This window comes from Miscanthus floridulus, chromosome 16 (genome assembly GCF_019320115.1).
Source record: "Miscanthus floridulus cultivar M001 chromosome 16, ASM1932011v1, whole genome shotgun sequence".
Classification (NCBI taxonomy): domain Eukaryota; kingdom Viridiplantae; phylum Streptophyta; class Magnoliopsida; order Poales; family Poaceae; genus Miscanthus; species Miscanthus floridulus.
Genome location: NC_089595.1, coordinates 117,752,719 through 117,872,346, shown reverse-complemented (window position 1 = coordinate 117,872,346; position 119,628 = coordinate 117,752,719). Strand labels below are relative to the sequence as shown.

The window sequence follows — 119,628 nt, the reverse complement described above, 5'->3', positions numbered from 1 at the left end:
TACATGAAGGCTCATGCATTGAAAAAAGAAGAAAGGTAGCCATGTTTCAAAATAATAAGTTATAGAGAGAGATCATGTCTACAAAAGGAGTATAGTTTTAGTTTACCTTTTTCTACACACATCCACATCTTGATCTAAGAGTATGACACTTTTCTCCTCAGATCCTCGATTTGACTTTACAACACATGCAATACAAGTATGTTATATTGTTCATCCCTACCTAAAGCTCCACATAAAACCTTTTTAGAAGTAGGAGAAAACGAAATAAAGCAAAACTTTGCTATGCCTTGGTAAGGAGTTATACACCATTGAGTGATTTGAGAGTGCCAATTAAGGAGTATAAAGTGAACTATGCTTTTTTCTTAAGAAAAAAACTTTCAAAACTCTGAGTTACTGAGATGTGAAATTGGGAAGATAACTTTATTTTGAGAACTGTTCCACTTTTCAACAACCCAAGAAAACATGTTAGCTAAAGCCACATATCCCACTTGTGTAAGGAATGTGTTGGAATAACTTTTATGTAAACCATATATCTTAGGATGTTATGCTCATGATTACTTTTATCTCTAAACTTTGCTCGAGGACGAGCAAATGAGTAAGTGTGGGAGAGCTTGTTGGCGGTGCTTAACTCACATTTCTACCGTCAACGTTTAAATAAAATAAACAAATGTGCACACCAAAACTTAGAATTAGGGATTTTTACTCACACTTTCCATAAGTTTTGGTACAAGCATGTTTTGCAGGTCACAAACATAAAATGTATAGAGAAATTCACTGAAAGGCGCTTTCTGATGCTAAATTGCGCAAAGGAATGACAAAGGCGCCTACCAACTCAACTCAACGGTGCAAAGCACCATCGGGACGTGATCCAAGTCTAACCCAAAGCCTACCGCATAAAGGCGGTGGCCAGAGGCGATGGTCAAGGGGCGGTAGTTAGAGGGAGGTGGACAAAAAAATGGATGGTCGGAAAATGGGCGATAGATATTATTAGGGATACATTAGATATAGATAGATATATAGATAAAAATCATTGTGCCCGATCGAGTACTTCTCAGAATATATCGTGTATGAGTCCGATCTTTTATTTTATCGAAGATTTTTTCCTTCCTATTCTTTTTCCTTCTGGTTTTGGAATTTTTTTAAATAACATTTTTAATAAATAATTGTAAAACTAGATGTTGCTTTTATAAAATTATAAAACTAGCATGTTGTCGGCGGTAAGACGGCTGATAGGTCACATGTCGGTAGTTGAAATGCCAATAGGCTTACCTAGCACATGAAACAATCGGCTACTGTTGGGCCATCTGGAACCCTATCGATTGTCCACACGCTGATTAGCTCTATCGGCTTTTGGAGAGCCGACGGATCTTGTGTAGCACCCTAGCACGGGCGTACGTGAAGCTATACCACCGTTGATTGCATCGCAAGAGACAATGGCTGGCAACGACTTGTCGTGTCCACGCCTATAGTTATTGAGAGATTCGACGGGTACAACTATACTATGCCCATGCATGCTTGAATAAATAGATTCCTAATGAAAAAAAATATTTACAAATAAATCAATCTTTAGAAGACTCAATGGTTCACCGGTTTATTTATTTTTCTCAAAGTCCCCACATATTTACTGCACCACCTCTCTTCTCTCCGTCCACCAATCCAGGCTCGAGTTTCTGCAATTGGATGAGTGTAGTAAATGCTATAATTACCGTGGAACTTGAATAAGTGTGCAAACTACTCCAATTAATAAAAGGGTAGTATGGTATTTTGTCTGTCATACTAATCTGTCCTAAACTTTCTAGAAATCTATTTATTCAGAGACAGATAGAGTATTTTGAAAATGGATGTCGCGTTATTTATTGTCTAAATTGTATCAGTATATTTTGAGTTAGTCATAAAACGATTTTTATTTGCATCCTTTTGATTCACTGTCATAACTATAGTGCATCGCACTTTCTTAGCACCCGGTATCACATGACACTCATTTTGTTATCAAATTTTATCATAAACATCCCTATTTAATATTATATTTATGATTTATAATATTTATTTATGAAAATATTAATTGTTTCTAAAATAAATGCACTTTTAGGTATGAGATAACCTAACTCTATAGTTGTCCTTTTCTACTTTCTCTCATCTTTATAGGAGTATATTGTTAAGTTAATAGGCATTTTCAAGTTAAATTTTATCCACAGGGATAGTAGTAAATTTGTTGACATTTCACGTTAAATTTAATCCAGAGAGATACTCCCTAGTATTAAATTGTTAGAAAGTAGAGAATGAGAGAGATGGATTGATGCAAATGATTGTCTATTGTATTCCCAATGAACAGTGTGTATATATATAGGGCCATGTGAGCGGTTACAAGTGTGAAAGAGAGAGAGGGGTGAAAAGACACCCCTTGAATTAATCCCTAATTGATCACTAAATAATAATTGTCAACACTCTCCATTGATCAATTAACTCCTTGTATTCTTCGCTGTTCATTTATTATGCATCGTTATGAATCTTTAGAAAACCTTGTGGGAAAAACCAAAGTAATACTAGTATACCAGACAAAATTCCTTAAAACCCAGTGAAAAAAATAAGGAGAAATACCATGATATACAATGACCTGTGTTATTAGACTCTTTGAGATAAACTCAAAGCCTTAGTCTAAAAACACCTTGACCATAGGGTCAATATGCTTCAAATATCATCTTCCAAAAACCCTAGTGGGGGAAAATAGATGATATAGCATATATCTTTGTGTTGAACATTGCCTCATCAAAAACTTTATATGAGAAACCATAAATGAAAAACTCATATAAAGAAAAGAGTACAATGCATCTTATGTCCCAATATCATCCACCAAAAACCCCTATGGAGAAAATGGATGATATGACATAACCTTGTGTTGATATTGCCTCATTAAAAACTTTATATGAGAAACTCATAGGAAAAACTCATACAAAGAAAAGAGTGCAATATGATGTTTGGAACAAGTTATTAATCAGAGAAACTCTCCCCCTAATACTAACAAACCTCAAAGTAAATCATACCAATGCACTCAATAAATAAGAATTGTGGAGTATGGTAGACTTTGTAAATATCTCTACGAGATTATCACAATACTTAGTTTGCAAATGTTCATATGTCCATATTACCTATGGAATAGAACCATCTTAGTACAAAATATTGCATTAAGTATAACTTGTCTCCATCTACACAACACAAGTTGCATTACCTTTATAGATAATGACCATTGATTCATAGAATCAACACCACATAACTTCAGTATATGATATATCATTCTGTCAAGCTATACACATTCATGTGAAGCTTTATAAAATATAGTATCAGAATGACTGGTGGAAGTGACCATTAGTGTCTATATAAAGACTTCCATAAAATGGTCTTTCCACATGTACATTAAGCCTTTTTAACGATTTGAAATTTGGGGATCTAATAGATAACAAGAATCATTATATCCAACCAAATCGTGGGTTCTTCCGAATGAACACCAAGATCACTTGTGCTATTAAGATATCAAAAGATATTCTTAACTACTACCCACCAATATTTGGTAGGAGTAGCACTGCTATTAGATAGCAAATCATTGCAAAATAATATCCGTCCGGGAACTTTTGCAAGATTTATTAGCTCATAAATAGCACATAGATAATGGACCACATGTCCCAATGTCTCATCTTAGTCACTATGGCATAAAATAATCTTCCTCTACCATGAGGTAGAACAACCATAAGATACCTTCATATTGAATCACTCAATATAATCTGGATATAGATAGATTATGTACAAAATCCTGAGAGAAGATGCTTGGATCATAAACACCATAAAATTTTGGTTTAGTCCGTATCTTCTATCTCAAACTCTGTCTTTAGATTACAACGTGCTATTAACTTGCGTTCATCACTAATGACATCAAGATTATTGACTATCATATAACACTATGAAATCCAATCAAGGACTTCAAAATGAACACCACATGTAATCAATCTTGTATCCCTTCAGTTTAGTGAATACACACAAAATTGATTGTACCAAATTCGACTTAACTACTTTAAGCCATATATTGACTTAAGCAATACACAATATGTGTTGCGATTTTATGTATGAGGATTGGGTATGTGAACTCCTTCCTCAAAGCTTCACAAATACATCAAATCAAGTGATTATATAAATGTATGCAATCACTACATCTATAAACTATCAACTGCAATGATAGATGTTTTTGTACTGCCAATCAAAAAATAGTATCAGGAATTTATAACTTACTATGGAGAATAATTTGCATTGAAAATTAATGCCTGGGCTTTGCGTAAACCCCTTGTGCTACTAGTCTTGCTTTGATCTCACCACCACATTGTTCTCAATCTATTCTAGGACGAAAACACTTTTGTACCCACAACAAAGGTACCATGAGGTATTGGCATCACAACCTAAAACACCACTTTTTTTGTGAGCAAGACTATCTCTACATATATTACATCACTCAACAAGTTCCAGTAAGAGTGAGCAAAGCACTCTACCATGGTCTTATTGACTGGATGAGTTGGAATGTTGTATACAGTTTATTCAAAGAAGTACATGTCGACACATGTAGCCTTTCTATGATATAATTCTCCAATCTATTAAAATTCAGAGTACCCTGAATGACTCATCGTGACTTCCTGAAATGAGAGTCAAGGCTTTCCAATATCCCAGTATCAGTATTGAGGTGCACCTCTGAGCTAGGTTTGTGGATGACATCCATCCACTGGGTAATAACTAATATTTACCCACAAGGTGTCGCTAACTATAGGTTGACATGCATTTACTATCTTAGAAGGAAAACCTTCTATTGCTAGCATGAATAATCCTAATTTAAGGCCATACTTCTCCCCCTCTTATTTACAATTAGGAGTTGAGTGGTTTTACCTGGTACCACCACTCTTTCTAGCACATGCTTGCAATGGACTAATAAATTTAAAGGATACCTTAGTAATCAGTAAATGCATTTGGCAGTTTATTTGCAATATTATACAAATCAACAATTCTTTGAACTCAACATTTAGCACGTGATCCTAAGCTTGAAATGCCTTATGCGTTCCAAATAATTTCCTAGCATTATGTATGGTACATCGAATCTCCCCCTAATGCCTAGAAATACTCAATATCAAAATAAAGCCAGCATACGGGTCGTAAATAGATCCTCCATAAGAGATCTAAATACTTAACAATTGATGAAGATTAAAATCTCACATTGATCCCTGTTTCCTGTGTGTACCCATCAATGTACGCTGTGGTAGTGAGATTGGTACGTATACAACATAACCCAATCTTATACAAATAGGAAATCTTCATGGATCCCCACATATGTAACACCTCGGGTGTTAGCCTTGCATAACTTGACTTGCATAACATGAGCATGATCATAAAGCATTCATATACAAGCTTTGACATTTGAAACATTCGATTGAAACATATGCAACATTCTTATTATTTTATGTTTCCATGTGTATGTGCATATGATCATGAGTGTAAACATGTAGATGATTGTGTGACCTTGCAAATAGCTTAAACATGTTTAGAATATCATCATGAACAACTTTGGTATTTAGGGCTAGGGCTAATTTGGTCATTAAGTCATAGTTTGAGTATGTATCATCATTTGAATGTGACATGTTTGACCAAAGTTGAACTAGGTGTTAGAGACCTTGCATGGAGGAGATCACTAAAGCAAAGTTGTAGTATTTGGTATAAGGAATAACTTTTATTTTTGGGTCATTGACTGATTTAGCTTCTAACATGCTTGAATAGGTCCCACAAAAATCAGAAAAATCAGCATTTCATGACTTAACAAAAATTTCTAAGTTGTTGATTGACTGACCGACTGACAGCCGATGTTTGGGGTGATTTTACTCTGTTTCTGTTGCGAATTAGAACTAGTTCTTTGAACAAAAATTATAGCTGGTACTTCGGTCTTCAACTTTAGTTTAGGAAGTTTTGGCTAGAAGTCCACGGATTAGGAGTTTGATCGACTCAAAAACACGTTGTCAGGCTGCTCCTCACTCGACTGATGAACTGAATCAAAACCTTCGGTGGCCGACCGGCGCCAGAACGTGAACGCCGCATGGACGCGAGGCTGGCCACGCATCACCGGCGCTCTGCCCAGCGCGGCCAAGGCAGGCAGACGCGCGCCTTCAACATGCTAGCACCCGCCCGCAACGCCCAGCGCCCTCATTTCGCATTTCCTGGCCTCCTTCTTCACCCACAGCGCAGCCGCCGAGCTCCCGCAGCGCCGAGCAGCTCCGCCATCATCTCGCGTGTGCTACGTCGCACTGCCACTGCCTCCATCTCGCCCATAGCTGCGCCACACCTCCCTCCACCCCTCGTCTTGATTGCAGCGGCTATCACGCTTCGGTGAGGGCGTATTCGCCGTTTCCCTTCTCGCTGAAGTTCTCGATTGCCATGGCCGCCTCCACGGCGAGCTGGCCATAGCTCGGCTCATTGGCGCTTTTCCTTTGATTTTGAGCATTAGCGTTTTGTCAGGACATGTATTAGCCGGTGCTAAGATGTTACCTTCGTTAGTGATCCCGCCGACGTGGAACGCGACAACCCGCGCCGTCGCGTTCTACCCTCCGCACCACCGCGCCATGGCCAAGCGCCGTCGAAGCTTTGCATGAGGCATTTATTGCTGAAATAGAGTCACTAGGACACCGTGGTACTGTTGCGTGCCTCTCCTAGCTTTCCCATGGCCGGAGACGGCCGACACCGTGTTGAGCAGCGTCGCCGTGCCACCATGGCCGGCGACGATCATGCTCCGCCACACTAGCATTGTCACCACCTAGACCATTCAACATGTCTTGGGTAGTAGATCACGATGGTGCCTGTGATTTCGCCAGAGAACTCACCGGCGACGAGCTCCAGCCGCATCCGTAGAGTGGCGCCGCCGGCCCTATTTCATCTCGATGACATGTGGGTCCAACTGACGCGTAGGTCCCACCGGTCAGCGACAGTTAAAGTGTGTGATAGTTCATTTGATCCAATTTTTGAATTCTTTTGTGAATTTTGTATCTTCAGTTTGGTAGCTTCAAAAAATTGTGAAATAAATTTGGTAGTGCTCCTTAGGAAGTGTAGTATTTAGGAAAAATATGTTTTTAACATTTACAGTAGAAATTTTTGGAGATTTAAATAGAGATTTGAAATGTATTTTTGAATGCATGCAAATTTGTTTATTTTATATCTAGAGTTCCTGTGCTTCAAAAATTATGAAATTTTTATGATAAGCTAGTCTTAGCATATATGAGCTCTGGTAAAAATTTGAGGACTAGTGCATGTATAGATTTATAGTTATAGATTTTTCTTTTATAAATAGTTAATCCTTGCATGAATTTTTATAAATTATTTATGAGTCCAAAATTCATGAAATTTGTTGGAGGTAATCCTAGTACCATATGGATGCTAAAAAAATAGGAAATCTATTGCTTGACACTTTTCAATAGGGTTTTCCATTTAGGCTATTTCAAGCCTTGTTGCCTTATCATTTTTGTATAGAATGTTCTATTTGGTAAAATGACATGAAATTTTTATAGTAGTCCTTTGATAGTATTAGTAAGGTATTATAAATTTTTGAGAATTTATAAAGTACATCTGATGTATGTTTATTATTTAACCTAGATATCTAAATAAAATAATAAAGGCATTTAAATAAATAGTTTGAACTTCACCATTTTATTATCTAGATTGTATTTGGTATGCTTACACTATTGGTAGATTCTATGTTATCAAATTTGGAATGATTACATGAAGTAGAAGTAGCGTTACCTTATATTGCATGTTGAATAGTTTCCAGATAGATTCTGTAGTTTGAGGAGTTGCATGTTGAAACTGATGTGTACTATAAAAATGGTTAATAACAAAGTTGTAGAGAATTTGATAAGCTTTCTAGAAAGTCTAGGATCACTGAATTTGGATTAGTAGAACTCTAGTTATGAGTGAAACAAGTAGCTACTGTTTTGTGGCATAATCGATACATTGTGGAAATAGTTAATTAAATAATCGAGAAGAGATATGCACCTACTCAATAAACATGATGCACTTGTTAGCATTTATGCATTCGTAATACTTATGCCATACTCATGCATCTAGGATCGGAGGAAGAGATCACGTTGCTAGAATTCGAAGAAGCAGAGGAAGGGAATCAGCAGGAGGATCCGCAAGCCGCAGCTCCCGAAGGCGTGGAGCAGAACCCTAAAGAGCTTTCGGAGTGCCCTAACCACCGCCCTACTTCCTTTCTGTGAGGCAAGCCCCGGAGCATTATAAGTCGCCCTACTTCCTTTCTGCGAGGCAAGCCCCGGAGCATTATAAGCCTCCCAGTAATTTACAAATGTTTACTTACGTACTTATGATTGATGCATTAGGTTATAAGAGTTGAATGGAACCACTTGATGCATGTACATTCCTTGTCTAGATATTACACCTTTAACCGGTATAGGTCCAGGATTGAATATATACTTAGCCATGCTTAGACCAGTAGAAGTCGGGTGATGTCCTATCACCTGCGAGATGTAGGTGGATACCGGAGCACGGTTAGCTATATTTGCCATCGTGGAACAGAACCATGAGGTAAAAGTAAATCAAGACCAGACGAGAGGTCGATAGAAAAGCAACAAGGCATAGAGGTCTTGGGTGTGGATCTATCCCCGTCTGTGTCGATCAAGGACCATACTGTTGTTGGTTCTTCTGACAAGATTGAACGCATGCCTCTCACTTAGCTGGCCGGATAACTCGTTCTGACTGCGAAGCTGAGTAATTCAACTCAGGTCGGGACCCATTCTGTTGGGCGCTCCTTCCGAGGAACGATTAGACTGAGCCCAAGGGCAGGCTTGGCCTGAGCATCCTAGCATCTGGTGTTCTAGATTGTGCAGCATGGTATGGACCTGCAAAATGTGTACCTGAGTTGTACCAAAGGTGACCTAAGGCTATCGTGGCTGGTAGACCTGGATTTGTGTTAGGAATAAATTTCCAGCTAGTTAAAATCGATTCGAATCGCCGTCTCTCTCGGATAGTGAGAAACTTGACTAGCTCCAACATCGTAGTAACTGTGTTATGAAACATGATGGTTCGGATGAATATGGAATTACAATACCTGCTATGGTACTATTGTATGCTTCTAAATGATATATCACATGTTTGGCACATGATAGTTGCTAATCTAGAAATGGATAGTTATAATTAACTTGATAAAGGAATCATAATTGTACAATGAGTTAATTGCCTTTTACGCAAAATGTTGTCAAGTTACGTCCACTTATATAGCCTTGCATAATCCTTGGAGTCATTTTATTTCTGGTTCATGATGGATAAGTCTAGCTGAGTACCTTCCTAGCCATCAGCTTGCTTCACGTACCCATCAACGTCACACGTTCCTTGGAGAGTTTGGAATGCCTACACTCTTGTGGAGAGTGCTCAGCTATGTAGGCTATCCTGACAAAATGGAACCCCGCTACTTCTAGGCGAATGAGCAATTGGGAGAAGGTCTCTTAGTTACTGTGGAGGCCGTTGTTCGTCCCCAAAGTGACGATTCTGAGTGGACAGGCTGGTATTATGAGTCAACTGGTAGGACTGCGGAAGAAGCAGTTGGCAGAGCAGCCTTTGGGATCCTGAGAGACATCATGGATCGTTTTCCTCAGGAGCTGGCAGCCGCTTTGGTTGGAGTTTTTCCGAGGGGCAACCCCTCCACTGACTCATGGCAGTAGGCAAGAGGAAGACCCTTGGAGATTGGTGTAGCAGAAGGGCAGAACAACGATAACCCTTCCATGAGCGCCATGTTCGCAGTAATGAGAGTGTTAGACGGAGTAGAAGGTAGCCTCAGACGTGTGTCTGGTGCTCTTGGTCATGCCCGTGAGGATCGACGTCAGCTTCAGAGGGAGCACGACATTGAGATTGAGAGGCTCACTGAAGAGATGACTCGGTTAACTCACCAGTGGAATGCAGCCTGGTCTAGGGAAGATGTCCTAAGAGCTCGACAGTTTGAGCTGGGGCAGCAGTTGGCCCATGCGGAAGAATACAACGATAATCTACATGAAGAGGTTCATCTGCTGAACAATCAGCTCCACCCTTATGTCCCACCTAGAGCCACAGAAATGGATCTAGAAGGGTACGAGGAAGAAGAAGAAGTGGAGCCTGAAGAAGAAGTGGAACCTGAGGAAGGAGATGATCCTACATCTGACCTCGATAGTGATCATGATGAGGACTAGATCGCGTAGTACTTAGTGGAAGGTCTAATGTATCACCTTTATTCATGTAATGGACCTATAGTTCGAATTTGGCATTAGTAACCCGACTATCATGTAATGTTGATTAATCGCACGTTTGGATGAACATCAATGTAATTCCAGTCCTTTGTCGGTAATCATGAATTAAAATTGCATGCGTTATGAGCGCGATAAGTGGTCAAATTAGTGATGTCATGTTGCGAGAATGAATTGTTATGCCTCTGTTTTTATTGTGCTTTTGAGAATTTTCTCCAGTAATTTCAGTTTGGCATGAGTACCAAATTCATCTGCAATCTCTTGACATCAACCAATAATCGCTTATTATTGCAACTTTGCAGATGACGCGCACCCGTGCTGGAGCTGGTGGCAGCTAGGATGGCAACCATGATGACTTGCCACCCCCACTGCTGCCGTCTGCTCAGGAGTTCTTTACCCAGTTCCTAGGGAGCCAGAGGACAATGGAGGAAGCTTTGCGCCTCAACGCGCAAAACACTGCTCGTGGCCACCCACATCAACTAGGGGCTGAGCCAAATTAGCACAGTACATTCAAGGAGTTTCTGGACACGAAGCCTCCGATCTTCAAGGTGGCTGAGGAACCACTGCAGGCCGATGAGTGGCTGAATACCATTGAGTAGAAATTCCATCTATTGAGGGTCACGGAGCATCTGAAAGCAGAGTATGCTTCTCATCAATTGCAAGGACCAGCAGGGATCTAGTGGACACATTTCCTGTCATCCTTGTCTACTAATGCGTGAGTTACCTAGGAATAGTTCAAGCTGGCTTTTAGGGGACACCATATTCCCCCGGGCCTGATGCGCATGAAAGCAGCCAAATTTATGAGGCTCACTCAAGGAACAAAGTCACTCACGGAATATATGCACGCATTCAACAACTTGTCAAGATATGCTCCAAGTTTCGTGGATACTGAGGAGAAAAAGATAGAGAGTTTCAAGCGAGGTTTGGGTACCAAACTGATGAAGACGATGGCAAATTCTCGATGTGCCACGTACAATGAGTTCATTAGTGATGTCTTGACCCAAGAAAACCACAACAACATGCATGCAGTTGCCAAGGGTCGTAAGAGGGCATATGAGGCCGGTGCATCCAGATCTTTCCAGTCAAAAGCGCCTATCACAGCTAGGCCACCATTCCGTCCACCTACACCCAAGTTTAGGCCTCCACCACCTAAAGCTCAGACTAATAGGCCATAGAAACCATTCCGTAAAGCGTTCACTATTGCCCTACCAAAAGGAAATGGCAATCAGGACAGCTCTACCGGATTCAGAAGTAATCAACCATGTTTCAACTGCAACCAACTGGGTCATTGGTCGAATGCCCCCACCCCAAGAGGAATGGCAACCCAAATCAGAACAATCAGAGGCAGGTGAATGCCAGGGCACGTAATGTAGACGAGGGTCCCGATCTTCCGTCAGGTGATGGTAACTATCGTTGTGGCGGAGAATGACACACCGATCCGGCTTCAGATTGAAAGATCGAACCCTGCAATCTTAGCACCACAACTCCTCTGGTTATCAACCAAGTCACAGACCAGGTTGACCTTGCCAAGAAGGCTAATCCCTGCATGCGCAACGAAGAACACAAGCAAGAACAAGATAAAACGCAACCAAATTGCAGATGAAAGATTAATCTCATGAGTTGGGGTCTCACAAACCGAAGAACGGTGAAACTGTTTCTTGACAGAATAATCTAAGCAAAACCCAAAACCTAAAGTAGGTGGTGGCTACTAATTATATAGCCTAAGAGACGTCCAAGGATCTCTCTTCACGTCCTAAAGGTGTCCCAACACGTTACAAGGCCCAACGGCCCAAAAGAAGGTGTCACAGCACCCTGATAGATTCTGGACACTGACTTGTTTCGACAATTCCTATTGATTTCGAAGAGATTTTGATCTGAAACCACTTGGATTGGCTTCCTTATCAAATTATCTTTCCATCCATATATGGATCATCGAAAACAGAGTTCGGATGCGTCCTGGGCGTCCATTTTATTGCAGACTAGCCCTGACAGCCGAGGCAGACTTGAACTCGGATTGGACTATGCCTCTGGCTTGGCTTGGACGTCCTTGCTGGCCTCCTAAGGTGGTGGCCAAGGAGGAGGACGTCCAAGGGCTTTCTTGGTGGATTCTCTAAGTCCTTGGGGTGTGCTTCCACTTGGGCCAGGGTCCCAAGGATGAATAACAAGCCCATAAAGACAGTGTAGCTCCTAGTAGAAATAGTGATAGAATATATTGGTGATTTGGAGGCCTTGCCGACGTTATATTGAGATGGGACTAGATCTATTTAAAAGCTTATCAAACAAGCTTTCCATCAAGTGCTCATTGACCTCGATCGCACTCCGGATGGATGAGTTATGGCCTTCCCAATGAGGCACTGTCGGGCTACTGACGAACCGAAAGTTCAACTTTGATGAACTTCCATTATGAAACACATTTGAACCTACAATCAAATAGTGACATGTAAATGTGGAACAAAGTGAATTATAACCAAAGCCACTATGCAAATGTAGGAACGAGCGCACCTTATAATCATTGTTTGTATCCGAAGGTGCCATGTCCTCATCATCCTCCCCTTCTTGACAACAAACCATCCTCGGTTTGAGCTTAGCTGGTGGACAAGTTGTTGGTAGTAGCCAACATTGCTCCCCTTCTTGAAATTTAACCTGTTGCCTCATTACAAAACTTGGGGATTTCGACATGACAATATTATCGCTATTGGTGCCCTCTAGTTGATCATATTTTTGCACAATGAAAGGAGATTTTAGAGTTGAACAAATATAGACACAATGCACCATATACTCTTCTTTACAATTATATTTGCTAATAAAGTGACATGTACATCTAGATAACCATGGCAATCCTACACAATTAAATTTCTCCTCCAAACTACTCAGAGCACATAGTGTCTCAAACTCAATATACCCTAAAGTATTTAGAGAAGACAACAATTTTAGTTCATCTTGTTCTGTGGCAATTGGAAGCAATCGTTTATTTTTAGCACAAGTATTTGATTCCAAAACATGTAAAACTGAAGCATCTTCAACTAATTCATCTTTGTCACAAGGAACATCAAGCAAATTATCATGGAACAAAGATAAATCAAGAGAGGGTTCCACTAATAATTGCTCTATGATAGCATGATTTGTGGAAAAATTTAGTACATTAAGACAATTTTCACCTTCCATGAGTGTAGCACCTTGGGCATTACCTATGTTCTCAGCAGGAGTAATAGGTGCATTGTGAAGTGATGGTTCTAAATTTGCATATGAGATTGTGAGCTCCTCATTTTCTTCCATGTCATCCTCTCACTTATGGATATTATCCTGCAGAAGGTTAGTCATAGCAAGAGGAATAACAACAGATTCTTCCTCCAAATGGTGCAGCTCATCATAAAAAATCAAAACAGGAGGTGGATTAAAAAAGGTTTCTCACATAAGAAGTTTCATATCATTCCAAGTTTAAGGTTTATCAGAAGGATCTAAAGACTCCCACCAAGATAAAGCAGAATGTAGTAAAACACTAGCTATATTTTTTACCTTCCTCCTTGGACACATAAAGCGAGTAGCAAATATGTTATTGATGGCAATTTCCCACTCCATATACTCATCAGCACCTATACCATCATAAGTCGGTGGATACGAACAACCTGTCATTGTTAGAAGATAGCAAAAGACAATACAAAAATATTATCCCTATCAAATGACTACGTGGTTGTAGTGGTGTCACTTTTGACAGCAAGTGGAAGCGTCTTACCAAGCTCTTATAAAGTTCTTACCAATGCAAGCAGTGGGCGGTACAACCGACGGCTGGTTCGTGATATCTGTGAGGTAGTGGTACCGAGATTGCAAGAACCTTTTTTCTGTACTGATCTGAAGTATATATGTGGAGCTTGGGTGGCACGAAAAAAAAACAAATATATATATATGGCACACAAGTCAGTGACAGACAGCAATATTGAATAAATATCCAGAGCACTTGTCCTAGTTGCTGGCCTATACATGTTCCTATCACCAGTTGTGATAAACAAGAGAGGAAACAAGGATGAAAGGAAGCAAGTATTAAAGGTAGCAATGGATATGAACAAGGCAAAAGGTACCACAAACAATAGAGCTATTGAGTGTTCCTTATGTGCTCCTTTTCGATATCTTCTATTCTCTTTTACTATTTTTTTCTTTTATTTTTTTGTCCAATCTTTTTTTTCTTGCTTTTGCTCTTTTAATATTTTTTTCTCAGCAAGGAGCACACAAGAATAAACCACAAAAAATTTGAGCTCAATTGAATAAAAGATGTGGCCTATAGAAAATTAGGACTGTGCTCTAAAAAGCATATCAAAATTTGTGAGCCCAGAAATTCAATTTTCCTAATTGAATTTCGCAAATCTAATTTTTGCAAACCCAGCAATGCTGGGATAAAATAGATCTAAAATTTTCTGGCATTCTTCGTAGATATAAATTTTTCCCCGTTTCGAGTTCGGATGCAAAAGTTATGACTGTTTTAAGGAAGCTGCTCGAATAAGGGTTTTAGTGGACACAAGATGTAAACCGATGGTGATATGGAATAGCAGCGGGTGGAGGGATCAACACAAACTAGAAAAAAACACAATCTAAACTAGCAACAAGACTTTGACCTAGGACACAAACTCAACAAAGATGACTCTGAAACTGAATCATGCGAAGGCTATGGCGCGGATGGTTATAGGATAGGAAACAAATATGATATTGGACAATGGGATAAATGCGAAAACACTCAAACTAAGGGTAAGATGCGAACTTGACGGTATACCTAAAGCTCTAATTACCACTTAATGGGAACGGGGGTCCTGATCTTCCGTCAGGTGATGGTAACTATCGTTGTGGCGGAGAATAACACACTGATCCGGCTTTAGATCGAAAGATCGAACCCTGCAATCTTAACACCACAGCTCCTCTGGTTATCAACCAAGTCTCGAACTAGGTTGACCTTGCCAAGAAGGCTAATCCCTGCGTGCGCAATGAAGAACACAGGCAAGAACAAGATAAAACGCAACCAAATTGCAGATGAAAGATTAATCTCACGAGTTGGGGTCTCACAAACCAAAGAATAGTGAAACTGTTTCTTGACAGAATAATCTAAGCAAAACCCAAAACCTAAAGTAGGTGGTGGCTACTGATTATATAGCCTAAGAGACGTCCAAGGATCTCTCTTCACGTCCTAAAGGTGTCCCAACACGTTACAAGGCCTAACGGCCCAAAAGAAGGTGTCGCAGCACCCTGATAGATTCTGGACGCTGACTTGTTTCGACGATTCCTATTGATTCCGAAGAGATTTTGATGTGAAACCACTTGGATTGGCTTCCTTATCAAATTATCTTTCTATCCATATGTGGATCATCGAAAATAGAGTTTGGATGCGTCCTGGGCGTCCGTTTTATTGCAGACTGGTCCTAACAGTCGAGGCAGACTCGAACTCGGATTAGACTGGGCCTCTGGCTTAGCTTGGACGTCCTTGCTGGCCTCCTAAGGTGGTGGCCAAGGAGGAGGACATCCAAGGGCTTTCTTGGTGGATTCTCTAAGTCCTTGGGGTGTGCTCCCACTTGGGCTAGGGTCCCAAGGATGAATAACAAGCCCATAAAAACAGTGTAGCTCCCAGCAGAAACAGCGACAGAATATATTGGTGATTTGGAGGCCTTGCCAACGTGATATTGAGATAGGACTAGATCTATTTGAAAACTTATCAAACAAGCTTTCCATCAAGTGCTTATTAACCTCGATCGCACTCCGGATGGATGAGTTATGGCCTTCTCAATGAGGCACTATCGGGCTGCTGACGAACCGAAAGTTCAACTTTGATGAACTTCCATTATGAAACACATTTGAACCTACAATCAAATAGTGACATGTACATGTGGAACAAAGTGAATTATAACCAAAGCCACTATGCAAATGTAGAAACGAGCGCACCTTATAATCATTGTTCATATCCGAAGGTGCCATGTCCTCATCAGCACGTCAGGGACAAGTGCATTATACCACTGTAGAAGAAGTGTCCGCCGGAGAAGTTGTCACGGCTGGTATGTTTCTCATCAACAAGCATCCCGCTGTTGTTTTATTTGATTCAGGAGCTTCTCATTCATTTATGAGTCAAGCATTTGCATCTAGATATGATCAAGAAATAATTGAAGTAAGCAAAGGGGGTTTTAACATAAGTTCAGCAGGGGGAACTGTTACTACAAAAAAGATAGTAAAAAATGTACTCATCTCCATACAAGGGAGGGAGTACATAACAAATTTGATAATATTGCCTGGGTTATCGATAAGTGTAATCTTAGGCATGAATTGGATGAAGGATCATGGTGTTCTTATTGACACTAGCACCCGTACTATTATGTTGAGAGAACCCACAGGAGGGAATGCTTTTCTAGTCCCACTCTCCTGTGATTTCGAACCCCAACATTTAGCCTGTGCTATCCAAACCACCACAATATGTGATATCCCCATGGTTTGTGAGTTTTCGGATGTATTCCCAGAAGAATTATCAGGTCTACCCCTAGATAGGGACGTGGAATTTAAGATTGAATTAGTGCCAGGTACCGCACCCATATCCAGAAGGCCCTATAGAATGCCACCCAATGAGTTAGCAGAACTTAAGGTTCAATTGCAAGATCTATTGGACAAGGGTCTTATCCAACCTAGTTCATCTCCATGGGGATGTCCAGCCTTGTTTGTGAAAAAGAAGGATAAGTTACTGAGAATGTGTGTAGATTACAGACCACTCAATGCTGTGACCATCAAGAACAAATATCCATTGCCCCGCATCGACATCTTGTTCGATCAGCTAGCGAAGGCAAAGGTATTCTCCAAAATTGACTTGAGATCAGGCTACCATCAGATAAAGATCAGACCAAAGGATATACCTAAAACTGTTTTCTCTACTAGGTACGGCTTATACGAGTATTTGGTTATGTCTTTCGGACTAACAAATGCTCCAGCCTACTTCATGTACCTGATGAACTTGGTATTCATGCCCGAACTTGACAAGTTCGTGGTCGTGTTTATCGATGACATATTGATTTATTCAGAAAATGAGTTAGATCATGAAGAACATTTGAGGATTGTCCTATCCAGACTGAGGGAGCATAAGCTATATGCCAAGTTTAGCAAATGTGAATTTTGGTTGAGCAAAGTACCTTTCTTAGGTCACATTTTATCAAAAGAGGGAATCTCCGTAGACCCATCAAAAGTACAAGAGGTCATGGATTGGAAAGCCCCCACTTCGGTTCATGAAGTTCAGAGTTTTCTAGGATTAGCAGGATACTATCATCGGTTTATTCCAGATTTCTCAAAGATAGCTAAGCCTATGACCAGACTACTTCAGAAAGATGAGAAGTACAAATGGACACCAGAATGTGAAGCAGCTTTTCACACCCTCAGAACTTTGTTGACTACAGCACCTATGCTAGCACAACCAGACATTGAAAAGCCTTTTGATGTATTTTGTGATGCATCAGGAATAGGTTTGGGATGTGTGCTTATGCAAGAAGGAAGAGTAATTGCATATGCTTCTCGGCAATTGAGAAAACATGAAGTCAACTACCCTACACATGATTTGGAACTTGTAGCTATTGTCCATGCATTAAAGATATGGAGACATTACTTGTTGGGCAATGTATGTCATATCTATACTGACCACAAAAGCCTCAAGTATATCTTTACCCAGCCAGAGCTGAACATTAGACAATGAAGATGGTTAGAATTAATTAAGGACTACAATTTAGAAGTGCATTACCATCCGGGTAAAGCTAATGTAGTAGCCGATGCACTCAGTCAAAAGTCCCATTGCAACACTGTGGAAGCATTGTTGGAAGATGGATTCAACTTGTTACATCCTGCTGTACTACATAATATCACAATCAGTTGTTCACTTGAGGGCAAAATCATAGAGCTACAGCAGATAGATGTAGGAATGAGTCACATCAAGAGAAAAATGCAAGAGCAAGAAACCAAACATTTTAGATTGGACGAAAGAGGTGTATTATGGTTTGAGGACCGGCTAGTGGTACCAAAAGACCGTGAGCTAAGGAATCAAATTTTAGATGAAGCTCACTCATCCAAATTGTCTATCCATCCGGGTAGTAGTAAGATGTATCAAGATTTGAAAACCCGTTTTTGGTGGACTAAGATGAAGAAAGAGATTGCAGCCTATGTTGCTAGATGTGATAACTGCAGTAGAGTGAAAGTCGTCCATATGAAAACCGCCGGATTACTTCAGCCGTTGCCTATTTTAGGGTGGAAATGGGAGGAAATCAGCATGGATTTTATCACAGGCCTTCCAATGACGCCACAAGGTCACGATTCAATATGGGTAATTGTTGATCATCTCACTAAGTCGGCACATTTTGTACCAGTTCACACAACATATCACGTGGGGAAATACTCTGAGTTATATATTTCCTAGATTGTGAGATTGCATGGAGTACCCAGGACTATAATCTCAGATCGAGGACCACAATTCATAGCTCGTTTCTAGGAGCACTTACACCAGGCTTTGGGAACCAAGCTAATTAGAAGTTCAGCTTATCATCCACAAACTTTAGGACAGACAGAGCGAGTGAACCAAATCCTAGAAGATTTACTTAGAGCTTATGTTATATCTTCAAAAGGTTCATGGGAGAAATGGTTACCTTTAGCTGAATTCTCCTATAACAACAGTTATCAAGCGAGTATCAAGATGGCTCCATTTGAAGCCTTGTATGGCAGAAAGTGCAGAACTCCATTGAATTGGATTGAGCCTAGTGAAAGGAGATACTTTGGTATTGATTTTGTCAATGAAGCCGAAGAGCAAGTATGTATCATCCAACAACATATGAAGGCAGCTCAATCAAGGCAAAAGAGTTATGCCAACAAAAGAAGAAGACCACTAACTTTTGAAGTGGGTGACTATGTATACTTGAGAGTATCACCCATAAAAGGTGTGAAAAGATTTGGGATGAAAAAGAAGCTTTCACCAAGATATGTAGGGCCATACAAAATTTTGGAACGAAAAGGGAAAGTGGCGTATAAGTTACAACTTCCACTAGAGATGAGTGCAAGCTTTGATGTGTTCCATGTTTCTCAACTAAAGAAATGTCTTCGAGTACCAGAAGAAGCTATTACACCCACCAACGTGTAGCTTCAATCGGATTTGACCTATGAAGAAAAGCCAATTCGAGTATTAGAAGAGATGGAGAGAGTAACAAGGAGTAAGATTATTAAGTTCTATAAGGTGGTGTGAAACAATCATAGTGAACAAGATGCTACGTAGGAAAGAGAAGATTATCTACGAGAAGTTTATCCCACCTTTTTCCAAGAATGGTAGGTCTTGCAAATCTCGGGACGAGATTTTTATAAGGGGAAGGGGTTGTAACACCTCGGGTGTTAGCCTTGCATAACTTGACTTACATAACATGATCATGATCATAAAGCATTCATATACAAGCTTTGACATTTGAAACATTCGATTGAAACACATGCAACATTCTTATTATTTCATGTTTCCATGTGTATGTGCATATGATCATGAGTGTAAACATGTAGATGATTGTGTGACCTTGCAAATAGCTTAAACATGTTTAGAATATCATCATGAACAACTTTGGTATTTAGGGCTAGGGCTAATTTGGTCATTAAGTCATAGTTTGAGTATGTATCATCATTTGAATGTGACATGTTTGACCAAAGTTGAACTAGGTGTTAGAGACCTTGCATGGAGGAGATCACTAAAGCAAAGTTGTAGTATTTGGTATAAGGAACAACTTTTATTTTTGGGTCATTGACTGATTTAGCTTCTAACATGCTTGAATAGGTCCCACAAAAATCAGAAAAATTAGCATTTCATGACTTAACAAAAATTTCTAAGTTGTTGATTGACTGACCGACTGACAGCCGATGTTTGGGGTGATTTTACTCTGTTTATGTTGTGAATTAGAACTAGTTCTTTGAACAAAAATTGTAGCTGGTGCTTCGGTCTTCAACTTTGGTTTAGGAAGTTTTGGCTAGAAGTCCACAGATTAGGAGTTTGATCGACTCGAAAACACGCTGTCAGGCTGCTCCTCACTCGACTGACGAACTGAATCGAAACCTTCGGTGGCCGACCGGCGCCAGAACGCGAATGCCGCGTGGACGCGAGGCTGGCCGCGCGTTGCCGGTGCTCTGCCCAGCGTGGCCAAGGCAAGCAGACACGTGCCTTCAACACGCCAGCACCCACCCGCAACGCCTAGCGCCCTCATTTCGCATTTCCCAGCCTCCTTCTTCGCCCATAGCGCAGCCGCCGAGCTCCCATAGTGTCGAGCAGCTCCGTCGTTGTCTCGCGTGCGCTACATTGCACCACCACTGCCTCCATCTCACCCGTAGCTACGCCACACCTCCCTCCACCCCTCGTCTTGATTGCAGCGGCTGTCACGCTTCGGTGAGGGCGTATTCGTCGTTTCCCTTCTCGCCAAAGTTCTCGGTCGCCATGGCCGCCTCCACGGCGAGCTAGCCATAGCTCGGCTAATCGGCGCTTTTCCTTCGATTTTGAGCGTTAGCGTTTGGTCAGGACGTGTATTAGCCGGTGCTAAGACGTTACCTTCGTTAGTGATCCCGCTGACATGGAATGCGACAACCCGCGCCGCCGCGTTCTACCCTCCACACCACCGTGCCGTGGCCAAGCGTCGTCGGAGCTTTGCGTGAGGCATTTGTTGCTGAAATAGAGTCACTAGGACACCATGGTACTATTGCGCGCCTCTCCTAGCTTTCCCATGGCCGGAGACGGCTGGCACTGTGTTGAGCAGTGCCGCCGTGCCGCCATGGCCGGCGACGATCATGCTCCGTCGCACTAGCACTGTCACCACCTAGACCATTCAACGCGTCTTGGGTAGTAGATCACGATGGTGCCCGTGATTTCGCCGGAGAACTCACCGGCAATGAGCTCTAGCCGCATCCGTAGAGTGGCGCCGCCGGCCTTGTTTTGTCTCGATGACATGTGGGTCCAACTGACGCGTAGGTCCCACCGGTCAGCGACAGTTAAAGTGTGTGATAGTTCATTTGATCCAGTTTTTGAATTCTTTTGTGAATTTTGTATCTTTAGTTTGGTAGCTTCAAAAAATTGTGAAATAAATTTGGTAGTGCTCCTTAGGAAGTGTAGTATTTAGGAAAAATATGTTTTTAACATTTACAGTAGAAATTTTTGGAGATTTAAATAGAGATTTGAAATGTGTTTTTGAATGCATGCAAATTTATTTATTTTATATCTAGAGTTCCTGTGCTCCAAAAATTATGAAATTTTTGTGGTAAGCTAGTCTTAGCATATATGAGCTTTGGTAAAAATTTGAGGACTAGTGCATGTGTAGATTTATAGTTATAGATTTTTCTTTTATGAATAGTTAATCCTTGCATGAATTTTTATAAATTATTTATGAGTCCAAAATTCATGAAATTTGTTGGAGGTAATCCTAGTACCATATGGATGCTAAGAAAAATAGGAAATCTATTGCTTGACACTTTTCAATAGGGTTTTCCATTTAGGCTATTTCAAGCCTTGTTGCCTTATCATTTTTGTATAGAATGTTCTACTTGGTAAAATGACATGAAATTTTTATAGTAGTCCTTTGATAGCATTAGTAAGGCACTGTAAATTTTTGAGAATTTATGAAGTACATCTGATGTATGTTTATTATTTAACCTAGATATCTAAATAAAATAATAAAGGCATTTAAATAAATAGTTTGAACTTCACCATTTTATTATCTAAATTGTATTTGGTATGCTTACACTATTGGTAGATTCTATGTTGTCAAATTTGGAATGATTACATGAAGTAGAAGTAGCGTTACCTTATATTGCATGTTGAATAGTTTCCGGACAGATTCTGTAGTTTGAGGAGTTGCATGTTGAAACTGATGTGTACTATAAAAATGGTTAATAACAAAGTTTTAGAGAATTTGATAAGCTTTCCAGAAAGTCTAGGATTACTGAATTTGGATTAGTAGAACTCCAGTTATGAGTGAAACAAGTAGCTACTATTTTGTGGCATAATCGATGCATTGTGGAAATAGTTAATTAAATAATCGAGAAGAGATATGCACCTACTCAATAAACATGATGCACTTGTTAGCATTTATGCATTCGTAATACTTATGCCATACTCATGCATCTAGGATCGGAGGAAGAGATCATGTTGCTAGAATTCGAAGAAGCTGAGGAAGGGAATCAGTAAGAGGATCCGCAAGCCGCAGCTCCCGAAGGCGTGGAGCAGAACCCTGAAGAGCTTCCGGAGTGCCCTGACCACCGCCCTACTTTCTTTCTATGAGGCAAGCCCCAGAGCATTATAAGTCTCCCAGTAATTTACAAATGTTTACTTACATACTTATGATTGATGCATTAGGTTATAAGAGTTGAATGGAACCACTTGATACATGTACATTCCTTGTCCAGATATTACACCTTTAACCGATATAGGTTCAGAATCGAATATATGCTTAGCTATGCTTAGACCGGTAGAAGTCGGGTGATGTCCTATCACCTGCAAGATGTAGGTGGATACCGGAGCACGGTTGGCTATATTTGCCATCGTGGAACAGAACCATGAGGTAAAAGTAAATCAAGACCGGACGGGAGGTCGATAGAAAAGCACAAGGCATGGAGGTCTTGGGTGTGGATCTATCCCTGTCTGTGTCGATCAAGGACTATACCATTATTGGAACTTCTGACAAGATTGAATGCATGCCTCTCACTTAGTTGGCCAGATAACTCATTCCGACCGCGAAGCCGAGTAATTCAACTCAGGCCAGGACCCGTTCTGTTGTGCTCTCCTTCCAGGGAATGATCAGACTGAGCCCAAGGGCAGGCTTGGCCTGAGCATCCTAGCTTCTAGTGTTCCAGCGGTACGGACCCGCAAAATATGTACCTAAGTTGTACCAAAGGTGACCTAAGGCTATCGTGGCTGATAGACCTAGATTTGTGTTAGGAATAAATTCCTAGCTGGTTGAAATCGATTCGAATCGCCGTCTCTTCCGGATAGTGAGAAACTTGACTAGCTCCAACATTGTAGTAACTGTGTTATGAAACATGATGGTTTGGATGAATATAGAATTACAATACCTACTATGGTACTATTGTATGCTTCTAAATGATATACCACATGTTTGGCACAAGATAGTTGCTAATCTAGAAATGGATAGTTATAATTAATTTGATAAAGGAATCATAATTGTACAATGAGTTAATTGCCTTTTACGCAAAATGTTGTCAAGTTACGTCCACTTATACAGCCTTGCATAATCCTTGGAGTCATTTTATTTCTGGTTCATGACGGGTAAGTCTAGCTGAGTACCTTCTCGTACTCAGGGTTTATTTTCCCATTGTTGCAGATGGCACTATGTATCATGGTTATTGCAAGAGTTGCTTCTATCTCGCTGTAGATGAGGAGTAAGCCTTGGGTAGGCTTCTTTATTAATTCCTATCTTTGCTTTTGTGGACCGTGATCTTACTTGGCACTGTATCAAACTATGTTGGAAACTTTATCTTCGAACTTATTTGCTTCCGCTTTATTTATCAAACTCGGTTTGTAATAACTTTTATTCGTACTCTGATGATGAAATGTATCTATGAACTTTATGTAAGATGTGGCATGTATGTTGAATCCTGTACAATCTTGGTTATTGTAAATCGTTTATTGAGACCCATCGTGGTACTCGACGGACTACCGGGTTTATATGGGTTCAAGTATGACAGTGCGACCGCTTGTGGGCTGCCATGGTACTTGTACTCTTATAAATTGATCGGTTCTGCGACAACATACTAAATGCATATAGGGGATATGCAGTAAATCTTAAGTCAGGAGTGTATAAATCTACCTGACCCCAACACGAAGTTGGCAAATAATAATTCACTAACAATGGTCCTGCTATGATCTTGATGTCTTTCTTATAGATTCCACCTATCCTTTTGGATGTGTAACTAAACTTTTGTTATACCAAACAATCGTCATTGTAGGCACAAAAATTAGTAGTGTTCAAGATAATGAGCTCACACTTGAGCCATTATTTACCCAATGCATGGCTGAGTGTGGATACTTCACACACTCTAGATCATCTTATAGATATATCTTTACAACCACGAAATGCCTAAACTATCCATACAATCTTTGTATCGGACCCACACATATTCTCTTAAATATGATCAAGGAATCGAAGACATTCAAACTGATTTTAAGATAAGAGGGTCTTAAAATCTATTTTTCTGTGGCACTTATCATATCCACACTTTGGGGAAATCATGACCAATAGAATTGCCCATAATTTTTCACTCATACCTTTGGATGGCCAAGTTGATCATTCCAAATCTAGAATGCATCAATAGTGTGAAAAATTATCTTATACGCAATATGTTGTACGAGGATGGTTGTATGCATAATCCAACAGTAATGAGACTTATCTCATTACTTATATGCTATATCCAATGTTGTCCTTTTGTGTTCATATACGAAAACACATTTGGATATCTATATAATTTAGTAAGATACGAGTTGAATTGGGACATAATTAAATATTCTTAATTGCTAACTCAATATCTAAGGAAGAATGATAGTGACAAAATAGGCCAAACGATCATTGCATCGCATCAGCGATGGCCAAAATATTCCCTCTTCTTGTCATAAGAACCAGAAACATTTTGCTTTCCTAATTATAGAGTTTGTGGTACAAATGTCCACTAGGCACATATCATTCCATATTGGAATGATTCCCATACAATCTATAGATGACAAGAGTTTAATAAGATTCTCATCTAATATATAGAAATCCATAAATATTGCCGAGTATCGAATACATCGATATGATACCCACAATAGTTATGCGTTGACAACACAAATATTACAACATCTTCAATGGACATTATCATATATTATCAACGGACCATGAGATTATCCCAAATCTCAAAACAAATCATTTGAAACATATTCGATGATTATTTTGTCCATCTATGTGATGTTCTCTTTACGAGAAAAGGAGAAGTGTTGTTATGTGATCCCATAAGATCCAACATAAACAACCAACCTCCTAGGTAGCTTCAGATTAAAATTGAAGAACCCTTCATATCTTATTTCTTTAGTTCCTATTTCATCCCTTATAGAATGTTGATATAGATCAACTATAAATTTAAGAGTACGACATTGTTTAGCTCTATGCTAAACACGACCACATATATGACATTACTCTTTGTCATTCTTGGATTCATATTGCCATCACTCATATTGCACATTAGGCCTTTTGCTTTTACTAGTGGAAGCAAATTGCATGAATAATATGATCATAGTCTTCAATAGTTTGAAAACTAGAGACATGATCCACTCATGATTAGTCTCAAGCTATATGAGTTTATTTATTATTCATAAAACTCCTAAACAGTGAGCCACGAAGAATCTGCATTTCTTTCGACAAGATAATCTTATCGATGATCATTATGGACGTAGTACCTTAACCACAGTAAGGCACAATTTCTTTTGATCCATAACAAACTACCCCTAATTGAGGTTCATTAAATTGTTCTATTAGTCCATGAGATAAAACCAATGTTAATGTCTATTATCGATGTGGGATAGTGATGACATCTAGAGCGAGTTCATCAAACTCCTCTGAAGTCAATATCCACAACATGTGACTGAACCATTGATTTAATTAATTTACACCTGAGGTAAATTAAAAATCACTATGGTGATGTAATCTCCAATGTAAAAATTTAGGGGGGTCCATATCTTGTCACTTTGTTTTGGATTGTTGGAGATAGTCAACAAAACTAGTAAACTTTACAACAATTAGAGGTAATCACAAGATGTGTAGACCTCATGAACAATCATTATTAATGTTGACACACACATTGTAGATAATCTCTATGTCCTGAAACTATAGAGTAGATCTCTCAGTAGTAGACAAATAAATTGCTGCTATAGGCATGGTTTCTAGGGTTGATATATTCGTAGGAATATACCGCAGCCAATGTCTATGACTCTACCACCTGTGTATAGCATTTAATAATGAATAATGGTAGGCACCATAAAGGATGTATCATTCTCATATTTCCAAAACACTTAATTGGGACAATACAATATAGGCAATCATCAAGTTTAAACAAACATGATGTAGACCTCTCAGTAATGGGTGAATACTCACTGCCATTAGACACGGTCTCTGGGCCTGAATAATTCAAGATGAATTAAGTGCAACCAATGCCTAGGACTCTATTACTTGTGTTATCATCCCATACGTGTATGTAAGATATGAATATAATAATTTTGCATAATCCATCATTAATTAAGAAACACTTAATTAAGATGATCTACCGTTGTTAAAATACAATTTATAGAAAAAATTACCAAATTAACAAGGTCAACAAAGTACAGGAATAAACACTCTACTCTACTGATACTATCAAAATAGAAAAACTTACTAAGCACATAGTGCTATAGTGGGTTAGTGGCATAACTATGCAAAACCCCGTAGGATCAAAGCAAAAATTCACTTCATATGTTAGCCTCATTAGCAAAAATGATTTGGCTGCCATTTTACTTTTTCACATTAGGCTCATATGAGCCTGAATTCAACCTTCCTTAATTAACTATCAATTTATTAAGAGGATCTGATTTTGTTACAACCAAAATTAATTGTCAAACAATAAAACTGACAAACTATGTATGTTTAGACATAAATAATTTTCTGGTCTAGAAAACAAAACAATGTATAGGAGTAAAAACTCTACCATACAATACTGTTAAGTCTATAACTAAAACAGAAAATTATAGACATAGAAAAAGATGTCTAAAAATTATCATAGTAAATTCATCTGCAATATAATATCATGATTCACTTTATGAGAATTGATATGCCTCAAAATTATCTATTTACCCTAGGTAAATAATTGCATCATAATTTAGTTAGATACGAGGTCTAAAATGAGCATTTATAGGATATATAAATGTAATATATTGCAGTGATGTATTGAGACTAAACATAAAATTAGGGACAATCAATAATCTATTTAGATTATTATGCAATTCATATGAACGATAAGGGAGTTATATGCAAAATGGCACAACCTTGTCCCTTTCCTGGCGGATGGTTTCCATCATCAGGTGCTCTAGTGGACATGGAGCTCCTATAGATCTCGTATTCAATACAATACACCAAAGACACATGATGTAGGGTATTACGCCGATTAGATGGCCCGAACCTGTCTAAATTGATGTCTCTGCGCCTTGTGTCACCATCCGGTTCCTGATTATGCGCATCTCTGCCGATCAATCTACCTTCAGTGGAAAACCCCTCGGAGGACTATCGAGCATCTTTTGTCGATAGTTGGTGCGCACTAGGTAGGGCTTGTGCGTGCTGATCCATGGCGAACCAGATGGGATCTCAGGATCGACGCCGCTCGTGGCAACCATACTTCCTGTGGCGGCGTGCTTCAGTCAGCCTAACAGATCGGAATCGCCGACAACGTGTGGGTGCTCGACGGCTGATGTGCCACATCTTCGAGCCTATGCCCCCGTCCACAAGTTGCGCCAAGGTCGATCTGCTAGCAACTCGACTTCCCATAGCGCGCGTCCTGTGGCAACATGTTACACCTCGTACCACCGCATGACGACACTGCCGAGCTATAGACGCGCAGGACCCCGACTCGATCATACATAAGGGATGACTGCTACTCATCGCCGTACCAGTCGATGCCCACTTACCAAGATTCAATTCACATGCAAGCAAATAAGGAGCCACCATAGCGTCTTATAGAGCCATGCAAGCAAGTAAATTTTGCTTAGTCTACGTCACCATGATGTGGAGATGATGCGAGCAAGCAAGCCAAATATGATAAAAAAGATCTACATCCTCACCTACTTTCAACTTGAGATCTGACTCGAATACGAAGCGAGCCGAAAGTAAGATGGCTGCCGTCGAAGCTATGACCAAGCCATTCATGATGTATTTGTCTACTCTGCCATGCAGCATCGCTTCTCCGACCAGATTGAATGTGGCTACGACAACGATCTCTCCGTATCTAATCTTCCTAACGCCGACCAGATAACGTCATATGTTGCCGACCAGACATTTTGTCTAAAGCTAAGTCATGCTTTAATATTTTTCTAAATATTCTCCAATCTTCGTATATCGCCATAATGTTTCTCCAAGTTGTTTTCTCCATGTTTGCTCTCTAAACAATTTTCTAAACCCCCGAACTGTCATGTTGACGCTCGGATGTCCCCAGAGACAGCCCTGTCTCTGGCTTCTCCCTACATGTGCACGAGCGTCTGCCCTCTACGTTATGGGTGGTCAGCAGTGGCTCCTTAGCGATGCTTTGTTCTTCCTACACACACACAGGCTTCGCGCTCCGTGTTATGGTTAACGGGCTAGCTAGAGCTGGAGACTCAGCTACACACTAACTAGTCGGGCGGTTTATATTAAATATAAATACATCTTCACACCAACTGATCGCTGAGCTACATATGCTATTTCAACGCCATTGCTGATTTTTCTCTGGAGTTCATATATTTTTACATCATGTACTACCCGTTCTACATATTTGTATTGTAGGATCATCGTCCAGGTGATCAGACCACCTAGTGCTTGGACTTCTCCATCGATCAACTGGTCGGACCGCTAGGTTCATGGACTTCGTCGCCGACCAGTTAATCGGACTGTTCGCCGATCGTTTCTACTCAACGCTCACTTCGCCGCCGACCAATTGACCAGACTGTTCGTCGCTCGTGCTTCATCGCCAGCTATGCCGGGGGCTCCTCGGTGCTCGGACATCGCCAGATACACTGGGGACTCCTCGGTGCTCGAACATCACTAGCTACGTCGGTTACCGGATTCTTCATGCTTGGGGACTAAGTGGGCACACTTCACCCCACTTCACCTTGCGGACATGACTAGCTACATCGAAGACTCCTCGGTGCTCGGACATCACCAGCTACGTCGGAGACTCCTCGGTGCTCGGACATCGCCCACTACGCCGGAGACTCCTCGGTGCTCAAACTTCGCCAGCTATGCCGAGGACTCCTCGGTGCTCGGACATCGCTAGCTACGCTGAGGACTCCTCAGTGCTCAGACATTACCAGCTACGCGCAGGGACTCCTCGGTGCTTGGACATCGCCAAGCTATGCTAGAGACTCCTCGGTGCACGGACATCGCCAGCTGGGGTCTTGATATGCGCATGTCAGACGATGTCAGCAAGCTTTCATACTTTTTTTTCTTTGACCCTGCTACAAGATTCATTCTTCATCTTCTAGTAGGCTCGGGGACTAAGTGGGCACACTTCACCTTGCGGTGAATGTGTGCTTTTCAATTCAGGGCTCCACCCATGGACTGGTTGCCTGCTCAGCCAGTCTTCTGCCTTTCTTCTACTTTCTGACCCTGGCACCATGTGACTACATCACCTACTATCAGGTTTAGGGACTAGCTATGGGGGTATGGCCCCCCGGTATCCACAAGACAAGACATGGGCTGCACCCTCAGAGGTGGCCCAACCCACAAGATCAAGGCGTGCACGGCACTGGTCGACGTGCACCGCAAGATATTATATAGTACCAAATATGATACTTTCCTTGTAACCCTACCCCTCCAGAGTATATAAGGAGAGGCAGGGGCCTCCTAGTGGACATGGAGCTCCATAGATCTCGTATTCAATACAATACACCAAAGACATAGGACGTAGGGTATTACATCGATCAGATGGCCCAAACCTGTCTAAATCGCTGTCTTTGTGCCTTGTGTCGCCATCCGATTCCTGATTACGTGCACCTCTGTCGATCAATCTACCTTCATGGAAAACCCCTCAGAGGACTACCGAGCATCTTTTGTCGATAGTGGGGCTATCGGTCGTGGGCGTAGAAGCCGGGCGTGGCACGAGGCCACTGCCGTGGGCCAACTGCCGTGGGACCATACAAGCGCCCTACCGCTAGGGCCACACAGGCACAGCGGGAAGTCGGCCATGATCACCACCGACCACCGGTTCGACGCCGTAGGGCACAAGGCTAGGAAATGCATCAGGGATGGATAGGTCAGTGACTAGGAACTCACCATGTAGAACATCACCATGTACTCCTGTTCTTGCAATGGATGCAGCGACGCTGGCAAGTTGGTCTCCATTGAGTGCTTCGACAATGACACCAACAACTTCTCCGACGAACTGCCCTTCTACTTTCTCCATCACTGCAACTTCTCCTGGCGGCTTATTGTCGGCCTTTCTTGCCATGGAGAACAACATGCCTGATAACATGTGTTAGGAAGTAGAGAATGAAAGAGATGGATTGATGCAAATGATTGTCTATTGTATTATCAATGAATAGTGTGTATATATACAAGGCCTATGTGGGCTTGTCGGGTATTAGTATCAGGGGTACCCAGAAGAAGGAAGCTAATGGCCTGCGAACGCTAACACCCTCGGATAGTCAAGAGCGCATCTTGGTCTCATTCGGCCCTGAGGGCATGGGCTCCATCTCGCCCGACCTTAGGGATATGGGTCCCAACCTCTTAGGCAAGAGCCCCGTCATGCCTAACCCCTCGGGCGAGAGCCCTGTCACGTTCGACCCAGAGGGCGTGGACTCTACCTCGCCCAATCCCAAGAGCGCAGGCTCTGCCTCGCCTGACCCCGAGGGTGTGAGCTCCCCCTCACCTGATGGAGGTCTGTACCGCCCCCAATCACTACGGGTCTAAAAGTACAAGTCCGGGGTCAAACTTCTGATGCCAAAAGGGGGAGCAGGCGTGTCTTGACATGACCCATGGCCAGGATAGGCCATGTCTAAGGATGCACATCACCAACAGCATCGGGCATGCCAGTGCTGTGCTACCTACTGCTCGTATGGCCTCCAACGGAGGCGTCCATGAGCCATACCATCCGCTAGGACGGTATGGAGCGCCACGACCGGCTGACGACGCCCGCATACGGCGCCAGTGATGAATAGGGCCACGACGAGGAGCCGTCCCTGTCATCATCTATAGGGCCAGCGGGACCTACGTAAAGGAGATGGAAGACGTTGCAACCCCGACAGCCTTCCTCTCCTTGTCTCTCTCTCTCCGATGTAACCTGCATCTCCCCATTCATCTATAAAAGGGGGAAGCAGGGCACCCCACGAAGGGGCATTCAGACACATCTAACATGTCTGAGCGGCTGAAGGCTTAGGTACCCAACATTAGACATAGAGCTCAACCAGACTCACCCTTTTCACCAGAGACTTGGGACCTTCTCCCTCTCTCGCCTGTTTGTAACCCCTACTACAAACTAAGTGCTGGTAACACAAGCAGCAATAGACTGGACGTAGGGACATTCCGCCTGAACCAGTATAAATCCTTGTGTCCCTTAAGCACAACCATCTGGGTAAGACGCGCAAACTAGAAATTTACTAGCTGGTGTTTCGAAACACCGACAGTTGGCATGCCAGGCAGGGGCCTTTTGCACATCTTGTCGTCCACAATAGGCCACGGATGGCTAGCCACGACGTTAGCTAGGTCCCAGGCATGCACGTGCGCTTTGGGAGCCTAGACTTCATCATCACCATGGGGGGAGAGCTGGCATGGGCTCCTACCCCCCTTCCAACTTCTTGGCTCCACCGACCTTGAGGCAACCGTTGAAGCCCTCGAGAAGCTATAGCTACGCACACCAAAGGTCCCTATCCCTAGGAGCGACAAGCTCCTTAGCTTTGATTACGGGAGGCTGGAGCATCAACTCGATGCCTTGCTAGGACCTCGACCATCCCGAGAGGATGTGCGCTGCCTCACCTTCTCCTTCACCAACGTCATGATGCAGCTTGCCGGAGGGGATCCGCTCTCCCTAGAATATCTCACCCAAGATGTCCCAATAGTGTTCCCGTTCGCTCTACGCAATGCCGTGAGGACCGTTGGTCACCTCACGGTACAACGCACGTACCTGCCTCCCATAGATGAAAAATTCATGGGTGATTCAGAGTCGATCTCCGACTCTGACTCTAGTAGGAGGAGCCATCACCCCTCATGACAATGTTTTATGGTAGGTACCCCCGAAGGACGCGTCTAAAGCATCCATGAGGGAGGGGCTACCCCACCGAACAATTTCAATGACAAAGTCAAAGAAGATGCGGGGGCCCTTCCTCGTATGTAGGTGGAACAGCTAAGGGCACAGGCATCAGGAGCTCAAAGATACGTGCCTCTAGCTAGAATAGGAGCACGCGAAGCTCGAACACGAGATTGATCACCGCGGGGATGGTGGCAGCGCCCAGCGCCATCAGCCCATGATGTAAACTGGAGGATCGTCGAGGACGACTGGAGGCCTCCCGCACTTCGCTTGGGCAAGTCAGAACATAGCTACCATGGTGGCCCTACTCCGAAAGGCTCTTGGAGCCCATGACACCCAAAGACCGCCAGGGCCCACCGTGAGATCCACACGCTGCTCGAGCAAGTAGCGGTGCAACAGGCGGAAAGCTCGCTGTCTCGGCGATGCAAGCTCGATGCTAGTCAGCACATGTCTCTAGGACAACATGACCAGGACATGTCTGTCTACCAAGTGCCATGGATGACGGGGGACTTGCCATGGTCCCGGTGCATAAACGTCTTGGCTCCAACCGTGACGCATGCAACACCGTAGACACACATAGGCACAGACAAGGTGATAAGAGAGAGGAGGCTAGCCATGGCTACCATCCTCGTCGCATCAAAAGCTACGACAGCGGTGAAGATAGAAGCTCGAACCCTGACCTACTGGGGCCCTAGGCTTTTGGCTGGCACATCCTCAACGTGGTTTTCCCACCACAGTATCGACCGCCGACCAATGTCCCAAAGTACTTCAGGGAGACGAACCCTAGCTTGTGGCTCGAGGACTACCAGCTTGATTATCAAGCTGATGGCGTGGATAGTGATTACTTCATTATCCACAACCTCCCCTTGTTCCTAGCCAATTTAGTGCGAACATGGCTAGAGTACCTTCCGCCCAACTAGATTCAAAGTTGGGCGAACTTAAAGGAGATCTTTGTGGGAAACTTCTAGAGCACCTACACATACCATGGGAACCCCTAGGATTTGAAAAATTGCCGACAAAAGTGCGAAGGGACTCTCCAGTGAGTACATCCGACACTTCTCCAGGTAATGCAATGAGTTGCCTGATGTCGCTGACTGCCGACATCATTGGATCCTTCCTGTCAGGGATCACCTATGAGTCCCTAGTCCACAAGCTAGGACGATAAGGGCCCTCAGACCACCAAGGAGCTCCTCGACATTGTGACCAGCCATGCCTCAGGTGAGGAGGCGGTCAAAGCGATTTTTGATCGCCCCAAAGGCAAAGTGAGGTAGGACGAGGATGCCGGTGAGGTCCCCTCTAACCATCCGAAACAAGAAGAAGAACAAGCAGCAGCATGGGGGCTTGCTCGAGGCCATTATCGGAGTAAAAGGTGGTCGGGCGCCCACCAAGAATGCTCCTGACCACTTTGAGAAGCTACTCGAGGGGCCATGCTCGAACCACGCCTTCCCCATCAAGCATATGTATAAGGACTGCGCCCTCATGAAGCGGTTCCTATATGGTGGCTCCGACAAGGGGAACCTGAGAAAGAAGCCTGAGCCGACAGTAGACGATGCCAAGGGAAAGGATGGCAACTTTTCGACCCTAGATGGCTGCCTCATGATCTTCGGTGGGATGGTGGCCAATGACTCCAAGCGGCTAGAACATCGCACGTCGCGAGGTCTACGCGGCCGAACCAGCAACGCCGTCTTTCCTCCGGTGGTCGAAGTCTGCCATCACCTTGAACCGATTTGACCACCTAGATAGTATCCCATAGCCAGGAAGGTATCCGCTCATGGTCGACCTAATCATTGGCATGAAGCACCTCACTAAGGTGCTGATGAATGGAAGCTGCAGCCTCAACATCATGTACGCCGATTGACCAGGGCACCTTTCCGTGGCATCATGCTGGGGAAGCAAGCCCTGCCGCTCGAGCAGATTGACCTACCCATCACCTTCAGGGATCTGGCCAACTACAGGACGGAGACCCTCACCTTCGAGGTGATTGGATTCCATGGGACATACCATGCCATCCTGGGACGACCATGCTATGCGAAGTTCATGGCCGTCCCCGACTACACCTACCTAAAGCTCAAAATGCTATGCCCACATGGGGTCATCACCGTTGGCACCACCTTCTAGCGTGCTTACGAGTGCGAGGTTGAGTGCGGCGAGCATTCCTCGACAATCATCGCCTCCGAGGAGCACGCGGTCATCAAGGAAGGGACTACCAAGGAGGCACCCAACTCCAAGCGGTCGGCCGAATCCTTTGATCCCACGAAGGGCGTCAAGGAGGTCCTCATAGACCCTAGTAGCTCCAAGGGCAAAGTGGTGTGCATCGGCACCATGCTTTCCTTCAAATAGGAAAGCATGCTAATCGACTTCCTCCATGCTAATAGAGATATCTTCACGTGGAAACCCTCGAACATGCTAGGCATCCCGAGGGAAGTCACTAAGCACACCTTGAAGATCAGGCCGGGCTCCAAGCTGGTGAAGCAGTGCCTACGCCGCTTTGACGAGGAGAAGCACAGGGCCATCAGCGAAGAGATCACAAAGCTTTTGGTGGCCAGATTCATTAAAGAAGTATATCATCCCGAGTGGTTAGCCAATCCCATCCTTATACAAAAAAAGAATGGGAAATAGAGAATGTGTGTTGACTACATGGGTCTCAATAAGGCATGTCCAAAGGATCCATTTCCTTTGCCATGTATAGATCAAGTAGTCGACTCAACCTCAGGGTGTGAAACCCTCTGCTTCCTTGATGCATACTCTAGGTACCATCAGATCGCCATGAAAGAGTCTGACCTAGCTCGCAACTTCTTTCATCAGCCCTGTTCGGGTCGTTCTACTATGTCACGATGCCTTTTGGTCTGAAAAACGTGGGAGCTACATACCAGCGATGTATGCTCAAGTGTTTTAGAGACCTCATCGGGTGAACCATTGAGGCCTACATAGATGACATTATAGTCAAGTCCAAATGGACTGACTAGCTCATAGATGACCTAGAGCAGACCTTCACAAAACTACGAGCAAATGACCTCAAACTCAACCCTAAAAAATGCATTTTTGGGGTCTTGAGGGGCATGCTGCTTGGGTTCAACGTTGCTGAGCGTGGCATCGAAGCCAACCCAGAGAAGATCTCAGCCATCACGAGGATGGGTCCAATCCAAAATCTAAAGGGAGTGCAGTGAGTCATGGGGTGCCTTGCCACACTTAGCCGTTTCATCTCACACCTCGATGAACAAGGCCTCCTGTTGTACCAACTTCTAAAGAAGACCGATCGGTTTACGTGGACTCCTAAGGCTCAGGAGGCACTTGACAGTCAAGGAAATCCTAATGAAAGCCCCAATCCTAGTCCGCCGACCGATGGAGAGCTGCTCCTACTCTACATCACGGCCACCACACAAGTGGTCAGCGTCGCCCTAGTGGTAGAGCTGGAGGAAGAGGGACACGCCCTCAAAGTGCAGCGCCCCATATACTTTGTTAGCGAGGTCTTGTCTAACTCCAAGACTCGCTACCTACAAATCTAGAAGCTCCTATACGCCATCCAGAAGCTGCGTCACTACTTCGAGTCACACCTAGTGACGGTTGTGACGTCCTTCCCTCTTGGTGAGGTCATCCAAAACCAGGATGCCACGGGAAGAATCACCAAGTGGGCACTCGAGCTAATGGGTCCGGGCATTTCGTATGCCCCTCAGACGACCATCAAGTCCCAAGCACTGGCCAATTTCATTGCTGAATGAACCAAGATCTAGATGCCACCAGTAGCCATCGACCAAGAGTATTGTACGATGTACTTCGATGGATCGTTAATGAAGAGAGGCACCAACGTGGGGCTGGTCTTCATTTCGCCCCACGAGATACGCATGAAGTATGCGGTCCACCTCCATTTCCCCGCCTCTAACAATGTGGCTAAATACAAGGCACTCATCAATGACCTACGCATTGCCATTGAGTTGGGCATCCGACGGCTTGATGTCCAAGGCGACTCATAGCTGGTCATCGGTTAAATCATGAAGGAGTCAAGCTACCATGATACCAAGATGGCTGCTTACTATTGAGAAGTCCACCAGTAGGAGGACAAGTTTGATGGCCTCGAACTCAAGCACATCCTGAGGTAGCTCAATGAGGCGGCCAACACACTGGTGAAGATAGCGTCTAGCCGAGAGCCTAGTGTCGATGGGTGCCTTCGCTAGTGATCAACACAAGCCTTCGGTCCACTATGAGGAATAGGGACAAACCGAGGACAAGTTGCTTGCCCTAGGCTCAGGGGCTGACCGACCGCCTGACCCCTCCAACCCCGAAGTCATGAAGCTTGACAAAGGTCTAGTGGTAGAGCCTGACCCTCTAGCTAACTGGAGGGCCCCATACTTTGATTGGCTTCTCCAGGAAGTGCTCCTAACAGACAAGATAGAGGCCTAGCGGATCACATGCTAAGCCAAGTCTTTCATCATTATTGAGGAGGAGCTCTACAAGCGAAGCCACACTAGGATCCTATGGTGTTGTATTCCCGTCGAACAAGGGAGGCAACTGCTGAAGGACATTCATGGTGGGGATCTACGGACATCTTGTCGCACCTAGAACCCTAATCGAAAACGCGTTCCAACAAGGCTTCTACTGGCCAACCGCGATGGCCAACACTGAGCAGATTGTGCGCACCTACGATGGGTGTCAATACTATGCTCGGTAGACCCACCTGTTGGCCCAAGCACTCCAAACGATCCCCATCACATGGCCGTTCATGGTCTGGGGGCTCGATATGGTCGGACATCTCAAAAGAGCGCTCGGGGGCTACATGCACTTGCTTGTCACCATAGACAAGTTTACAAAGTGGATAGAGGCTTGGCCGATCTTCATGATCAAGTCCGAGTAGGTTGTATTATTTTTTCTTGACATCGTCCATCGCTTTGGAGTCCCGAACTCTATTATCATGGACAACAACACATAGTTCACTAGGAAGAAGTTCCTCCAATTCTACGATGAATACCATATTTGTGTTGATTGGGCTACCATGGCGCACCCCTGCATGAACGGGCCAGTCAAGCGCGCAAACGGCATAGTCCTACAAGGTCTTAGGCCTAGGATTTTCAACCAGTTGAACAAGTTTGGTGGGTGATGCATCGCGAAGCCTCCCGCGGTGCTCTAGAGCTTGAGGACGACCCCTAGCTAGGCCACTAGCTACATACCCTTCTTCATGGTATACTATTCCGAGGCTATCCTCTCGACCGACCTTGACTATGGGGCACCGAGAGTCAGGGCGTACAACGAGCAGGGAGCCAAGGCATCCCTTGAGGATGCCATGTATCAGCTCGACGAGGCGCACAATGTTGCCCTCCTCCACTTGACCAAGTACTAGTAGGTGCTGTGCTAGTACCACAGCCATCGGGTCTAGGGTCAGGCCTTCAATGTCGAGGACCTGGTACTCCGCCTCGTCCAGAGCAACAAAAACCGTCACAAGCTCTCCCCACCGTAGGAGGGACCATATGCCATCATGGAGGTGCTCTGACCAAGCACCTATAGGCTCAAGACCATCGATGACAAGGTCTTCGCCAATGTATGGAACATCGAGCAGCTATGTCGCTTTTACCCCTAGCCTATGCATATACTTAAGAATGATATTTCTAAAATACGAAAACATTTTCTCTTATCGGTTTTGCTATCGTTCCCTCTATCTTTAGTGACACCCGACCTCAGCAACGACTAGGGGGTCGGGCATCACTCGGGTGGCTGATAAGAGTATATCTACTTAGAGACATTCTCTACACCCGACCCTCCCTTACGTTAAGATCTCAAAGTAAGGGCTACGGAAACAAACCCTAAGTAAAACTGGTAGGACTGCAAGAAACCTACACCCCAGCGGCTATGGCGTTTTTGCTCACTAGCGTGATTAGAGTTGTTTTGCCTACATCCCAAGCTTTATAGCCTTAACCATGAAAAGGGTCGGAACACATTAACCTTTTTATAAAAAAAGACTAAAGAACCAAAAGATTGTTCAACCATAGTAGAAATTAAAATCTATGGGGGATATACCCCTTAGTATCCATAGGACAAGACATGGACCGCACCACCAAGGGAGGTCTAGCCCATAAGATCAAGGCCTATGGTGCTTGGCTTTGGTCGGCGTGTACCGCAAGGCAATTAGAAGAATCTTGAAGATAGAGAAGGATCTGTTCAGATATGATAGATGTCGTATTCCTTATAAATACTTACCATATAGCCGAATAGATCTAGATCTAACCGACTTGTAACTCTACCCCCTAGACTATATAAGGCAAGCAGGGACCCCCCTTTTAATCATCTCATATTCAATACAATCCAATGAAGACACATGATGTAGGGTATTATGTCGATCAGACGACCTAAACCTATCTAAATCGCTGTCTCTGTGCCTTGTGTCACCATCTAGTTCCTGATCCCGTGCACCTCTGTCGATCAATCTACCTTTGTGGGATGCCCCTTGGAGGATAGTTGCTGGGCCAGGTAGGGGCATGGGTGCTAATCCTGTGGTGAACCAGATGGACTTCAAGATCAATAGCATGTTCTCGACAAGGGCTCCGTGCATCCAATTGCTCGTATGACTTGTCGTTGGGGAGGTGCAACTATGAGTAAGCAAGAGCAAGCACTAGTCCTAATCCGCTCAATGATAGGCGTGAATGACAAGGCCGCGCAGGGGTTAGCGCTGCTATCTTCTGTGCTGTACAACTACCTCTGTTCTTCATTCCTAGTCGTAGATCAGACAAGCATGAGCTAGATGCCACATCTGTGCTTAATCCGACATCACCTTCGACCGAATCGATGGCCACATCAAGAACAAGTCAAGTGTGTGGGGCCGATGCCCTCGATGGCAATCAAGCGGGCAAGAGCAGGACAACCATGCCCAAAACAAAGTTGTCTGTGGATTTCGCCTTCCGTGCCTTGGAGTTCGAGGTCCGCTCATGCCTTAGCCTTCGATCGGTCTCTAGGAGCTGTTGCCACCGTATCGAGATCTATCATGACTCTATGAGATTCGATCGGACTTGCATCTGTACGTGCATGTTGGTCGCATGCAAATAAAGGAAGTCACTGAACCAACACCAATCAACATGTCTGTCCAAAAATAATCAAGATTTTAGAGCTCACGTGAGCATGCACCGGCCGTTCTAGCCATTTCGACCGTTAGAGCTCACGTGACCAAGCAGAACACATCAAGCCATTGAGACAAGCCACCCAAACCATCAAGCGAACCCTGTCGCATCGCAATGATGATCACCGCAAAGAATGGTGCTATAACGACCATGACCACTGCCATGATGACAGGCCAGAAAGCTTGAGGACTGGGCAACTTCGTCGACGCCTAACAGATAACGTCGTATGTCATCGACCAGATGTTTTGACCAAAGCTAAGTACATCTCCTATATCTACATTTAATACAGCTTTCTCCAATTATTTTCTTCAAGTTTTTGCCATGCTTCTCTAATTATTATTTCTCCAGTTATTCTCCATGATTAAATGCCTCCACGTTTAATATCTCCGTGTTTAAGATGCTCCATAATGCAATATCTTGAACATATTCTTCATAAACTCGCCGACCAGCCATGTTCTCACTTACGTTACTAGAAACAACCTGTTCTTGATCTTACTCCTACACGTGCATGAGCGCTAGCCCTCTACGTTATGGGTATTCGGCAGTGGCTCCTCAGCAACGCCTGTGCTCTTATGCGTACATGGGTGCCAGCCACTCTATGCTATAGAGTTTGGGCTAGTTGGGGCTGGTGATGCGACATAGAACCAACTGGTAGGAAGTTACTCATATTTAAAATATGAACACTTCAAACAAACATAATGTTTATCTGCTCCGCTCTGTTGCCTTCATCGCTAAGTTCATATATTTATTTTTACATCATATACTACACATTCTACATATTTATTTCGTAGGGGCATGGCTCGGTCAATCAGCTTATGCTCAGGGACTGGACAAGATGATCATCACCAGAGTGGTCAGATCACCTATCAGATGGACTTTACCGCCAACCAACTGGTTGGACTGCTCGGCACTCACTCCTGCTCAGCGTTTACTTCACTGCCAACCAGTTGGTTGGACTGCTCGTCGCATGGGCTTCATCGTCACCATCACTTCATTGCCGACCAGTTGGTTGGGCTGCTCGGTGCACGATTCTTTACCAACCAACTAGTCGGATTGTCTGTCGCTTCATCGTCAGCCACACTGGGGCTCGCCAGCTAAGGTGGGGACTCCTCGGCGTTCCATCACTTCATCATTGACCAGTTGGTTGGGTGACTCAGTGCACGTTTCTTTGCCAACCAACTTATCGAATTGGTCATCGCTCGTGCTTTATCGTCAGCTATGCTGGGGGCTTACCAGCTAAGCTAGGGACTCCTCGGTGTTCCATCACTTCACCACCGACTAGTTGGTTGGGCTACTCAGTGCACATTTCTTTGCCAACCAACTAGTTGGATTGTCCATCGCTTCATCGTTAGCTACACTAGGGACTCGCCAGCTAAGCTGGGGATTCCACGACGTTTGGACTGTTCGTCGCTCATGCTTCATCGTCAGCTATGCTAGGGGCTTACCAGCTAAGCTGGGGACTCCTTAGCATTCTGTCACTTCCCCACTAACCAGTTGGTTGGGCTACTCGGTGCACGTTTCTTCGCCAACCAACTAGTTAGATTATCCATTGCCTCATTGTCAGCTATGCTGGGGCTCGCCAGCTAAGTTGGGGACTCCTCGGTGTTCCGTCACTTCACCACTGACCAGTTGGTTGGGCTACTCGATGCACATTTCTTCACCAACCAACTGGTCGGATTGTCCGTCGCTTCATCGTTAGCTACACTGGGGGATCGCCAGCTAAGCTGGGGACTCCTTGGCGTTCCGTCACTTCGCCGCCGACTAGTTGGTTGGGCTACTCGATGCACGTTTCTTCACCAACCAACTGGTCGGATTGTCCATCGCCTCATTGTCAGCTACACTGGGGCTCGCCAGCTAAGCTAGGGACTCCTTGGTGTTCCGTCACTTCACCGCCAACCAGTTGGTTGGGCTACTCGATGTATGTTTCTTTGCCAACCAACTGGTCGGATTGTCCGTCGCTTCATCGTCAGCTATGCCAGGGCTCGCTAGCTAAGCTGGGGACTCCTTAGTGTTCTGTCACTTCGCCACCGACCAGTTGGTTGGGCTGCTCGGTGCACGGTTCTTCACCAACCAACTGGTTAGATTGTTCGTCGCTTCATCATCAGCTACGCTGGGGGCTCGCTAGCTAAGCTGGGGACTCCTCAGCATTTAGATTGTTCATCGTTTCATCACCAACCACGTTGGGGACTCCTCGGCATTCAAATTCTTCATGCAAGCATCACCAGCTAAGCTGGCGACTCCCTTGGTGGTCGGATCTTGCTATGTCTCATCGGTGTGCTATCAATTTGCTCCATGCTATTCAGATCAGGGTGTTGATCTTGGGTAGCACGTCTGGGGTCTTGATACGCACATGTCAGATGACATTGGCAAAGCTTCCAGGCTTATTTTCTTTGTCCCTGCTAAAAGATTCATTCTTCATCTTCTAGAAGGCTTGAGGACTAAGTGGCTACACTTAACCTAGCGATGAATGTTGTGCTCTTTTTTTATTTACCCTCCTTATTGACTAAGTAATGGATGATTCCTCGCAAACGGAGTCTAAGTGGCTACACTTCACCTGGAGAATTTTTCAAATTTTATCTTGAGCCCCTTACATCCTTCTGGCATTGACTTTTACCGTCTAGGTCACCAGTTAAACTAGTCGACATTGACTTTCACCGCCCGAGTCACCGGTTATACTGGTCGGCTTCGACTTTCACCGCCCAAGACACCAGTTAAACTGGTTGGCTTCAACTTCCACTGCTCGAATCACTAGTTAAACTAGTCAGCTTCACATCAAACTACTTGGACTTGTTCAAGACAGCATTGCTCAAAGGATACAAGGCGCTCGGGGACTAGCTGTGGGGGATATACCCCCCGAGTATCCATAGGACAAGACATGGGCCACACCACTAGGGGAGGTCTAGCCCATAAGATCAAGGCCTATGGTGCTTGGCTCTGGTCGGCGTGCATCGCAAGGCAATCAAAAGAATCTTGAAGATAGAGAAGGATCAGTTCGGATATGATAGATGTCGTATTCTTGTAAATACTTACCATATAGCCGAATAGATCTAGATCTAACCGACTTGTTACTCTACCCCTCGAACTATATAAGGTGGGTAGGGACCCTCTCGAAATCATCTCATATTCAATACAATCCAATGAAGACACAGGACGTAGGGTATTACGTCGATCAGACGGCCTGAACCTGTCTAAATCACTGTATCTGCACCTTGTGTCACCATCAAGTTCTTGATCACACGCACCTCTGCCGATCAATCTACCTTCGTGGGATGCCCCTTGGAGGACTACCGAGCATCTTTTGTCGATAGCATCAGAGTAACAAGGCACGAAGCCATGGCTCATCGTCTATAGATTGATGTTCTCATAGTGAGAACAAGCGATCGTGAATGACAAATGAACGCCAAAGCAGAGTGCGTCCCTCACCATCTCATGTGCCCAATCCATGATTTGAATAGCGTGGACTGTGATCGAGCTCATCTCCTATGTCAGGGCTAGCTCAAGGTCATCGCAGACCAGCTAGACAGCGATGCACAGGGCATCGTACTCATCGCTCTCCTTTAGGGGGTGGCCTTCACTTTGTTGAGCTCCTTCTCTAGGCTATGGCTCTTCGTCACCTCTACCCTGAGCCTATGATCAAGACCTACCCAAAACATGCATCAGTCATGTCGAAAAGCCTACCGTGGATCCTAGAGAGACTGATAGCAAAGGAGGACTAGGGGCTTACTATCCTTGTCTGCCTAGAGCTTGTGTGCCTCGTCACACCGCTAGGCCACCTCCATCTCCAAGTTCTAGGCCTGCTCCTAGCGCTAGCTGACCTCCATGGTGAGTTTGGCAGTCACTGCCTTTGTCGCGACCTTCAGATCCTTCTCCCCCCAGAGCTCACCCTCCAGGAGGTCGATCCGCTGCTGGGCATCGTCATGCTCCTTTCATAGCCGCTCGATCTTCGCAGCGTCTATGCGCATACTCTTGACCAGGTCTAGGAGCTTCTCCCTAGCTTCGAGGGTGTCGTCATGAGCCTTCACATACTTGACCCAGAGCTCGGTCAACTCCTAGCGAATGGGGGCAAGTTCGGCCACTTCTTGATGAGCAAGAGCGAGCTGGGCAGCCAATTCCTCACGTAGCCGCTCCCCCACGGCTTGCAGCTGCTCCTCCGCCATGAGGCAATCCCAAACGCCCTTCTCACGGGAAAGGAATGCAAACTTCTCCTGGCAATGGTCCATGAGAACCTATGAAAAGGGTATGAGTTAAAAGGCAAGAAAAGGGAAGACGAAGGTCGGAAATGCTGATGCACAATACCTGGCCAACCGGAGCGATGACATCTTGCAGCGAACTCAGTGGGTGGTCAGAGTGCGGACCATGATCCCCACCTCTACATGGACGCTCCCCTACTCTCTCTTCTCCATGGTATCGTCGAGGGTGAAGAGTGTCGCCCAGGGGTCCCGATGGTCGGCCCACCTGATCTAGGGTCCTCCCCAAGTGTGAGGGTCACCACTGACCTAGACCAAGGGCCAAGATGCCTCTGCGCCAACCCCAGGCAGCGCCAACCATTCTCATGACCACAAGTCCTCTGGAGTGAGCCCCCTAGCAGTATAGGGGGCATGTGACATGGACGAGGAAGCCTGCCCTGCTGTTGTGCCTACCATGGGTGCACCTGGTGTGGCCTCCTCCGTCTGTCTCACCATGGGTGCCACCGTTTGCCCGGACGACGGCCCCAATTGCCCTGTTACCGACATGCCCACCAGCGTGGATGATGGCTCTAGCTATGCCGTCTTCGCCTATGGCGTCATGGCTATGCCCAGCCATGTCGTGCCTACCATGAGCACCCTAGATGCGCTTTCCACTACCTACCCTCCCATAGACGCGGCCGACGGCGGCGCCTCCCCGGTCGACCACATGGTCGGCCTAGCCACGCTCTCGCCAGCCTCTGGCACGGTGCCAAATGGGTCCTGGCGCACCTGCTAAAGGGTGAGAGTCTTCTTCGGTGCCAGCTTCAAGAGGGTCCCACGCCCCCAATGCCATGGAAGGCACAACGGTTAGTTCATGGCGAAAAAATTATCAAGAAACAAAAGAACAAAAAAACTCTCAGCTTACCTTGACGCCATCGAGCGCTGATGTTTTAGGGCTAGCCCGCTCGACCCTGGCTATGACTCCTCATTGTGCTACCATTTTGACCCCTCCCTTTGCTCGGGAGGCTCAAATGAGGTGGAGCTGCTGGCTCTCCTCGGCTCTAGGGGTGCCGTAGAAGGCCAGGGTGGAGAGGGGCAACTCGCTCCCACCGTCTCTAGGGGTGAGTCCTCCCCCTCTTGCTCTAGGAGATGCCACGAGAAGGGCCCCACCTACAGCTAAGGCATGTCCTTGTCCCCTAAGGCCAGATTGTCCCACGGGATGGGTGACCTAGAGCTACCGCCCCCTCCTCTTCTTCCTCCTCATCTTCCTCCTCCGACGAGCCTTGATGCCGCTTCCCCCCACTGTAGCTTCACCCGCTCCCTCGACTGCCATTTCTTCTCCTTGTCGTCCTTCTCCTTCTTTCTTCACTCATCTGTGGCACAGGTCACCGCCCTCATGGTTGCATGCTCCGGTAGCGATGCGATAGAGGCCCAAAAGCCCAAATCCACCGGCAGCTCGATGAAGCCCGGCTCTGGCCGCATCACAGGATGTCCCGGGATCGGGAACATAGTGTCGGACTCGTTTTTCGCCTCTTGGACGTGCTACGCAATCTTGCTATTGCGAAGTGGCCCCTGAGCGAGCACCGTCCCACCGAGTTCCATGATGGGCACCATCCTAAACAACGGGAGGGCATGCGCTATCAGCGACGCCACCCTCCTCATGTGATATGCTCCAATGATGCTGGCCTCGCGAAGGTCATGGCTCCTCAACGACATGATGGCCTTGAGGATGTCACGCATCCTTTTCTTCTCCTTGATGGGTGGCCCCCACGACCACGTCGGCGGCGCCTCTTTGATCAAGCACTAGGTGAAGTCCGGGAAGGGGCGGCGGGGCTGTTCTTCAAGTAGAACCACTGCGCGTGCCACCCCTTATTGGATCTAGACAACTAGCAAGGCATGTACTTGGCTGCCCGCTACCCCAAGAGGTGGATGCCTGCGCATCCCATCAGCACCAAGATCTCCTCGCCTCTGTCCTTCTTCCTGTGTAGGGAGACGGTGAAGAAGTACCTCCACAACTCAAAGTGCGGCTCGATCCCTAAGTAATGGAGACGGGGATCCCGATCTTCCATCAGGTGATGGTAACTATCGTTGTGGCAGAGAATGACACACCGATCCGGCTTCAGATCGAAAGATCGAACCCTGCAATCTTAGCACCATAGCTCCTCTGGTTATCAACCAAGTCACGGACCAGGTTGACCTCGCCAAGAAGGCTAATCCCTGCCTGCGCAACGAAGAACACAAGCAAGAACAAGAAAGAACGCAACCAAATTGCAGATGAAAGATTAATCTCACGAGTTGGGGTCTCACAAACCGAAGAACGGCGAAACTGTTTCTTGACAGAATAATCTAAGTAAAACCCAAACCCTAAAGTAGGTGGTGGCTACTGATTATATAGCCTAAGGGACGTCCAAGGATCCCTCTTCACGTCCTAAAGGTGTCCCAACACGTTACAAGGCCCAACGACCCAAAAGAAGGTGTCGCAGCACCCTGACAGATTCTGGACGCTGACTTGTTTCGATGATTCCCGTTGATTCCGAAGAGCTTTTGATGTGAAACCACTTGGATTGGCTTCCTTATCAAATTATCTTTCCATCCATATGTGGATCATCGAAAACGGAGTTCGGATACGTCCTGGGCGTCCGTTTTATTGCAGACTGGTCCTGATGGCCGAGGCAGACTCGAACTCGGATTGGACTGGGCCTCTGGCTTGGCTTGGACGTCCTTGCTGGCCTCCTAAGGTGGTGGCCAAGGAGGAGGACGTCCAAGGCCATCTCTTAGGTGTTCTCCATCTTCTTGGGGCGTGCTCCAACTTGGGCCTGGGTCCCATGGATGTCTAACAAGCCCATGACGACAGTGTAGCTCCCGCCAGAAATAGCGACAGAATATATTGGTAATTTGGAGGCCTTTCCGACGTGATATTGAGATGGGACCAGATCTATTTGAAAGCTTATCAAACAAGCTTTCCATCAAGTGCTCATTGACCTCGATCGCACTCTGGATGGATGAGTTATGGCCTTCCCAATGAGGCACTGTTGGGCTACCGACGAACCAAAAGTTCAACTTTGATGAACTTCCATTATGAAACATATTTGAACCTACAATCAAATAGTGACATGTACATGTGGAACCAAGTGAATTATAACCAAAGCCACTATGCAAATGTAGGAACGAGCGCACCTTATAATCATTGTTCGTATCCGAAGGTGCCATGTCCTCATCATCCTCCCCTTCTTGACAACAAACCGTCCTCGGTTTGGGATTAGATGAAGAAAACATTGTTGGTGGTAGCCAACATTGCTCCCCTTCTTGAAATTTAACATATTTCTTTATAACAAAACTAGGGAAACTCGACATGACAAGATTATAGCAATTGCAATCCTTTGGTTGATCATACTTTTGCACAATATAAGGAGATTTCAGATTTGAACAAATATAGACACGATGCACCATATACTCTCCTTTACAATTATATTTTCCAATAAAATGATATGTATGTCTAGAGAACCATGGCAAATCAGCATAGGCATAAAGTTTCTCCTCTAAAGAACTAAGATTACACGGAACATCAAATTCAATGTAACCCAAAGTATTTAAAGAAGACAATAATTTCAGCTCATCAACTTCACTAGCATTATGAATAACAAGTCTATTTTCAGCACAAGTGCTCATTTTCAGCACATATATAGCGTGATCATTCTTCAATGATTGCATGGGTATAACATAAATATCATCATGCAAGTCATCTTCATCACAAGAAACATCAAGCAAATCATCTTGTGACAAAGGTAAATCAAGCGAATGCTCTACTAAAATTTGCTCTATCATAGCATGATTGGTGAAAAAATTCAGCATATCAAGAGAACCTTTTGTGAGTTTAGCATCATGGGCATTACCTTTGCTCTCATGTTCAGCAGGGGTAATCGTTGATGGTTCTGAATTTTCACATGAGGCTGTGAGCTTCTCATTTTCTATCACGTCATCCTTGCTCTTTTCTACATTGTCCTGCAAAAGGTTAGGCATAGTAGAAGGAATAACAATAGACTCTTCCTCTAAATGGTGCACCTCATCATATGAAGTTAAAACAGGAGGTGGATTAACAAAGATTTCTCGCATAAGAAGTTTCATATCATTCCAAGTTTAAGGCTTATCAGAAGGATCTAAAGACTCCCACCAAGATAAAGCAGAATGTAGCAAAACGCTAGCTGCATTTTTTACCTTCCTCCTTGGACACATAAAGCGAGTAGCAAATATGTTATCGATGGCAATTTCCCACTCCATGTACTCATCAGCACCTATACCATCATAAGTCGGTGGATACGAACAACCTGTCATTGTTAGAAGACAGCAAAAGACAATACAAAAATATTATCCCTATCAAATGACTACGTGGTTGCAGTGGTGTCACTTTTGATAGCAAGTGGAAGCGTCTTACCAAGCTCTTACAAAGTTCTTACCAATGCAAGCAGTGGACGGTACAACCGGCGGCTAGTTTGTGATACCTGTGAGGCAGTGGTACCAAGATTGCAAGGACCTTTTTCTGTACTAATCTGAAGTATATATGTGGAGCTTGGGAGGCACGAAAAAAAACAAATATATATGTGGCACACAAGTCAGTGACAGATAGCAATATTGAATAAATGTCCAGAGCACTTGTCCTAGTTGCTGGCCTATACGCGTTCCTATCACCAGTTGTGATAAACAAGAGAGAAAACAAGGATGAAAGGAAACAAGTATTAAAGGTAGCAACGAATATGAACAAGGCAAAAGGTACCACAAACAATAGAGCTATTGAGTGTTCCTTATGTGATCCTTTTCGATATCTTCTATTCTCTTTTACTATTTTTTCTTTTATTTTTTTGTCCAATCTTTTTTTTTCTTGCTTTTGCTCTTTTGATATTTTTTCTCAGCAAGGAGCACATAAGAATAAACCACAAAAAAATTTGAGCTCAATTGAATAAAAGATGTGGCCTATAGAAAATTAGGACTGTGCTCTAAAAAGCATACCAAAACTTGTGGGCCCAGAAACTTAATTTTCCTAATCGAATTTCGCAAATCTAATTTTTGCGAACCCAGCTATGCTGGGATGAAATAGATCTAAAATTTTCTGGCGTTCTCCGTAGATATAAAATTTTCCCCGTTTCGAGTTCGGATGCAAAAGTTATGACTGTTTTAAGGAAGCTGCTCGAATCAGGGATTTAGTGGACACAAGATGCAAACCGATGGTGATACGGAATAGCGGCGGGTGAAGGGATCAACACAAACTAGAAAAGAACACAATCTAAACCAGCAACAAGACTTTGACCTAGGACACAAACTCAACAAAGCGAACTCTGAAACTGAAATATGCAAAGGCTATGGCGCGGAAGGTTCTAGGACAGGAAAAACGAGTATGGCACTGGACTATGGGACGAATGCGAAACACTCAAACTAGGGAATAACAAGTGAACCTGACGGTATACCTTAGCTCTGATTACCACTTAATGGAGACGGGGATCCCGATCTTCCATCAGGTGATGGTAACTATCGTTGTGGCGGAGAATGACACACCGATCCGGCTTCAGATCGAAAGATCGAACCCTGCAATCTTAGCACCATAGCTCCTCTGGTTATCAACCAAGTCACGGACCAGGTTGACCTCGCCAAGAAGGCTAATCCCTGCCTGCGCAACGAAGAACACAAGCAAGAACAAGAAAGAACGCAACCAAATTGCAGATGAAAGATTAATCTCACGAGTTGGGGTCTCACAAACCGAAGAACGGCGAAACTGTTTCTTGACAGAATAATCTAAGTAAAACCCAAACCCTAAAGTAGGTGGTGGCTACTGATTATATAGCCTAAGGGACGTCCAAGGATCCCTCTTCACGTCCTAAAGGTGTCCCAACACGTTACAAGGCCCAACGACCCAAAAGAAGGTGTCGCAGCACCCTGACAGATTCTGGATGCTGACTTGTTTCGATGATTCCCGTTGATTCCGAAGAGCTTTTGATGTGAAACCACTTGGATTGGCTTCCTTATCAAATTATCTTTCCATCCATATGTGGATCATTGAAAATGGAGTTCGGATGCGTCCTGGGCGTCCGTTTTATTGCAGACTAGTCCTGATGGCCGAGGCAGACTCGAACTCGGATTGGACTGGGCCTCTGGCTTGGCTTGGACGTCCTTGCTGGCCTCCTAAGGTGGTGGCCAAGGAGGAGGACGTCCAAGGCCATCTCTTAGGTGTTCTCCATCTTCTTGGGGCGTGCTCCAACTTGGGCCTGGGTCCCATGGATGTCTAACAAGCCCATGACGACAGTGTAGCTCCCGCCAGAAATAGCGACAGAATATATTGGTAATTTGGAGGCCTTTCCGACGTGATATTGAGATGGGACCAGATCTATTTGAAAGCTTATCAAACAAGCTTTCCATCAAGTGCTCATTGACCTCGATCGCACTCTGGATGGATGAGTTATGGCCTTCCAATGAGGCACTGTTGGGCTGCCGACGAACCAAAAGTTCAACTTTGATGAACTTTCATTATGAAACACATTTGAACCTACAATCAAATAGTGACATGTACATGTGGAACTAAGTGAATTATAACCAAAGCCACTATGCAAATGTAGGAACGAGCGCACCTTATAATCATTGTTCGTATCCGAAGGTGCCATGTCCTCATCACTAAGTACCCCACGCACATCACGATGAAGGTCGCGATGTGCTGGATCCCATTGGGATTGAGGTGCTGCAGCTCAACCTAGTAGTGGTACAGCAGCCCCTAGAAGAACGGATGAGGGGGGATCATGAGCCCGCGCTCATGGAAGGGCATGAAGGAGACGATGTAACTGTCGGGCGGCATCGGCACCTCCTTGTGGCTAGGAACCAGCCACTCCATCACGTCAGTCCTCCCACGAAGAGGACCACGCTTGATGAGGCCCTCCATGCATGTGTGGGTGACGTCGAAGCGATACCATGACTCCATGGAAAGCGAAGATGGAAGAGTGAGGACTTTTTGGTGATGGCGGAGAAGCGAAAGCTACGGATTTGGGGTGCTGGCGGCCAACTAGCAGAGGCAGCAAATCCGAATGATAGCGGCGGAAAGGTGGAGAAGGCAAGATGGTAGCTTGGCGCGTCGAAACATGAAGGGGAGCCTGTTATTTATAAGGCGGGGTGAGACGAGAGGCGAACCGTCCGCTTAGATCAACGCGCCTGCCACGCCCTGTCACTAAGCCTCTCTAAGAATCATGCACATGCCACCCCCGGCCGCTCCTCGAAGGGCGCCCCGAATAGCGGTTCACCCCCTCAATGGGCTAAAAACTGCCATAGGTAAGTAGGGATACGGAGCTTAAAACGCTCCCACGGCTCATTAAGGCCCAGGAGTTCGAAGGTTGGACCACCGATGGGTTCACAACCGCTCCAGGGCACCTTTAGAGTGACGGGTGGAATGGGATGAGCCCGCTAGCAGCCAGTACCTAGGCACACGAGCGTCGTGGGCATCCTAGCCCATGTTCGAATCTTGACAAAGCACGGTCCATGATTTTTCCTCGAAGAAAGGTAATGAGCCCTTGAGACTGGTCGTCAGGAACCTGGAGTTGGTCACCAGCTGACCCATGCTGGACCCCCACGAATAGGAAGCTGGGGCCCTACTCGACTTGTCCATTAACAACTTACCGAGGACCATAGTTCATCCATCGAGGAAAACATGACACGGCTCAGCCCCTTCGTTTTATCGAAAAAATGCTTGAGGGTGGACGACCTTAAGATGAGCTGACCCCTCGACTGGACCCTTGCCATGCGTAGGGGCTCAAGAGTTGGACTCGCAAGGAGACCGAATACGCGGTCGCATAATAATGGCGGATCGATCGGATCCTAGGGAGGAATCGGAATCAAGAGATACCTTCTCTGATCCCCAAATTGGGCAGCTACATGCTCCCGAGGAGTCCGAACACGACGGAAAGGAATCTCGACCATACCAAGACATCCCATAGCCCACAAAGGGAGATCAAGATCCCCAGAATCCTTCCGTCCAAAAAAGCCTTTGAAGGAGTATCCTACTCCTCCGTAGGCTCGGGGCTACTGTCGGATATTAGTATCAGGGATCACCGGAAGAAGGAAGCTAATGGCCACGAATGCTAACACCCTCGGATGGTCAAGAGCGTATCTTGGTCTCGCCCAGCCCCGAGGGCATGGGCTCCGTCTCGCCCGACCATAGAGATACGGGATCCGGGTCACTAGACCCCAAGGGCGAGAGCCTCATCACGCCCGACCCCGAGGGCGCGGACTCTGCCTCACCCGATCCCAAGAGCACGGGCTCCGCCTCGCTCGACCCCGAGGACGCATGCTTCGCCTCGCCCGACAGAGGTCCATACCGCCCCAACCACAATGGGTCTAAAAGTACGAGTCTAGGGTCAAACTTCAGACGCTAGAATGGGAGCAAGCGCGTCTTGACGTGACCCGCAGCCACGACGGGCCACGTCTGAGGACGCACGTTGGCAACACATCGGGCGTGCCGGCGCTGTGCTATATACTCCCCGTATGGCCTCCAGTGGAGGCGTCAGCGAGCCATACCGTCCGCTGGGACGGGATAGAGCGCCACGACCGATTGACGATGCCCGCGTACGGCGCCAGTGATGAATAGGGCCACGACGAGGAGCCATCCCCATCATCATCTACAGGGTCGGCGGGACCCGCGTAAAGGAGTTGGAAGACGTTGCAATCCCGGTAGCCTTCCTCTCCTCGTCTCTCTCTCTCTCTCCGATGTAACCTGCATCTCCCCCTTCATCTGTAAAAGGGGAAGCAGGGCACCCCACGGAGGGGGCATTCACACACATCTAACACGTCTGAGCGGCTAAAGGCTTAGGCACCCGACATTAGACATAGAGCTCAACCAGACTCACCCATTTCACCAGAGACTTGGGACCTTCTTTCTCTCTCGCCTGTTTGTAACCCCTACTACAAACCAAGTGCCGGTAACACGAGCAGCAGCAGACTGGACATAGGGACGTTCCGCCCGAACTAGTATAAATCCTTGTGTCCTCAGAGCACAGTCATCCGGATCAGATGCGCAAACTAGAAATTTACTAGCCGGTGATTCAAAACTACGCATATTTAGGGATGGAGGGAGTACTACACGACTAGCATGCAAATGCTTATCGCCCTGTTCGCTAGGCTTATAAGCCGTATTTTTTCAGCCAACGAACAATATTTTTTTCTCACAACAAATCAGCCAACAGTACTTTCAGCCATGACTTATCAGCCAAGCTAGCAAGGCATTTATGTGTGCTGCCCGAGGCAATGCCATGACAAGTTACAAAGCCTCGCATTGGCTAGAGGATAAAGAGCTGGCATATATACGTATACTTCTTGTGTTATCTCCACCCTCTGGGGCACGTGAAATGATTAAATTAATAAAGTCTATAAAAATAATATTTATCGCCTCTTTGCTGGATTCCAACGGAGATATCTCTACCTAATGCTAATGCGAAAGCACAAGCAAATGAGGGGCGGTAAATATCTGACGGGGCTAATCGGCCCTTCCGACCTCTATCGGCCCACAAAGGGCCAACGTGGATCCAGAAGGGAGCACTAATCGGCAACCAAAACGCCGATTCAAGGATATCGGCTTTTGAATAGACGATGAGTATGTAGTCGGCACTACTCTTACAATTTTCGTATAATAGTATTCAGATCTATAATTATTTATTTAAATAATATTCTTTTTAAAAAAAATCTCTGGTTTTTTCTAGAGTCCGATCGTACCAGTCTTCCCGTCGTAGCATTGTTTATTTGGGTCTGCCGGTGTGGTGTGGAAACGTTTTAGGTGACAAATCTATCGTGTACGAGTCTAGTCGTATTTTTATACCAGGAAAATATTTTAGATTTTTTTTCCCGGTAGTGTTTTTTCTCTGGTCCGGCCTTCGTAGTCCCAGAATCTATGTGTACGTCCCTAAAAAAAATCTATGTGTACGAGTCCGATAGTATTTTTTTACAGGAGATTTGTTTAGATTTCTTCCAACCGTTTTTTTCCTTCCCGTGGTATTATTTTATTTATTTTGGGTCTGCCGATGGTGTATTTTAGAATTTTTTTTTGCCGGTAGAGTTTTTTTCCTGGTCCGGTCTTCCCGTGGTAGTTTTTTTTTTTTGCCGGTAGGTTTCCGGTCTACCGGTGGACGATTCCTGTGCAAACGTTTTAGGCGTAGAGGATAGAACAGATATATAAGGGCAACTCCAACCAAGCCCTCATTTGGACTCCTATATTTTTTTTTGGTTTGGAACTTAAAAACACAACTCCAACTGAAGCCTCATCTGGCCCGATGGATGAGAGACTCTCATTTCTCTCTGCTAAACCCCTAGATGTAGAAACTCCTCATCCTCTCCCTACTCCTCCTTTCTCTCATCTTACAAAGCTAACAAGTGAGGCCAATAAGTGGGACACATGACAATATAGTGTAAAGTAGAAAAGTTTTAGGAGATCGATTGGAATGTGCTGAGATGTAGAAGCTTGAAATAGATGAGGGACTCTCATTTCAGGAGATAGGGTTGGAGTTGCCCTAATAGCTTTAGACATCGTCATCTACTAAAGATGTAAAATTGTTAAGGCTAGTTTGGCACAACTCCTCCACAAATGCTCTTCTGAGCCAGAGCTCCTTAAAACGAATCTAGCTGCACTACTATTTACCAAAAAATGGATTCTACTCCTAAAGTGTTTGATGTGTCTCCTCTGCATAAGTCGCTCATGAAATCGGAGCCATCCCAAATAAGCCCTTATTGTCATACTTGAAACATAGTACTCGCTAATTGCCCTTGCGATGCAACGGCCTTCGAGCCCGATGATTCACTTTTCACAACAAACACATCAACTAACACGTGGTAGAACTTCAAACCAACTCTCAACTGCTTTGACTCCAACTCTAGTCAGGGATGGCAATCCATCTCGCCTGACAATTTACGAGTGTGAGTACAAAATCTCGCTATATGTGTGCATATACGTGCATAAAATTATATCTACGAGTACTGAGTGTGGGTATATCTCACTTCAATTGTTTACGCTTGAAACAGGGAATCCGTATATTTTAATAACAATCTAAATTATGAGGCTATTCTTCACGGGAGGGGTATTCCATTCATGTGAATGTGACAATTCCAGGTATTGAAGCGTCGCACCTTTGCCGTGCCCGTCTGCATGTTAATATAGGCCAGGAAAACACCCCTGACGTGGTTTACAAGATGTTGCCGAGATTGCTTGCCGGTAATAGAAAAGTCTAGATCCTATATACAAGGAAATTATCCTCCTAAAAGTATAACAATATATTCTACGGCCTTATATATCCTAAACCAGTGCAAGTCAATCTCGTCATAGTGATTACAATATATTTAAGTATCTTAACAGCCCCTCTCAATCATAACTTACATAAGTTAAGATGGTGCCGAAAATTTCGAAGTTTCTGAGTAGTGAGAGACTTGGTGAATCCATCTGCAACTTGATCATTTGTAGATATAAGTCGAATATCCAATAGTCCTTGAGCTACCCGTTCTCTGACAAAATGATAGTCCACCTCAATATGCTTTGTTCTAGCATGGAACACTGGATTTGCCGAAAGATATGTCGCTCCAATATTATCACACCAAAGGCATGCTACCGGTGGACTTTTTATGCCTAACTCTCGCAAGAGAGTTTGAATCCAGATAACTTCAGCTGTTGCATTTGCCATAGCCTTATATTCTGCCTCTGTACTAGATCATGATACTGTCGCTTGCTTTATTGAACTCCAGGATATTAGATTAGATCCTAAGAAAACTGCAAAGCCACTAGTAGAATGACGATCATCCACACATCCTGCCCAGTCCACATCAGAAAAAGCACTAACAAGTATAGAGTTTGATCTTTTTATCTTTAGACCAGTACTTACCGTAAACTTGAGATATCTCAAAATTCTTTTAACTGCTGACCAGTGCGAGGTAGTGGGAGAATGTAGAAATTGACAAACTTTATTGACCGAAAAAGATATATCAGGCCTAGTCAAAGTAAGATACTGTAGTGCTCCAACAATACTGTGAAAACGTGTGACATCCGCTGGTCCGAGTAGTTCTCCATCTTGGGCCGAGAGTTTTTCAGAAGTAGATAACGGAGTGCTAACTGATTTGCAGTGTTGCATGTTCACACGTTTGATTATATCCGATGCATATTTTTCTTGTGACAATAAAATACCATCAGATACCTTGTTTACTTCAATGCCCAGAAAATAATGTAGATCCCCTAGATCCTTCAATGCGAAATCCTTCTTCAAATCTTGGATAAGTGCATCCACAGCATCTGATGATGAACTTGTGACTATAATATCGTCAACACATATTAGCAAAAATATTGTAATATCACCTTTCTTATAGAAGAATAAAGAAGTATCAGCCTTTGATGCTTGGAAACCAATATCTTGTAATTTCTGACTCAGCCGAGAGTACCAAGCTCTGGGTGCCTGTTTTAGACCATATAAAGCCTTATCTAATTTGCATACATACTGTGACATAGACTGCTTCTCATACCCTGGAGGTTGTCTCATATAAACTTCCTCCTCTAGAATGCCATGAAGAAACGCATTCTGAACATCTAATTGGCGAAGTGACCACCCGTTAGAAACTGCAATAGACAACACCATCCTGATAGTGGTAGCCTTCACTACTGGACTAAATGTGTCTTCATAGTCAATACCATATCGCTGCTTAAAACCTTTTGCAACTAGACGAGCTTTGTACCTATCTATTGTACCATCAGCCTTTCTTTTGATTTTATAAACCCATTTGCAATCAATTATATTTCTACCCTTCTCTGGAGGAACTAGATGCCAAAGTTTTATTCTCCATGAGTGTATGATATTCAGTATCCATAGCCGCTTTCCACCTTTCATCGTTTAAAGCTTCTTCTAGATTTTGGGGTTCACCCGTACTAGTAAAACAGCCATACCTGATTGTGCCATCAGTTCTGATTTTTGGTTGTCTAATCCCATGCTGAAGTCGTGTGACAGGCCTATGTTGCACAGAAGCCTCCGGAGTTGGCTCCACAGATGATCCGGTTGTTGGGAATTGAGTGGATGCAGGATGCTGAGTTTGTTCTTCCACCGTTGAGCTGTATGTCCCTGCTGTCCTCTCGTTCGTGGCATGCACGGAGACTTCGGATGGGGCAGTTGTCTCCTCCCCATGGCTCACCACAGCAGCAGGACACGTTTCTTGCTCGCGCACGAAGCAAGGAGAAGACGTCGTCGCAGCAGGCGCTCCTAGTGCGGACAAGGACGAATCCACCTCGGGTGGTATAGCTCCTGGAAAATTCTATACCTGTACCATCTCAGCATCATTTGTCAGTAGGAAACTGTCATTGTTATCCAAATTTCGTGGCAAATTAACCGGAACATTAGTTAAGTGGTCTTCTAATTGTTCATCCCCCAAATTATCGCGCAAGGAAGAGGGTAACAATAGAATCTCAGAACGAAGCCGTGCTCCAGCATTAGGATGTAGGTCCTTAAAGGGAAATATTTCTTCATCAAAGACAACATCTCAAGAAATATAGACTCAGGCCAGTGGAGATGTCGAGGCATTTGTAACCTTTATGTAGGTTACTATATCCAAGAAAGACACAACGCTTTGAGCGAAACCCAAGTTGTCTAGAATTATAGGGTCGAAGGTTAGGCCAGTAAGCACAGCCAAAAACACGAAGAGATGAATAATCAGGCCATTGATTATACAAGCGCTCAAAAGGTGTTGCAAAATGTATAACCTTGCTAGGGGTTCTATTAATAAGAAAGACAGCAGTGATAAAGGCCTCGTCCCAAAATTTTAGAGGCATGCAAGCATTAGCAAGGATAGCTAGACCCACTTCGACTATATGGCGATGTTTACGCTCTGCTGATCCATTTTGTTGATGAGCATGAGGACATGAAACATGATGAGAAATACCAATTTTGGTAAAGAAAGAATTTAGTTTCTCATATTCTCCACCCCAGTCTGTTTGAACAACTATAATTTTTCTATTAAATTGTCTCTCAACAAGTTGCCGAAAATCATGGAATTTTTTAAAGACTTCGGATTTATACTTGAGTAAATAAATCCAGGTGAATTTACTATAATCATCAATGAAACTGACATAGTATTTGTTTCTACCCACATAATCAGGGTCAGGACCCCAAACATCGGAAAACACAAGCTGCAAAGGGGCAGAAGAAATACTAGTGGATTTTGGATACGGAAGCTGATGGCTCTTGGCCATTTGACAAGAATCACAAATAGATTGTTTATTTGACTCACTAGAACATGGCAATCTATTTGTACTAATAACATGCTGAGTAATAGAATAAGACGGATGGCCTAAACGACTGTGCCACCTTGATGGTGACACTTTATTGATTCCAAGAACATGTCTCTTGGCATCAATGGATGTAGAAGGAAGGGGACATCTCCTGGATTCTCTTGGCGAAGAACTGGCAACCCTCACAGTGGCGGACTAGCTTTTCTACGTCGGCTACTGCTGACGGCCAATAAAACCCTTCTTGGAAAGCCTTACCGACCAGTGTTCTTGAGGCCGCGTGGTTGTCGCAGGAGCCAGAGTGGATTTGGTCCAGGAGATGTTCGCCTTCTTCTTGGGTTATACACTTCATCAAGATTTAATCTTTTGTGTTCTTGCGCCATAACTTGCCATCGACGAGCAGATACTGCTTACTGCGACGTATCAGGCGCTCGTTTTCTGTCCAATCAGTATAACCGCTGCCATCTGTTAAGTACTTGATGAAAGGTATTCTCCAGTCGGGCTCATGAGTGGTCGGAGGTGGCTCGATGGTGCTCAACACCGGAACCATAGCCACCAATTGCTGGTCTGGAGGCTTGCCTGCCGTGGAATCTTCCTCTTCGATAGAAGGCGTGAGCAGGTCTTGGACGAATACGCCATGTGGGATTTTGGCTCAGGATGATCCTAACTTTGACAGTGCATCCGCTACTTGATTCTTGTCCTGGACCACGTATATGTACTCGATGCCATAGAACCTGCCTTCCAGCTTTCTTATCGATTTGCAGTATGTGTTCATCTTTTCGCTGGTCGTGTTCCAGTCCTTGTTGAGCTGGTTGATGACCAGAGCCGAGTCTCCATAGACATAGAGACGTTTAACACCAAGCTCGACCACAATGCGTAAACCATGCAGGCATGCTTCATACTCGGCGGCGTTATTAGATGCTGGAAAATAAATCCTGAGGACATACCGGAGCTGCTCCTTGGATGGTGACACGAAGAGGACTCCTGCTCCTGCACCGCCAATGTTGAGAGAGCTGTCGAAGTACATCGTCCAATACTCGTCGAATTCTGGGGATGCAGGCGTGCTTAAGTCTATCCACTCAACGATGAAATCGACGAGTGCCTAAGACTTGATCGTAGTACGGCTTGCAAATTCCAAGGAGAAGGGGCATAGCTCCATTGCCCATTTGACGATACGCCCGTTCGCATCCTTATTGCGAATGATGTCCCCCAAAGGGTACTCGGTCATGACCACCACCCGATATCCATCGAAGTAATGTCTCAACTTTCAGGATGTTATCAGTATGGTGTAGAGCAGTTTCTGAATCTATGGGTACCTGGTCTTGGATTCGTTGAGTACCTCACTGATGAAATAAATCGGCCGCTGTACCTTATAGGCGTGGCCCGGCTCATCGCGCTTGACCACCATGGCAGTGGAGACCACCCGATTGGTTGCCGCGATGTAAAGTAGGAGAGTTTCATCTTCTCTAGGAGCAGTGAAGACCGGAGGTGACGTAAGGTATTGTTTTAGCTGCGTGAAGGCAGCGTCTGCTTCATCCGACCACTCAAACTTCTTGGATGCTTTGAGCAGTTTGAAAAACGGTAGTCCTTTTTCTCCCAATCTTGGTATGAAACGGCTGAGAGCAGCCATGCATCCGGTAAGCTTTTGGACATCCTTCACCTTTTTGGGGGGCTTCATGTCTAAGACAGCTTTGACTTTCTCCGGATTGGGGCGTATGCCGTCGTAACTGACGATGTTGCCTAGCAATATACCAAAAGGAATACCAAAGATGCACTTCTTTGGGTTTAACTTCCATTGGAATGTATTGAGGGCTGCAAAGGTGCGTTTTAGGTTGTCAACAAGGGTATGTGCTTCCTTGGTTTTGACAACTACATCATCCACATAGGCCTCTACAAGGTCGTCTTTTATCTCGTCTGTGAGGCAGGCCTGAATGGCGCGTTGGTATGTAGCCCCGACGTTCTTGAGCCCGAACGACATAGTCGTGTAGCAGTAGGCGCCAAAGGGTGTGATGAAAGACGTCTTGATCTGATCGTCCTTTTTTAGAGCGATCTAGTGATAACCAGAGTAGCAATTGAGAAAAGAAAGGAGCTCGCAATCGGCGGTTGAATCTACGACCTCGTCTATGCGAGGTAAGCCGAAGGGGTCCTTAGGGCAGTGTTTGTTGAGATCAGTGTAATCAACACACATTCTCCATTCATTATTTTTTTTGCGTACAAGAACCGGGTTGGCTAACCACTCCGGATGATACACTTCTTTGATAAATCCAGCTGCCAAAAGCCGTGTAACTTCTACCCTAATCGCCTCCTTTTTGTCATGAGCAAACCATCGTAGCTTCTGCTTGATAGGTTTGGCCTTGCTGTTGACATTCAAGGAGTGCTCGATCAAGTTCTGAGGTATACTGGGCATGTTGGCAGGTTTCCATGCGAACACATCCATGTTGCTCCTCAAGAACCTGACGAGTGCGTCTTCCTATTTGGGATCCAGGTTGGCCCCGATAAGGGCTGTTTTGCTGGGATCGCCATTGACCAGCTAGATCACCTTGTGCTCCTTTGACTTGATGTTCTTGCGTGGAGCCTCGAGCTCTAGGATCTCCAGGTGGTTAGCTGAGGTCTTCTTAGCGTCAAGCATGGTCTCGGCCATGCAAATAGAGAGGTCGTGAGCCTCTGCTATTTTGAAACTATCGTCCTCGCAGGTATAAGCTGCGTACACGTTGCCTCGGAGGGTTAGGACTCCTTTTTTGGTAGGCATCTTGAGCACCAAATACCTATAATGAGGTACGGCCATGAACTTGGTGAGCGACGGTCGACCAAGAATAGCATGGTAGGTGCCGTCGAAGTCAGCGACCACAAAGTTGACGTAGTCGGTGCGGAAGTAGTCTAGGGTCCCAAACTGCATAGGTAGCGTGATCTGCCCGAGAGGTGTAGAGCTCTGTCCGGGGAGAACACCCCAGAACTGTGCCTCGTATGGCTTGAGATCTGCCGGAGCTATCTTCAGGGCGGGCAGACTATTCTTGAATAGTATATCGATGGAGCTACCACCGTCGATCAGTACCCTATCGAACTAGACCTTGTTGATACAAGAATCGAGGACCAGGGGAAAACATCCGGGCTTAGGTATTGCAGCCCATTGGTCCTTTCTACTGAAAGAGATTTCGTGGTGAGACCATGGAGGGAGTCGCGGATCGGCGAGGAGGTTGTTGGCGTTGGCCACATTCAAGCAAGCACGGGTGAGCAGCTTGCGTTCCCGCTTGGTCTCGATGGACACTTTGCCTCCGATGATGGTGTGCACGCGATCGGTTGGCTTGACGTACTTGTGATGAGGGTCTGCATTGTAGTCGTCGTTATCCTCGTTGCGCTGTTCCCCTACGTCGTTAGGCTTGTCGGATGTATCCGGAGCCTGTTGACGCGTATAGATAGACTTGAGAATGCGACAATTCTCCATGGTGTGGTTTGACTTAGGATGGAGCTGGCAGGGCCCTTTTAATGCTTTGGCGTAGTCGTCCTCGTAATTACGACGTTCGCCACCCTTTTTAACGGTATTGACCTCACCGTCGTCTTCCCGAGCACGCTTGCTCCTATAATCATCACGGCGGTTACGCCACTGATTACGTTGGTCACGGTGGTCACGGGAGTCGTTGCGCTGGTTGCGGCGGTTAAAATTGTCGTTCCGACCACGGTTGTCGCGGTAGTCGTCGCGGTGTGGGGGGTGGTCGGAGCGTGGAACCCATGCTACTTCTTCAATAATTATCTTCTTAGCGTTGTCGACGTCCGCATATTTCTTAGCGGTGGCTAGGAGCGCTGTGACCGATTCAGGCCTCTTCCGGAGGAGCTTGTCTCTTAGGGCATCGTGGAAGCGGAGGCCAATGATGAAAGCCTCGATGGCCTCGTTGTTAGAGATTGATGGGACCTTGATGCGCATCTCCGAGAAACACCAGACGTACTCACGCAGTGGCTCATCTTTCCGATCTTAGATCCGTTGCAGATCGTACTTGTTGCCCGGTTGTTCACAAGTAGCGATGAAATTGTCGATGAAGGCTTGCCTGAGCTCCTGCCAAGAATCAAAGCAGTTCACCGGTAAGCTGACCAGCCATTGGTGACCTGCATGGCCAACAATGACTGGGAAGTAGTTAGACATGACGTGCTCGTTAGCCATGGCTGATCTGCACGTGGTTTCATAGAGCATGACCCATAATTCAGGGTTTTCCTTGCCGTCGTACTTCTGAAGCTTCTCGAGCTTGAAATTCTTGGGCCATATGACTTGGCGAAGGTGTGGAGTAAACTGCTTCAAACTCGGTGGGCCATGGGCAGTGTCATACTCCATACGACAATAGCTTTCATAGGATGCTCAATTGTTGGCTCTCTAGTTGATGCGAGCGCGCAGATCGCGTCCACCGAGGTAATGGCGGAGATTGTTATTGCCATCACGGCAATCTCGATTGCCATCTGGATTAGCCCTGCGTCTGTGGTTATCGCGGCGATTGTTGTGGTTGTCTTAGTGATTATCATCTCAGACGTCACGACGGTTGTCCTCCCGATGGCGGTTGTCATCCTGACCACCATCGTGGCCACCGTTTCCGCCCTGACGGTTGTCTGATGGGTCATTGTTGTGCGAGCCACGTGGGTTGAGTGGCTATGAGCGACTTGGGAGCTGGCGGCTGTGGCTTGACTCAACTGAGATAGATGGAGCCCGGACTTGATTTACAATCTCTGCGGTCTGGGCCATGGCTGCCGTTAGATAGGCTTGTATTTCATCATGAACCGCTTGGGTTTCTGGGGTGTTGGGTAGCCGTTGCATTGTTGCCATGGCGATGGCTACATTGGCACTTGGACTCCTGAAGACCTATTTGTCCCCCACCCTGTCGAAAGCATCATTGAGGTCACGTGGCTGGACCCTTATGCGTCGCGCCTCCTGGTCTACTTTGGCTTTGATTTGTCGGTGATTAAACCAGTCAATATTGCGTGCTTCGCGCGTAGTCCTTTCTTGCTCTGTTTCGCCAACCGCTGGTGGTTCATCATTGTTGACAACATGGATCAAATCCCCTTGTCTTGGCGGGAAAGACGGGAATTGAGAAAACCCTAGGGCGTGGTCTGGCAGATCCAGATCATACTTGGTGCTGTCGTCTTCGTGATGCTGAAGCTCGGTGTGGACAGATGCATTAGATGCGATGCCAGACGAGGAGCTAGAGTTGCCCTCTTGGACTGTGTGGATGGATCCTTCTTGATAATCTTCAGTCCAGATCATGTTGACAAAGTTGCGTGGCTTCAACCAAGGTCGGTGCATAAAACATAGATCCAAGCAGCGTTGTAGGTTATACGCGTAGCTGGAGGTAGCGTTTCGCAGGCCATAGGGCCAGACCTGGTGGTTCTTCATCGAGGCTTCGTACTCGGAGAGCCGGAGACCCATCGCGGAGGCTGGCCGGCGATGAGCGGAGCGCCCTTCAGGAGTAGATATGACCATGAGATCTGTACCAAGTCGTGCAGGACGACTGGTCTGAGCTAGTCGGGTAGATCTATTGTGGGGAGCGGTTACCTGCTTGTTATGTTGACTTTGAATCATACTTACTAGAGCTAGGGTTTCAGCGAGTTTGGTGCCGACCTGATCGATGGAATCGAGCAGGTCGGTGTTGTCGATCTGCTTCCCTTTGTAGCAGGGAAGTGGATGACGAGTTGTCGGCGTGGCTAAAGATGATGCAGGCGTGGTCGGAGCCAGATGTACCGTGGTCGAAGCCAGATCCATTGTGGTTGGAGCCGTACCCGTCGTGGTCGGAGCCGTAGCCGATGCAGGTGAAGCAGTGGTCGGCACGGACTGAATCCACGCCTCCTCCATGGTCATGGCGATGAAGTCATCGGAGCCGGTGGTCCAGGTGATCTGACCGACGGTGAACGTGAGGCCGTTCGGCGTAGCCATGGAGCCGGAGACGATGACCATCTTGTTTTCTTGGAGAGTAGTACGCACACCCCCTACCTGGCGCGCCACTGTCGATGAAATATGGTTGGCAGTCTACCTAGGGGTATGCCCAAGGTAGTAGATTGTCGACAGACAGATGCGCAAGCCACAAACAAGACGGTGACGCAAGACAAACATGAGGTTTTATCCAGGTTCGGCCGCCAAGAAGGCGTAATACCTACGTCATACGTCTGGTTTGTATTGTTGTATGTCAATGAGAGATGATTTTTAGAGGGGTCCCCCTGCCCGCCTTATATAGTCCGAGGGGCAGGGTTATAGATCTAGAAACTAATCCTAGCCAATTACAATTGCCATATGTGGCCGGATAAGGATTCATATTCTAACCGACTAGGATCTTGATTGATTGCCAAATCCGTCTTGACTCCTTGCGCGGGACTCCGATCTGGTTAACCGGGCCACACGTCATCTTTTGGTGGACCGGACCCACCGATCCGGGCCGGCCCAAGCTTAGCCGTAAGGGTATAGGGGTTAATACCCCCACAGAAGGGGATAAAGGCCACGTCTACATCTACCTTGCGGAAGAGTTTTCTTCGTGTCCTGATCCTTGACAAAAAAGAAATCAGGGTGAAATTCCATAAAGGCATGATTATCAGTAGTAAAACGATGAACTGAAACTAAATTTTTCTTAACATTTGGAACATGAAGAATATTTTTCAAGTGAAGATTGCGATCGGGGGTATGAAGAATAGATTGACCAACATGACTAATGTTCATACCTGCGCCACTAGCAGTATGAATCTGATCACCTCCGGTATACCTATCACGGGTGGTTAGTTTCTCTAACTCGCCCGTGATGTGATCTGTAGCTCCTGTATCCGCATACCAATTGGTATCCACAGTTTATGATGACATAGCAGCATTAACAAGCCTCTGATCAGGTACATAAGTTTTATTGTAACGGTGCCAACAATCAACAGCAGTATGACCTTCCTTGAAGCAGACCTGGCACATGGGCTTATCACTGTTACTGTTGACAAAATTGTTGGCAGGCCGATTCTTGTTGTTGTTGCCTAGGAAGCCTCCACGTCCACGGCCACCATTGCCACGTCCATAGTTGGCACCTCTTCCATGAGCACCAGTACCACAGACAGCACCACGGCCAGCACTGCGGCCATGGCGCACGGCCGTGTTAACAGAAGAGGGCGACCCCCCATGCCAGAGATCAACATGCTGCTTAAAATTTGTCAACTGCGTGTACAATTCGTTGACCGTGATCGGTTCAACACGAGCAAGGATTGCAGAGATAACTGGATTATATTCCAGATCAAGGCCTGTGATGATATAACTCACGAGCTCCTCATCATCAATAGGCTTGCCGACGGTGGCCATCTCATCGGCGAGCGTCTTCATCTTGCCGACATATTCGGCAATCGTCATGTTGCCTTTTTGAGTCGTCGTCAGCGCGATCCAAGTGTTGAAAATCCGTGCACGCATCTGGGAGGCATACATGTCCTCCAACGCCTTCCACAATTGTGCAGCATAAGTGCACGTCGCGACCTGTGTCAACACTTCACGAGAAAGCGAAGACACGAGGTAGCTGAAGACCTGCTGGTCTTGTGTTAGCCACTGCACGTATGCAGGGTTCGGCACCTTCTTCTTCTCTTTGTCATCATCGATCTCGACGGCTGGAGCTTGTACTATGCCGTCAACGTACCCGATCAATTGGGCACCACGAAGCGCAGGAAGGACCTGAAGCTTCCACAACGGATAGTTCGTCTTGGTGAGCCGTTCAGTCACGGGATGACCGATGGCATTCGTGGCGATGAGACTGTTGGATGAACTCGCCATGAGAATTGGTGTAGATGGGATCGTTATCTCACAACTCTCTTTTCTCTCTTTTTTTAGAGAAGAGGCTCTGGTACCATGTGAGAATTTCAGGTATTGAAGCGTCGCACCTTGGCCGTGCCCGCCTGCATGTTAATATAGGCCAGGAAAACACCCCTAACGTGGTTTACAAGATGTTGCCGAGATTGCTTACCGGTAATAGAAAAGTCTAGATCCTATTTACAAGGAAATTATCCTCCTAAAAGTATAACAATATATTCTACAGCCTTATATATCCTAAAAAAGTGCAAGTCAATCTCGTCACAGTGATTACAATATATTTAAGTATCTTAACAGTGAATACCAGCGTACATCTTTACATCTTGTTAGTGGCGAAGCTAGGACAAATTAGAAAGCGTGCATTTGTCTTGTCAGTGCATAAACATGTTACATAAGGGATGCATATATGGTGGAATTTAACAAACAACTTTTTATATTTTTTAAGGTGCATTTGCACCCCCTAAACACAGTGTAGCTTCACTGCATCTTTTTGTTGTGAAAACTAATTTCTAATACCTAGACAGTATGATCATCACTCGTCACTTTAAAATAAACGTAGAGCTACAACAAATGTCTAAATGAGAATTTTGGGTCCTCACAATGCAAGAAATTAATTAGAACATGGCCGGTGACATGCTTGGATTTCATGCTCGGCTGCCTCGTTACCTGTGCTACCGAGATTCTCCCTTGCTAGTTCTGACCATAGTTATTTAGAGCGGACCGGATCGGCAGTCGGACCGCTAAAAGACCGAACCAGAGCATACACCGGTCCAGTTCACTTAAAAGACCGTCCATGCAATCGAACTGCTAAAACCCGGTTGAACCGGCCGGTTTTTTATGGAACAGGTGAACCGGCCGGTTCCTTATGAACCAGGACGGTTTTTTTAGCTTATCCAAAAATACCCTCTGCGTGCTAAGGATAACGTTATTTGTTCAGGGGTATGATTGGAAAACTTTCCGAATGTGTCCTTTGCTGTGTGAGGGAGGCAAGGTTTTCATTATCGGAAATAAAAATTTATCGGAGGTCATGGATAAATAGGATAAGCAAGATATATCGGAAATATCAGACCAAATTCAAAAAAAATCAAATTGTTTTAAAAAAATTCCGTAGAATTTGACTTGAAACTATTCCTAAGCTATTAAACATCACTTGTTCACAGATAAAAACAAGAATAAAATATTATAGTGTGGGATTGTCGCACGGCTGAATTTGGGTTGTCTGTGTGGAAGCAGGAAAGAAGGAAAAAATTTGGCCGATGTCAAATTTTATCGGACCCTGCGGATAAAAAGGAAATTTTGAAAATTTCTGTGAATTTCGCCCGATAAAAAAACCTTGGAGGGAGGTAAATTTTGCCCTTTTTCAGCCGGCGGCGGCGCATCCAGCTCCACTGCTCGTCTGCTCCAACTTCGGCGGAGCAACACCTTCAGGCAGTGTCAGTTGCCGGCTGCGGTACGACGGGCTGGACGTCGGCGTGCTACGATGCAGCGGGCTGGGCGTCCGCGTGTTGCGGCAACCGGCGAGTGCGGCCAGGGGCAGCGGCCTGAGGCTACGTCCAGGGACGACTGATGCTGACGCTAGGCAACTAGGCCTGGGCGGCGGCGGTAGGTGGTGTTGATGCAGCTGGTGCCCAGGGGACGGCCACTGCTCTGTTGTCTGCTCTGCTCCACGCCTCCACCTCCATGGGTGTAACAGAACCGACCAATTATGCGAAATTAAGTAAGAAAATCATCCGCCAGAGCAGACGTTTTAGCAAACTTAAGCCCGTATAACCCGGTAGTCCGTGAAATCACGAAGGATTTCAAACCAACTTCCATTCCAGCCAAGATCGTAATAAGTTTAGCGGTCACCATCACATATTACATAAAAGTTTGCATCTCAGATACATCAGAGTTTAAATATAGTTATTACAAAACAAGTTCGAATAAAAGTAGCGGAAGCTATTTGTTCAAACCACACACACTCATACGGAGTTTAAATACAGTGCCAGCGAATGATCATTTCCAACAAAAGCATCAGACGAGACGTAAGAAATGACCATGCCCATGGTCCTAAGCATCACCCATCGCAGGATAAAGGTAGTTGATACAGTAGCCATAATACATCTGTCCATCTGCAACAAGTGGGAATAAAACCCTGAGTACGAGAAGGTACTCAGCTAGACTTACCCGACATAACTGAAAATAAGTGACACCAAGGATTATGAAGGGCTTTATAGTAGGGTAGCTGACTCAGTTGCAAAAAGGAGCATTTTTAGCATTTCAAGATCCTTTTTAAAAGCATTATTGTCAAGTTAATTGTTATTACCCTGTCGACTAGATTTGCACCTATACTAGAGCAAACACATGATTAAGCAGATAATGATAACCAATGATCATTAAACAACTTCCATACTGTCATATTCACTATAACTGTCCAAGTATTCCATAAACATTTACTACGATGAAGTAACTCAAGTCAAGTGCTCACTATCCAGGAGCGATGGCGATTCGAATCAATTCCTAACCAGCTGGTGATTTATTCCTTACACAAACCTCACTCACCCGCTAAAGTGAGATATTGATCACCGAGTCAACTATCCAGGAATCTTGAGTTTGTCAGGAACCACATGTACCCAGGGGCCGACCGACTGCACTTTAGTCTTATCATCTCGCCCCCATGTCCTACCACACCTGCTCCGGCACAGTGCGCTGCGGGTAATCTACTCGGCCCGAATAATCTCCCAGCTTCACGGTCGGAAGGTACTTTATCCGGCCAGCTAAATGTAAGGCATGCGTTCAACATGACTCGAGGCCCAACAACGGTCGGTCCTTAATCGACACAGACGGAAAGCACTACAGTCCAAAACTTTGTAAGTCTCCGTCCGGTCTCAACTTCATTTAACACTTAGTTATACCATGACTTCATAGTCATCCAAGCAGATCCAGGTAACCACCTATAGCTCACAGGTGACAGGAAATCACCCGACTTCTACTGGTCTAAGCCAGCTAACCATTGACTCGACTGCGGATACCAAGGTAACAAGGATATAGTATAACAAAGGTAAACAAGGTATAATGCAGCAACAGTTGCAAACAACTCCTGAACGTAATGCATCAATTAAAGTAAAGTATTGAATTAATAATTTGCAAACCGAGAGAAAATGCTTCGGGGCTTGCCTCTCTCGAAGGAGCTCGGGCGGTGATCGGGGCACTCCGGAAGTTCCTCAACGTCCTCCTCGTCGGCTTCGGGCACTTCCTACGGCTGCACCTCGAACTGCTCCTCGGGCTCCTCAAGTATGACGACTGAGTTCTTGGTTTGCGATCCTGTATGATGTAGTGTGCGTAAGTGCTTATGCAATCGGTGCATCGGATAAGATGAATACAAGGGATATGCTTGAATGCAAGGTAGTCAACATCATCCAAGAAAATATACTATAAGCACATGTCATCTACTGCATTCTCTTCTACTACTAATATGTTAAGTCAACACATCTTATTAAATGCTTCAAAGATACACCAAAGCTTCACTAGTTTCTTAATCACACTTAAAGCAACACTTACTTAAACCCTAATTAATAATAGGTTTGAATAGCAACCTCTATTTTTCTTGCTTAGAAAAATCTTAGAAAATTACCATAGCACATTACTACCCTAAGTAGTCTACTATCAGATTTTCATGGTATTTGAATGAGTGGATTAGCCTACACAAAAATAACAAGCTATGGCATGATTATGCACATGAAAATACTTTGTACTGTGAAAAGTGTCAAACAACAAAGTTAGTATTTTTCCTATGTTCTTCATAGCATACAATGACTGTACAAAAAATATCACATGCATGTTTTATACAAAGTTTGCTCTCTAGCTAAAATAACAAAAATCAGCCATTAAAGGTACTTGAACTACACCTCAAAATTTTCCCATAGCACATGCATGAAACATATTTTTCCTAGGAAGTACATTACATAAGAAGATCAACAAACTTGGAATCATATTTTTCTGAAGCCTATAGGTTTTTCTACATATTTTTCAAGTTATCAGCAATATCCATGATTAAATAAAGTTCTACAGAAAAGTATCTCAAAAATGACATACAATAATTTTCCCAAGTAGATCTGATGATAAAGAACCTAGAAAAATTTATTTCAACAGTTTTGGAGCAAATTTGAGTACCCAAACATTTCTAAACCATTTCTATTTTCAAATAATAAAGAAAAATTGAAACCGAATACTCCTATTGCTACTAGGCCAGCCCGCTGGAATCAGCTGGCCCATGGCCACACTTGGCCTACGTGGCCTGAGCGAAGGGAAGGGGGAGGTGGCCCGGTAGGGCGTCGGCCCATGGCCTCTCGGCCTGGCTCGGCCAAGGTGAAGGCCATGCCAGCGCTGTGACACCGTGGCTCGGCCAACGAGACCGGCGGCCATTGTCGGCCATGACAGGGCAAGCTAGCGGGCGCATGCAGTTCGCGAGAAGCTGGTGAAGGCGGGAAGGTAGCTAGGCAGAGTGGAGAAGAGGAGGAAGGGGGCCTTCCACGACGGCCGAGCACGGCGGCGCCATGGCCGACGGTGGTGAGGCGCTAGAAGGCACTACCTGAGCTCGATCAGTCGGCATAAGCGCGAGCACTATATGCTGGAGAGCGAGGTGGAACTGCTGGCGCGTGATTACTGGCCACGGTGGAGAAGGCGCGGTGAATTTGGCCGGCGGGTGCGGTGGCGCGGCGAGGGGGAGAGTGAGTGAGCTCGGTGCTTGCGGAGAGGAGAGGCAGCGCGGGAGAGAGCAAGCGAGCGCACCAGCTTCAGCAGAAGTAGGTGGGCGTGTGGGCACGGGCGCAGGCCGGCTGCGACACGCGGCAGCGTCGACGGCGCATGGCCGCCACGCGGCGGGCGTGCTCTGCCGCGGTCGGTGCGTGTGCGAGCGGCGAGCAGGGGAACGGCGCGGGGCTGGGCCGAGGCGAGACGTGTGCGGGATGGCGTGGCACGTGGCAGGCGGGGACGCGGGCCAGGCCGGCTTCGGCCGTGGGCCGGGAAGCTGAGCGGCGGCCTGTTAAGCGAAATGAAATTCTTTTCTTTTTATTTCTCAAATAAACAGAATTAAATTCCCATTTTTGAGCCATTTAAAAGCATTTTCACAAATTGGTGCAAAAATGAAATTTGTTCCATTTTTCAATATCTACAACTTTGATTTTATGACCAAAGCCAAATTCTTTCTAGATTTTGAATTATAAAATCAAAGTCGATGTTTAACTCAAAACCCTATTTTTTGGGAAATTATTTTTGAAGCAAAATTTTGAATTAATTTAAATACAAACCTTGCTCCAAAAATTGAACTAAATAATCCTAAATGATTCACAAGCATAACCAAACAAGTCCTACTAACCTAGCAAGCAAAATCAGGGCAAAACAACTCTAACAAGTGTATGCAACATTCAGATTTCACAACATGTTTCATATGTTTTGAAGCAGTGTTTCAGTTGTTATTTACATGATTAGGCATGTATGATTAGGATGCTTGATGATGCATGATATGCATGATTTGTAGTGCCTAAATGCTGGTATAACACCGGGGTGTTACAATGGGCATGGGCCACGGGGACGGTTGGTGCTCTGTTGGCTGCTCTGCTCCACCTCCACGAGGACGACTGCTGCTCTGTCTACTTCTACTATGCTCCATGAGAACATGGCTAACGGTGAGCTACTGACGAAGACGAATCTTATGTTATCACGCACCTAAGTTTCCAGTTTAAGATCATGTTATTCTATATTTCCATGATGTATGAAGTATAAATGCTATGGTTGTCCAATTTAATTGTGTTGTTTATGAGATTATTCCAACTATAAATTATTAATTATAGTATATATATTCCGGTTCAAGGTATTTGTGGTTGGTTCAATTTAACTGGTCCAAAACAATTGAACCGGCGGTTCAACCGGTTCTAAACGGTTGGACCAATGAACAATTGAACCGATGACTTCACCGGTTCAATCTCCGGTACGGTGCTAGTAACTATGGTTCCGACCTCCGAGTGAGCCAATTTGGCTTGGAATTGCTGGGTGATCGAGGACAACGAAGCTTGCCAAATTCCACGAAGTGGCATGGCGCGCAGCCTAGCTCGCCCCAAGTATTGATTTTTGAATTGCAATCGAGCAGTCAATACGCTTTCCCTATAGCGATGGCGCATTGGAAACATGTCTCGTCTCACCACCTGCATCTCCATTCTCCACTCCCACTCCACCGGCCCCACCTCCGCTATGCCATGACCCAAGAACACCACCACCACACCTACCATGTGGCGCCACCTCCAAACCCTAGCCCCCTCACTCCATCGTGCTGCCGCATCATCGTCCCTGGCCTCCGCCCATGCCGCACCCCTTTCCATGGCGCCGGCGGCCATATTTCAGCGCACGTCGCCCCTCCTCTCCTCTCCTCTCCCAGTAAGCCCCCTAATACCAAACTTGGCCCAATGGCCCAGTTGGGCCTTTGATCCATGCCCTGATCAGGGGTGCCTAGCCCACTATGGCTAGAGGGCTCCTATCACACTGTGCTATATATCGAGGTTAGGGCCAGCGGCTCTGAGTATGAGGTTTACCATGAGCCGAGCTCCCCACCGAAACCTGAACCCTAATCCCGATCAAAGAGGGACGCAGCCAGTGACAGGAAGCCAACAGCCGCGCCGCCCTGCTCCACCGACGTCAATGACTTCATTGACCTCTTCTCCAAACGTCGCTGCTCGTGTGCAGACTTTACTGATGAATGAGATGGCGTCTTATGGACCATCTCCCTTTGCGGTGTCAGGTTCGACATGTTCTTTCTCTATTCCTCTCTATCTCTCTACTCTTGATATCGCATTCACAGTAAAGAAAACCCACTAGACCTAACCCTAGATAATCTTTTCGATCTTAACAATGGTATCAGAGCTAGGTCTTCTAGGGCTTTTAGATCTAGATCGGGTAAACAAAAAATACAGTAAAATCGAATCCCTAACCCTAGTTTTGATACGAAATTTCTAACCCTAATCGGATAAAAGAAAATTAAAAGAGACCGAGGGTGGCGGGTGTCACTCAACTGCCGGTCACCACCACCATCGCGCGGGGAAAGGTGCTGCACCGCTGTCTTCGCCGGCGCACAGCAAGAAAAGAATAGAGCCGCCACTCGTCTGCTCGTCACCGCGACGCGCGTGCGCGGGCTCAGGGCGCCGACAAAGGGTTGCTCGATGGCGACGTGCTCTCCCTCCAGGGAGCGCGTGCACCAGCGAGAGGGCCCGCGGTGGCGCTGCCACTTCCTCCTCTGTTCGGCCATGGAGCCAGATGCTGCTTCCCTATGTTTTGGTGCAAGAGAGATAGGAGGAGGGGAATAGAAAGAGAGAAGGGAGGAGACCCAACGTGGGGGCGAACTTTGGCTCACCAGACCAGCGGCATCCTCCTCAACGACGCTGATGGCCGCTTTGGCTGCCTCCGTGCAACGTGCGGTGCGGCAGAGAAAGCAAGAGAAAGGGAAATGAGGTTAGGGTTTTGGGGAGGCTATCATCGCCGTTTTGTTCGTGCGAGATGGACGGACGGCTGTCGGATCGAGTTGGATGTCTCAGATTGACACGGGGCGCGGTGGGGTGCCGAGATGGGCCGCTTTCCCGGTCTAGGCCCAGGTTGCGGTCTGGGCACGAACCGCACGCAGACTCAGCCATGAGCCATTGCTGGACCACGCACTAAGCTGGGCCGCGCTGTGCTGCTGGGCCACGCACTGGTGCAGCCAGCTAGGATGTGGGCCACACTCCACCGGTCGGGCCAAAATGAATGGAAGAGTAATTTTTGTTTTATTATTTTTCAGAAGTGAATTTGATGAATTTTGTTTTAATTCTCTATTAAATTTTGAACCATCAGGATAAATTTTTAGAGAATAGAGAAATTACAGAGAAATGCTTCTGAAAAATACATATTTTTTTATGTTTTTTGCTGCTAAAGGAATAGTTTATTCTCTAGTTATTTTGAACCAACATGATATTTAATTGGAGAAAAAGAAATTTTGACATGATTATGATGTTGTTATTTTCTGACCAACGTTGTTAATAACAATATCGTAATTTTAATGATTTTATGCATTATTTTTTATTTCTACCCAATGGTGATATAGATTTAATGTATGAACAGTTGTATGTTTTAATTTTGATCAATGTTGGAACCAAGGCATACAATTATTGTTATTGTTTATGTTCTCACTCTATATGAATTGTGTTTTTAGGCAGATATAATTTGATGGGTTGTATCAAAGAGATATCTACTCTCAAAGATGACAACTACATGGAGTTGAAGAAAAAGATTAACCTGGCCTTCGTCTTAGTTGAGGTGGACTGGGTAGTCACCTCACCGTGTCCCATTAAGCCTGTGGCACCAGTGAGGGAGACAAACGAGGCTGATGCCGCTTGGGCAACTAGAGAGGGATTTTACATCCCAAAAGATGTCCTACGACCTTGAGGATAGGAAGTGGGTCACTGCCAACAAGAAATGTTTAGCTGTGATAAAGAACACGATTGAGCCTACAATTGTGGGCTCAATCCCAGAGTGTGACACGGTCCTCGAGTACCTCGATAGAATAAAGAGTCAGTTCATTGGCTCTTCAAAGATATATGCTACCCAGCTGATAAAGCAGCTAGTGACAGAGAGGTACTCTAGGAATGATGGCATAAGAGAGCACACACTAAGGATGAGCAATTTGGCATCGAAGCTAAAACCAATGGATCTGGCCCTCAAGGAAGAGTTCCTTATCCATCTGATTTTTGCTTCCTTGCCAAAGGAATTTGACACTTTTGTTGTCAACTACAACATATAGTCCGAGAAGTGGGACTTAGAGAGGCTCATGGCTATGTGTGTGCAAGAGGAGGAGAGAATGAAAGCTGCCAATGGTGGCACTATCAATTATGTGAAAGACAACAAGAAAAAGAATAATAAAGCTAACTCCTCAAAGTCAAAGGGAAAGGGTCCCATGCTGCATCCACCTCAGTAGAACAAGCTCATAGTAGAGAAAGACCAGTGTCTCTATTTGCAAGAAGACGGGACATTATAAGAAAGATTGTCCTGATTACTTAAAGATGATCATAGCAAAGAAAGGTGAGAACATTATTATGTTCATAAATGAATCCCTGTATGTACAGTATTCGAAATCTACTTGGTGGATTGACTCAGGTGCAACTGTTCATGTTGCTAATTCCTTATAGGGATTCCGTTCGACGAGGACTACGTAAAGAAGAGAAAGACACATTAAAGTTGCAAATGGAGTCTGAGCAGATGTTGAAGCCGTTGGCAATCTTTCTCTAGAGCTTACTGATGGCTTCACACTTTTACTTAGAGATGTACTTTATGTTCCCTCTTTACAGAGAAACTTGATTAGTGTTTCATGCTTGGATAATGATGGATATTATTGCCATTTTGGAAATGGCAAATGTAAGATAACATTTAATAATGAATGTGTTTATCTTGCTATCATACAAAATGAGCTTTATTTGTTATCACTATGTGATGATGTGAACGTTGTATGTGATGATGGAAACGTTGCGTACGACAATAAGAATGTATCCTTGTCTGTGGATGTAAACAGAAAATGAAAGAGAGCTCACGATGCGTCATTGAAATTATGGCACTGTCGTTTAGGCCATATTTCGAGGGGGAGAATGAAAGACTAGTTAAGAATGATATTCTTCCTCCATTAGAGTTCTTAGATTTAGAACAATGTAGAGAATGCATAAAAGGAAAGTATATAAAGAAAATTAAGAAAGATGCCAAACAACGCAGGAATTTTATAGATTATTCACACAGATATCTATGGTCCGTTTCCTATAAAGAATGTGGATGGTTATGATTCATTCATAACATTCATAGATGATTACTCCCGTTATGGCTACATTTATCCAATCAAAGAAAGAATAGAAGCATTCGATAAATTTAAGATATTTAAGGCAGAAGTTGAAAACCAACACAATTTAAAGATTAAGATAATCATATCCAATCGTGGGGGGAGTACTATGTTCGGCATACCTCATATGGCCAAGTTTCTAGACCTTTTGCAAGGTTCTTACAGGAGAATGGCATAGTAGCCCAATATTCTACACTGGGCAAACCTCAGCAGAATAGAGTAGTTGAAAGATGCAATCGTACCCTGATGGATATGGTGCGCAGTATGATAAGTTACTCCACCTTACCGTTGAGCCTGTAGATGGAGGCATTAAAAACCACCATTCATATTCTCAATAGAGTACCAAGTAAGTCGGTGCCCAAAACACTGTATGAGTTGTGGACAGAAAGAGTATCCTCACTAAACCACTTACGTATGGGGGGGAGTCCTACTGAGGCTAAAGTATTTAACCCAAACATTGGGAAGCTAGATCCTAAAATAGTAAGTTGCCATTTCATTGGCTACCCAGAAAATTCAAAAGGTTTTCGTTTCTACTGTCCAGACAGACATACAAAGTTTGTGGAAATGAGACACGCTGTCTTCCTAGAGGATGAAATAATGAGGGGGAGCATGGTAGCTCGAGAAATTGACCTTAAAGAGAAGCGGGTGTATGCGCCCACTCCAATGATTCATGAGCCATTTTTCTCACTTCCTGCTGTCGCTGCACCGACAATGTAAGATATTGTGGTGCCAGCACCTGTTGTTATTCTGCCTGTGACAATAATGAATGACGATGAGGAACCTATTCTTTAGGATCCTGTAGAACCTATTGCCACACATGAGGGGGAGCAACAACAGCCTCAAACAGAAGATGTGCCAAATATGGAGGCCCCTAGAAGGTCTCAAAGAGTTAGAAAATCAACTATTCCTGCTGACTATGACGTATACAACACTGAGGAATTTCAAATGGAGGATGATCCCACCTCATTTGAAGAAGCCGTGAGAAGTGATCATTCATCAAAGTGGCTTGAGGCCATGAAAGATGAAATAAAATCTATGAATGCCAATAAAGTTTGGGACATAGAAATAATTCCTAAAGGAGCCAAAACAGTAAGTTGTAAATGGGTCTACAAAACAAAACTTGACTCTCAAGGGAATATAGAGAGATATAAAGCGCAACTTGTGGCAAAAGGCTTTACGCAAAGAGAAGGCATTGATTACAATGAGGCCTTTTCTCCAGTCTTATGTAAGGATTCCTTCATAATCATAATGGCATTAGTGGCACATTATGATTTAGAATTACATCATATGGATGTAAAGATAACATTTCTCAACGGGGACTTGGAGGAAAATGTTTACATGGCACAACCGAAAGGTTTTGTCATGGAAGGAAAAGAACGAATGGGATGCCGCCTAAAGAAATCCATTTATGGATTAAAACAAGCTTCAAGATAGTGGTACTTAAAGTTTCATCAGACAATAAGGAATTTTAGGTTTAAAGAGAATATAGAGGATAATTGTATCTATGCAAAGTTTAAGAATGGGAAGTTTATCTTCCTTGTCCTGTATGTGGATGATATCTTACTTGCTAGTAGTGATGTTAGTCTACTACTGGACACAAAGAAGTTTTTGTCCTCAAAATTTGATATGAAAGATCTTGGTGAAGCTTTGTTCGTTCTAGGGATTGAGATTCACCGAGATAGAAGTAAAGGGGTATTAGGACTATCACAAAAGGCATACATAGAAAAGATCTTAAAGAAATTCAATATGTACAAATGTAGTCCTTCACCTTCTCTTATAGTCAAGGGCGACAGATATGGAGATTTTCAATGCCCCAGGAATCAGTATGAGATCGATCAAATGAAAATGGTTCCATATGCTTCAGTTGTCGGAAGCTTGCAATATGCTCAAGTATGTACGCGCCCTGACTTGGCATTTGTTACCGGGTTACTTGGCCGATTCCAAAGCAATCCTGGAATAGAACACTTGAAATTAGTAAAGAAAGTCTTGGGTTATTTACAAGGAACAAAAAGCCTCATGATGACATATAGAAGTTCAGATTCACTCCATATAGTGGGATATTCAGTTTCTGATTTTGCGGGAGATGATAGAAAATCTACGTCTGGATATGTATTCACTCTCACAGGGGGAGCTATTTCGTGGAAAAGCTCAAAGCAAACCGTCACTACATCGTCCACAATGTATACCGAGTTTGTAGCGTGTTATGAGGCAATGGGATAGGTGAACTGGCTAAAGAAGTTCATACCCAGTTTGAAGGTGCTTGACGACATCTATAGACCACTTAAGTTATACTGCGATAATAATCTGACACTACAGTATGCTCACAACAATAAGTCAAATGGTGCTGCCAAACATATTGACATAAAGTATTATATTATGAAAGATAAAGTCCGGGATCATGTCATAAGTCTTGAGCATATAAGTACCGAAAAGATGCTCGCGGATCTGCTTACAAAAGGCTTATCACCCAACGTGTTCAGAGAACATGTAGCCGGCATGGGTTTAAGAGAAAGCCTATAATTTCTAGACAAAAAAGGCCCAAAGTTAAGTATCTATTTCAGAACAGTGGTGTGTTGTAGTTGTTAAATCTATCGGCAATTGATCGTGACGATGAAACATGATCTTTACGCTAATCTGTAATGGAATGAACAAAAGTAAATGATATGAAATTGAAAAATGGTAGGAGATCAAGGGGGAGATTGTTAGATTGATCTCTAATCCCAAACTAGGCCCAACGGCCCAGTTGGGCCTTTGATCCACGCCCTGATCGAGGGTGCCCAGCCCACTACGGTTGGTGGGCCCCTGTCACACTGCGCTATATATAGAGGTGGGAGCCGGCGCCTCTGAGTACGAGGTTTACCGTGAGCCGAGCTCCCCACCGAAACCTAAACCCTAATCCCGATTAGAGAGGGGCGCAGCCAGTGACGGGAAGCCACCAGCCGCACCACCCTGCTCCACCGACGTCAACGACTTCATTGACCTCTTCCCAAACATCGCTGCCCGTGCGCAGACTTCACCGACGAACGAGATGACGGCTTCTGGACCATCTCCCTCTACGGTGTCAGGTTCGACACGTTCTTCTTCTATTCCTCTCTATCTCTCTACTCTCGATATCGCATTCACAGTAAAGAGATCCCGCTAAACGATCTTTTTGATCTCAACGGTACCGGCCCTCATGGCCTCATATCTCCGGCAACATTTAGTTCCTTGCTCCCCCGAGCCGATCGGCTTGTTCTGACGGATCGGTGGTCTGTGTCCTCGCGCAGGCGACAAGCCGACGCCCACCAAGGTCGAGGATGTCATGCCAATCGCCACGGAGCTGGAGCGCGAGGAGCTCGAGGCGGAGCTTCAGGTGAGGGGTCACTTTGGGTTCGGAATCTCCCCATGATTCCGACGGCATTTGACGTGGGTTTCGATGCGTTTTCTCTAGGGGAAGAAGTAGTTCGACATGGATCCTCCCGTTGGCCCCTTCGGTACTAAGCTGAGGTGCTTGGCTGCCTTCTGCCCTGCGATTTAGGCCCTGTTTGGTTCTAAGCTCCAAAAAAATTTTAGGAGCTAAAAGTTTTAGGAGCTTTTATGAGGCTATCAAAATCTCCTAAAAGAGTGTTTGGTTCCATCTCCTAAAATTGATTAAAAGCAATAAATGCACTACCAAATAAACCATGCAGCCCTTCTCTTTAGGAGCTTTTAGTGGGCAGGGCAATAAAGGAGGGGTAGTGGGGGTCCAGAATGGACTTTAGGAGCTTTTAGGAGGAGGCGGAGCTCCTAAAGTTTTTGGCCCTTCCTAAAGTTTTTAGAAGTTTTTAGGAGGAGGTGTTTGGTTCTTTAGGTAAATTCTATCCAGATTTTAGCTTCTAAAATTTTTAGGAGGGGTAATCAAATAGGACCTTAGCTGACTCTGTGAGATCAGATCACGCCAGCTGTTTGGTGTGGTGTAGAAAAATGTGCACGGTAGTTTCTTCCTCAGGCTGAGTTCTGTTAGGATCGTGTGATTCGATAATTAGAGGCGCTTTTAGAATTGCCCGCAGAGTACCAACTACCAACTCCAAACCCTGTTCTGCAATAGCTCAATAGAAGGCAGTGCTGTGAAACTGTCAGTGGTCCCGTTCAGCTTGCTGAATCTTGGCTAAAACTGGCTGAAAACATGGTTCTGGCTGAATTATTGTGAGAGAAAAACACGGTTCTGGCTGAAAAAACAAGCCGAACAAGCCAAATATAGGGTAAGCCGAACGGGACCATTGGTGTGGACAGACCTCCACATCGCATTTCAATAATCCTGACAAAAAAAACACTTGTTATGTCCATGGCTAGTGTTCACCTGATCCAAAAGGTGGCCTTTGATTAGTTGAACGTGTTGTAGTCGTTGATTATTACTTTCTGTTCTACAAGAGCACAAATCGTCATCATAGAGGCCCCAGTGTTCAATGTTGACCATTCTGCTCATTGGTCATCATCTACATTAAAGTCCGTGGTTTCTTTTAACTTTTTAAATGGTGGGCCCAAGATACCTAACAAATTCTGAGTCACTGATAGTGTCTGTTCCTACGGCTTGACTTATTATGTTATGTGGAAACTTGACAGTTTTAGTGTTGTATGACTCATTTGTCAATTGCTGTGTCCAGTTTAGCTAAACCCATAGTTAGGTCTGCTAGTGTTTATATGTTGTTCGATTTTTACATGCTACTGTGCTTTGATTTTGGAGGAACTAGATCCTCTTTGGTATTGAATTTACATAGGAAAATACCGCAGTCTGCATCAACTTGTGCTAAGTGCAACTTATGACACATCATTTCACTCCGGTATGGGCATGGTTGTAAGTAGAAAAAATGACTCCAACAGATACATCACTTGTTACTAATATTAATATCGTCAATTATAAAGTATTTGATATGTTAGCATGCTTAAGCTGCATTACCTGAAGTTTGTTCTAAGTACACCCTCAGTCAGCCAGCCATACATGACTTGCTGTCACTTGGGAGCGTTGCATTAGAAATCAGTTTTTGATATGTCTGTGGTTCTTCTGTTCTTCAATCCTAGGCACGGGCTCCTATCCATACTGAGTACTGACATTGTCTGTATATTAGTCTAGGTAGATGTGGAAGTTCTTGATCACTCCCTCCCCTTCTTTTTTTATTTTTTCTTATCAGACATTCTATGCTGCAAGATTGCTCAATTGTTCTGGACAATATATATTAGGGAAAATTGGTTGTGTAGCATCGAAAGATCGCGATATCCGTAAAATACCACCGAAAGTTTACACCCCCGTGAAATAGCACCGAAAGGATCCGGATCTACTGTGAACTGGAAGTACCATTCCGTCAAATTTTGCATACAGAAACATTAGCCTAAGCTAAAACCCAAACATGAAATTATATATTTGCCCGTACCTTATCCTATCTCGCCCATCTGAGACAGGAAGGCACTCGAGCCGCTCGGTTCTCAGCTCGGCACGCTCGCTCACCCCTTCCGTCGCCGCCGCCGCGGGTTCCAGCACATGGGTCAGGACATTGCCTCTGCCGGCCACCACGCTGCGTGCACGACGCCTCAGCCAGGCCGCCAGGCGCCCCTGCACGGCGGCTCCGCCAGGCCACTGGGCGCCCCTGCGCGGCGCCTCCTCCAGGTCGCCGACATCCCCTGCGCGGCGCGGCGCCCTCGCCAGGCCACTGGCATCCCTGCTCACCACCTCCGCTGGCCGCCAGATGTCCCTCCACACTCGACTACACAATGCATGAATCTGAGATTCCCGATGGGTAAGAATGAAACCTTAGCTATCTACTGCATCTCGTAGCACAACTGAAATTAGTTGCGGCATGCAATTGTTTGTGATATCCGGTTCATTTGTGTGTGCGATCTGGTATGAGGATAGTCAGTGATGAGAAAGGACTTTTGGAAGCAGTGCTAATTTGTTTGCACTGCTACTATTTTTAGGATCGATCCGACCAATGCATGTAGAATAGTGATTGATGTTTCGTCCTACTCAACTATTGAGGATGATCGATCCGTGTACAAAAGGGGCAGACGCTTGGATTGGTGGGTGGATGCAGAAGAGTACTCCATCATTGACATGGAGAAAGATGTTTTCAAGCACTTCAGTTGGGCTAGCTATTAGGAAGCAAACTTCTGGTTTGTGAGTCAGACTAATCTAACAGTTCGCCTTGGTACTGACCAAGAGCTTCTAAATTTGTTGCGAGCTTCAAAATTGGTGGATTTTATCACGACTGTTGATAGATGTGAGCATGTTGATATGGCTTGTACTGTGACTGAAATGGAGAATGAAAGACAAGTGCCAAATGAAGAGAATGACCAACAACTTTAGGTCACAGAAATGTTTCAGGGGATGCATGTGAGTGTAGAATTGGATGGTCTAGAATGGGCCTTGCAACCGCAACTTGGTGTTACAGCTGCTGGTCCTTCTAGAGTAGAGGAGGAGGAGGGTGACTATTAGGCAAGTCTATGTGTGATTAGCTATGATTAGCACCTGTTATGTATACTTGATTGTATTCCTTGTATACCCAGCCATATTGGCTATATATATGAAGGTCACCCCCCATATTGGGTGTGAGGTGTGTCTCTACATGGTATAAGCCTATCAGATCCTATTTTCCTGTCCTTTCCTCCCGTGCGACTCTCCCTGATCGCACCTTCCCCACGCGCGACCCTTCCTGCTCGCGCAGCAGCCCAACACGCGTGTCTCCCTCATGCCCGTCCACCCTCACCGGCTGTTCTACCCCCTCTCTCATCTCCGATGGCCTCCTCCTCCTCCTCGGCCACCAGTGCCGGCACCCTGCCCACGACAGGCACTCCAACGATGGCTGCCATGAGCACCAGCGCTGCTGCCCCGATCATGGCTCACAACTACGCCACAGTCAATGTCAAGTCCCACATCCCATTCACGCTGGACCTATAATCCAACTACTCCAAGTGGGTGTTCTTCTTCAAGTCGTTGTGCGGCAAGTTCGGCCTTCGCTCGCATATCGATGGCTCTGCTCCCCCTCATCTTGATGATCCTCAGTGGGATGCCGCAGAGTGCTGCATCTGGGGCTGGATCTCTGGCTCCATCGATGACTCCGTCCTCGACCTCGCCATGGACGGTGCCGATCCCACCACCCGTGATCTATGGGTGGCCATTGAAGGAATCTTCCACGCTAATTGGGAGCCACGCGCCATCTTCCTCCTCAACAAATTTCACTCCATGGTGCAAGGTGACAGCACCATATCGGAGTACTGCCAGCGGCTGAAGATCAAGGCCGCCGCTCTTCGCGACGTCAGCCATCCTGTCCATGACTCGCAGCTCATCCTCGCCCTTCTACGTGGCCTCAATCCTCGCTTCTCCAACACCGCCGATGACATCGCCATCCCCACTGTCCTTCCCACATTCGCTAGGGCCCATGACATGCAGGCCCTAAAGGAGCTTTGTCTTGCCAATGACAAAAAGACGGTCGCTAGCACCACCCTCCTCACCACCGCCGGCTCTGGCTGCACCAGCCCGGGCGGGTGTCATGCTCTCGCTGCCATAGCCAACTCTAGAGGTCCACACAACCCACACATGACCGGCTATGGCAGCGCCAAGGGCAACGACGGCAGCAACAGTAGCGGCAGCAAGGACAAGGGCAAGGGCCAGTGCTGGAACAGTGGCTCTATGCAGCAGCGTGGCGGCGTTGGCCAGACTGGTCAATACCGACCCATGGGCCCCTGGCTTTGCTACAATCCATGGGTGCCACAGGGCCCTCCTTCGGCTCAGCAGGCCGGCTGGCGCCCAGGCATGCTTGGCGCCCCTCCTCCTTAGGCTCACACGGCCTTTGCGACTACACAGCCCCCACGACATTTGCACCGTTCGACGTCTCTCAACTAGCTCCCATGTGGAACCAGGATGGTCTTATCGCTGCACTCAATCAGATGCATCTCTAGGGCCAGCATCCCTGGGTCCTGGACTCCGGCGCCTCCTCCCACATGAGCTCCTCAGATGGTATACTCCTCTCTCGTCCTCATCCTCCTCACTCTTCCATTACAGTTGGCAATGGTGCGCATCTTCCTATTTCATGTCGTGGCAAGTCTGTTCTTCATTCACCAGCGTCCAATTTTCATCTAAATAATGTCTTAGTTGCCCCATCTCTAGTCTGCAATATGCTATCTGTCTGTCAATTTACTAGGGACAACAACTGCTCTATAGAATTTGACGCTCTTGGTTTTTCTGTCAAGGATATCCTAACCCGACATGTGATGCTTCGCTGCAATAGTGCTGATGATCTTTACACCTTCCCTGCTGCATCTTCCGCTCCACACGCCAGCATTGCCATCTCCACCGACCTCTGGCATCACCGTATTGGTCATCCCAGCTCCGCCACCATTGACATTCTTCATCATAATGCGTCCATCAGCTGTAATAAAGTAGAGCAACTGCTAGTCATTCTTGTCAGCTTGGCAAACATGTGCGCCTCCCTTTTTCATATTCTAGTTCATATACTTCCATGCCTTTTGAACTTGTTCACTGTGATGTATGGACATCCCCGGTTGCCAGTGTATCCGAGTATCAATATTATCTTGTTTTACTTGATGATTTTACTCATTTCTATTGGACCTTTCTCCTCACTCGCAAATCTGAAGTCTCCACACATATTGCAAATTTTTGCAGTTATGTCCACACTCAATTCAGCCTTGCCATCAAAGTTGTCCAAGTCGACAACGGCACTGAGTTCGTAAACAATACCCTCCATACTCTCTTTGCTTCCCATGGTATTCATTTACGCCCCTCGTGTCCATATACCTCCCCATAAAATGGTAAGGCTAAACATCTTCTTCGCACATTGAACAACATCAGTCACATGATGCTCCTCCATGCACACATGCCTACTCAGTACTGGGCTGAGGTGCTCGCCATAGCCACATACCTTCTGAACAGGCGTCCATGCTCCGCTGTTCGCCACGACATTCCATACACTCTCCTCCACAACAAACCTCCCGAGTACTCCCACTTATGTGTCTTTGGGTGTCTCTATTATTCGAACTTGACTGCCACGGCTCACCACAAACACTCTCCTCGCTCCACAACATGTGTTTTTCTCGGCAATCCCTCTTCCCACAAGGGGTACCGCTGCCTCGACATGGCCACTAAGCGCGTCATCATCTCTCGCCATGTGGTCTTTGATGAGACTTGTTTTCCCTTCGAGCTTTACCTCTCTAGGTCCTCGCCAAGCGACCTGGATTTTTTGCTTGCAGGTACTACAGTGCCGGTGCGTCCTGCACCTTTGCCCTCTGCTGCTGGACCATCCCATCCTAGTTTCATTGAGGAGCTGACCGACGACCCCACAATCTTGTTCCACGGCCCTGTACTTGTTGCTGCTCCACCACCAGCTGCTCCTCCAGCGGCCGCTCCTCTAGCGGCTGTCCCATGGGACATCTGGCTTGTCTATAGTCGGCATCCCTAGGCGCATGATGGATCCTCTACAGCACTAGGACGGCTCCTGCATCTGCTCAGTAGCCTCCTACCCCTGTCTAGCCAGCTACTGCTCCTGTACAGCAGCCAACGGCGCCCATAGCTCCTTTGGCACCTCCCGTACAATAGGAATGACGCATCACGTGGACCCAGTCTGGGGCCATACTGGTTATGTGGTATGTGGGGCTCTCTGCGACAACCACTTCGTCTCCACTTCCCTCTAACTACCGTAGCAATTTGGCTGATCCAAATTGGTGTGCGGCCATGGCTAAGGAGTACAAGGCGCTCATCGACAACGGAACATGGCGCCTTGTGCCCTGGCCACTCAGCGCCAATGTGGTCATAGGCAAGTGGATCTTCAAGAACAAGTACCACTCTGATGGTACCCTCGCCCACCACAAGGCTTGCTAGGTGGTTCGTGGCTTCTCCCAGCATCATGGCATCGACTATGACGAAACATTCAGCCCGGTGGTCAAACCAGCAACCATCCGGGCTGTCCTCAGCATTGCTACCTCATGTGCCTAGCCTATTCATCAGCTAGACATCAAGAACGCTTTTCTCCATGGACATCTAGAGGAGACCATCTACTGCCAGCAGCCCCCAGGCTTCGTCGATCATGTTTTTCCTGATCATGTGTGTCTGTTGCAGCGCTCCCTCTACGGCCTGAAGTAGGCTCCCCGAGCCTGGTACCAGCATTTTGCGACATACATTCGCCAGCTTGGCTTTATCGCCTCAGCTTCCGACACCTCCCTCTTTGTCTACAAAGACGGGACCAGTATCGCCTACCTGCTTCTATAGGTCGACGACATCATACTTACTGCATCCTCGATGACATTTCTATAGCAGATCATTGGGCGCCTCCACTCTGAGTTTGCCATGACTGACCTAGGTGCACTCCATCACTTTCTCAGCATCTCCATCACTCGCTCCAACGATGGCTTGTTCTTATCACAGCGACAGTACGCCGTTGAGCTCCTTCAACGCGCTGGCATGGTTGAGTGTCACTCTATGACGACACCTGTTGACACTCATGCAAAGCTTTCTACCACTGCCGGTGCCCCTGTTGCCAATCTATCCATGTACCGGAGCCTTGCTGGCGCACTCCAGTACCTCACGCTGACCCGTCCTGACTTGGCATACGCCGTCCAACAGGTGTGCCTCTTCATGCATGATCCCCGCGAGCTGCACCTCTCCATGATCAAGCAGATTCTACGCTACCTGAAGGGCACTCTCTCCTTCGGCCTCCACATTGGTGTCAGCCCTGTTCAGTCACTGGTCGCCTACTCCAATGCCGACTAGGCTGGCTACCCAGACTCTCGACGCTCCACCTCCGGCTATTGTGTCTACCTCAGCGATAATCTGATTTCTTGGTCCTCCAAGCGTCAGACCACGGTCTCCCGCTCTGGTGCAGAAGCTGAGTACCATGTTGTTGCTCATGTGGTGGCCGAGTGTTGCTAGCTGTGCCAGCTCCTGTAGGAGCTCCATGTTCCCATTGCTTCAGCAACGGTTGTCTACTGCAACAATGTTAGCGCTGTCTACATGACAACCAATCTCGTTCATGATCGTCGCACGAAGCACATTGAGATTGATATTCACTTTGTCCATGAGAAGGTCGCCTTGGGACAAGTTCGGGTCCTTCATGTGCCATCCTCTCACTAGTTCATAGACATCATGACCAAGGGCCTTCCTGTACAGCTATTTACTAAATTTAGGTCCAGTCTATGCATCAGGAATCCTCCCGCTTAGACTACGGGTGGGTATTAGGCAAGTCTATGTGTGATTAGCTATGATTAGCACCTGCTATGTATACTTGATTGTATTTCTTGTATACTCAGCCATATTGGCTATATATATGAAGGTCACCCCCCCCCCCATATTGGGTGTGAGGTGTGTCTCTACAGTGACCATTATATGGAACCCGGTGTTGACCATGAGGGAGATGGTCCAGTTGGAGCTGATGAAGAGTGGAGGTATTTTAATAAGGTACATGAAGTAGGAAGTAATGAGAAAGTGTAGCAAGAAAAGAAGAAAATGGACAACAGCAAATTTGTAATTGAAGACTTAGATCCTGAGGCTGCGCCAAGTGATGAAGCCACCATGTTGCGGGATGCTCCGTATGTTCCACTCACTACATATGACAGAGACAACCCTGATATAAAGGAAGGTTCAACATTTACTGATAAAAAGGCCTTTATACTTATGATCAAGCAATATGCCATAAAAGGGAGTTTCAAACATTTGTAGAGCATAGTGATAAATCAAGATATAGGGCACGATGTGCAGATTCAGAGTGTGGATGGAAAGTTCATGCAAAGAAACTTCATGGTTGCCCCACTTTCATGGTATACTAATTTCATACTATATAATTGTTTTTTCATGTTCTGTCAATAATTTTAGACTATGCAATTATGTTTTTTCATGTTCTGTCAATAATTTTAGAGTATGCAATTGTTTTTTTCCATGTTCTTTCAATAATTTCAAACTATGCAATTGTTTTTGTTCATGTTCTATCAATAATTTAGATCCCATGTTTAAACACTAAATGCATATCCCATATTGTCTATTTTTTCATGTTGTGTCAATAGGTTCTAGACATACTTGTGCTAGCACCAGCCAAGTGAGGGGTAAGGAGGCTAGCAAAGCGTGGATAGCGAACAGAGCAACAGAGGTACTCAAGTGTACTCTAGAGTTGGGAGCAAAGAAGTTGCAAGTGGAGCTTGAAAGACAGTTCCCAATCAAAATGTCATATAATAAGGTGTGGGAAGGAAGACAACTTGCACTAAAAGGCCTACATGGCACTTGGGACGAAAGTTTTAAAATGTTATGGAGTTTCAAAGCTGAGTTAGACACTACCTGTCCTAGAAGCATAGTAGAGATTGATTGCAAGAAGAACAAAAAGGATGGTCGAGTCTATTTCTGTAGGATGTTTGTGGCCATCAAAGCATGTGTGAATGGATTTCTTGCTGGTTGCAGGCCATACCTTGGGGTTAATTCTACTCACCTCATAGGTAAATATAATGGACAGCTAGCTGCAGCAACAGCAATAGATGGACATAATTGGATGTAGCCGGTGGCATATAGAAATTTTTACAAGGAGACAAAAGCTGATTGGACATGGTTTCTAAAGCAATTGAAGAGAACAATTGGAACTCCACATGGACTCGCAATACACACAGATGCTTGCAAAGGCTTAGAGAAAGCAGTCCATAATGTCTTCTAAGGTGACGTTGAGCATAGGGAGTGTTTTATGCACCTCATGCATAATTTTATAAAGCACTTCGATGGAGATGTGCTAAAGTACATGTGGCCTTGTGCTTGGGCATGTAGTACTAGGAGGTATTAATGGCTTTGGGATAAAATTGGAGAGAATTGTCTAGCATCAATTCCTTACTTGCAAGCAGAGCACAAACATCTTTGGTCTCGAGCTAAGTTCTCAGGGGAGTACAAGGTTGATTATGTGAACAACAACATATCAGAGTCCTTCAACAACTGGATTAAAGAGACCAAAGGGTTCCTAGTGGATATCCTCGTGGACACAATTAGGGGTATGATCATGAAAAAGATAGCTATGAGGCAGCTTATAGCTAACAAACTTGAAGGGTCAATTCTCCCTAGTGTTATAAATGAGCTGAAGATGAAGAGTAGAAACTTAAAGTACACAATTAAGGGGAGTGGTTGTCTCAAGGCTGAGATATCTGGATTGACTAAAGACAACTATCATTGGAGGCATGCTATGGACCTTGAAAGCAAGACATGTTCATGTGGTCAGTGGAATATTTCTAAAAAACCTTGCACTCATGTTATAGCATTTATAGGTTCCCTTAGACAAATTAAACTTGAGGACTTTGTTCATGATTACTATTCAGTTCAGCGTTTCAAGGCTACTTATTAGTTTGGGGTCAACCCAATGGTTGACAAGTCACAGTGGCCTATTATTGATCCTGGGTTTGTAATGGTGCCTCCGAAGCTTGAAAGGTCTGCAGGTAGGCCAAGAGTGAAGAGGATCAAAAGTAAGGGTGAGCTAAGAAAAAGGGGTCCTTACCAATGCAAAAGATGCTTCCAGTTTGGGCATATTGAGAAGGGTTGTAGTGAGCCGCCTACTGTACTCGCTGTTGAATTGCCACCGGCAGCCCTACTAATTCAAGGTAAATTGACGTCTGTACTTTTGCTATAACATGATCTTTTATTAAATATGGTTGATACCTTCCTGATGTGTAGGAAAAGGAAAGAAAAGGGCAGTACATCTAGATGCAAAAAAGCTCCAAAAAAATCTAAGAAAGTATCTGCACCTTCTACTTCCTTAGTCACACAACCACCTGTTAGTCCAGGGCCAACAACAAGAAGGATGGCAGCTTCCACTAGTCCTCTCAGTCCAGGACCTACAATAAGGAGCAGGGCAGCAGCAGACATATCCCTAGGAGGAATTGCAAGAAGGCTTATCGTACGCTAAGCAATGGCTTTGTTAGTGCAAATGCTATGTGTTGTACTACTGTTATGATCTAGTTAGACTATGGATGCATGTGTTGAACTACTGTATGTGTTAGCAGACATGTCCCCTTTGCTGTCTTAACTAGTACTCTGTTGAGAAATGGTTGTTGAGAAGTGACTAATGTGAATGTACGTGTTCATGTGTGCTTATATGAAAGGAATCCCTATATTAAATGTCTTCATATGTGCCAAAATGTATGTGCGGGAATGTGCTTATATTACTATTGAAATATGTGTTTATTTATATTTAAATGTTAGGGCACATACTGTTGTTTATTTGATTCTCACTAGGGGGTATCTTAGCCCAAGTTAACAGCTCCGTGACTTCATTTTAACGGAATGGTATTTTCGGTTCATAATCCAACCTTTCAGTGGTATTTTACGGGGGCACAAACTTTCAGTGGTATTTTACGGAGATCGCGATCTTTCGATGCTACCCAACCAATTTTCTCTATATAGTACTATCTTAACAAAATAAGTATGTATAGTATTTTTCACTTATTTGTGGTTCTGCTATTCCTAATTTTAAACCAATTGACGCTTGTGCTTCTATGCATACCCTGTGCTGAGTACTGACATTGCCCACATATTAAGTCAACATATGTAGGATTTCTTGATTACTCTCTCCCCTTTTTACTTTGGTTTTGCATACCTGATTTTCTCTGTTGCAAGATTGTTCATTTGTTAATCTTGAATGTGTTGTCTGCAGGAGGAACCAGCTGTGATTGAATCCTACTATAACAAGAGAATAGTTAGCTGTGATTGAATCCTACTATCATCAAATGTGAAGGCTAACCATATATCTCAGTACCTAGTGTTGACTGTTGAGTATGTAACTCACCATAACTGTGCTTATTTTTCCATTGGACTTATCGCAGAGGATGAACACGATGTTGTCTGGTTTTGGTTGCAAAAGGATAAACCGCACGAGCGCCCAGTCTGCTCACAGTACTTTGTGGTAATTGAAATCAATGCCTCGACTGATTATAAAAGCTGCTCAACAGTTGTTGATTTTCCTGTTGATTAGCACTGGCTGAAATATTCTTTTGTTGATTTTGTGCAGCTCAAGGTCATTGGTGAAGGGGGTGATCCAGATGGCCACGATGATGATGAGGATGATCATCACTGAGGTCTTGTGTCGATAACAATAAGAACTTTGTGAAACATGGTTTTGCCCTATCTTTGCAGCATCAGACTGCCCTAATAATGTTGTAACTGATTAGTGTTTGACCATGAAACAGGCCATGTGGTGTTTTACACCTACAAATTTTGTTCAGATCATTTCGACCATGCAATTGTTTTTGTTTGGAATGTACTTTTTTTTTCTCTGGAGTGCATCATCAAATAAAGGATGAGTGCATCGGTTTCACTGTATTGACCATCTATTTCTGTGTTATATATTCTGTTCTTGATTGGATGGATACTTACACAGAAACAATAGTCATACATAAGTTCAGCGCTTGTTTAGTTGCCACCCCAAATTCCCAAAAAAGTGCTACAGTAGCCATCCCATCGAATCTTGCTATACATGCATTGAGCATTAAATGTAGACGAAAAAAAAACTAATTGCACAGTTTGGTTGAAAATTGCGAGACAAAATTTTGAGCCTAATTAGTCCACGATTGAACACTATTTGCCAAATAAAAACGAAAGTGCTACAGTAGCTAAATTCCCAACTTTCACCTAGCTAAACACGCGCTCAGAACATAATGCACAGATTCTAAGGCTGTGTTTAGTTGTAGGAATTTGGATTTTGGAGCTACTGTAACACATTCATTTTTATTTGGCAAATAGTGTTCAAACATGGACTAATTAGGCTCAAAACGTTCGGCTCACAATTTCCCACCAAACTGTGCAATTAGTTTTTCTTTTCGTCATTTAATGCTCCATGCACGGGCCGCAAACATTCGATGTGACAGATACTGTAGCAACTTTTTAAAAGTTGAGGTGGAACTAAACAAGGGCTAAAGTGTCTGTCAACGTCATTTTCATCCAGGTCTTTATCTATATCGTAAGTTTGTTGCGCACGAGAATTTACAGCTTGCCCCGGGACCCAGGGTCCACGTATCGCCAACCTATGCCAGCTAGAGTTGGGGAGAGACATTGCAACGGCTTCGGTAGTCAGTTCAGTGGTTCACCCAGGGACAGACTCGAAACAATCAGATTTTGCCTGCAAACCAGGAGACTGCATCAGCAATTCAGCATCATGGAATCGCAAGCATTTCTATCAACGGGAGAAGAACATTCAAGATCACAAGGGAACACATCAAATGGGTTAGAAAACTAGGGATCACAAGAACTCGAGCATACAAGGAATATAAAAAGTTCACCATCTGGAGGAGACATGATATCTTTTGTGGGCCTACCTTCTATCAGTAGGCATGCAAATCAAAAGGTTCTTATCCGCATACAACTTAAAGATCAAATTAATGAAAACCAATCATGTTTATGCACATGCATTCCTCAGGCAAAACATCAATAAACATCGACAGAGAAAGAACCAACAAGCTGACAGTTCTGTGCAGCAAATATTAAATGCTTGACATACTCCGAATAAAGCAATTGCTACATATGTCAAGCGGGGGAGAAGAATACCTGCAAGAATTAATTAATTTTGGGGCTTAAGAAGTACTGTGGATCCCTGAAGAACCTGACAATCCTCTCTACCTTTTCAGTGGAAAGATCGGTGTTTTCCAGAATGGATTCCTTGGATGCTTTCGCAATTGCTTCGATAGAGCCAATGGCTTGGGCAAGCTTAAGGAAATAAATAAAGACTAGCATCACTCTACCAATCACCATGCCATGGTAAGCATAACATGAAAAAAAATAAATCAAGAACAGGCAACTGGTGTTTAGTGTGAAATTTGACTATTAGCTACTGGAGAGGTGAGAAAAAGATTAGTGCAGGGAAGGTAACAGAGCTCAATTTGCAAGATATAGCGTGCACTCAATTCTTATTCTGGAATAGTTGCATACAACCAAATGTTTTGCATGTAAAGTTCCAAAATATGTTTAATCACTGATCTTTCCTGAATCTTATACAGATTAAAGGTACTGTGGTTAATTCTTCTCAATTTCCAGAGAAATGTATGCAAATGACAAGGAAAATGATGATACTCGTATCTGCAAACAACGCCTACAAGTAACATGTGTGTCCTCCGTAGAGACAACTTGCAAAGCAGTCAGAACAAACAATCTAGCATTGATATCCAAGTAGCCAGGAGATCACAAAATTACACAAGCTGCAAAAACCAAGTTGAGCAACTCACCGCATTTGCGTCATGACTGTCAATACCAGGAATAGAGGTGACCACTCGTAAAAACGCATCCATGCACTGAACAGCTTGCTCACGCTACAGAGACAAGCAAGAGAGTCATTTATCAACAATAGGACCCACTGATAGTACATGAGCATGTATCTGGGAACATAGTAACATACCTCGGTTCTCATAGCTGCGACAATGTCTTTCTGCTTGCACACTGAAGAAAACAGACAAGCGATCAGTGCCAGCTCGCGGTTGAGAACTTGAGCATGAGTCAGGAACTTGGTAAATGAAGCAATAGAGGTTTTACCTCCACGAGCATGAGCTATCCTTACAATCTTCTCGAATCCCATCTCTGGATCACAAACAGGCACGAATGTAGGGCAGCCAAGCTCCATGCCATACCTTGAATGAGGACAGCAGGAATAAGAACAACCCAACCAAACCAAACTAGAACAAATGCTTGTTATGTACAACTTAGCATCACAGTATGTCGTCCCATACTTGAAATATGACTGATTGAATGATTCGTTCTGCTCTGCTGAGCGGACGACGACAACGACGTAGAGATACTTGAACTGCCTCTTCAGTGTACTCACCCTGCAAAAGCATTCCAAGTATGACATCACCATCACCATCACCATCACCACGAATGCAGTCATCGGTGCATAACAACAAACATAACACGGGGAAGAGACAAGAGTGTCACCTGCTGAAGACCGCAGCTTCCCTTTCAGGAAGCCAGTCCGTCTCGAAGATGAAAGCAACCGATTGGCCCCCATGGCTGAAGATGAAGTCCTGAAACCCAACCCACGCATCCAATCAGAGCCATGCGTATACACGGTTACATACACATACTGCACGGAGAAACCAGTGGCATCTCTCGATCGGAGCGCGTACCGGAGAAAGCGCCATGAAATTGAGGCGGTACAGATTGGTTGCGAGGAACGCAGCGACGAAATTGACGAGGTCCGGGCGCTGCTTGTCTCTCCACGAGGCGCTCATGATGCACACTCCTCGGCCTGCACTCGAGTCGACCAGGGGCGGAGGAGGACCCAGCATAGCTGCTAATGCATGTATACGCTTGTGATTAGATCAGATCCGAATACAGATTGTCAGATAGATCAAGCTAGGGTTCGGGTGCTCGACGGCGGCTTGGCACGGCAGTAATGGAGGGAGGAGAGAGGGATGCGCATACCTGGTGGTGGGTGCTCGTCGCCGGCGGAGGCCTGGCGACGGGCCGGAGACCTGGCGTAGGGCGGCGGGCGCCCAGTCATCGCCGGGCGGGAGGGGGAGAGGCGGAGAGCGCGCGCGCACGAGGGTGAGCGGGAGAAGAGAAGGCAACGGGGAGTGGAAATTTAGAGTCTGCCTAGTCCTCGACCAAATCTATGGGGTTTGGGCCTCTGGGTTTCAAGTAATTAAACCCCAAAGGCCTATAATAATGGGATCAGAAGCGGGGGCGGAGTTAAAAATAAACTCGGACCCGTCCCCCCTCCCACCCCCCCACCCCCTTCCCTCCACACAACTTTTCAATTCATTCCTTTTGATAATTTATGCTACAGGTGCAGCTATTTCTTTTCCGCCACAAACTTCGGTGATGCCACAACCTGGTGGGGCCACCAACGGCGGGGAACTAAACACCACCTATATTTCTTTAGAGTTTGATTGAATTTCAAAATTTACAATATCCAAACTCTCGGACCAATTGATACCCTAATAAGATTTGCACACTTGAGCATCTTGAGGGTGCGACACAGCCTCATCACGACTCACGAGTACACACCACAGACCCTAAATCCTAACGAGAAGGAATGATTAAGAGCAGAATCTTCAAATCAAACAATGGGTGAGACGATGAATGGTATTAGGTGAACGTTGAATCCTCAAATCAAGCCGCAGCCATCGTAACCAACCAACTGATAAAAATTTGGTGTGCCATGCACGGTTTGTGTGCCGCACATCATTGGTGTGGCTACGGCCTGCGGCTGCACCATGGCACGTACCAAACAACTCCTATAAAGAACCAGATGTGGCATTAGGTTGCAGTGCCTCCCTGCCAGCCTGTTTCCTCCAGTAAGGTATAGAGAGATGCAGAGGGAAGCGGATACTAGGACGTACGTACACGACGTTGGGCATGACTTGCTGGGCCGATCGGTGCCTTTTCAGGCTGATGAATGTTAGTTGATCTCCATCAATAGGCCCAACAGCCTATTGGGCCTTTGGATCTGCGCCCTGATCGGGGGCGTCCAACCCCTAATATGGTTGGTGGGCCCCTGTCGCACATCATTATAAAGAGAGGTGGGGATCAAGGCTCTGACTACGAGGGTGACCGGAGCCGCGGTGACCCACCAACAGTTAAACCTAACCCGATCTAAAGAGAGTGCTGCCAGCGACGGTAAGATCTACTGACTTCGTCGTCGTCGCCTCTGCATCGCCACCACTACGCTAGACTCCACCGCGCCGAGCTCCCACGACACCGGCGTCCACGCGGCTACGGCGCAACTGTGCCAGGGCGAAGTAAAGGAACCAATTTCTACATCTAAGTAAGATGTTTACCCCCTGATCTACGTTTAAGAGGTACACTGTTTCATAACAATGGTACCAGAGCCGGGTTAACAGTGTGTAGATCTAGTATGGGGTAGAGAATTGAAAAGAAATCAAAGAAAGAACAAGGGTTCGATCCATTTTGGATTGAAACCCTAACCCTAACTGGGTAAAAGAAAATAGAAAAGAGACGGGGAGGGTGGCAGGCGTCACTCAACTGCCGGTCACCACCGCCACCGTGCGGGGAAAGGTGCCGCATCGCCGTCTTCGCCGGTGCGCGGCAAGAAAAGAACAGAGCCCGTTCGGATCTAAGAAAAAAAGGGGGTCTCGGCACGCGAAGCCGAACCCTAACCCACGAAGCACTCGCTGGGAAAGATGAATAGTGACTTCAGTGAGTCAAACCCTAACCCTAATTAGGAAAGAAATCGAGATGAAGAGAGTTCAATCGAACCCTAACCCATCGGGGAAGAAGAACAGTAACCCTAACCCTAACCACAACCCCAAATCGGTTCAACTCCAAAAAGAAAAGAAAGATCCAAAAGAGAAGAATGAGAAGAGGGGAAGGGGCTTATCTCACCGATCTCGAATCAAAACCGAAAGAAAAACCAAATTAGGTTAATCCTAACCCAAATGAAACCCTAACCCTAACCCTAATCCCCAATCGCAAGACCCAGATCTAGAAGGGGAAGAAGAAAGGGAAGGGCAGAGGCCTACCTCACCGCTGCTAACACCGCTGCAGCGTGGGATGAACAAGCACGCTGCCGCTTCGCGGGCGCATGAGAATAAGGCGTCGCTGCCGCTAGGGCACGGCCCTCATGGCGCGGTAGGGCACCGCCGCTAGGCCGCTCGATGGCGGCGTGCTCACCTATTGGGGAGCGCGTGCACCGGCGAGGGGGCCGACAACGGCGCCATGGCTGTTTTGCTCTCTGTGCTCGCTCTTTGCACTGCGGGGCTGAGAGAGGAAGCAACCGGCTGCGTGCTAAGGAAGAGAAGGGGAAAGGGAAGAGAAAGGAAGAGAAAGAAAGGAGAGCCGGACTTGGTCCGGTGGCTGTCTTCCTCACCGGTGTCGACGGCCACCGTGGCCACCGCTGCTGACGCCGGTTCGGCGTGAGAGAGCGAAGAGAGGGAAGCAGAGAGTGAATGCGAAATGGAATTAGGGTTTTGGGGCACCGGCCGCGACGCACTTTTGATCTCCCGATACGCGTGGACGACCGTCGATCTCAGATGAACGGCCAGCGCTAATCGGACCGGGGTCCGGCCTAGGAGGGAGCACGTGGGCAGGTGGCTTTGTTGGCTCAGGCCCAGGTTGTGGCCTATGAGGCACAGCGCGCGCGTCAGCAGACCAGGCCGGGCCGATTTCGTAGGCTGCGCGCGTTGTTGGGACACGTGCGCTGCTGTTGCCAGCTGGGCCGCGGGGAAATTTTCTGTGCCAGGCCGAAAGAATAGTAAACACAGAGTTTTGTTTTTCTTCTTTTTAGAAGCAAATTTTGATAGAATTTTGTCTAGTTTAATATCTCTGTTAAAATTTGAACCAACGGGATAATTTTTCAGAGAATATTTGAGAAAAGTTTAATGCTTCTAAAAAATAGATAATGAATTTTTTCATGTTTCCGCGGCTAAAGAAATTGTTTATTCTCTAGTTATTTTGAACCAACATGATATTTAATTGGGAAAAAGAGATTTTGACATGATTATGATGTTGTTATTTTCTTACCAACATTGTTAATAACAATATCGTAATTTTAATAATTTTATGCATTAATTCTATTTCTACCCAACGGTGATGTAGAATTAGTGTACAAGAATAGTTGTATGTTTTAATTTTAATCAATGTTGGAATCAAGACATGCAATTGTTGTTATTTTTTTATGTTAAGAAAAAGATTAACCTGGCCTTCATCTTGACTGAGGTGGACTGGGTAGTCACCTCACCGTGTCCCACTGAGCATGTGGCACTGGTGAGAGAGACAAACGAGGCTGATGCCACTTGGACAACTAAAGAGAGGGGTTTTGAATCCCAAAAGATGTCCTATGACCTTGAGCATAGGAAGTGGGTCACTGCCAACAAGAAATATTTGGCTGTGATAAAGAAAATGATTGAGCCTACAATTATGGGCTCAATCCTAGAGTGTAACACGGTCACCGAGTATCTCGATAGAATAAAGAGTCAGTTCACTGGCTCTTCAAAGATATATGCTACTCAGCTGATAAAGCAGCTGGTGATAGTGAGGTACTCTGAAAAATAGTGGCATAAGAGAGCACATACTATTTGTTATCACTACGTGATGATGTGAATGTTGTATGCGATGATGGGAACATTGCATGCGACAAAGAGAATGTATCCTCGTCTACGGATGTAAATAGAAAAGGAAAGAGAGCTCACGATATGTCGTCGAAATTATAGCACTGTCGTTTAAGCCATATTTTGAGGAGGGGAATAGAAAGACTAGTTAAGAATGATATTCTTACTCCATTAGAGTCATCAGATTTAGAACAATGCAGAGAATACATAAAAGGAACGTATGTAAAGAAAATTAAGAAAGATGCCAAACGAAGTGCTGAAATTTTACAGATTATTCACATAGACATCTGTGGTCTGTTTCCTGTAAAGAGTGTGGATGGTTATGATTCGTTCATAACATTCATAGATGATTACTCCCATTGGTAGAAGTTGAAAACCAACACAATTTAAAGATTAAGATAGTCAGGTCCGATCATGGGGTAGTACTATGGTCGGCATACCCCATATGGCCAAGTTTCTGGACCTTTTGCAAGGTTCTTACAGAAGAATGGCATAGTAGCCTAGTATTCTACACCGGACGAACCTCAACAGAATGGAGTAGCTGAAAGACACAATCGTACCCTGATGGATATGGTGCGCAGTATGATAAGTTACTCCACCTTACCGTGAGCCTGTGGATGGAGGCGTTAAAAACCGTCATTCATATTCTCAATAGAGTACCAAGTAAGTCGGTGTCCAAAATACCGTATGAGTTATGGATAGGAAGAGTACCCTCACTAAACCACTTACATTTATGGGGGAGTCCTGCTGAGGCTAAAGTATTTAACCCAAACATTGAGATGCTGGATCCCAAAATAGTAAGTTGTCATTTCATTGGCTACCCAAAAAATTCAAAATGTTTTCGTTTCTATTGTCTAGATAGACATACAAAGTTTGTAAAAATGAGACACGCTGTCTTCCTAAAGGATGAAATATTGAGGGGGAGCATGGTAGCTCGAGAATTTGACCTTGAAGAGAAGTGGGTGTATGCATTCACTCCGATGATTCATGAGCCATTTTTCTCACTATCTGCTGTCGCTGCACCGATAGTGCAAGATACTGTGGTGTCAGCACCTGTTGTTATTCCGCCTGTGGCAACAATGAATGATGATGAGGAACCTGTTCTTCAGGATCCTGTAGAACCTATTGCCACACATGAGGGGGAGCAACAACAGCCTTAAACAGAAGATGTGCCAAATGTGGAGGCCCCTAGAAGGTCTCAAAGAGTTAGAAAATCAGCTATTCCTGCTGACTATGAAGTATACAATACTAAGAAATTTTAAATGGAGGATGATCCCACCTCATTTGAAGAAGCCATAAGAAGTGATCATTCATCAAAGTGGCTTAAGGCCATAGAAGATGAAATGAAATCTATGAATGCCAATAAAGTTTGAGACTTGGAAATAATTCCTAAAGGAGACAAAACAGTAGATTGTAAATGGGTCTACAAAACAAAACTTGACTCTCAAGAGAATATAGAGAGATATGAAGTGTGACTTATGATAAAAGGCTTTACGCAAAGAGAAGGAATTGATTACAATGAGACCTTTTCTCTAGTCTCATATAAAGATTTCTTTAGAATCATAATGACATTAGTGGCACATTACGATTGAGATTTACATCAGATGGATGTAAAGACGACATTTCTTAATTGAGACTTTGAGAAAAATGTTTACATGGCACAACCAAAAGGTTTTATTTTGGAAGGAAAAGAACGAATGGGATGCCGCCTAAAGAAATCCATTTATGGATTAAAACAAGCTTCAAAACAGTGGTACTTGAAGTTTGATCAGACAATAATGAATTTTGGGTTTAAAGAGAATGTTGAGGACAATTGTGTCTATGCAAAGTTTAAGAATGAGAAGTTTATCTTCCTTGTCCTATATGTGGATGGTATCTTACTTGCTAGTAGTGATGTCAGTCTACTACTAGAGACAAAGAAGTTTTTGTCCTCAAAATTTGATATGAAAGATCTTGGTGGTCGAGATTCACCGAGACAGAAGTAAAGGGGTATTAGGACTATCACAAAAGGCATACATAGAAAAGATCTTAAAGAAATTCAGTATGCACAAATGTAGTTCCTCACCTGCTCCTATAGTCAAGGACGACATATATGATGATTTTCAATGCCTCAGGAATCAGTATGAGATCGATCAAATGAAAATGGTTCCATATGCTCCAGCTGTCGAAAGATTACAATATGCTCAAGTATGTACGTGTCCTGACTTAACATTTGTTACCGGGTTACTTGGCAGATTCCAGAGCAATCCTAGAACAGAACACTAGAAAATAGTAAAGAAAGTCTTGCGTTATTTGCAACGAAAGAAAAGCCTCATGATGACGTATAGAAGATTAGATTCACTCTAAATAGTGGAATATTCAGATTTTGATTATGCAGGAGATGATAGAAATACACGTCTGGATATGTATTCACTCTTGCATGGGGAGCTATTTCATAGAAAAGCTCAAAGCAAACCGTTACTACATCGTCCATAATGTATGCTTAGTTTGTAGCGTGTTATGAGGCAATGGGGCAGATAAACTGGCTAAAGAAGTTCATACCCGGTTTAAAGGTGGTTGATGACATCTATAGACCACTTAAGTTATACTACGATAATAATCCGACAGTACAGTATGCTCACAACAATAAGTCAAGTGGTGCTGCCAAACACATTGACATAAAGTATTATGTTGTGAAAGATAAAGTCTGGGATCATGTCATAAGTCTTGAGCATATAAGTACCTAAAAGATGCTCGTGGATCCGCTTACAAAAGGCTTACCACCCAACGTGTTCAGAGAATATGTAGCTAGCATGGGTTTAAGGGAAAGCCTATAATTTCTGGACAAAAGAAGGCCCAAATTTAAGTATCTATTTCAAAATAGAGTGGTGTGTTGTAGCTGTTAAATCTATCGATAATTGACTGTGGCGATGAAACATGCTCTATGGGCTAATCTGTAATCAAACGAACAAAAGTAAATGATATGAAATTGAACGATGGTAGTCAGATCAAGGGGGAGAATGTTAGTTGATCTCCACCAATAGGCTCAATGGTCTATTGGGCCCTTAGATCTGCGCCCTGATCGGGGGTGCCTAACCCTAATATGGTTGGTGGGCCCCTATCGCACAGCACTATAAAGAGAGGTGGAGATCAGGGCTCTGACTATGAGGTTGACTAGAGCCGCCGTGACCCACCAACAGCTAAACCTAACCCGATCTAAAGAGAGTGTTGCCAACAACGGGAAGACCTACTGACTTTGCCATCGTCGCCTCTACATCGCCACCACTACGCTGGACTCCACCGCGCCGAGCTCCCACGACACCGACGTCCACGCGGCTGCGGCGCAACTGTGCCAGGGTGAAGTAGAGGAACCAATTTCTATATCTAAGTAAAATGTTTACCCCCTGATCTACGTTTAAGAGGTACACTGTTTCATAACAATGAAAAGTTCTGATCGAACGTGCATTATCATATACTCCCTCCGTTCCTTAGTATAAGTCATATAGTTTTTAGCATCAATATTAACGCATGACTTAGGGAAGAATGTGAGACCGAGGAAAAAAGGAAAATCAGGCCATCTTCTCTCTCCCAATCAGATTGCTTCCTAAATATAAGGGATTGGTTGGGGCATGTGCTATGTACTGTGGGAATGTTTTCAAACTAATCGGCGTGGAAGCTGATATGTACCTATATTTTAGAATTTTATTTAGCTTATATTATAGAACGGAGGGAGTATAAGAAAAAGAAAAGAGAAGAAGGAATGTTTTGGTATCTCAGATAGGGGGTGTTTAGATCTCTTCCAGTTTGGAAAATGGACACTGTAGCACTTTCGTTTGTATTTGACAAAAATTGTCCAATTATGGACTATTTAGGCTTAAAAGATTCGTCTCGTCAATTACGGGCAAACTGTGCAATTAGTTGTTCTTTTTACCTATATTTATTGCTCCATACATGTGCCGCAAGATTCGATATGACGGGGAATCTTGAAAAATTTTAGATTTTGGGTGGGATCTAAACACCCCCATAGTATAATCGTTTCGTTTCGTTTGTTTAGAGAAAAGGAAACGTCATCACGACGAGAGACGAAGGAATGTTTTGGTACCCGAGGCGACGGAGCCGCCATCATGACGAGAGCCGGCTGGATGCTGATTGCTGAAAGTGAAAAGGGGGCCAAACAATGCAAGAAACAAGGGGCGCGGGTGCTGCTAATTAGCCTAGGGCCAGTTTAGTTTGTAAAAAATTTTGCAAAATTTTTCACATTCCCCGTCACATCGAATCTTTAGACGGATGCATGAAGCATTAAATATAAATAAAAAATAAAACTAATTACACAGTTTAGACGAAATCTACGAGATGAATCTTTTAAACCTAATTAGACTATGATTGGATACTATTTATCAAATAACAACGAAAATACTACAGTAGTCATTTTGCAAAATTTTTTGCATCTAAACAAGGCCCTAGACCGTCGGTGGAGAGTGTCAGCTATGCGAGCCGTATGCTCTGGTCGATCCATTGCTTCCGTTCCGAACCACCCACCCAGCAGGGGCCAGGGCTAGAACTAGAATCGAGCAGAGGATCCATCCGGCATGCGGTCCCGTCTCCCGTCACTGCCTCACAGGGATTCCCTTCTGAATGAACCTCGACGAAGCTCTGGCCGTGCCGGCTGTCTCCTGTCTGGCAGGTGGCACGTACGTACCGCAGCGCCGTCGCCGGCTGCCGTTCACATCACATCCGCCGGTCTCCCTCTGTCCTCTTCAAATTTGTCCGTTTGTTTGTTTGTTTTGGCTAGAAACTTGGAGCAGTCGTTGTCTAGTTTATCCATAGAGTTTACTCTCTCTCCGATTGGATACGTGGATTCATACATGCAGTATTAAATAAAAACTAAAAAATAACTAATTATATTGTAAGACGAATTTTTTTAAGCCTAATTCGCTCATGATTTAACAATGTGATGCTACAGTAACATATGCTAATGATAGATTAATTAGGCTTAATAAATTTATCTCGTGAATTACGAAGAACTTCTATAATTTATTCTATTATTACTATCCGAACACTTGAATTGGGACGTGACAGGGCGTCGGCGGCGTCCATCCAGGGCGAGGCCGTAGCGTGCGCCGCGAGCCGGCGACCCCGACTCGACTCCCGGTGCTGCTCGGCCGCCTCGGCTGGAACTGGAAGTGGAACGCGTCCCATTCCCATCCCAAGCACCTGCTGGATACTATCGCAGTCTGCTTCCAAGATGGGGACGGATTCCCATGATTGCCAATTTGCCAGGTGGAGGCCGCCAATCCGCCATGATGACACAGCGTCGCTGTTGTCACTCGTCACAGCTCACACCCTCACAAGGCCGGCCGGCCGGCCGCGACACGCCGGGCCCGGGCATCGATCCATCGCTTCCGCCCCACGGCTGGGCTGGCAAGCAGAGTGGCCAATTGGTTACCGACTACTGTGCGTACGTACCGAGCCACGGCAGGGGGGCGTTCCTGCTGTACGATCGGCATCGGCTGTTCCCTTCTTCAGATTGCATCGCAGCAGCGCTGCTTTTATGACTGCATCCGGCGCCCCTACCACCATAACATTCCAGTTCCACCCAACCGCCGCCGTTGCCGGTCAGCCTGAAAGCGCCGCTGAACGATCTGCTATTCCAATTCTGCATGCGCACATACTCTACACCCAAGTGCGCGCGCCAGCTTACCACATATTCACTTTGTTAGGCTTGTTTTTTTTTCCAGACGAAATAATATTTTTCTCTCACAACAATTCAGTCAAAACAATATTTTTCAGCGAGTTTCAGTCAAGATTTAGCAAGGCCCTGTTTAGTTCCACTTCATTTTGCTAAATTTTTCAAGATTCCTCGTCACATCGAATCTTTAGACGCATGCATGAAGCATTAAATATAAATAAAAAATAAAACTAATTACACAGTTTAGACGAAATCTACGAGACGAATCTTTTAAGCCTAATTAGATTATGATTGGACACTAATTACCAAATAACAACGAAAAATGCTACATTTATATTTTGCAAAAAAATTCGCATCTAAACTGGCCCAAGCCAAACGGCCGTAGCTGACACAACCGTGTCAGGCCAGCTTGGGCGGCTACCAATCCGCCCGGGCCCGGCCCCCACACGAGCCAGATACCGAACCAGAACCACCTCTCCCTCCCGCGCCCGCCACGCATTCTTAAAAAGCCAACTAACCCTGCTCTGCTCCGATGACAACAACGGCCGGCTCAAGGCTCAAGCAATGCCTCGGTCTCCGGCGCGTCCACCCAGCCCCAGCGCCCCGTAGACCCGTAGCCACTCAGCCACTCTCCTCTCCGGCTCTCCCTCTCCCACCCATCCAAATGGGCCGCCGCGCGCCCACGCTGCCCGCGCTGCTGCTGGCGCTGTCCCTCTCCCTGGTCGCCGCAGACCCGCCGGAGCGGGAGCGGTCGGCGCTGCAGGCGTTCCTATCAGCGACGCCGCACGAGCGTCCACTGCAGTGGAACACCTCCCTCCCCACCTGCTCCTGGACGGGTGTCCGCTGCGACGTTTCCAACTCCACGGTGACGGAGCTCCACCTCCCGGGCGTGGGCCTCGTCGGCGTCGTCCCCAACGGCACGCTCGCCCAGCTCCAGAACCTGCAGGTCCTGTCGCTGCGCGACAACCGCCTCGCGGGCCCCGTCCCGCCCGACGTGCTCGCGCTCCCGCGCCTCCGCGCGCTCTACCTCCAGGGCAACCTGCTGTCGGGCGCCGTCCCGCCGGGGCTCGCCGCGGGGATGCTGCCCGCGCTCCAGCACCTCGCGCTCTCGCGCAACCAACTCTCGGGACACGTTCCGGACAAGCTGCTCGTGGGGATGCCCCGGCTACGATCGCTCATGCTCGACCGGAACCGACTCTCCGGTGGCCTGCCTAATGGGAGCGTCGGCGGCGGCGCCGGAACGAAGCTGGAGGTGTTTAATGTCTCGTTTAACGACCTCGACGGACCCATCCCCGCCTCCCTCGCACGGTTCCCGCCGGAGTCGTTCGTCGGCAACCCCGGCCTCTGCGGCGCGCCGCTCGTCGACCGCCCGTGCCCCTCGCCGTCCCCGCCGCCCGGCGGTGTCCCGGCGCCGGGGAAGGAGACGAAGAAACGGAAGCTTTCCGGCGCGGCGATCGTGGCCATCGCGGTGGGGTGCGGCGCGGCGGCGCTGCTGGCGCTTCTCCTCCTGGCCCTGTGCGCGGCGCACCGGCACCGTCGACACTCGGAGGCGGCGTCGGCGGACGCGAAGGCGACGCCGCCCACGCGCGGGCTGACCCCGTCGACGCCGTCGGGGGACCTGACCGGCGGCGACTTCACATCCTCCTCCAAGGACATCAGCGCTGCGGCGGCGGCGGCGGGCGGCGCGGAGCGTGGGCGGCTGGTGTTCGTGGGGAAGCAGGGGCCGGGCCACCTCCGGTACAGCTTCGACCTGGAGGACCTTCTGCGCGCGTCGGCGGAGGTGCTGGGCAAGGGCAGCCTGGGCACGTCGTACAAGGCGGTGCTGGAGGAGGGGACCACCGTGGTGGTCAAGCGCCTGCGGGACGTGGCGGCGGCGCGGCGCGAGTTCGCCGCCTGCGTCGAGGCCGCGGCGGTCGAGCATCGGAACCTGGTGCCGTTGCGTGGGTACTACTACTCCAAGGACGAGAAGCTGCTCGTCCTCGATTACCTCCCCGGTGGTAGCCTCTCCGCCCGCCTCCACGGTGAGCTTTCATCCATCTCACCAAACTAGCTCCAGCCATGCATGATTCCTTCATTGCATTGCCAGTCAGCCGCAATGGCAGGCAGGCAAGGCATTGCTCTGGGCGAGTAGGAGCGCTTGCTGCTGTTACGTGGTAGGTAGGAGTAGCTGCTGGCTGATGGTTGATCTATTGCGAGGAAAAAAAACACTGTTAGCCATTTGATAAGGGCTGACTGAAATCAGCTAGGGAACAGGCCGGACGCGTATTGCCGGCATCATTTGCCTGCGACCGATACAGACATACACGTACGGTGGTACTAGTACTGTAGCTTGTAGTACGAGGACATTGTTTGTCTGCTGCTGCTTGGATGGAGCACGAATTTTGCTCCATCTGCACGCAACGCGCAGTGCACAGGTACGGTGATAGTACTGTACTACACTCTTTCCGTTCCAGGCAGGGCACGTCATTACGTACTTCCGACATGCACCAGACTACGTCTACTACTGTACAGTATGCTAGCAGCTACTAGCTCTCAGCTCCTGCTTACCTACAGTACCATGGAGTGTAGTTGTATATCACTGTAACACCACGGATGCGGGTTCGGTGGTTTAGTCGTTCATACATCGTATCGAATATTTAGATATTAATAATGAGCATTAAATATTGATTAATAATAAACTAATTATATAGATGGAGGTTAATTTTCGAGACGAATTTTTAAAGCCTAATTAATCTGGTATAAGCACATGTTTACTGTAGCACCACGTTGTCAAATCATTGATTAATTAGGTTTAAAAGATTCGTCTTATAAATTAGTCGCAAGTTGTGTAATTAATTTCGTAATTAGTCTATATTTAATACTCCATGTATATATCAAACATTTGATGGGATAGAAATTTTAGAAGTTCAACCAAACAGCCCCTGTATATGGCCATCCACTTCCAACTTCCAACTTCCAAGCAATAATACCGGCCTCAACAACTTTGAGGATTACCATACAAGGTTCAGGTTGGAACAGGAATACTCCTACTGGCCTTCACTTCACCATCTATCCATGTCTACTAGGCATCAAGGGTTTAAATGCTCGTATCTAGAGAACTGTCCAAGTCACTGGCGCTGATCGAGTGGCGTGGCGCCTACTCGTTCTGGCAGGGCCTTGTTTCGTCTCGTTTGGCTCCAATCATTCAAGCAACTTGTGGTCCGCTAGCGTATGCTCTCCAACTCCATCAGCCTTTTCCGTCAGCGGATGGTCTACTGTAGTACTATGTTCCAATCCTGGGAAAGGGACTGGGTGGGAGCATTTTTTTTTCTTCCAATTATTCCTGATGGCTAGTTAAGTAGGTTACTGCCAATCATCTGACAGTGACTGAAAATCTGGAATTTATGGTTCCGTAGCCATCGCTTATCCGGCGATGGCGTCCTCGGCTTTGAATTCTTGTGGCCAATTGACCATGTGCAATGCCTTCGCTTTGTCAGTTATGCGTAGCAGAACAGAGTGCAGCACCACACCAGCTGGCAGCCGCCATTCAGAAACGAACTGGTCCTTGCTGCCTGGCTAACCCTGCATTTCCAAAGCCAGCTTGTGAACTGTGATTGCTCGATCAGTGTCTGAAAACTCTGGCCATGCAAAGTCTGTGGTGGCGGCAAGCCGAGGTTTTGATTCGTCGCTTGTCCTGTTCGTTTGGCTGATAAGCCATCGCTGAAAGTACTATTGACTGATTTATTTTGAAAGAAAAATACTGCTCGTTGACTGACAAAATACGACTTATAAGCCAAACGAAGATAACGTCGGATGCGCTGTCATGTCGTACGTGTGCTATGGTAGCTAATAAGTGCCAATGCCTTCCAATCATCCGGCCGGTATGTTTTTTCCCCTCTGTTTGCTGGTCTATCATTCTGCATTATTCGAGGTGATTCATGGAGTTGGTAGCACTAGCGATCACAGCAGCAGTGTGCTATCCTGCATCGCTGCTTCCTGGTGCATTTGTCGTTCATATTTGTTATCTTTTTCTGCTCTGCGCCAAAGGACCTCTAGGACTACCGCAACTGCTTTGTTCTTCCTTGACCATTTCGCTCCCCGAATGCATTTCAAAAGGAGTAGGGTACTGTGCGTGCATCACTGGTGATGACTGCATGGACAGTGACTAGCTCATGTAAAATACTAGTACACTGTATCCAGTCAGAGGATTTTTTTATTATTCGTAGAACATGTTCATGCTTCATGGTTTGTCTAACCTTATTCATCAGTACTGTTATCTATCACTCCTATAAACTATTTAACCATTCATGACTCACCTCAATTAGTGACAGGAACAAAGTCTGGATTTTTGATGCATGATTAGTACACCGCTTATGGATTGGAGTCTGAATTTCTCTGAATTTTTGTTGCATGATAGTTAGTATACCATTTATTTATCGGCGCGTCGGAGATGCTAATTAATAACACGCCGCGATTTTGGACCGCAGGGAGCCGCGGCACCGGGCGGACGCCCATGGACTGGGAGGCGCGGACGCGTGCCGCGCTGTGCGCAGCGCGGGGCGTGGCGCACCTGCACGCGGCGCACGGCCTGGCGCACGGCGACATCAAGTCGTCCAACCTGCTGCTGCGCCCGGACCCCGACGCGGCCGCGCTGTCCGACTACTGCCTGCACCAGCTGTTCCCGCCGGCGCCCGCGCGCCCCGGCAGCGGGGGCGGGTACCGCGCGCCGGAGCTGGCGGACGCGCGCCGCCCGACGTTGGCGTCCGACGTGTACGCGCTCGGCGTGCTGTTCCTGGAGCTCCTGACGGGCAGGTCCCCCGCGCACCACGCGGCGTCCGGGTCCCTGGACGGCTCCGGCAGCGGAGCACTGGACCTCCCGCGGTGGGTGCAGTCGGTGGTGCGCGAGGAGTGGACGGCCGAGGTGTTCGACGCGGAGCTGGTGCGGGCGGGCAGCGGCGCCGCGGAGGAGGAGATGGTGGCGCTGCTGCAGGTGGCCATGGCGTGCGTGTCCACCGCGCCCGACGCGCGGCCCGGTGCACAGGACGTCGTCAGGATGGTCGAGGAGGTAATCGGCGGCGGGCGCACGACCACGGAGGAGAGCGACGGGACCAGGGGCGCGTCGGAGGAGGAACGGTCCAGAGGCCCGACGCCATGACGCCGCCGCCGCCGCCGCCGGTGCAACGCGACGCGCACTTGTGGCAAAATTGTTTCCTTTTGCTCGAATTTTAGCGTTACTTTCGTTGTCTTGTTGGTATATCTGACTCGCCCTGGCATTTTATTTATCGAAAAAACTCAGCCTGGCAGCGCCTCAGTGTCAGGCATCCATTGTTAATTTGTTATGTCAATCGAATAATATATGCATTCTCACTCCAATTGTATTGTTATGACTGTCATTTGGATGCTCTTAAATAAATACAGTATACTCGAAAGAGTGTCCGCGAATTACACTGGGCACGACATGGGCATCACCCTGCCTCTTGGCGTTTATTCATGGAAGAATTAGCTTCGCCCTGTTTCCATAATAATAAAGAATGATTTTCCCAAATTGCCATGTAAAGCACTGTCTCATGTTTCTTTTCTTTCTTTTTCTTGTTTAGAGAAGCCATAGCAATTCCGTAGGTTCACGAAGTAATAATGTAGGTCAGGTTGAATGATCAATCATTCACGACTCGGGGGCGACTCCGCCGAAACCCCCCCACCGCGCCCTTCTCTCCGGCTTGCGGTGGCGGCGGCCCGCGGAGACGCCCAACAAGGCTCCCCTTCGTAGTAACTTCCTCCACCTCCCTCCTCTCCTCCCCTCTTTCCCTGTCTAGATCTGGATTTTGGTGAAGAAGGTTGGCCGGCGCCGGACAAGATGACCGGAGACGAGCCAGATCCATGTCCATGCCCTCCGGGTCCGGATCCGGATCCGGATCCGGTGACCTCCGCCCCGGATCTGCCATGCACGGGCGGCGCCCCGCCAGGCTGAGCCCTCTACGGTATGCGAGCGGAAGAGGAGGGGGTGAGGCCCTGGCCTTGCTGGGATGCAGCGCCCGGCGGCAGAAGCGCCGGCATGGCGCCCCCTCCCCGCGCGACGTGTCCACGGAGACGGCACAGGCGCGTTGGTATACGCGGCGTGCGAGCGGAAGAGGAGGGGGTGCGTCTGCGCCTTCATCTTCGTCGAACCGCCACCCTTCCTTGGATCCTGGTTCGTGCAGACGGCGCAGGCTCGTACGATTCGTGGGCCCTGGCCGCACACCGCGATGGGCGCCTGCCGACAGTGGGTTCCTGTTCCAGTCAGGCGTCATCGAGCGCGCGGAGGCGATGGACCACCTGGGCGCGAACGCGTACCTAGTGAGCTCGGATGCCGCGGCCATGGCGGCGACCGCCGACTCGCTGGACTACGTCATTGACACGATGCCCGTGCACCACCCGCTGGCACCCTTCTTGGCGCTGCTGAAGCTGGGTGGCAAGCACGTGCTTCTAGGACTCCCGCCATCAGCTGGTCTCTGGCGCGCAGCGTCCCGTCACAACCGCCTGGAGGTTGGCTCCGGCGCGTCTACAAAAGCTCCGGCGCCACTGGTCAACTCCGGCGTCGACTCGTCGTCTTCAGGTTTGGCTTGGCGTGGTGCGCTCAGGATGGGCTTCTGTAGGCATTTGGAATATGGGTGAAAACCCTCCCTGTTGCTTCAGGCTGGCGTCGATGGCGCAAATAGCGTCATATTCCTCCCTAGAGGCGTCGCTGTAGTTTCCACTTCCCCCCTTCGCGAAGGCCATTCTGGGCTTGACGCATCCGTTGGGCAGGTCTCGGGGCGAAAGCCCTTACGAGCCTGGTGTTTCGGCCATCGATGATGGCGTCGAGGACGTCATTTTCGTTCTCGAAGGCATCAACACCAAGCGCGCCTGTTTCACGGCCGCGCACGGCACAACCTTGTCCTCTCCCTGGTTGCTCTGCCACCAGTCTTCGGGGGTGGTGGGTTCCCTAAGATTCATGTCACATCATCGAATATTTAGATACTAATAAGAAATATTAAATATAGATTAATTACAAAACCAATTACGTAAATAGAGGCTAATTTCCGAGATGAATTTTTTAAGCCTAATTAATCTGTCATTAGCATATGTTACTGTAGCACAACGTTGTCAAATCATGGACTAATTAGGCTTAAAAGATTCGTCTCGCAAATCATGTCACATCATCGAATATTTAGATACTAATAAGAAGTATTAAATATAGATTAATTACAAAACCAATTACGTAAATAGAGGCTAATTTCCGAGATGAATTTTTTAAGCCTAATTAATCTGTCATTAGCATATGTTACTGTAGCACAACGTTGTCAAATCATGGACTAATTAGGCTTAAAAGATTCGTCTCGCAAATTAGTCGCAAGTTATGCAATTAGTTTCGTAATTAGTCTATATTTAACACTCCATGCATGTGTCCAAACATTCGATGTGACAGGAATTTAGGAGTTCCTGCAGGAACCAAACAGCCCTGTCGATCTGACTACCCCTACCCCTTGGTGTCTGCAAACACTGCTTGTTGTCAAGTGCTCACCATCAACGACTTGCTCTGTCGTCATTTGGATCGCCCGAGTGCTCCGCCTCATCATATGATGGGTTGCGGAGACTTTGATCTCTTCTCTAGATCTCCTCGTTCTCCTGGCGGTCCTCCCCTTTGAGGCTTCCTTCTCTCAAATGGCGTTGGTGGTTGTTGGTTGGAGCCCAGATGCGCTTCTAGGCGATGCTACTCACGGCTGCTGTCTGTTGGCTCCGACTCAACGCCTCATAGCCTCCTGGTTGTCGTCTGTTGGATCCAACTCAGTACCTTACAGCTGCATGTGGGCTATGGTTCTTCGGAATACGTCATTGGTGATGGCACATGTTAGCAAGTAGTGATTGCACTCGCTTCGGTCAGTAGGTAGAGCTGGTAGTTGAATCATGTTGTTAGTGTTGATGTCGTTGTTCTCTCCCCTCCTCTTTGTACTCTGTTGGACCTCTCATGGGTCACCCATGTACTAGGTGATATGCACCCTTTCACTCACTGGCTTGTCGGGATGCGTGGAATGAAATCAGGCTGGGATCGGTTTGATCCCCCTAGTTGACCTAAAAAAAAGTAATAATGTAGAATAAAAACAAAGTTAAAATAACGATACACAAAAAACAACTCCCCAACCTATAGCAACCCCGTCTGCCTAGAGCACAAAACACACGCTGCACCGTTTTCGAGCCACCACCATTTTTTAAGAACGTGTCTGTTAACACGTGTTTCATTAAGAGGAGAAAACAATACAAGGAGCTAGACACCAATCGTCTAGATGAGAGGAGCAGTGGAGCAAGGTGTCGGCGTGCCGCGCAGAGGACGACGCAACCACCAGGAACACAACTAGCCCAGAATTCTAACACACGCTGCATCGGTACACACTTGCACGACAGGAGCAATGATCTTAAGCCCTCAATAAACTGAGGAGCACCATCGCTTTTTTTGGGGAAACATGCCATGGTCCACACGTTTCCTTCGGCCAAAATGCCTGAGCAGATTTGCGCCGGCGGTCACCATCGGTTTTTTTTTGAAGAAACCCGCCATGATCCACACGTTTCCTTCGGCCAAAATGCCTGCACAGATTTGCGCCGGCGGTCGTGCAGAACTTTCGAACACCCTACAGTTCCTCTCCTTCCAAATGGCCCGTGAGACGAGCAAGAGGATAGAGTTGAATCTTAAGCGGGGGGGGGGGGGGGGGGGGGGGGGGGGGGGGGGGGGTGGATATTAGTTGCCGAAACAACATGAGAATTTACGAAGTAGGCTACATAGATGCCATGCACGTGCGCCCTAGAGATTTCAATGGGCTAAAATTGAATACAACTATCCTATACATGAATCAACAGAAGTTGTTGCAATGATTTACACCAATGTCTCTATCTCTAATAACACTCCTCAACTACAACTTATATAAATTGAGATTGCGTTTAATTTAAACACTTTCAAGCTGCTGAGATCACAAATTAAAGGTTTTGTGAACCCGATCACTAATAGGCATGAATAATTGAACCTCCATGAAATTGAACCTACACGTGATTAGTCCTTGCATTAAACACAAGATTAACTGAAAGATAAGATGCTGCGTGCAGTGCTATCACACCACAATCTTCCATCCTTGGGACTCTTAACTAGTAAACTTCTTAAAACCTATCTCAAGCAAGCATTTTTTTAGTTGCATTGACCATTGACTTATACTCCATTTGAGCCATTAGGCCCGTCTCAGTGGGGGTTTCATCTCCCAGTTTCCAACACACATATATTTTGGAAACAGTGTAGAAGAGTTTCATCCCCATAAAACTCTCTCTACTCCCATGAAACTTTTATCTTCTCTCTCTTCATCAAGACAGTGTCATGTCAGCATATTTAATGTCCATGAAACTTTATGAAATCCCCATTGAGACTGGCCTTAGTGCCTGATCTTGAAAAACATAGCTTTTTCTTGGTTGCACTCTTGGACACAGGATTCGATCCCAAGCAAATATTTATGGGCAATGGGGCACTCCCTTCTAATTAGTAGAGGTAATAACTCAAATAAATCTGAGCCATTGATTTTTAATTTTTTTTGAATCAGTTAACAAACTAATTAGTTTAGGAAAGGAAAAGAAAGATTTCCAAATCTACTCTTCACGGGAGAGATAAAATCAGACGCACAGCCCGCCCTTGTCGAACGTTTCTTTCGGTGCATGCATCATTTGGGAATATCGTTTGCGTGTGGAAACAAAAAGTCACACGCATAAAAAAATATCAGCACTTTGTGGTAATAAAATTATATCACTTGCATTTATTTGGAAACAAAAAGTCACACGCATAAAAAAAGATCAGCACTAGTATATGGTAATAAAAATTATGTCAAAGTTTTTTTTTTTTGAAAGATCCGGTTGCCCGGCATATCATTGATTAAGAAGAGAGAGTTTTCGGGGGCCAGGTGACCCCCCTTACAAGCGCGAGAGGCGCTACCGCTCACAGCAGACCGCTGTAGTGGCGCAGCCTTGGTGCCTTCTCTGGTCACAGCCATGAACCAACCCTCGCAATCTGACCCATCCGTCCATTGCGTCGGCCGCAAATTTTGGCAGCCGCGCCACGCTGCAACCTGACTCCATACCTGACCGGAGAAGGGGCATTCAAAGAATAGGTGGGTAGCAGTTTCCAAACTTCGTTCACATAGAGCACAGAAATTATGTCAAAGTTTTACAAAATAAAAAGATTTACCACATTTAATTTCCTTGTACCAGCATTTTAAAATCTGACCATTGTACTTTAATTCAAAATTCCATTTCAGAAATACTATTACAACTACACAAACGGAAAAGAAAAATACAGCAAAAACATCAAAAGCTGCCTGTTGTGATTTTTTATTTATTTTTAACACTTTTTTGTAAACTAATTTTCAATCTAACACTGTTTTAATTTTTTTCCCCAAAACTAACACTTTTGGCCGCGCCTATTTTCCTGGCGCGGCGAAACACCTGTGCCGCGCCATGCACGGTGGCGCGGCAAGAGGGGTGACGTGGCGACGACCGGGGCGCTGACCGGTGACGTGGTAGGTTCTGTCGCGCCACCGATCTTGACGCGGCACTGACGCGCCATAGCCCACGGCGCAGCAGTCCCAGGTAAATATCGCCCGCGAACCGTCATCCCTCTGTCTGCCTGCCCGCCGCCGCGCCTGCCCGCCACGGCGGTGCGCCAGTCCCGCCATGACCGCACGCGCCACGATCGTCGGCGCGCCACCCCCTCCGGCCGCCCGCCGCGCCCTCCTTCCACGCACATAGGTATTTGTAAAATTCAGCGAGCTTTTGTAAAATTCACATAGGTATTTGTTAGGGATATCAACAGTCTCATGTGCAATGAATTTTGTGTGTATGTTTCGTTAAATTTCTTTTGTAAAATATATTCATCACCTTTCGTTTTAGAGTTGGCAAAGAAGCTTCTAGTATATATATTATTACCGTGGGGCTATGGTTATCTTTCTATATTATCTGTATCTATTTTTATTTTAAAGTTAGCAAAGAAGCTTTTAGCATACTCAGCAGCACGAAACCATGGTTTTGTTTTCCTAAATTGTCCATAGATACGTTCACCCGCCCATAGATACATTCACCAATTTTCGTATAGCAGTTAGTAACGGAACCTCTAGCATACTCATTAGCGCGGTGCCGTGAATAGCTTCATGTATTATCCGTATTCGTTTTTATTCTAAAGTTGGCAAAGAAGCTTTTAGCGTACTCGCTAGCGCGAAGCCGTGGCTTTAATTTGTCTTTTCAAGTTGGTCGTAAATGCTTAAATGTGGGGAGCGAGTGGGAAAAGCCGTCGCTTCTGGTGGATGAAAACGGGCTATCATGGGAGGAAAGAAATGAAAGCTATATGACAAATGTAGTTATAGCATCTCCCTAATTATAGATTGTGTAAATTATATACTTTAAATCAACAGTACAATGAAAAAGAAAAGAAAGCTATATAGCAAATGCAGTTATGACATCTTCTAGTTGTCTTGTGTCTGAACAGCTATACATAGAAGTTGCTTATTTTTCTAGTGAAGTTATTTAATATGTCTATTAATGTAACTTAGAATATATACATGTGCTTTCATATTGTGTTCGATTGCATAACAAGTAGTTCAAATTTTACAATGCTACATAATGTTAATTTGAATATTATTAATTTGAATACTCTAACCCTTTGTTTATCAAATTGTAACAGGATGACCTCTCCCACGCAACACCCGTTGTACCTCCTTCTTGAGGCGGAGTACTACGACTCGCACCGAGCACACTTCTTGACTGACACCGACGTAGAGGTGCCCTTGCCTCCTTTGAGGCCCCGCACGCACACCAGGGCGCACCAGTAGGACGAGCATTACGCGTCGTATATACGGCGTGCCAGCTTCCTCGAGCTTGTCTGTGTTGTCAACTACGGTCTTCCGCCCCTTGACCCAGCACTACTTACTACAGCTGTAGACATGTGCGAGTGCCTTCATTGTACGTAAACATTTTTATAACAAATTTAAGGTAACTAACAATCGTTCTATTCTTATAACAGGTGGAGGCCTGAGACCCACACGTTCCACCTACCTTGCGGCGAGATGATCTTGACCATGCAGGACGTGAAGGCTATCTTTGGTCTTCGGTTGGGGGAACTTCCAGTGATAGATATAGTTGACAACGATCACTGGAGGGAGCTTTTGGCTCAGTTCACTAGCTTTCTTCCATCGGACGACGAGGTTTTCAAGAAAAATAAGTGAGCAATTCAAGCCTATTTAATATTTGCATTGCTTTCCTATAGCCATCGGGTCTCATTTTCTTTGGCGAATTTTTGGAAAAGTTCTGGTGTTTCGTCGTCGTGGATCACAGAGCGCTTTGATTACTTGGACCCACGGGCTGTTGAGACTCAGATCGACAGGTTCACTAGAGTGCGGCTCTGGTACTTCCTTGGTGCTTTCCTATTCCCAGATGCCTCGGGCAACACCATCAGCTGGATCTTTCTTAACATACTACGCCAGTCGTGGGATAACATAGCGGTGTATAGCTGGGGCAGCGCAGTCCTAGCATGGACGTATCGATAGCTATGCATTGCCTGCCATCACACCTCAGGGTATGCGAACCTTGGGGGTTGCTCCTACCTACTCTAGGTTTGGTGTTGGGAACGATGGCCCGTTGGAAGGCCCCTTATTACTGGTTTCCCTGTAAGTACTTCGGTTCACTATATTCTTCGAAACAGTTATAATTGATGAAATTATTAATAGCTAATTCGTTATCGTGTTCAATGCAGCATTGGAACGAGCAAGATACACTCCCTATAGCTCTGTATATCTGGACGCAAGCAGAGTTAGTTAGAGGGAATGCGAGGCGCAAGTACAGAGAGTACACGGACTGTCTCGATGTCCTGACATAGCACCAGGTTACGCTCTCTTTACTATCATACATGTGTCTTGTTCGATGTATACTATATCACAACCTAACTCAATTACGAAATATTCAGGTGCATTGATGTCCATGGGATGCTCTGGAGCTCTAGGACTATCTAAGTCCTTTCACTAGGGATGAGTCAGACAAGTATCACTGCAACGTCCCTCTTATTTTTGTCCACGTGGTCGAGATTCACTTGCCCATCAAGGTTTGCAGGCGATTTGAAAGAATGACAGGCTATCCACCACCGCTTTACTCCACCAACCAAGAATTGGATGGGTGTGTTATCGATTAATAACAAAGCTACAATTCAGAGGTGTGTATAGTACAACTAACAATCGTTTTGTTGCAGGTATGACCGCAGGAAGAGGTACAAGACCAAGGATTGGCGCATGACATACAACGCGTACATCCAGTTGTGGCAGACCAGGGACCGGTTGTCGGTCGATGCGGGTCCCCCACACGACCAGCACACATTCGACGAGTATCTGCGGTGGCTTCACAGGTCTACGAGGATACATATCAAGCCCCCATACACTGAGGAGGCGATTGATGAGGACGACAAGGAAGATGTGATCGAAGATATGTACGACGTTGCCACTAGGGACGACACACAACTATAGAGAGCCCCGCTTCAAAGATACATGGTAAGATACTCGAATGGTACAATTTGTTATCTATTTGGTATTAAGTATGTGTACTAAAACTATCCAACCACGTTTCTGTAATGAGGCGACACAATTGTCAAGGCTGTCCAACGAAGCAGCGTTTCGGCTTCACGAGTCTAGAGGACAGGGACCAGACGTTCTAGAGGCTTTTGTGGAGGTAAATATAAACTTGTCCGTTCTGAAAATGTTTCTTTACTGTATATGTGTTTGGGAAATACACTAACTTTAACATCTATTTATGTAGAAGATGAAGTGGAGCTGTAGGAAGCTAGCTCAGAAGTTGAGCTGCATGGACACTCCTTGGGTGGAACCCGATTACCCGGCACGGTCGGGTGGCACTTCTTCTGGCTCTTTGAGGACATTAGCCGGCTCTTCTCAGCCGGTGATAGGTGCTGCTTCCGTAGTGCGTACACCACCATATCATAGCGCTGGAAAGGACCCTGCAAACGAGGACGACGACGATGACGACGACGACCCCCCCGGGCTTCCACATATAGCACCACCAGTGGTACGATTGGTAGCAGGACGAGATCGGCATGTCTCAGCTAGGTGGTGCCTTGCTTGGTACCCAAGGAGCCTTACAGGTAGTAACAAAGGTAGTTTCTTTAAATACATAGGCTCCATGAACTAACGACCATAAAGATTATAAGTAATCGGGCATATCATATACTTGCAGGGCACCAGCAACGCGACCACACCGACGTTGGCTACACTCTCAATGTGTTGCCTATAAATCCGAAGAGACAGAGGTATCCGAGGGAACCTTATACTCCTAGGACTTAGTTGGTTATGTCGAACTTATGTCGAACGAATATTGTCGTCTGAAACTTGCAGACTTAGTTAGTTATGTCGAATTTATGTCGAACCAATGAAAATGTTATATGGCAACTTGTCAACTTGTGCACAGACTCCATTTATTTGCTTCATATTCGTTTCAATGTGTCGCGGCACTTGTAGTTGTTCAGCTCCTGTTTAATTGCAATCGAGGCTGGTCTGCTTCTTTCTGCGTCCAGCTCCTGCCGCGCCGTGGGCCTTGGCACGTCAGTGCCGCGTCATGGGCTATGGTGCGTCAGTGCCATGCCAAGATCGGTGGCGCGGTAGAACCTGCCATGTCACAGGTCAGCACCCTAGTTGTCGTCACGTCATCCCCTCACCGTGCCACCATGCATGGCGCGTCACAGGTGTTTCGCCGCTCCAGGGAAATAGGAGCGGCCAAAAGTGTTAGTTTTAGAAAAAAAAATTAAAACAGTATTAAATCTAAAATTAGTTTACAAAAAGTGTTCAAAATAAAACAAATCCATGTTGCATAGTCAAATCCTAAACATTCCGCGCGATAGATCAGATCAAAATTTTCAAGGTCAAATTCTAATTCTTGGAACGCTTTAACTTCCTTCTACCAGCATTTAAAATGTGATGATCACTGAACGATAATATAAAATTGAAAATTTTATTTCAGAATTACTACTATGGCTACGTAAAAGGAAAGGAAATAGTCAAATGCCAAATATCCGCGCCCTTCCTGATAGATTAGATCAGATCACCTCGTCATTCACCGTGACCATTTCTTCTTCTTCTTAAACCCACCACAGCTCCACATCCATCGGGCCGCTTCTGTACGTAGTACAACTAGTTCCAATCCTATTGCCAAGCATGGCGGCGGGCTACAGCGAGGAGCTCCTGGGCAGGGTGTCGGACCTGTTGGCGGAGTGCACCCGGTGCGTGTCGCGCGCGACGCGGAGCCTCCTCCGATGCCACCACGGTGCCGGTGGGCAGAGGAGGAGGAAGCACCAGACGACGACGTCGATGGCCACGGCGAGGTCCATGGTGGCGAAGCCGCTGTGCGTGCATAGGGCAGCCATCGACAAGTGGTGGGTGTCAGCGTCATTGGGCGAAGCGCTGTGGAGCCGGCGGATCCTGATGGGGGAGCGCTGCCATTCACTGGACTTCGCGGACGCCATCCACTATGACAGCTTCAGTCGGCTGCTGGCACGCCCGCTGTCGATGAAATCTAGTCGACAGTCTACTGAGGGGTATACCCATGATAGTAGATGATTGATGGAGGTGCGCGTAATAGGAACCAGATGGTGACACGGGCACAGAGACAATGATTTAGACATGTTCGGACCGTCGGATCGACGTAATAACCTACGTCATGTGTCTTTGGTGGATTGTATTGAATATCAGATGAATTCGAGGGGGTCCCTACCTGCCTTATATAGTCTGGGGGTAGGGTTACAAGTCGGTTTAGGCTTAGATCTTTTCAGATATATGGTAAGTATTTACAAGGAATAAGATATCTATCATATCCGAACATATCTTATTTCATCATCAGGATGTCTTCTGATTGCCTTGTGGTGCACGCCAACTAGAGCCAAGCACCGTAGGCCTTGATCTTATGGGCTGGACCTCCCCTGGTGGTATAGCCCATGTCCATTTTCGTGGGTACCTAGGGTTATACCCCCCACAGCTAGTCCACGAGCGTCTTGTATCCGCTGAGCAACACCGTCTTGAGCAGGTCCAAACAATTTAACGTGAAGCCAGACAATTAATCTAGCAATCCGACCAGTTTAACTGGTAATCCAATCAACAAAATGAAATGTCGATCAATTTGACTGGTAATCTAACCAGTTTAACTGGTGATCCGAGCAGTGGAAGTCGAAGCCGACTAGTTTAACTGGTGAATTGAGCGGTGAAAGTCGAAGCCGACCGGTTTAACGGGTACGCAGATCTTGGACTTAGCCAAGTAAGGCTTGCTAGAAGGATGTAAGGGGCTCAAGATAAAAATTTGAAAATTCTCCATGTTAGGCGAAGTGTAGCCACTTAGACTCCATTTGCGAGGAATCATCCATG

General features: G+C 45.9%; 2 protein-coding genes, 1 non-coding gene and 3 pseudogenes across 7 annotated transcripts; 4 read left to right on the top strand and 2 right to left on the bottom strand.

Annotated features, from left to right (window-relative positions):
* Positions 1–64,978: 64,978 nt before the first annotated feature.
* On the bottom strand, positions 64,979–65,117 carry LOC136514635 (small nucleolar RNA Z247). The gene has a single exon (XR_010773783.1). It is a non-coding gene; the product is annotated as a small nucleolar RNA Z247 (small nucleolar RNA).
* A 6,777-nt stretch (positions 65,118–71,894) lies between these two features.
* LOC136513132 (putative cytochrome c oxidase subunit 5b-like) lies at positions 71,895–90,560 on the top strand (annotated as a pseudogene).
* LOC136513541 (uncharacterized) lies at positions 80,070–80,783 on the top strand (annotated as a pseudogene).
* On the top strand, positions 87,522–89,623 carry LOC136514366 (uncharacterized; annotated as a pseudogene).
* Positions 90,561–91,396: 836 nt separating the features above from the next.
* On the bottom strand, positions 91,397–94,100 carry LOC136513131 (protein PARTING DANCERS homolog). 5 transcript variants are annotated; one of them, XM_066507120.1, is made up of 9 exons: positions 93,893–94,100; positions 93,595–93,761; positions 93,404–93,492; positions 93,199–93,294; positions 93,005–93,099; positions 92,871–92,911; positions 92,701–92,784; positions 92,099–92,185; positions 91,397–91,601 (listed from the first exon to the last, which is right to left on the bottom strand). In XM_066507120.1, exons 1-9 carry the CDS (start codon positions 93,969–93,971, stop codon positions 91,566–91,568), a joined length of 774 nt encoding a protein of 257 aa, XP_066363217.1. In that variant the 5' UTR covers positions 93,972–94,100; the 3' UTR covers positions 91,397–91,565. The 5 variants fall into 5 exon arrangements, with proteins under 5 accessions (XP_066363217.1, XP_066363215.1, XP_066363216.1 ...); XM_066507118.1 differs by having other exon boundaries at positions 92,027–92,185; positions 93,893–94,099; XM_066507119.1 differs by having other exon boundaries at positions 92,027–92,185; positions 93,595–93,758; positions 93,893–94,094.
* A 9,632-nt stretch (positions 94,101–103,732) lies between these two features.
* Positions 103,733–108,518, top strand: LOC136514311 (probable inactive receptor kinase At2g26730). Its single transcript, XM_066508294.1, has 2 exons — positions 103,733–105,228; positions 107,674–108,518. Exons 1-2 carry the CDS (start codon positions 103,740–103,742, stop codon positions 108,339–108,341), a joined length of 2,157 nt encoding a protein of 718 aa, XP_066364391.1. The 5' UTR covers positions 103,733–103,739; the 3' UTR covers positions 108,342–108,518.
* Positions 108,519–119,628: the final 11,110 nt, after the last annotated feature.

Excerpts from the sequence above, each read along its gene's own strand:
- LOC136513131 (XM_066507118.1), bottom strand. The coding sequence starts at position 93,971 with ATGACTGGGCGCCCGCCGCCCTACGCCAGGTCTCCGGCCCGTCGCCAG. Across the intron at positions 92,785-92,870 it reads TCGCAGCTATGAGAACCGAG|CGTGAGCAAGCTGTTCAGTG; the intron begins GTATGTTACTAT and ends TTGTCTCTGTAG. Across the intron at positions 92,186-92,700 it reads ACAGTCATGACGCAAATGCG|CTTGCCCAAGCCATTGGCTC; the intron begins GTGAGTTGCTCA and ends TATTTCCTTAAG.
- LOC136514311 (XM_066508294.1), top strand. The coding sequence starts at position 103,740 with ATGACAACAACGGCCGGCTCAAGGCTCAAGCAATGCCTCGGTCTCCGG. Across the intron at positions 105,229-107,673 it reads CCTCTCCGCCCGCCTCCACG|GGAGCCGCGGCACCGGGCGG; the intron begins GTGAGCTTTCAT and ends TTTGGACCGCAG.